The following is a 144,179-nucleotide window of genomic DNA, read 5'->3' on the forward strand; positions in this document are numbered from 1 at the left end:
TAGTATGCAAAAAATGACAGAAGGAAGAAAATAAGTAAGTGAACCCTCTGCCTAAGGAGACTTAAAGAGCAATTGAAACCAATTTTTACCAAACAATTTAATTACTGATTACTGATGAGTGGTTTAAAGCTGCCCTGCCCACTATAAAACACACACCTGGTAAGAACTGTATTGATGAGAAGCATTGTCTGATGCGCATCATGGCTTTGTCAAAAGAGCTGTCTGATGACCTGCAGTCAATGATTCTTGATTTGTATAAAGCTGGGAAAGGATACAAAACCATCTCTAAAAGTCTGGATGTTCGTCAATCGACAGTCGGAGAAGTTGTCTACAAACGGAGAGAGTTTGGCACTGTTGCTTCTCTCCCAAGGAGTGGCCGTCCACCAAAGATGACGCCAAGAATTCAGCGCAGAATACTCATAGAGGTAAAAAAAAAAAGAACCCCATAGTATCTGCTAAAGACTCATAGTTTCAATCACTGGCACAGTCCAAACCAAAGTTGAATTGTTTGGGAGTAACACACAACGTCATGTGTGGAGGAAAAATGGAACAGCTCACCAACATCAACACCTCATCCCCACCGTGAGGCATGGTGGGGGGAGCATCATGATTTGTGGCTGTTTTGGTACTCCAGGGCCTGTACAACTTGCAATCATTAATGGAAGAATGAACTAAAAAGTTTACCAGGATGTTTTGCAGTAAAACCCGAGGCCGTCTGTCAGACAGGTGAATCTAAAAAGAGGATGGATGCTGCAACAAGACAATGATCCAAAACACAGAAGTAAATCAACTTCAGAAGGGCTTCAGAAGAACAAAATACACGTTCTGGAGTGGCCAAGTCAAAGTCCAGACTTGAACCCCATTGAGATGCTGTGGCATGACCTTAAGACAGCGATTCATGCCAGACTTCCGAGGAATCGGAGGAATCTACAGCAGTTTTGTAGACAATAATGGGCCAAAATTAGTCCTGATCGATGTGCCAGACTGATCTGCAGCTACAGGAAGTGTGTGGTTGAAGTTTTTGCTTCCGGGGGTGGGGGTGGGGCACAAAATATTAAATGTGATGGTTCACTTACTTATTTTTCCCCCTTCTGTCATTGTTTGCATTCTATCCTCATTGAAATATAAACACCTATAAATGTTTGGGTGGTTTTAGTTAATGCAGACACTGAGTTTTCATCTGTGTGATTTTGACAAAGATCAGATCACATTTGATGGTGATTTTATGCAGAAATATGAGAAATTCCAAAAGGTTCAGATGCGTTTTCATTCCACTGTAAATGGTTTATAACAACACTTAATAGTTATGACTCCAAAGTTCTTGTCAACTTAACATTTTTATGTGTAATTTTTTTTTCTCATCCAAAACAGTGATTTTCTGGGGGATACCCTGTAATGCATTAGCTGCCAACAGTGGAACAAATAACAACAGCAAAAAAACAGACAGTGACCATGTTTTCCAAATGTACACTTTATTTTAAACAAAAGTACAAAAAACAAAACATATTTACAATACTTGCATGACAATGTTCAATTTCTTTGGTCATTTTTCCAATTGGATGCTTTCAATTCAGAAATGAACTTCTACTATTCTTCTGGAGTCTGCAAGCGTGTTTTCATGGCAATTCAAAACAAACTATAGTGGGGGGAAAAAGCCGTTTGAGCATCGGGACAATCTTTCATCTCGTACAACATAAATAGCAACAACAAAATAAAACTCATATTTCACAACGGCACTCCTCGGCGATGACATCAACTAAATTATGAATCACTCACTAAAGACACTAGCGGGTAGATTTACAGGAAGGAGGCAAAATAGACATCACTTTCTGGGTAAATCTAGCCGTGCTAGCCACCTGACGACATACAGTACATTTGGAAAAAAAAAAATTATGAACGGCGTGTCCTCGCCAAGACCAACTGTAGCAATTAATAACCCATAGCCTATTCCACCATTCTCTACGACACAAATGAACAAACCGAAATGTACATTTCAAAATAAACGAAGCCTGACTGAACAAGACACGATGCGCTTCCTACACATCTTTAACAGCAAAGGCAAACCTGGTCTCAAAGTTATTTCACTTGCAGCAACTAACCAACAATAGTTCTTTCCTAAAAATGATTGCTAACAGACGACATAGCTACACTGTGTATAAGCGTGTGTCAAGTAGTGCATGTATATCACATACAGTATCCAATTTTTTCCTCCCAGAGTTGGATTGGATTTGTAGTCAAATTCTCCCTGAAATCAAATCCAAGCTGTCTTCTTTGTAATGTACAATTTTTCTTTTCTTCTTTTCCCAAAAGATGAGGTGAGGAGGAGAAACGTGCAAAGTTCCATGTTCTCACTGGAAAGGACAATGTCGGGGGTTATTCATGTTTTAGGACTGTGTGTGTGTGTGTTTATGCACTTACCTTTCACATTCCCAAACGATGGCAGGTGGCTTGTTTGTTTACACTTCAGCTTTTTGGCTATTCTCCTCCACCTTCTCCTCCAGCTTTCTCTCTTCCTCGGAGGAACCATTCTCCTTCTCGCCTGTCTTCCAGCTGCCTTGCCTGTTGGGTACAGCACATTGGCTAAATTTTTGAGTGCTTTGTCGCCATCTTGTGGCATTTATATGAGGTTACATGCTCTAGTTCAAGGTGTTGTGGGCCGTCAGCAGTGTTGTTAATCTTACTTTCAAAAAGTAATTAATTACAGTTACAAATTACTTCTCCCAAAAAGTAGTTGCGTTAGTATCTCAGTTACCTGAATGTAAGAGTAATTAGTTACTTGGCAAAGTAACTGGTGATAATTTTCATGTTTTGTTTTTTTTCCCTAAAAAAACAGGTCACACTATGTGAAGTTTAAAAGGTTTTTGGGAAAATTGGCCCTAGCCCAATTGTTTACCCTAATTTATCCTTTACCCTGAATCAACCGTTTATAGTGGTTAAAATTGCTCCCAGTATTGCTTTAGTTCCCTTCTGTCTACTTTTGACATGTTTAAGTTTTAAAACCGTTTCATCGTTTAAAGATAGATTCAATTCAAGATTAGGCCTGTCGCGATAACAAATTTTAGTGTGCGATAATTTATCCAATAAATTATTGCGATATTATTGCGGCCCCCCATTTTTTTTTTTAAACCAATTTACAATAACACAGTGAGAATACATTATATATTAACCCTTGAGAGTCGAAGGACGCGCCGGCGCGTCCTCAGCGCACGTCGTCTTTGAAGCGCCCTCACGTTTTAATTACGTCACCCACATGCCGTTGGTTAGTCTCGTTTTAAAGTGCGGAAGTTGCGGTTTACTCTCGTTATTATTTGAAGTCAATCGACCAACTAGAACGTGAGATATTGTCATTTAAGTTTTATAGTTTTATTGTCCTCTCAAAAAAACATTAAAACGCTGCATGGATCATTTGTTTATGTCTATATTTCCATCATTTCTAGTCCTTTTTCAAAACGGAAGCTCCATGAAAAAAACACAAATCAAACGAACCCTTTCGAAGTCACAGTGGAAGCACAAAATGCGTTTTTTTTTTTTTTTTTTTATAAATATAACTGCGGTGCGAGGTTCAACCGAACGAGAGGGAGGAGTGTTCTGAAGCAGCGAGGTGGCGAGCGACGGCCAGTTGGATACTGCTGGATCGAGCAGCGACTTTGTGTGACTTTGACAATGAACGGAAAACTAAATTTAGCGCAAGCAATTGTGCTTCTGATCAACTTGAGGAAGAGGATGGTCCAAATTCGTCATCATCGTCTTCTTCGGAAGAGTCCTCGAGTGAAGATAGTGACGGATTTGAACACGTGGGTGACGCCATCGACGAGCAGAGGTAAACCAACTCACTCTTTTTTTTCATGCTGAAAACGTTTCTTTTGAAAGTTTCTTTTGATATTGCAAGACAAAGTTAATTTTGATGCAATATAAGTATGTGTTTGTGTATATAATAATAAAATGTGCATATCAGATCAAAGTCGTACGTGCACTGTGGGTATCCCAGGCAGGAATTTATAATTTGTGGTGTTCTTCTTTCTATATGAAGATTAGGGATGTAGCACATATTCAGCTATGGTATTCTTTCTATTGTCATACATATAGATTTCCATTATTATTTATTGCTGTATATATTTTTATTTTATACTTTATTATTTTCATAAATACTGACTTATTTTCATGTACATTTATAGTGACAATGAAAGTAAAGTGATATGAAAATGGAAGGGTGGAAAGAGAACCGACACCCCATGGAAGTGTGAGCTGTGTGATGTAGCCGTGTCTAATTCCAGGACGAAACTGCTTTTTGGAGTGGCATGACTGAAAAAATTTTAACTTGTTTATTGTAAATATTTTTGAAAATGCTTTTTCCCCCCGAATGTTATATATATATATATATTTTTTTTCCCACATCAATCTTCTCAATTTGTGTATATAAATGTGTGTTCAAGAAGCTTGATTGTGTGTACATAGTTTTCATCAGGCGATGGGCCGCAATACCTAAACTCATAAAGAGATGGCCTCTAAACACTTTTTGTGTTAGATGGTATATCTTTTTTCACTGTTCTTCACTGTTAGATCTGCTGTATATAACCTGTTTTGACTGGAGCATGTATAAAGGCAAAAAACGCCTATGGCTATACCTGTTGTTTATGTTGAATTGTCAAATATAAGACTATTTATTCTAAATTTTTTTGGTTGAATGTTCATCCTAACATGTTGAATAAATATTACAAAGTTTCAAAACGGTTCGTTACGCATGTTTGGTTGTCAATTGGACATCAATATTAAAAATTTTGACAAAACGATTTAGGAATTTTTGGTCTTTTTGGGCCCAAAATGATGATTTATAATTGATCAGTGAAGGAAACAACAATTTGGACATGAAGTTCAAGGTGTCACAAAAAAAGGGACCAAACCAGGCCATCGTAAACAATTCTTTCTTTGAAATATAAAGGCAACTTCAAAGGCATGCAAAATCAGACAAAATAGGCCCAGACCTTAAAGGGTTAATAGATCAAGTACACCCATTTCAACGTGATAAGAAATCACAACTAAAAACAATACACCATGCCTCTTATGTAAACGACAACGATGTTAATACCGGACAGAAACACAATAAATAAAATGTGTTTAAAAAAAATAAAAAATAAAAATACAATTGCAGTTAATAACTTAAGCATTTAGGCAAATGAAAACTTTTCCCCTCATAGCTTCTGCAATTGTATTCCATAGGGATGCAACGATACAGTTAAGTCACGGTTCGGTACGATTTTCGATACGGGGGACACGATTTTCGATCTGATTCAATACATTTATTGTTTTGAAAAAAAAAAAAAAAGAAAAAAAAATAAATCTATATATTTTTTTTTTTTTTCCCAACGAGCAAAAATTACATTGCCATCATATAAACATGCATTTTAGTGCATAATTTCTATGTGCTTACTTCTTACTGATCTGAAGAAATTTAGTATAAAAGTGCTGAGAACAAGCTTTACTGTTTGTCAAGTGAGGCGGGGCACACTGTTGATTGCTACAGCTCTCTTAGCAGCTAGGTTTACAACATGAGCAAGACATCGTATTTGTGGTCGGAATCCATCTGTGTCACGTACTGAATTAACAATATTTGCAGCATTATCTATAGTCATTGGTATGGATTGATTTGGCCTTCTTAACTTCCATTCAGTCATGGCGGTTTATAATTCATCGAATGTCCCATAATCACTCTGGGCTCACCTAGCCAATGGCATGGCACATATAGTTTGCTATTTCATGATATCTCGTGTGTGCGCGCATTAAAAACAGTTAGCAAACGCCACAGAAGTCACATCTGCTCATTACTGCAAAACACCAGCATAAGACAATTGACTTTCATCAACAGGACGAGTTTGAAGCACAGCGCTCTTAATTTTCCACTCAAATATCCGGTGTTGTGCCGAAAAATAGCCGCCCCTCGTGAAATGTCACCCCTGACGGGAGCGCCCTCACGTCAACAACACCGGCACGCCGGAGATCCTCCGCTTTCAATCCGGAGCACTGACGCGGCCGGTATACGTTGAACAATAGGATATAATGGGAACGATTGGCTCCGGCGCTATTTTTTGCCGGACCTGGAAAGAAGATGCATTTTGCGCAGTTGGTAACAAGGAATCCGAACTTTTAACAGCATAGCTGCCACACGCGCGCATGCACGCGAGGCGATAAATCGCAGCGGAAAAATTACCGCCTTCATTTTTATTTATCGTGCGATAAATGGAATTATTGGATATTGCGACAGGCTTATTCAAGATTTTGCCAATTTAGGAGTATTTTAGATAAAAAGTTACTTAGGTTCGCTAGGAAGGTTCTCTACAACAGAGCCTTCCAAAGAAGTCTACTGCTTTAAGATGGCTGCTGTTTACTAACGCATCTAGCTACCTATACTGTATATGTTGCTAACGCTGCCATGTCCGTCATTTTGCATCTAGTTCTATATACCGTAATTTCCCGAATATAACGCGCACTTTTTTCCCCCAAAATCAACTTGTAAAATCATGGGTGCGCAATATACACGGGTACATGGATGGAAACAGAAATTGTGTGTATATATATATATATATATATATATATATATATATATATATATATATATATATATATATATATATATTAGGGCTGTCAAAATGATCGCGTTAACGGGCGGTAATTTTTTAAATTAATCACGTTAAAATATTTGACGCAATTAACGCACATGTCCCGCTCAGACAGTATTCTGCCTTTTGGTAAGTTTTACAGCAAGGCTTTTTGTCCTGTCTAACAGCGAACTCTTGTGGTCGCTTTGCGACATGGTTTATTGTTTTCTTGCCAGTTCAATATGGCTGCACGACGTCTCGGGCTGACGCCTACGTTGTAATGTTGTGCTTATATGATCCTTGGACAAGATTTGTCCGTAAGTATGGTTGTTGTAAAGAATGTACATATTATGTTAGTAAGCGAAATGTTTTATATTTTTTGTATGAGACGCTTTTTGTTTATGTTTAGTGAACCTGTATAGCGTGCTAAGCTAACGTTGTTGCTAATGCAATGCTTGTGTACTTTTTTTTGTAGTTTTACGACGGTCTAAAGAGGACAATGGTTTGAGGCCATTTTATTAATAAATCAGATGAAAAAGGAAGAAGTCTGATTATTAAGGCGTCGTTCACTAGCTGTCTAGCTTTGGAAAAAGTAGACACTTCGGAGTGAGGACAGCATAGACAGATTTAAATGACAGTAGAGTGAAATGCCCACTACAGTCCTTATGTACCGTATGTTGAATGTATATATCCATCTTGTGTCTTATCTTTCCATTCCAACAATTTATTTTACAGAATATATATATAATTTACAGAAAAATATGGCATATTTTATAGATGGTTTGAATTGCGATTAATTGCGATTAATAAATTTTTAAGCTGTAATTAACTCGATTAAAATTTGTAATCGTTTGACAGCCCTAATATATATATATATACATATATATATATATATACACACACACACACATGTATCTAAAGACAGATTTTTTTTATTGACACGGCCATGTTGTGTTGAAGAAAACATATGTGGCAATCCGATGCCGACCATTACGGTACATGACGTCACCATTTTGTTTCGGTAATACCCTGATTGGTCGAATGATTTCGTCTGTGTTAAATTCTGCTTTTATTCACTCTTCATAAAGCACAGAACTCATTTGAGTCAACATTTATTGCAACTCGGAAACTCGGACCATAACAAACGTAACACAACACAGAGTTCCTGTGTCCGTCCACTATATCTGTCCCTTGGGAAACTCAAACCCAAATAACAATAGTTCCTCTTGTTACAGTCCACAGCGATGCGCTTTTTCCGTTTTCCGATTTCAGTCACCACTTTTATTTTACCGTATGTATCCATGGAAGAAACATTTATTCATCATGATGAAACGAGCAAGTTATACAGCAGCCTTTAAAAGAAAAGTCACATCTGTTTTGTTTTCTCCTAGATTCTGGTAAGTTGGAGAAGTTGTCAAATCATATTATTACCGTAAATATTGTCAGTTTATGGTAATGTTTTGAACTACCAATGTGCTATGCTTGTGATGTGTTTCACCAGTCAGTAAAATGACATTTCTGTATCCGTACATGAGGTGTTTTCTTGTATTCTTCTATTTATTGGTGTTAAAATTAGGGTGCACGTTATAAACGGGTACAATAATTTCCTCTAGATTTTTCAAGTAAATTTGAGGTGCGCATTATACACGGGTGCGCCTTATATTCGGGAAATTACGGTATATGTGATATCTACCATTGCTACCATATCATGTGGGCGTAGTTTGTAGGCTATCGGCTACAGTCAGGTATTATCGAAGCCACATAGCATCGTGTTTGCTCGGCGTCTGAACTTTTTTGCCTCCTCCCCACTCCTGCTCTGTCGTCTCGGTGAGTCCGTCTCCCTCAGACTTTTCTCGAGTCATTCAACCAATATAGTAATGTACAGTAATGCACGCCATTCCATCTTCAATAAAGGTAACGGCGTTGCCAAGATGAAAAAAGTAATTACTTAGATTACTCGCTACTGAAAAAATAACGCCGTTAGTAACGCTATTATATTGTAACGCCGTTATTAACAACACTGGCCGTCAGTAATTCATGGAGTAAAACAAACTACCTCCTGTTCCATTTCAGGTACGGGTTTTCAAAAACCCATGACATTATTGGTACGACTGAAAGCGATTCGGAAAAAAACGAGATTGTGACTTTTTGGTGGTTCCCGATATATTGAGATATATATATATATTACAATACTAAAAACTAGAAGAATTTTCAACAGATGCTTGAATAACTGTTTGGGTGACTCACAATGACCACATTGTTGAGATATATATATTACAATACTAAAAACTGGAAGAATTTTCAACAGATGCTTGAATAACTGTTTGGTTGACTCACAATGACCACATTGTATTCATATACTGTAATACCGTTTAATCCAAGGCCGGCCCAGCCTATACACAGACTATGCAGCTGCTTAGGGCCCCTGACCACTAGGGGGCCCCCAATCTGGCAACCTCATTACCTGGTCTTTCCTTTGGAAAGATCAGGTAGTGTGATTCTACAACTTTAGCCTCCCTATATGTTATTGTTTTTTTTTTTTAATGGGAATCCTTCGGCGCGCTGCGCAGCACGAACCGCTTGACCGATCGGCACCATTCAAGTATCGACACGTCCGGAATTTTGCGCGACGCAGGGCCCGAAAAATTTTCCGTTTGCCCGTAAACGGCAATTTTCCGGAAAAAAATGTATCTAGTCCTACAATTTTTTACCAAATTACATAATTTAGGTATCAAAAATTCCGGGACATTGAGAAGCATAAAAGTTGTATACAGAATTTGGAAAAAGTTTACGGTTCCCCAGAAATTTGACCAAAACTTGCCCATTCATTTTTAATGAGAAAAAAAAAGTTTCAAAATGTATCTAGTCCTACAATTTTTCACCAAATCAAACAATTTGGGCATCAAAAATTCCAGGACGGGGAGGAGAATAAAGGTTATTAACACAATTTGGAAAAAATATACGGTTCCCCGGAAATTTGCCAAAAACCTGCCCATTCATTTTTAATGGGAAAAAAAGACAAGTTTCAAACTGTTACTAGTCCGTCAATTTTTGACGAAAACACACAAGATGGGCGTCAAAAATTCCGGGATGGCGAGGGGCATAAAAGTGACTGAGAAAATTTTTTTTGATAAAATGTACGGTTTCCCGGCAATTTGCCAAAAACTGGCTCATTCATTTTTAATGGAAAACAAAGAAAAGTTTCAAAATGTATCTACTCCTTCAATTTTTGACCAAATTTAGGCATCAAAAATTCCGTGATGGTGAGGGGCATAAAAGTTATATACAGAATTTTATAAAAATTACGGTCCCCCGGAAATTTGCCAAAAACTGTCCCATTCATTTCTAATGAGAACATTTCCTATTCACTTACAATGGGATTTCCAATTGAATTTTTTACATTGCATTGATGCCATTGACGGCCATGCATGTCGAATCTATTGATGCCAATGTACTTGGATTCAATTGACTTTATGGATGTCGATGCCAATGACGGCCATGGACGTCCAAAATGTTTCCCATTCATTTTCAATGGGGAAAAAACTAAATTTCCCCAAATCAACAGATAATGACCAGATATCAATAGGACCTGTCCCCCAAACATCACTGACTCCATTGACGCTCATAGGGGTGCTGCCATTGACGTCCATGGACGTCCAAATTTTTTCCCATTCATTTTCAATGGGAAATGTTTTTTTTTCCCCACAATCAACAGAAAATGACCAGATATCAATAGGACGTGTCCCCCAAACTTCCCCAATTCCGTTGACGCTTATGAAGGGTGCCGCCATTGACGGCCATGGACGTCCAAATTTCCCATTCATTTTCTAATGGCATTTCAGCATTTTTTTACATTTTATTGATGCCAATGTACTTGGATTCCATTGAAGCCTATGTAAGTTGATACCATTGACGTCCATGGACGTCCATTTTTTTCCCCATTCATTTTCAATGGGCATTTCCCCCCCCCCCCAAATCAACAGAAAATGACTAGATATCAATAGGACGTGTCCCCCAGATGTCCACGATTGCATTGACGCTTATGGAGGGTGATGCCATTGACGTCCATGGACGTCCAAATTTTTCCCATTCATTTTCAATGGGAATTTTTTTCCCCCCCAAATCAACACAAAATGACTAGATATCAATAGGACGTGTCCCCCAGATGTCCACGATTGCATTGACGCTTATGGAGGGTGATGCCATTGACGTCCATGGACGTCCAAATTTTTCCCATTCATTTTCAATGGGGATTTTTTTTTTTTGTTTTCCGAAAATCAACAGATAATGACCAGATATCAATAGGACGTGTCCCCCAAACTTCCCCAATTCCATTGACGCTTATTAAGGGTGTCGCCACTGGCGGCCATGGACGTCCAAATTTCCCATTCATTTCTAATGGGATTTAATTTGTTTAATGCCATTGATAGGCATGTTTGTCCATTCTATTGATAGCCTTGGGCGGGGCTACGATCTGTATAGCCACACAGGAAAGACCAGGTGTAATTTCTCCAGAAATTGCAGTTTCTAGTTTTATAAGTTGTTAATAAAGCATTAATGTGGCGTGCATTGCTGTTTATCTATACAAACATCTGTTTATTACAGTTTGCTTTATTTGACTTTTGTGAGTTTTGATACTTGATTACAAGTTTAAAAAATAAAGTTCTTCCTTAACTTCTTTCTTTTCCTCTTTTAGAAAAAAGGTTTGGCGCCATCTTCTGTAAGTACTGACAATCATTTGGGGTGAGAAGTTTGAAGTATGCAGTGCAACAAAATCTGATTAATATACAAAATATGGATGTATGGGTTGGTTTGCATGTATGGGTTTCACATTACACTGTGACGAAATGGTGGGCCAAAAATTTGGCCCCTTGGCATTATTTTGCTTAGGTCCCCCAAATGGCCTGGGCCGGCCCTGGTTTAATCCCGGCTAAGCGTGTTCATCTGAGAATGATTAAGATTACTGTACATGAAAGGGATTCAGATTTTTATTTATTTATTTATTTCAAGTTTGCGTAAAAAAAAAAAATAAAAATGCTTGTCTTGTTTATACATTTTCCTAAATCGATCATTACATCATTTTCTTATATCTTTAGGTTTATTCAAGTCATTTTTGTTCACAGCATATTATGACTTTTTTTTTTTTTTTTTTTAATCAATAAGATTCTTCTTCAAATTCGTCGTTTTTTTTTTTTTTAATCAATAAGATTCTTCTTCAAATTCGTCGTTTTAGTATAATAGTCAAGGTAAGGTCAGTCAGTTTTTTCTTATTTTATAAGTTTTAAGTAGAGTTGTCTGTTAATGACTTTTAAACTGATATCCCGATATTGTCCACCTCCAAAAATCCGATACAGATATCAAACCGATACCGATACATGTGGTTATGCACTTAGTATGATATTGCTAATTGTATTGTGACGACCCACATATTTTTTTATTTTATTACTTTTCAGTTTTTTTAGTGACTACCTCTTTCTGGCAAGGCAGTAGCAAAGTGTAATGAGTTCACAATTCATTATTTTTCAATCAACTATTGTTCATTTAATTTTTGTACTCTGAATGCAAATGGTCTGCTCACATAACAAATCCTAAGCATCGGTGTTTTGCGAGACCTAATGGTCAATAAGCGTAACTGCTCTGCTAAGCAGTGCCCTCTTCTACATTCACATCGTAGGCAACAGGCATATTGGCTCACAATTAATGACGATATTATCCCTTGTCATTCAAAAATGTTTATATATTTTAAATATTGGAAAACTCTTGTTTTAAGATAGAATAACTTCTCTTGATCTATACTAGGACTGTAATAAAATGGCAAGTGTGTTTTGTTGTCATGCTTACAATTACAAGAGTGGCAACGCTATTTTTACCCCTGAGTACCAGTTAAAAATTTCTATCATGGCTCTTCAAACAAAGCCCAAGTTAACATTCCATAAAGGTATTTGTAACTTGACTGACTGTAAAATTCAGCTAAACAGTGACTCACTTGGATTTTTTCTGGTAAATTCCATAGGCCAACCCAATGACCATGGCGGCGATAAGAAGGCCGACCACCACTCCGACCACCAATTTGGTTTGATCGACGTCCTCCGATTGGTCTGCGCAACAAAAGACAAGCGGAGTGTCATACATCTGACGTACACAGGCCAGAGCGGACCTCCTGACCGTAAACAGGAAGTTGAACACTAAACGCGTGGGCTGAATGGGAACATTGCCGCTGTACATGATTATGAATCGCTGAGGTTTATGTTAATGGCAGCCATCCTCTGTTTATGACATTTTCTCATGAGGCAGGAAAATAATGGGCCATGGTTGCCAAGAAGCTGGTGGCACCGCTCCTTCCGTCTATCAGTAGGCCACACTTATTTATTTATTCCTTTCATAGAACATTTGTTTTTAGTCGCTTTCCCCAACTCTGACAAGCAAGAAAACGTCTACGACTTACCTCGTTTATCCACTCTCACCTCCTCAAATACTGAAATCAGATATGAAATGAAAATTAACGTCTAACCAAGGCAAAAAGGACGTCTAGCACTATTTCTACTCTACTTTCTGCATGCAGGAAAGTCCTACCAGAAAAGAGGATGAAACGGTACCACGAGAAGAGCTTCAGATGAGAAGGTGGCATGCAGGTATCAGTTGTGTGTGATTACATGATGGACAAAAGTATTCAGACAAACTACGTTCAATAAAAAAAAACAGTCAATATGAAACTAATATTGATCCAAACATGACACTCTGAACAATTAGATGCATTAAATTTAGTGGATAAAAGTTTTGTTCAAAATTCCATGAATTATTCTGTGATGTTAAATTGTGGTTTGTCTGTTCTGTTTGGCTAGGTTAAATTCACAATAACTTGGGATACGACTTGTGCTGGGTTGTTAATGCCAAGGTTTGTTAAATCGACACATAAGAAACCTTGAAATCAGGACTTCTCCATGAATTTTGGCTGACAATTCAGTGGTGCCACACTTACCACCTTGGGCAGCAAGTTGTTTATTTTTCTCCGCTGAAAAATGGTTGATGTTTTTAAAAATGAGTCTCAATGTCAGATTGCAGCCCCAAATGAAGACCACATTCTTTAATTCTCCAATTCTAAGGCCCGAACTACATTCCAAAAACACCACATTTGAAAGTAGTCTTACTAACAGTTCATTGATTGTCAATCTGCCGCTTGATTTGGGGGCGCACCGGTGTGAACATTTCCATGACAACTGCCAATCACCGCAACAATGAATTTTTCAATTTTCGTTAAAATCCGACATACGGTTTGGGAGCAATCGGAATATATCGTTTTTGGGATTTTGTTGATTTTGTACACTGTTGAAAGATCTCCAACCTTGGAACTTCTGAGAAACACTATGTCACTCTGAGTTTGTCAAATTTGGTTAAAATAATGACATTCCTTCTGCAAAACGATTTTTTCGATTTTCGATACTTATTGGGGTACTTCAATACAAACAGTGTTGTCACAGATTACTTGAAAATTTTAATTACTGATTACGCCTAAAAAAAGTAATCTAGTTACTTTACTGATTACTTCATTATCAAAGCAACTAAGTTACTCCAAAAGTAAGTCATAGTTACTTTTCACCAATTTTTCTTCCTTGGCTGCCTCAACAGAAGAATGACAAAAGAAAAATGTCATCGCGTGGAATTGACTTACTGATAATTGAATTTAAAGTGGGAGATCAGGATTTTTGACATAAGGCTTAATCTTCGAGTTAGCGGAGGTTTAATTAGTCGATGGAGTTGATTTCAACCACCATTGACTCGCGCTAGCTTAGCCACTCCGGAGCCCTGAAACTAACAAATAATTGACAAACTGCATGGAATTTGTTCAAATCAACTCCACCGACTAATTAAACCGACACTCGAAGATTAAGCCTAATGTCAAAAATTCTGAACTTCGGGTTAGGGTTATCAGCATATCAGTGCCAATGTAAAACAATCCAAATTGACTGCACAATAATCAACAACACACATATGAATCGTACAGTGCAATAAACACAAAGGTGGGCGCGGATGCGCGCGCACAACCCGGAAATACACCTTACACACGCGCTGTCAATATGGCCACAAAACGTGGCGGCAACTAAGCACTTTAGACTCAATCGGATTTACAACACATCCCAAAAACGATGCAAAACGAACATGTCACCTCACGGCAAAAATGTGCAACACGAATATCATGTACAAAATGCTTGCAAGTTGGAGCGATGACTGCCCGTCATTGCAACGAAAGCTACAAAACGGCCGCGCAAGTAAGGGGTCCAAACTATCGCTGATACCCTCGAGAATGAAGGAAAAGTACTCACGTTCATTCGTGGATGTACACAAATCAACATTCCCTCGCACATCTCAACACACAGCTCGAAGGTGCAGCCGCACTGGCAGCCTGGCCACAACAAAACACTTAGTGCATGTGACTCGAGACCAAAACAGGAAGTATTTAGAACCGTTATCATGAAAACACGTACCGGGAACGTTTCAAGCATTTTTTATTCAAAATACTTTTCGTACATGACAATATTCTTTATTCTACATACCATATGCGGGAATGACAAAATAGTAACACACAGACACTACGGAAACTAAATTTAATCAGATTACTGGTTTAGAAAATTAAACGCGTTGGATTACTCGTGACTGAAAAAAGTAATTTGATTACAGTAAACACGTTACTGACAGCACTGGATACAAAACCTACCTAAGAACACTCGCAGACGCTTATAGTGCAAATATTATTGCTAACATACAACGGAAGACACAATGGTAGCAAACTACTAGCCCGCTAGCATTTGGTCACATACATTCGTGGTTACTAAAATGAACATACAAGTGTACTTGTTGGGTATTGTCATACATTCGCGCCCCCAACACAATGTTTATGATTGTAATTTCTGCTGCTCCTTGCGTCATTTATGTGAGAAGTAGTGAAGTAGTGACGTTCCATAGTTTTGTGTGGTAATCGTTTGTCAGGCGCTAAATGGCATCATTAATCTGGCTTTCCTTTTGTGGGTGAATTCAGTCAGATAATACCGTTTGTTAAGTAAATGCTCACATTTGGTTCACATTCAGACTGCTTAAGCAGTAAAAGGTATTAAGATGCGAAAAAGAAAGACTTCGTGACCTGATATAACATAGGCTAGGTTCATACTACAGGTCGTAATGCGCGAATCCGATTTTTTCGTGTTTTTCCGACTCGAGTCAGGCATTAACTTGATGGCCTGAACGGTACAAGTCGCATAGAAGTACACCATTTCAAATCCGATCTGAGTCACTTTCGTATGTGGTTCAAATCCGATCTGGGCCACATTTTTCAGAACGTGACTGGCGGTCTAAACTGTCAAGACTCCCAATCGGAATTTTTACGTCAGCAAAGAGCAAGAGGCACGGAGGACGGCAGCCATGTAGGCATTAGCGCCTAGCTTGAACTCTGTTTTTAAGCACGAAGCGGGCTTGACCACAGCCATAAAAAAATAAAATGAAGAAAAGAATAAGCCTTACAATTATCGATTTTCATTCAGTGCGCCGAATGAGCAATATTTTTTTATTGCACACATGGCTCAGTCGGGGCAAACTGATGCACCCATGTCATTTCACGCACACACGTCAAGGCTCATGTGTGTGCGTGTATGCGTTCTATCAGTCCGTATAAACTTTGAGTATAAGACTAAATGGGGATTATTAATGTCTGTTATTTGTGTCATCTTTTTGGAAATCAAAATATGATCACTCTGGAATGACATACAGCTAGCATGTGTAATTTGTTTTGATGCTTCTGCGCATGCGGGTCTCTTTGCTGAGCGCATCTCAGACTGCGAATTAAGTGCGCATGCGTGATACTTGAACGGTCTCAATGGACAAAGGTAGTCTGAACGGGCACCCACAAAAAAAAAACAGATATGACAAAAAATCGGATTTGTGCATAAAGACCTGTAGTATGAACCTAGCCTTAGTTTTCTCCTCTAGAAAAAGAATAGATCAATTTCCTTAATAAACCTTGTGATTTATTTTTTGTTAAGTGGAATCCTGTTTTTTTTTTTTTTTTTTTTTTTTTTTTTTGAAATTTTGAATTTAGAAGTTTAGAAAGAAATGTTTTCATATTTTCTTTTTTTGTTTGAAAACAGTAAAAGGTTTTATAGATAGATAATGGTCAACATTTTACGATAGAATGTCAAAGGTGCACGCAGCCAATTGAAAATCTAGATCAGCAAAAGTCAAGATCGCCTTTTTTTTAGAGTAGCCTTTTTTAAAAATTGGTGATGGCCAGAAAACTGTGATCAGTGGTCCTCTAGTATTACCTCCAATTTTTTTTTAACATTCCCTAAACAGTTTTTTTTTCATGATTTAACTCATTGGCCACCATTGACTGTGGCCAATTCATTTGAACTGGGAGGGGCAGCCAATGATTTATTATTTTAAACATCACAAAGATATAATAACCCTAACAGGAGAGGACAAAGGCCTTTGGGATAACCTAAAGAGAAGATATAAAATTTTCTACCATGGTCGCTTCTTGTCTTCATTATGTCTCAATACTTTTGCCCATAGTGTTTCATTGCTTGCATTTTTCCCTTGCCAAAAATTTCTAGTCAAAGGAAAAGAAAGCTACAAAAGAAAGTGAACATGATTAGTGTCATATCCGGTCAGCATGCGAAGAGTTGGTTAGCTGTGTCGAGGGTGGCAGGAAAGCAAGATGAGAGTAGGTTAGTGAATGACAGTGCCTGGCAGAATGTGCCGTACTTACGAGAGGACACAATGATGTCTCGCGTGTCCACACCAAACTCATTGGACACGGTGCATGAGACGGTCAGGTTGACAGTGGGCACAATTGTGATTTTGTGTGTGACCTTGCCGTTGATGAAGGGACTTTCATCAAGCTGTGGGAAAAAAATAGCAGTTTATTTGCCTTTTCAGTGGAACTTTTCTGACAAGTAATATATTACATTTGGGTAACACTTTACAGTAAGGGTCCCTTAACATTAGTTAATGCATTTTTAGACAAGAATTAATGTTTAAGTAACATTAAAATAATTAATATAATTGCTTATCTAACATTTATTAATATATTAATTAACATGAGTTAATGCATTAGTTAAAGTGCCTGTGACACGAAAAAGCATGTTTATTTCATAATACACGCGGTATTTTATGCTCCTGAATGATATGGACCGCTTGGATGTGTGTGGAGGCGATCGCTATATTTATTTAGTTTTTTGAATCCCGCGCCAGGAAAATGAGTGACTTCCGGCTTCGGTCTTGCATTGAGGAGGAGGGCGCTGTGACGTGTACGGTAGAAGACGTCCTCTTCACTATACAGCGTACTGTTGTGTATGGGGACGAATGATTCAGCTGATTTTGCGGATTAATACGTTTATTTTTCGCATCACGCCAGCCAAACGGCTGCAGAAAAATCATTCTGTATGAGGGAGAGGCGTATGCGCCTTTTTGGAGTTTCAAAAGGTTCCCATTCACCGTGGATATTTACTGTGGGACCATTGGACTTACGAGGAAGTGAGTAAACATCTTGTTTTGTATTATGTCAAATACGAATACAGCGATTACAAAGTAAACACTACAAACTTCCTTTAAATGAAGGACTACTTACGTTTGATCATTGATAGGCATGTAAAAAGCTCTCCTAATGCTCATTAGCAGCAGCCCGTTAGCTGCACAACAACTCCAGCCACCCTCCTCCGGGGAACGAACTGTAAATTGCTCTCCGCCGGGCGGTTTGCCGATCCGCGACGACAATAGACAACCGGGTCGTCATGTCAAATAATCCAGGATAGTTATGTGTGATTTTCCGCTTTGAAGACTTTGAAACATCACTCGGTTCGGGTTAGCATGTCGGCTAGCTGTCACGCCTTCTGGTTTGTTTACATTCTCCGAAGCCGGGGAAGGGAAATGACATATGTCCGATTTAGGTGTCATAAAATATAGTTCGGGAGGTGCGACAGTAAAGGTGAAGTCGACAGTTTTGACCATTATGGAGTAATTTTGCCATGTCGTCCTGAATAAATGCATTTTTATTATTTCATATTCCATTCAGCACAAGACTGTTATTTGTCATGACCATGCCATTTATTTAGCAATTGGGGAAAATACTTGGATAAAAAGAATATCCTGTAAAAATATTGAAGTAAAGAGACAGAAACAATGACATTTTGCCGCTCTCTTCGTCGCGTTTTCCTCATTGTGAATAGTTCCCCCTCGACGGGCTGACTGGTCCTTCTCAAGCCATTTATATAGCTATTGGGGAAAAATACTTGGATAAAAAGAATATCCTGTAAAAATATTGAAGTAAAGAGACAGAAACAATGACATTTTGCTGCTCTCTTCGTCGCGTTTTCCTCGTTCTGAATAGTTCTCCCTCGACGGGCTGACTGGTCCTTCTCAAGCCATTTATATTGCTATTGGGGAAAAATACTTGGATAAAAAGAATATCCTGTAAAAATATTGGAGTAGAGAGACTGAAACAATGACATTTGGCGGCTTTCTTCGTCGCGTTTTCCTCGTTCTGAATAATTCCCCCTCAATGGGCTGAATAGTAAAATCGATGAGACCAGTCTACCGCTGACGTCATCCACCTGTTGGGGACGCTAAAGCCCTATAATGGTAGGCGTGGCTAACTGGCAGATTAAAAGGCTATTTTCTTGTCATCTGTGCTTTGCTAAATTGTTGTATATAGTCGAATCGTCTCAAAATATGATTCTAATTCACATAATAATGCCATTTAAGACTTTTTTTCTCGTGTCGTATGCTCTTTAATGCATTAGTTAATGCATAACCAGACAGTAACTAATGGTTTAGTAAAATTAAAAATATATATAGGGTTAGGGTTAAGGGTTAGGGTTTGTTAACTTAGCATTTATAATTTCTTAGTTAAGGGACACATGTGCTACACTTTACAATAAGGGTCCAAAACACATTCAGTAATGGTTAATAAAGGTTGAGTGGGGGGAACTTAAGCATTTATAATTTCTTAGTTAAGGGACACATGTGCTCCACTTTACGATAAGGGTCCAAAAAACATTCAGTAATGGTTAATTAAGGTTAAGTAATAATTATGAGGTACGTTCACGTGAAATAATACCATACTTCAGGTTAGGTTAGCAGCACCCAAGGACTCACAGAGCAATGTTTCTCATTTTAAAATACCATAATCACTTACTAGTACCAGTATACATTAATAACTATTTATTAATGCACTAATGTATATGTGAATTAATGTTAAGTAATGTATTATATATATTATATATTATAACCTAACCTTAAGTATGGTATTATTTAACGTAAACATACTTCATACTTGTGAAGAGTTACAGAAAACGTTTGGCCTCCGTTATTGCCAACAAAGGGTACATCACAAAGTACTGAGATGAGCTTTTGGTATGGACCAAATACTTATTTTCCACCATGATTTGCAAATAAATTCTTTAAAAATCAAACAATGTGATTTTCTGTTTTTTTTCCCCACATTCTGTCTCTCATGGTTGAGGTTTACCCATGTTGACAATTACAGGCCTCTCTAATATTTTCAAGTGGGAGAACTTGCACAATTAGTGGTCGACTAAATACTTATTTGCCCCACTGTATCAAATGTTAATATTGTGGCCTGCATAACCCAAAATGTGATGTCCATTTATGTGCCACCAGGTTTTTCTTTTTTTCTTCTTCTTAAATGACCAAAAACAGTCACGTGCATATAGAGGGTTAACAAAACTTTTTAATAGCTCTGTAGTCATTTCCATATTCAATGTGATGCTCCATAAAAGTGTCCTATTTCTTAAGATACTTTTTTAAGGTGGGTGTAAGAGTGTCTTATTATGTGTTTAGGTGTATTTTAGGATAGTACTGAAAAAGGATATCCAACATTTTCAATTACCTTGAGTCCTGACGTATATATAACCCAAGAAATGGGGTTCACATTTGTTTTTACAACATGGCAAGTCATTTGAAGCACCACTAGGAGGAGATGTTGTCCAGCAAGAGCTTTGTGTTCAAGTACACACTTGCAATTGCCAAATCCTCGCAGGAAAAACCAACCCACCAAAGACTAATCAATACACTGTATACACTTCATGGAGGATGTAAGAACATTGCACTTTGAATATCCATTACTGAGGCTTGTGTTTACATCTTCTTTCAAAAGATGTGGTGTAATTAAACAAGCCATTTAGAAAGATACAGAACATCGTGATGCATGGACATGGTTTATTATCACCCCCGGGTTGAGTTCAGCTCGGACTAAAAGGAATGAAAATGATCCTGCACAAATAGATTTTCAGCCCAAAGTCCCTCGGGTTGTGTTAGCAATTCACTCAGCCCCTGCTGATCTTGTACTGTCAGCCGGTATACAGGTGCACTCATCGCAGAAACAAAAAAAAAGGGGATTTTCCCCCCCCGTGACACCTACATGTTCAAGTCTGGAAGAAATTAGGCTTATTGTTTACTTTTTTTTTTTTAACAGAGCACCTGCCTCAAAAGGCCAGGACCGGATATGTGCACAGGTGTGATGGCTTCAGGGGAGAAACGCTAAAAACGTGCAAGGTGCGCAATAGAAAAAATAAGTGCACTCTGCAACCAAGTAAGGTACGAGCGACAATGACTTCAGGAAATTCGGATAAGAGTATCTCTTTTCTTGATGCCTTCTGAGGTAATCTCTGCTCATTTCTGTATTAGAACCATGCTGCCAACGTTCACTGCCGATGGCGGTGATGGAGATCCAATTCATGATTCAAAAGGTCTCACACTTGCAGCATGGGGGCCAATTAGTGCCCGAAGGACAAAATTCTGTGACTCCCAATTTGATATCAAACTGCAGTGCGGCTGGTAGGAGAGGGAACCTCTTGGTACCTCACGATACGATACGATTTGTGATACATAGCTCACGATAACGATGATCTGACGATATAGCGATACAACGATTTTTGATACATTCGTCATGAATCATTCTAGGATTTTCAACGGAAAACTAATAAAGAGAAAAACAAGCTTCTGCTGTGAATTGGAACAAATTTATCACTAGTAGACGTACAATCCATTTGAACTGGGAGGGTGGCCATCCCTCCCACTTCAAACGGATTGAACGTCTATGGTTGTCAGTGGGAGCCAATGCCAGGCAATGAGTAATTTTGGACTATTTAAGGTCATTTACCTGTTGATTTTGGGGTATTTTATGGGTCACTTGCTGTTTATTTTGCGTTACAGAACAGGAAGTGACCTAAGAATCACCCAAATGAATAGGCAGGGACTCAAACTGAACAGGAAATGACCTGTAAATGCACTAAAATGAAAAGCAAGTGATCTGTAAATGCCCTGAAAATCGGACCGAATGACTGTGAATGCTCTGGTTTTGAATGAACGAACGTTCCCAGTCTAAATGGATTGGGCGTCGAGCACCGTCATTGGCAGCCTTTTTTTTTTTTTTTAATTGACACCTTTTTAATTAAATACCTGCAACATGAAGCAATTATCAGAGAATCCCAAAATTTGAAAAAAAAATTCAAATTTGTTAAAAGAAAAGTCAAAAATGAATATGTGTAATAAGCACTCTGATATCTCTGATAATCCTTGCTAAATCCTGTCTGTTTTTCTCATGGAACCTGCAGATGCATGTGTTGACTTGCATCCATCAATTTTTTTTTTTTTTCTCCAAAAAGAATTGTCAAAATTCTGAATCTGAAACATTTTAGGTGTATCAAATGTGATACGTTTGGCAAAAAAGGGTTAAAACGATATCTCGATTCTTGACAGGAGCAATATCGATAACCTTTTGGGATACAAAGTTTCAAGATATATCACCATTTCGATTTTTTGTCACACCCCTAGCGGCTGGCGTATATATTTTGCCATGAGCAATAACAAACATATAAATAATAATAAACAAATATATAATTATCTATATCAAAATAATGAATTGAACAAAAATAAATAAATCCTGTAATCAGCACTAAGCATTTAAAGGAAAATAGATAATTATTTAAAAAAAAAAAAAAAATAGTACAATTTTTTTTTTTAAATGTATAAATACAAGTTAACTAGATAAGGAATTTAGAATGATCATTTTTTTGTAGAACTTTTTACGGCTTACCATAGCTCAAGCTAATGCTAACCTTTGCCTATGAGTTAGCCACAGTGAATTAGTAACATTAGTCCCTTTTTTTGGGGAATCCTTGCAGACACACCCAGTCTCTAATTCCAGTAGCCCCTCGATAACCTGAGTTTGAAATCCTTGATAACTCATTGTCTGCCATTTACAGTGGTAGATGTCCAATCCAGTTGGACTGGGAGGGCTAGCAGTGATCCTTCGCTGCCGGCCTCTCCCAGTTCAACTGGACTGGACCTCTATCGTCGTCAGTTGCACAGAAGCATGATCACTATTTGCAAGCCTTCAAATATAAAATTGGATTAGGCATTCTTCATTACTGTCAATTTTTCTCATTTTTGCTCTTACAAATAAATAACATTACATTAAATATAGAAATAGACTCTGCTTGAAATCTCATCATTTAATGTTAATATAGAAAACAGATTAAAAGAACGATGCTCTTGTCTCATGTGGGCAGTGTGATGTAACATGTCTGATATGATTGATTCCTAATATACATCTAGTCTAGTGTAATACCATATGTCTCCAAAGGAAAAAAAAACATCAAAACAAATCAGGTAATAGGCAAGCTTGCTTAATGTGGAACATTTCAATTACTTTCTTCATCAAATCGGGGAAAAGTACGGTGACAAAGAGGGGTCAGGCGAAATGCAAACTCCAAACACTTTGCAAATAGAAAAAAGCACAAACCCCTTTTGCAAACGCTTTGCAAAAGACAAAAAGCATGAATCCAAGCTGACACAATACGACTCCCACTTGACTGCAAGTTGGCAAAAGCACGAATCCCGAGTGCCACAGCACGAATGCAAATGGCTCGCAACGCGAATGCAAAAGAAAAACGCAAGAATGCAAACTGCCACAACACGATCCCCAACTCCTAAAGCGCTTGCAAATTGGCAAAAGCACAAACCCCAATTGCCCCAACACAACCTGCTACCAAAATCTTCCACCATAATACTGTCTCAGGTAACTCTAAGGCTGCAATGACGTTGCTCGACGGCCAGTCCATTTAGACTGGGAACATTCGTTCATTCGAAACCAGAGCATTCACAGTCATTTTGTCCGATTTTCAGGGCATTTACAGATCACTTGCTGTTCATTTTAGGGCATTTACAGGTCATTTTCTATTGAGTTCGAGTCACTGCCTATTCATTTGGGTGATTCCCAGGTCATTTCCTGTTGTGTAACTCAAAATAAACAGGAAGGGACCCATAAAATACCCCAAAATCAACAGGAAGTAACTGAAAATGAACAGGTAAATGACCTTAAATGTCTCAAAATTACCTCATTGCCTGGCATTTTCAGCCACTACCGGCCGTAGACGTTCAATCCCGTTTAAAGTGGGAGGGATGGCAGCGAATGAACGAATGGTTTTGCAGGCCCATGACGAGGAAAATATTTATTGATCAGAACACTCCTTTTACTATTGCTTATTTAGTTTCCTAAGGAAGGAATTAATAGGATCTCCCTTGCTGCTTCTACTATGTGTGCGTGTACATACCGAGGTGCCATTGATGCTCCAAGAAACAGATGGCTTTGGGGAGCCCTCGGCCTCACAAATCAAGACTTTATGTTGACCATCTTCACTACGTTGTTTGGACAGCTGTTTGATCACTGGAGCGCCTGCAACGGGATGCTGTTATTGAGATGTGCCCCCCCCCCCCCCCCCACTTTAATAAACACACACACACAAAAATACTCACACACGTCAAAATTTAAAGTAAAGACTCCAAAGCAAAAGCTGGAGTCATCACTTTCTTTTTCACCGAGATGATTGAAACTGTCATCCTATCACTTTGGGAGACCTCGTTTTGTTGTGAAACAGCATTGATAACAGACTAAGAAAAGCAGACTAATTAGTAAAAAGGACTTCAGTTCCTTAATCCTGTCTCCTTCCACTTTAAGTGCAGAGCTGTCAGGGACTTTGTGGAGTCTCAGCTCGTTGCCTGGCAACAGCTCCTGGACAGCTGGGCACAAAAATATCGCGAAATCACAATGGATCATTTTTGACTCTGCGTCTATTTATATGCAAAAATGAGAGGGCTTGCTAATTTGTGCTAATCGTGAGTGATTCTTCATTTTAATAACAGTCACGGTCACGGAAGGAATTTACCATATTTTTGGACTTTAAGTCACACCAGAGTATAAGCAGCAGCAGCTAAGAAATACTGTTATTATGATCAAATATTATTTAATTTAATTAACACTAAAATGGAGAACAACAGGCCAAATGGTAAAGGTGCACCAGTCGATCGGCAGGCCGGTTTGATAGATTTTGGGGAATCGGTGACCGGTCATCACTGAAAACACTGTACAACCAATTATGTTCACCGCTCACGTCTGCTGTAACTTGGCCACATTAGCCCACGAGCAATTCATAATTGTTTTGTGACCGCTAGATGGCCTTCTTTACTTTGTGAGGGAATTTAGTCAGATAATACCTGTTGTTTAGTCAATGCTCACTTTTGGCTCACATGCAGACTTTTTCCATAGTTAAAAGATATTAAAATACGAAAAAAATAAAGACTCCAAGACCTTATATAGTTTAGTTGTTGTCCCCCAAAATGTATTATCTATTTCCTTAAAAATAGTGACTCTTTTTTTGTACACTAGCGGTGCAAAGACCCTTAAATTTAGTTTAATAGTACAGTACATAAGACGTGCATGGGCCATTAAAAATACTCTTTATATCATTTCCCCACATACTAGGGGCCCGGTTCTTTTTTTTTCAGATTAAAAAAAAAAAAAAAGTTTTCCTTTCAAATAATTCATTAAATTTATTTCAATCCATGAAAATGGTGCTTTACCTACCGTGAGTGATTTGTTTCCCACCAATGCAAATTCAACGGCCATCAATTATTTTGCTATTTTGCAATAACGTTAGTGACGGTTGTCCATTGTATAGCACAGTGCTTCTTAATTATTTTCTGTCACACCCCCCTTTTACTGATCTAGCACTCACAATTGTTGTTGTTCAGTAGGACGATTGTTGTTAATCGTTGGCACATTTTCGCTGAAAACAATTAAGCGGCTAATTAATGTGATTGGGGTGTAATGTCTTTAAGTGATGTCTTAATTGATTTGGCTTGGCCAACATTTTTAGACACAGTAAACATATTGGTCTTTCCGCGTCTCCCACAGCTGCTGCTCCCCGTCTGTGGAACGCCCCTCCCAGACCACCTCAGAGCCCCGCAGACAGTGGATGCCTTTAAAAAAGGTCTAAAAACTTACCTTTTTAAAAAAGCTTACCCTGGCTAATTTTATCTTATTTTATCTGATTTCTATCTAATTTTATCTATGTTTCTATTTTTGCTTTTACTCTTTTATTCTAAGTCTTTTTATTTTCTTTTACATGGTAATGTGCACTTTGAGATTTGTTTTTCAAATGTAAAGTGTGTTATGAATAAAATGTATTATTATTAAAAGTGAAGCGAAACGCTACATATGCTTTGTCATATTTTATCGTCTCGGCTTTCGGGAGACATCTCCGACATCCCTGTCAGATATTGTTTCATGGTGTCGCTGAAGGTTTTGTTCAATGCACTTCATGTCTCCTGCTCTTAGCTGTGTGCTCTTGTTTGGAGCAAAAATACTGCACACACTCTAAAAATGACAGCGCCACTGCCACCCACTGAGTGGATGTGCAATTACTCTTTATTCTAGTATGGCAAAAAACTATGTTACCCAAGGTCATATGCCCCCCCCCCCCCCCCAATAGCTTTGCGCCCCCTGGGGAAACACGCCGCATTATTAGAGAGGGACTGGTATAGCACATTAGAGGGCCACAGACCATCATTAGAATTTACCATATATATGTAGTATACTACACCAGCAATGTGTGTTGTGTTATGAACTTACCTTCAACAATCAAGTCAAAAGAAGCTTTCTCGGTAAGTGCACCCATCTTCACTTCACTCTCATAGTGGCCAGAATCCGAGTACTGCAGCTTGTTAAACGTGGGCTCTTTGTCCATCTTGACATTGTCCTGATTAGATAAAAACAGTAGTTTTCATTTCAAGAACAAACTCATTCTTCATGGCAGTCACTTTCAGCGCCAAGAGTTGTTATACTTTTTTACCTTGGTCCAGGAGACTTTTGATTCCCCCGAAGAGTCGATCTGGAAAGATAGCTCCAAGGCCTCCCCGGCTGTCTTGATGATCTTCCCAGAGGGGTTTAAATTGATGTCTAAGTCTAAAAGAGAAAGAGGTGAGAGGGTGGAGAAACGACGGCTCGCAGCTCTGACAAGCTTGGAGATATTTCTATTATTAACTACACTCCTCTCACTGCGCCTTAGCTTATTAGCGGAGGCTGACACAACAAAGCGGGTGAGACCAAGAGATCTGAACATTACGGGGCAAACATACTTCACTCCCGACAGCAACACCAGAGGCTCCAAAAAAAGGAGAAAAATGACAGCACTGATGGAACCATTTTGAGGAAAAGCACAGCGTGACGTCTTACAATTGACTGTGATGTTCTTGGATGCCATCATGGCTGGGTTGTCAATTAGGGAACATCTGTATTCACCGGTGATATCACGTGAGACAGCAGTGAGGGTGTATCTATCAGTGTTTTTCACAGGAACCACTTCACCCTGGAAACACGCGCACACACAAAAGCCACTGATTGTCGGGACATGATCAGACAGATTCATTACAGGTCATTCACTGAAGGCTCATTAGTACACCTTCAGGTGGAAGTTGAAGCTGGTTGGTGCCGGATTGCCGTCCGCTACGCACTTGAGGGTCACGTTTTCCCCTTCCACCAGAGGTTCTGGGGCAAGCACCTGCAGCACAATGTTCTCCGTGGAGTCTGGAATGAGGATTAACGAAATACAGTTTAATGCTATTTCTCTACAACTGAGGACCACATATTTTTTTGCACATTGCACATTTTTAGCAATTATGTTCAAACTTAAAAAATGTAGACAACACTGTTATTTTGTGCATCCCAGTGGAAAGAATCTTGTTCTTTGAATTTCTAATATTGGGAATTCAATTTTTCTGATACGTAATAGTGGAGGAAAAGGTAAACAGAAGTCAGTATTTCCTGAAAGTGGCCGCTCGAAATGGGGGCAGACATTTTATCAATGGCGGTACTATATTAGCCAATCAAATGCGAGTATCAGAGATTGGCTTCTCGTCCTTGTGACATCATTACTACTTATCACATGCATCTACACTGCTGGTTGAAAGTATTGGCACCCCTGCAATGCTGTCAGCTAATGCTCAATTTCTGCCAGAAAATGATTGCAATTACAAATGCTTTGGTAGTAATATCTTCATGTGTTTATTTTCTTGCAATGAAAAAACACAAAAGAGAATGAAGAAAAAAATTTAATCGTTATCATTTTACACAAAACTCAAAAAATGGGCCGGACAAAAGTACTGGCACCCTCAGCCTAATACTTGGTCTTGGTTGAAAAATGCATTATCGTGCATCACTAGTGAATATCCTCAGTTAAACAGGGTTTGAGTGTAATAACACTGTAAATACAAATGTTTTTGGATGGAGCCATAATTGTTGAGTGAGGGCACTGCTTTTTACCATAGACAACGTTTTTTTTTTTTTTTTTTTTAAAGAATAATTCTGACCACTGACAATGTTTTGAGAGACACAAAAAGCAAGCAAAAATGACTGAAAAACATGAAGCATAATTTACAGTAGTTTGTGTCTTTGACAACAAACTCTCAGGCTCCCTGGTGTGAAAAGTACACCATCTTATTTGGAGGCCATGCCAAGCAAGCAGCTTCAATATTTAATGCAGCTTCTGCATTAATCTTATTTCGCTGCTCATCCCTGCAACACTTAAGACCAAAAGTCTCGGCTTTTTTTTCTTCTTTCAGATTACCTGCTTAACAGAGTTGGGTTGTATAAAAAAAAATAATTCAGTCAAGGAAGGTGAACACAAGTCAGACTTATTTTTCCAGTCAAGATGATGAAATACAAAGAAACATTCCTTTTTGTGTCTAAAATGAGAGAAGTTAAACAACTCACATGTGACGGTGAAGGTGAGTGCAGATGACTCCAGCTGTATGCCCAAGTTATGCTGAACGCTGCAGGAGAACTGGGCATCGGTGTCATCCTTCGTGGCTGAGTACTCCAACGTGGAGGAGGTGCTCGACAGGCCGCTCACGGGGTCCACCTGCACTGAGGCTCGGATGGAAACACCTGTGCCGATAAACAACAAGCTGCCAGAGAGCCCCCAAAGCACACAGGAGCACCATCCCAATACACAAAGTCAAACTCTGGCACTTTTTAATGACATATTTAATTACTTAAGCCCCCATGTGAAAATTCTGTTGACTCTCCTTTAACATGCACTACAAATAGACTCCAATGGGAACTCTGGACTAGGACAAAAAAAAACAAAAAAAAAAACAACGATATACGAACAAACCACAACAATGGGCAAATGTGGATCTACTGGATTCAATATTGAATAATATTGGACCCAGCATTCAATTTTAAACAATTCAACAGGAGATTGAAGAGTAAGCTTAGAAACAGCAGTATTTTAAAGGGAAAGACAACACCATTATCATGTCCATCCCAGTGGGAAGAATATGATTTAATAAACTGAAAAAACATAGAATTTGATTATTCTGATGTAAAATAGTGGAGATAGATGTAAATAAAAGCCAGTATTTCTCGCAAATGATCAACCTTAGTGCGGGTAGACATTTAATCAGTGCATTACTATTTTAGCCAATCAAATGTGAATATTCCAAACTGCCCACCAGTTTTGTTTTCGTCAACGATGACGTCAACGTAAATATTTTGTCAACAAACACATTTTTCATGACAATGACGAAATGATTACGAGCTAAAAACGGTGTTTTGGGAGACTAAAACATGACACGAATGCCAGTTTTCGTCTGAAGAGACGAGAACGAAACGAAAATGTGTAATAGTTTCTGTCACATGTTCACAATGTTTGACATTTTATGTGTAGTTAGCCTGTATCGTAGCAGTGTCTGGTTGTGTCACTCATGTGACGTGCTGCAGCTCTCTAGGCGTGCACACACGGTAAGATTTGTTTTCTTATCTTGGCCAGAGAGAATATGCAATGTTGCTTTGGCCTTAAGTTTCTGTGCTTAGTGATCATCACACACTAAATGTAACTCATAACATTATCATAGCGTTCGCATTAGGCTAATGCTAATGGCGGGCCTCGTCTTAAACTCACAGACAACATTGGTTTACATACAGCTCGTGGCGTCCAGGTGGGTACAATTAATTGAAAATAATGTACCGTTTTCCTGCTAAATGTGTATTATCACCAAGTTGGCGTTGTCCTTGTAGACGGTACAATATGTGCTTATCTTACAATGTTCATTTAATATAGTTGGAAAACTTTATTTAATTATTTTTTTGGGGACTAAAATGTTAATGTTATAATTTTACAGACAAAACCATTTTTAAGTAAACGTCGACCAAAACTAGACAAAATTAGTCTTGAGTTTTCGTCAACTAAAACTAGAAAAGAAAAATACATTTCAAGATGACTAAAATATGACTAAGACTAATAAGTATTATCCTCCAAAAGACTAAGACAAAAATAAAAAGGGCTGCCAAAAACGACACTGCTGTCCACCCTTCCTCATTATCTTATATATATTAAAGGTGCATCAGAGCTTTTTTCATAATCAGGGATTGGTGACTGGTCAATCACAAAAAATACGACTGATTTTGTCCCACCGTTTGCATCTAGAGCAGGGGTGCCCAAGTCCAGTCCTCCAGAGTCCTATCCAGCTTGTTTTCCCTCCTTTAACACATATGAATCAAATGATCAGCTCATCTGCAGGTCCCTGATACCAATCTTGATTAAATGATTCACATGTGTTGGAGGAGGTAGACATGGAAAACAAGCTGGATAGGGACTCTCGAGGACAGGACTTAGGCACCCTGATTTAGCGTATCTAGCTCAGGGGTGGAAAAACTATTCCACAAAGGGCTGCAGTGGGTGAGGGCGTTTGTTCACACCCATCATGAGGACGGCCTTTCACCAATTTAGTTTCTTAAGGCCAAATCATACCGGACGCATTTGCGGTCAGGGCCCGGCAAGATGTAACACCGTGTCCATTCTATCCTATTGTTCCAATTATACCGGAAAGTCAGCGCTACGAATTGACTGCGGACAATCTCCGACGTGCTGGAGTCCGCCAGATGGTTTGGACTTTTTTCTATTTTTGCCAGAGACGCATCCGTCAAAATGGGCGGAGTCTGGAGTCAACAGGCCGGGTGTTTATTCACAGTTTAAACACCAGCGAACATTGATGAAGAATGCTTCATCATGGAAGTGGAAAGTCACAAAGTGATTTACGATTCAGCAGATCCTTTTTATAAGGACAATATTAAAAAGGAAGCTGCATGGAACGCCATAGCAGAAGCTATGAGGATGGATGGTGAGTTTTCTAGTTATGTAAGTTATGTACCGTATTTTTCGCACTACAAGTCGCACCTGAGTATAAGTCGCACCTGCCATAAAATGCCCAACGAAGAGAAAAAAAAAAACACAAGTCGCACCGGAGTATAAGTCGCATTTTTGGGGGAAATTTACTTGATAAAATCCAACACATAGAACAGATATGTCATCTTGAAAGGCAATTTAATAATAAGTACAGTGCATGAACAACGAAATGTGAATATACTGTCCTCACCAGGACGCTACGGCTCGGTCCTGGCTATACGGCGAACTCCCAAATGACGATGCTGGACGTCCGTATAATTTGCTGAATCAATTAATAAATAAATAATAATTAGTAACTAATAAATGATAATTAGGTGCTCTTACAGCAATGACATAAACCATAGGGGTCAAACCAGTTCCACAAAGGGCCAAGTGGGTGCTGGATTTGGTTCCAACCGATACCGCGGAAAAAGTTTAACCAATGATTTTTCTGTTGAAACAAGCAGCACCTGACAAAGTTTAACTGATTACCCATGTAAGAGATCAGATTGGTCAAAAGGTGTCCTCTTCATTGGTCAAGAAGAGGTTGGAAAGAAAATCTGCACCCACTTGGCCCTTTATGGAGTCAGTTTGACACCAGTGACATAAACGGTTAGCATGCGTTCGCTAGAATTAGCACATCGTTCAAACAACCACACAACTGGCTCTAAGTGTCCGATCGCGGGTGGAAAACACAACAACAACAGAAAAGATGATACACACAGGCGTTGCCTCTGTAGAGATATTTTTAAAGCATAAACAATCAACATAGGTTCGCAGCCGTGTTTCTCTCTCACTAACTTGCCCACTCACTCACAGCTACGTGAGACTGTCCGTCTTCTCCTGGCGTGTGAGCGCTCTTCTTCACGTAAACAAGTGCGAGTGCGTGGGCGTGAAAGCGCCACAAACTAAAAGCATGCATTTCAATATAAAAAAGTCAATAATCCAATTGAACACATATTGCCAAAGGCAGAACGCGAACATGGCCAGAGCTATTAAGAGTTATTCAGATAACTATAGCATAAAGAACATGCTAACAAGTTTACCAAACCATCAGTGTCACTCCAAAACACCAAAATAATATGTGAAATATCATAATGTGTTAATAATTTCACACATAAGTTGCTCCTGAATATAAGTCGCACCTCCAGCCAAAATATGAAAAAAAAAACAAAAAAACAAAAAAAACGCGACTTATAGTCCGAAAAATATGGTAATTTAAAACCGTAATTAAATACCGTCACAAACCTATGGTAAAAGCAAAAAAACTCCGGGAAAAAAAATTCTGTCAAATCAAGTCACTTCTCTACTTCTCTCTGCTTCTCTGCTGAGTACAGACTAGAGCAGGGCAGTAAACCGAAAATTTACCGGAACCGAATTTCTTCATGGTGACCGACGTAATTTTGACCATGTCGGTAAATTCGGTAATTTAAAAAAATCAAGAAAATATAGTCTTTTCATCCCGCTTTGACTGTGTTGTTCGGCTATGTTCATTCCCCTTTATGAAAGCAGTCAGTGTGCTTACGTATGGAGTCACGTGGTTATCAGCAAGCCAAACAAACAGAAGCCCGGTAGGCTAACATTAGTGGCTAACGCTACAAGCTAACTTGATGGAGTATGGCTTAAGGGAAGTTCACCAAACTTTCACCTGACATTAAGCAGACTCTTGGCGGCATCCAGACAGGCTTTCACCCGCTGTCCTCCCTTGTTCTCACGATTTCCAGAGAGGGTACTTTCAGTGCTTTCTATTGGTAGCCAGGCCACAGCCTAATGCTAGCTGTTAAATGAATGTGGTGGAGTCGGATAGCGGCTCTAAACTTGTCGAAACGGCTGAACTTAATGAGTGGATTGGGCACGGACTGCATCTAGCAATTAGTGTGTCGGGTTATTTTGTATGTCTGTCTGTGTGTGATTACTCTGATAGCTTTTGTGATGGTAAAGCATTCAGCATAAAGTACTGTATTGGCCCGAATATAAGACGGTGTTTTTTGCATTGAAATAAGACTGAAAAATCGGGAGTCGTCTTATATTTGGGGTCTAGAGATTATACCCATTCACGACGCTAGATGGCGCCAGATATCATTGACGCGAATGCTGAACTTGAGGAGTAATGTTCTGTCATGACAGATCTCAGCTACTCTCAAGTTTAACCAGTTTGCATTACTTTATTGCAATGTTTTTCCTTATTCAGATTTGTTTCAAGACTACAGTTCCAGTTAGACCTCAGTTTGATGGTTAATGCAGTTATTGCAATTTCGTTGTTTTATCACAATAGATTTGTTTATTTACATTTCAAAAACCAGAAGCCATTCATTTACGAATGTGATTGCACTTTAGTTTACACATTTAAATGTTCAGATATTAAGATTTGAATGAGGCAAAATAACATGCTTTTTCTCTCAAATATATTGTTATAATCATTTGTTTCAGATGTACTGTAATTATTTTCTGTATAAAAATTAATTTGGTGTTCAAAAAATCTTTTTTCAAACTTGAGTCTTGAAAAAGAGGGGGTCGTTTTATAATCAGGGCCGTCTTATATTACTGCCATCATAAAATCTTAAATGTTTCATTTGCAGAAGATCAGTATAGCTTGAAGGTGTGTGTGTCTGTGTGGGGGTTCATGTGTGCTTGCATGTATTAAAAATGCTCTGGGGAAAAAAAAAAACCTGAAACCCTGAAGTAAACACTTGTGTTGAGTAATTATGTCACGGCAGCCATTAACAATAAGCTGTCTTTTTGAAGTGTACTGTTCAAGCTGTAAGTCATTTGTGTTACTATGACATATTTGCACAGGCATATTGATTTTGACAATGTACATTGTTCAAGCCATACAAGCTGTTATAAACGTTCATACTTGAATTCTTATTGTTTACAATAAATGTTTATATACTTAATGTTTAGACTGCATGAACAATTGTGAAATATATTAAATTGAAAGCTGGTAAACGAGAAACGGTTAATCTGTATTTCATGCATTGATTCAGATTTTCAAATTATATAACAATCCGCTTGGGCGAATTTATCGTCATTTATTGTTATCGATGTAAATCTGCTCAATTTGTGCTTAAGGCCATATCGCCCAGCCCTAGTACAGACTCTGTGTGTCTATCGTTGTTTTTATTGCCAAATTATCGCGCGCGATCACACGAGAGATCACGATGGCATGGAGCTGCCGGACCACAGTTGTGCGCAGCCGGTATGTTTCATCATATTTTTGACGTACTGCGGACGACGCAGTCAACACGGAGATTAGTGGATTCGTATGGAAGACGCTTATAGTATAAAGGCTGATTTATGCTCCTACGTAGCGGTGACGGCAGACTTACGCCGTCAACCAAGACCCCATTTCCGACCCCACACCGTAGCCTGATGTGCACGTCCACAAAATCCTGACTACGCGTCACGTCAACGTGTGGTGACGTGACGCAAATGCACTGTGATTGGTCCGCTCAGACTGTTGTTTCCGGTTCAGTGCGAAATCACCGCCATTTACAAACATTCTTCCGCTACACTCAAAAACGGACCAAGCCAACCAGAGGATTATCGAAGAGGTCTCTGTAAGTACGACCCCCTGTACAATGTTTCATCAAGGCATTATAAGAATTGCCAAATGGCAAGCAATCCATGGAAGGTGATTGCTGAAAATACAGGGCTGGAGGTGAGCGAATGCATAAAAAAAATGGAAGAACCTCTGAGATAAGTATGTGTGTGTTCGGAAGCGAATGGCCACACGAAGCTGTAACACAGCCGGCCAAAAACTGCCAGCTTTTTATCACTTTATGTCGTATTTTTGGTTGGTCCGCTGTACCATTTATTTTGTACATATGTTTGCTGTGAGTCGGACTTATTTACATTTACACTTCAAGCAGATGAAGAATAAAGCACAGGCTTGCTTTCAAAAGAGTTCATGTTTAATTTTCAACAACAGACAGTTTACACACTCGATACATCATCACTGATTGAGAGTGCCTCAGTGCTTTTATGATTATGTGTTTACCATCAAGGCTTTCCATGCAGTTTGGGAAGTTCCATAGCCCTCAGAAATCGGCTCTGGCTTCCCATTGGCTGGTTGTAGGACACAGCAAAAAAAAAAAAAAAAAAAAAAAATCGTGCTGCAGGGCTGTCCACAATGCTTTGCAGACCTCTGACAAAACGCTGAATACAGCGCTCGACGCAAATTTGAAGCTAGCTGCCACAGCTTGGTGGCTTCCAACCGAGGCTAGAATTCGTAATGTGACTTCCAGTCTGTGCGGAATCAACAGTCGGCTAGACCACCTCCGCAACAGTCTTCTTCGTCGCCTACGCCTCATCACTTGTATGATCAACATTTTTTGATCAATGTTAATGAGCTGAAGATCCACATTCAAGCATTCCATCTCCGTTGCCATCATTGTCTAACCGGAAGAAAACTAAAGGAATTCGACAAGAGACCCCCAAAACCAACAAACATAACGCCACACCCCTCTAGTGGCTTGGCGTTCCCTTGACGCAGAACTGCAAATGCTCATTGACGATGATGGGTCTATGCCGTCACGACGTCGTCACCGCAACGAAGAAGCATAAATTAGGCTTAATTTGGCATTTACAAGTGCAATCAATTGATTGCAGTCAGGTGCTTTTTGTTTTCACTGAAACAAAGACCAGGACCCACTGCGGCCCTTGCCTGGCACGGCCAGACTATTGTCCCTGTATTTTCCAAACACTGTGAGAAGAGTCTGGGGCCCATCTCCTTATTGGCCTCTCGAGCCAGAAAGAAACCATCCGTGCAATCAGATTTGTTTATTTGCGTGACGTGTTCTTAACAAGCAACGTCACTCTTGCATGTTGGAAGTCGTCACAGCCACAGATGGCGAACGGTAGAGCCAAGAATATGTTCCAATCCGCGGTAAATTCAGTTTTAAATGACCAAAAACACATTGAGTCGCTAAAACCAACAGTCTATCTCACGCTAGCCATGTTAAATAAACTTCTCCGTTCTCTGCACTCCTCGTATGTTTATTCACTTGCTCTAGAGTTTCTTGACGCTTTATCAACAGAACGTCCGCCCGTCACTGATTGTTCCACTCCACTGTCTGTTTGCTGTGGCTTGCTCCGCCCTGGGAATTTGATCCACCAAACAGTCGCCAGACATAGCCGGAACAGCGATTAGTCTGATGTACCAGGCAACTGCGGCCCTTGACGACCTAGCCTGGAACTCCAATCAGCGGACAATCAGCGACGCGTGGACATGACGTTGGTAAAGCGACAAGAAACTCTAGCGGGAGCGGGGAACGGACAAGTTCATTCAACATGGCTAGCGCGAGAGACTTGTCAATGACTTGTGTCGATTTGTTTTTTGGTAATTTAAAATTGATTTTATCGCGGATTGGAATATATTCTCGGCTCTCCTGTTCGCCATCCGTGTTGTTGCGGAGACGACTTCCGATGCGCAAGAGTGACGTTGCTGGTGAAGAACATGTCACGCAAATAATCAAATCTGATTGCACGGATGATTTCGTTCAGCTCGAAAGCCCATTAAGGAGCTGGGTCCCAGACTATTCTCACAGTGTTTGAAAAATACAGGGAGAACAGTCTGGCCATGCCAGGCAATTGAGGACCTGTTTGCCCACTCCTGATCTAGCTAGTAGAGCTCATAAGTGATGTCATTTGTGTTTATCCAATATTTTCTCCATTAGTAGATGTCTAAGAATTTTGCAATTTGCATAAGTAAATATTTTGAGCAACTGCCTTTTTCATTTAAGTCCTTTATGCTAGATATTAAGGGTGTAACGGTACATTATTTGTATTGAACCATTTCGGTACGTGGTGCTCGGTTCTGAACGGAGGCTTGCCGAACGAGTTTCTGACGTAATGTAACCCTTACTTTTCGAGGATGTGAGTCAATCGGGTTAGTTTCTTTGTGTAGATTATATTTACTCCGTCTTCTCTACTATAATGAGGACCAACAAGGTAGGACAGTATAACCCAGAAACGTCAACGACGCGACAATGTGGCCGCCGCGAGAACGCAGTGAAACGCGGGCGTTACAGTCAATCAGCCAATGCACACCAGTCGCAGTGCGGCCGCGTGTTAGACGCGTCCCAGAAGCGGCTCAACACGACTCATGTGAAAAGAACGGCAGAGTTTATTATTTGGCGCGAGACGCGACCCTCCTGCGTCATTACCCATACCAGTAGCTAGGATCGGGCAGACCGGAAGTCACTCGTGTAAAAATACGGTGGATCCGGTCGATTTTCAAACTAATATGCAACCGTAACCCACTTTTTGAGTCCATCAGATCTCTTGAGTGGTAGATCGGGGCACAGTTGACTTGTCTTTGTTGATTTACTGCTGTCTTCTCTGCTATAATAATGACCAACACAGCCCCATGTTCAATACAAAACCTTCCTACCACAACAAAACAAGTAGGAACTAATATTCACATAGGAACTAAAGTTATACAAAATAAAATATACAATATAACATCACATTTGTAAAATATAAACACATAATAAAATAAATAATAGCCCATTTAAACAAAATAAATTGAAATGAGCTAAAACACCTGCAATTACATAATAATAAAACACAGATCCTGCTTACACAATTAAATTTATTAATTTCTGTGTGGCGCTTTAACTTGAGAAAATCCACCAATAAAGCTTTTGAAAACCGTTCATAAGAAAAAAAAATGTTTCATTGAGGCATTTCATTTGTAAAATACATGTTAAAATCTTTGTCATTGGGATTGCTTTTCTCTTTAGCACAGGACTTCTTTTTTCTTCTTTCTTTCAGAAAGAAAGCTGACCAATACGCGGGGTCTGAAAGGCAAATTGTTGTTGGATTATCTTTAAATACACGCTACTTTTTGAGCAGAATTCTAGCTTTGTATAGGCTAATGTTCCTATTGATGAAAGCACAAAGGTGTCATTTATATTTTGCACTTTGTTTTCTTACTGTACCGAAAATGAACCGAACCGTGACCTCAAAACCGAGGTACATACCGAACCTAGATTTTTGTGTACCGTTACACCCCTACTAGATATAGTTTAAAACTATTTACTTTAAATTCCTGACGGTTACGTAAAAAAGTAAAGGACCATAACTGAAAATAAAACCTGAACAGAAAACCAATCCATAAGTCTTGATAGCTATAAATAGACAGTTTTTTTAAAATAACATAATACCTTTCCCGCTGTCCACCAGAGGTTTATTGTTCCTCATCCATGTGATGTTGACTGCCGGATTGGTATCTTTAGCGACACATGTGGCCAGCTGTGGAATAGAATGACAAAAAATAACACTTCAAGTCATTGTTTAAACTGCCCAAATATCAGCAAAACCACCATGCCCTCTTTTGAAGGGTTGATGATATTCTACGCAACAGACCATGAAATGCCCAAAGAGTCCTCTCCGGTCCTATGGGTGTTCTAATTGCAACAGCGGGGAATGTGCTCGTTATTAATTCATGTGCACCACTTCAAAAGGACTCATTACTGTAGTAACATGGTGGCTGCTATGCCTCAGGAGACTGGGACCCATTTGATGCATTTTGAAATAATATCAGTTTAAGTAACATTTGTCATACACTGAATAAAAACACACCTTTGTAAATTTGCCAATCTCCAGCTCCTGTGCCTTGTCAGAAACCTCCACACCTGCAGGTGCCTCTGCAATACACACAATTATACATGGTCTGCATAGTCTCGTAGTGTACATCATGTACTCCAGTAGCATTGCAAAGTGATGAAACATTTCTACTAAAGGTTTTGCAAGAGAATTTTGGAAATAATGCAGACTGGAAATGTTTTGTGATAAACGGACATCTTGGCAAAATACCTTAATTTTCGGATTATAAAACGCATTTTACCAAATTTTTAAGATAATACTATTTTGTCTACATACAACTCGCAGATGTCCACACTACATGATGGGATATCTACACCGAAACATGCTGCTTATTAGCCTGTAAAAATCCATAAATAAGACAGACTGGACTTTAAACTGCAGACAAAGCATGGGGAAACAGTAGCGGCTTATAGTCAGAAAATTATGGTAGCAGCTTCCGTCTTATTTTCACACTTGACTTGAACAGCATAGTATCAGAAGCACGGTTTTAACTGCTATCTTGTCTTGCAACGCACAAGCAAAATAAATAAACAACTTAAAAATAAGTAAATAAATAAATCGAGGAATGACATACTAGCGTGATATGAGATTGATACAGATTCTACTAAATTATATTTTCCAAAAGGTTGCAGAATGTGATATGCAGGTTTAATCCCCCATCCAACTTGGAGTCACCCCTAACATTCCAAACTATATCAAATCTGACGCGGTTTTAAAAGGTTGGTCATGGCTTAGTGAGCGACATGGGAGACCGTGGCCAGTCTGAGTGTTTTAAGTGCCTGGGAGTTAGTTGTTGCTGTCCACCAAAAAGGCGGGAGTGGCAACCTCCCTTGGCCGACGACCGGTGCCTTGTCGCACACCATGGTCGCCGGCAGATTAGCGCTTGTGCTCGAGCAGCCACGCCCTCTTGTCTGCGTTTATCGATTGTTTAAAGACTTCCACCTCTCTCGGCCCTCTTCATGTGCCCGCTGAGAGACCACTATAGTTGGCTTGGGCTCGGGCTGCCATGAGCTCAGACGTTGGCTGGTTTGTCCACCGAGAATGTGCCATTTTCAGTGTTCATTCCACAGCTGCATCCCTGGCGACGAGCACTCCTGCCGGGGCCACAGCAGGGGAACGACGAGCAGAAACTTGCTCGCCGTCGGGCGCTGGCCGATCGGTGAAGGCTATCACCCCCGCCGTCGGGGCAGTTTTGTGTGATTTTTCCTTTTTCGAACAGCGAGGAAGAGACTTCGAAGAGCCGCTCGGTTCGGGTTAGCATGTAGCCTAGCTCTTACACTTCCTCTTTTGTTTACGCTGGTTCCTCTTTGTCAAAGTCGCCGGAGAAATACCATTCGAGAGGTTTAGGAAGTTGGCACTTTTGACCATTGTTCAGTAATTTAGCCCTTTCGTATTTAATAAATGTATTTTTAATTTACTTTTATTTGTCATGACCATAAACCGTATTTAGCAATCAAGGAAAAATACTCCGATACAAAGAATATCCTGTAAAAATGGAGTAGAGAGAATAAACAACAATGATATTTTACATATCTGCTCTAGTCATCAGCCTCGTGTTTGTTGTCGTTCTGAACCCCCCCCCACCCCCAAATACGACTCAAACACATATGGCTGTATGCCACAGGCTTCCTCTGGATCGACAATATCATTTGAAAGATCCACACTTGAACCAGAATCGCTGAAAAATGCTTCCTCCCCCATTGGGCTGAATTTTTGAATCACTACTCCGCCGACGTCATCACCCAGATGGAGGCGCCATAGCGCTATAATGACAGGCTAAACAGGATATTAAAGGACTCATTTCTAGTCATCTGGGCTTTGCCAAATTGCTGATATAGTCGAATCGTCTCAAAATATGATTTTCCTTCCAATAATAATGCTATTTAAGATTTTCTTTTAATGGTGTCACAAGCACTTTAATGAATAACAACTTTCAGACAGTCATCTCTGGGGACCGCCATTTTTCCCGACACCGCCCTCTGCTGTTTCACTGAAATTTACGTTCCAATGCCTTTGATGTGAATGTTCTGTGACCAAAACAGCAAAGCACATTTACCATGCATCTGCGACAACAAGCATAATAATCACAAGATGCTGACAAGATATTTGAATCCAACACTCCAGTAGTATTACTCACTGTAGATGACGACGTTGACTGGATACTCGCTGATGTCTGAACTGCCCACCACCATGCAGGTGAAAGTGCGTTGGTCACTCAGCTTGGGGGCAGACAGTATCAGGCTGGAGTTGGTCGCCAAACTGATGCGGCTCTTGTATTCATCAGTAGCACTAATGGAGACGTCTTTGTTTTTCTTTTTGACCAGCAGGTCTCCTGAGAGGCCATCTCCTTTGTCCTAGTAAGGATTTTTTTTTTTTGCAAAAGACACATGAAGAATAAACACCCACACCCACACACAGTGAGGGACAGATGCACACTCTGGTGCACAGTAAATGCACTCAGACTGGGCGTGGCTCCTACATGATAAATGGATGTCTGACGCAGAGCGTCTGACAGACTTCACCATTTTGAATCCATTGACCACTGTGCTGACTTACATATTTCCACTTGGTGATCACCACGTCTTCCGCGTTCATGGCTTCTTTGTTACATGGAATCTCCAGCGTTTGGCCGTACAGTCCCACCACTGTTTCCAGGCCGCTCACTGGGAAGACAAAAAAGCATGAGAAATGTTTTTAAATGATAACTACAGTAGATCATTAAAGAACACTCATCATTGGTTTGATGTTCTGATATCTGTCAGTTGTTAAGCTTGACTTTCCTAAACGGCAAGCTGTTCTCTACATATTGTAACGTTTTTGACTCAAGTGAATAGCCCTTGTAGTTAAACAACTGCACTGGTTAAATTAAAAAAAAGACTCTTGGCCTAAATTTCATTCACAACATCGCCATGGAGACTAAGTGCTAGTAAGGAAGGGTGGGAGGAGAGGCCCCCAATGGGTTGCAACGAGGGGGGTTAGAGGTAGAAGGCTGCAGGCAAGGAAAGGCTACCATTGCCCGACTGATAATGAGTTGCTATTCTATTTAGTTTTTTTTGTGTGTGTCTAGTACAAAAACTCTCAGAGCAAGGGATGGGCGCACGAGTGGTTGTCAGCTATAGACAGCTAAAGCTTGAACATGAAATACAGTAATTCATCAACACTTATAAAAACAGAGTAGTCCCCGAATGAATTCTGGGAAAGGAGTAATGTCCTTGCACTTAGAAGGCACTAAAGACATATTAATTAGTGGGTGTTATTCATCACGTAACATCGCATTCAAGTCACAAAGAAATGCTACAAGTCTTTAATCTCCCCCTTACCGTATTGTAGACCAGCACTTTGGACAGTTGAAGCCATTATAGTTTGATTTGCTCCACAATTTAATTCACATTGGAGAATTTTTTTTTGAATGGATTTAATTATCATAATTTTGCGAGGAGGCTGCAGTAATAACCTTGCTGGCGTATCATATTTATTTGTTTACGAAGATGACACTCATTTTAAAAGATGTCCTTCATTCAATTAGATGGCTTCAGCGCATATTCAAGTCAAACTCTATCTGTTCATAGCACTCAATAGAATAATTATTTACTACATAACATCCCCCAGTTTTTCTTCAATCAAGCAAATACTGGATAAGCGATCTCAAGTGTTAAACATGGCGAAATAAGTCAAAGCGACAGGAAATAATGTTACGATGAATTTGTTTGGTTGAAACAATCATTCAAAAAATTTGAATAATTTAATTCCAAATAAAGAAGCAAAATCTCTCACCGAAAGTTTAACATTATTATGTAGTGGATTTGGCATTTCAGAACTAGTAACTCTTATTTCATGCAATATCCCACTAATATTAAAAATATTGCTGGCATTTGTAGTGTGATATTTATCCACGTATGAGCATCCAAGACAATAGTAGAAATGTATTTGACGTAGTTGCAGGAATTTTAGCGAAGCACTTTGCCTGTTGAAATGTGCTACCTGCATCTCAAATGAGACTTGTTGGCATTTAAGCACGTTGGAAGAAGCAAACCTTGTTACATTTCAAAACAAAGAAAGCTGCATGGAGTCGAGCTGATAATAAGCCAAGCAAACCGTCATATTTGAAAATACAGAAAGCTATGTGAAGTTCAGTTGATAAGTTTTCAGGTAAAAGGCACGAGGAACAACAAAGGAAAAAAACACTGCGAGAGTTCAAAAGTTTGAACAACGAGGAATCCAACTGAGCAGACAGTGTTGAACAAAGAAAACAAGGCAGCGTGTGAGGAGAAGCAGTGGGAGCTGATTGGCTACTAGACTGAATGCGAGGGCGGGGTTTACCGGCCACTGATAAGACACAGGTGTGCAGACATAAAGATGGGAAAACACAAAAAAAAAGTGGGTTAGAAATGTTATAAAAAAAGTACAAAATGACTCCTAGCTGGTGCTTTTGACACTTTGACAAGTTTCACAGAGTTGTGCTTTAACTGTGTGTAGAAATGACATGAAGCTGCAGCCACACAGCGTTTTTATTTTGGTGCTTTGCTGAAGTAAAGGCAATGAAACTGGCTCCTCATGCTTTGAGGTGCTTCCGAGTCAAAAGGACATCCTACGCATATAGATGCTATGCTCCGACATAAAATAGTCTGTGCATTATCTAGATTACAGGAACTGCTGGAGACAACTTTTTTCCAAGGTCAAATTCAAGCAAACAAAGTCAGGGTACCAAGTGAAACTGGAGCATAAAACAAAGAACTATTGTAAAGAAAAAAACAAGACAGACTAAGGAAGAACAAATAAGTCTTGTAGCTCCTGAGAACAACAAAACACACAACACTGCAGATTCTGCTGGAATTCTTATTGTCTGTAAAAATGGCTTTTTCACATATTGTTGGATCATCAATACTGCAAAGATAACGTTTCTTATTGCTTGCCCTCCCTGTTCAAATGGAGTAGACACCCTTCACCGTCATTAGCAGTCAATGGGTCAACTTGATCTTATCTTGATGGCCTGTACACACATATGTATATATATATATATATATATATATATATACACACACATATATATATACATACACATACATACATACATATATGTATACATATACATATATATATATGTATACATATATGTATGTATGTATGTGTATGTATATATATATATATATATATACATACACATACATACATACATACATATATGTATACATATACATATATATATGTATACATATATGTATGTATGTATGTGTATGTATACATATACATATATATGTATACACATATACATATACATATATATGTATACACATATACATATACATATATATGTATACACATATACATACAGTATATACATACAGTATATATATATATATATATATATATATATACACACATATACATATATGTATACATATATACATACATATATGTATAGATATACTGTATATACATATACATATACTGTACCTGTATATACATACATACATACATATATATACACATACACTCACCGGCCACTTTATTGGGTACACCTGTCCAACTGCTCGTTAACACTTAATTTCTAATCAGCCAATCACATGGCGGCAACTCAGTGCATTTAGGCATGTAGACATGGTTTAAGACAATCTCCTGCAGTTCAAACCGAGCATCAGTATGGGGAAGAAAGGTAATTTGAGTGACTTTGAACGTGGCATGGTTGTTGGTGCCAGAAGGGCTAGTCTGAGTATTTCAGAAACTGCTGATCTACTGGGATTTTCACGCACAACCATCTCTAGGGTTTACAGAGAATGGTCCGAAAAAGAAAAAATATCCAGTGAGCGGCAGTTCTGTGGGCGGAAATGCCTTGTTGATGCCAAAGGTCAGAGGAGAATGGCAAGACTGGTTCGAGCTGATAGAAAGGCAACAGTGACTCAAATAACCACCCGTTACAACCAAGGTAGGCAGAAGAGCATCTCTGAACGCACAGTACGTCGAACTTTGAGGCAGATGGGCTACAGCGGCAGAAGACCACGCCGGTTGCCACTCCTTTCAGCTAAGAACAGGAAACTGAGGCTACAATTTGCACAAGCTCATCGAAATTGGACAATAGAAGATTGGAAAAAACATTGCCTGGTCTGATGAGTCTCGATTTCTGCTGTGAAATTCGGATGGTAGGGTCAGAATTTGGCGTCAACAACATGAAAGCATGGATCCATCCTGCCTTCTATCAACGGTTCAGGCTGGTGGTGGTGGTGTAATGGTGTGGGGAATATTTTTTTGGCACTCTTTGGGCCCCTTGGTACCAATTGGGAATCATTGGAACGCCACAGCCTACCTGAGTATTGTTGCTGACCATGTCCATCCCTTTATGACCACAATGTACCAAACTTCAGATGGCTACTTTCAGCAGGATAATGCCCCATGTCATAAAGTTGGAATCATCTCAGACTGGTCTCTTGAACATGACAATGAGTTCACTGTACTCAAATGGCCCCCACAGTCACCAGATCTCAATCCAATAGAGCATCTTTGGGATGTGGAGGAACAGGAGATTCGCATCATGGATGTGCAGCCGACAAATCTGCACCAACTGTGTGATGCCATCATGTCAATTGGACCAAACTCTCTGAGGAATGCTTCCAGCACCTTGTTAAATCTATGCCACAAAGAACTGAGGCAGTTCTGAAGGCAAAAGGGGGTCCAACCCGTTACTAGCATGGTGTACCTAATAAAGTGGCCGGTGAGTATATATATATACATATATACAATATATACACATATATATACACACACACACATTAATACACACACGTATATATATACACACACACACATTAATACACACACGTATATATATACACACACACACACATTAATACACACACACACACATATATACACATATATACACACACACACACACACACACACATATATATATTAGGGCTGTCAAACGATTAAAATTTTTAATCGAGTTAATTACAGCTTAAAAATTAATTAATCGTAAATAATCGCAATTAATCACAATTCAAACCATCTATAAAATATGCCATATTTTTCTGTAAATTATATATATATTCTGTAAAATAAATTGTTGGAATGGAAAGATAAGACACAAGATGGATATATACATTCAACATACAGTACATAAGGACTGTAGTGGGCATTTCACTTTACTGTTCTTTAAATCTGTCTATGCTGTCCTCAGTCCGAAGCGTCTACTTTTTCCAAAGCTAGACAGCTAGTGAACGACGCCTTAATAATCAGACTTCTTCCTTTTTCATCTGATTTATTAATAAAATGGCCTCAAACCACTGTCCTCTTTAGACCGTAGTGAAACTACAAAAAAAAAGTACACAAGCATTGCATTAGCAACAACGTTAGCTTAGCACGCTATACAGGTTCACTAAACATAAACAAAAAGCGTCTCATACAAAAAATATAACATTTCCCTTACTAACATAATATGTACATTCTTTACAACAACCATACTTACGGACAAATCTTGTCCAAGGATAATATAGGCAGAACATTACAACGTAGGCGTCAGCCCGAGACGTCGTGCAGCCATATTGAACTGGCAAGAAAACAATAAACCATGTCGCAAAGCGACCACAAGAGTTCGCTGTTAGACAGCACAAAAAGCCTTGCTGTAAAACTTACCAAAAGGCAGAACACTGTCTGAGCGGGACATGTGCGTTAATTGCGTCAAATATTTTAACGTGATTAATTTAAAAAATTAATTACCGCCCGTTAACGCGATAATTTTGACAGCCCTAATATATATGTATATATATATATATATATATATATATATATACACACACACACACACACACACACACACACACACATACATATATATACACACACACATATATATATAAGGGGTGTAACGGCACACAAAAATCTCGGTTCGGGACGTACCTCGGTTTTGAGGTCACGGTTCGGTTCATTTTCGGTACAGTAAGAAAACAAAATGCAAAATATAAATGTGCTAGTTGTTTATTACACACTTTTGTGCTTTCAACAATAGGAACATTAGTCTACACCAAGCTAGAATTCTGCTCAAAAATAGAAAATGCAATATTCTGAAATGTAGATATTTTGAAAAACAAAATAAAAATAACTTTGGCTAAGACTTTTTCTTTAAAATAAATATCTGATGTGCAAAACTGAACAGTTGCAACACTAAAGTGAAGAGTTGTTCCATCTATATTCTTTTTTAATTTGAATTCCCCACCCTGAGGACCAACCATCTTCCATGTTAACATTTAACCGTTACCCACGCTGCTCACTGCACTTCTGAGTGGTGCGACGGCCCTGGCCGTTTAATTGTTATCTTTTTTCAGACTGTCAGTCATCTGATCGCCTCGTCCGCCAGCTGGCTGCCTCCCCTCCCAACGTGGCGTCGCCTGATTGACGCCGGACGGGGAGACGACGTCACTGCCGCTGACGGGCCACCCGAACTAGCCGCTGTCTGACATGTATCCATTATGCAGCGCTTTGTTTACATTTGCGGCAATAACGACACTTGCTTTACGGCAGCTAATCCGATACACGGTAATACGGCTCTGGGTAATACTATTAGGCCGTTGTTTGAGTTGCATACCCGCGTGTGTGTTGTATTATGCCTGAGTCTTGTTAATCAAATAAAGGCAGCGTTAACAAAAGTCATCTGACCGCTCATCATTTTACAGTCAACACTCAGAGTTCGCAACTTCGCATTTGACAGCATACGTGCCGCGTTCCTCCTCGCCAGCTGTTTGCTCGCCATTCATTCACCTGTGCATTTGATCACTATTTTGTTACACTCCCGCTTTTTCGGTGAGGTATTTTGTGTTCATTCGTTATTGGATCGTTTTTGTTCACCACTGTAAATAAGAGCACCGCAGCAGTAAAGGTAAACTGCCGTTTTCGCTCAACCCGTTTTGTTTAGTGTAGAAGCCAGGGTGGTCGCTGTATTGTTTTTTCTTTTTTACGATCAGGGTTTACTTAGCAGGTGGGGTTCAAGTGTAGTTTCATTTTGTTTGTTGTTTTGGCCTGGGCTTACGCTGAAGCCAGCTTCTTCCGCATTTTGTATATTTTGTTCATTGCGAGTTCGACTTATGTGAATAAATTTGTGTCCATTTGCAACTTGTGTGCGTGGCTCATTTTATGTTACGCCCTTAGCAGTCGTCCGTGGGACGTAACAGTGGGCTTATGGGAAGCATGAGCGGGCATTCCGCGCTTGCGTTAAATGCGTCAAATATTTTAACGTGATAATTCAAAAAATTAATTACCGCCCGTTAACGCGCTAAATTTGACAGCACTTTACATTATGTCAGAAACTCGTTCGGTACGCCCACGTACCGAACCGAGGACCACGTACCGAAACGGTTCAATTCAAATACATGTACCGTTACACCCTTTATATATATATTTTAGGGGTGTAAAGGTACACAAAAATCTCGGTTCGGTACGTACCATGTTGAGCCGCTTCTGGGACGCGTCTAACACGCGGCCGCACTGCGACTGGTGTGCATTGGCTGATTAAGTTTATGGAGACGTTAGAGTCAATCAGCCAATGCAAACCAGTCGCAGTGCTGCCGCGTATTAGATGCGTCCCAGAAGCGGCTCAACGCGACGCACATGAAAAGAACGGCAGAGTTTATTATTTGATGCGAGACGCGGCCGTCCTGCGTCAATACTACTACCGGTAGCTAGGATCGGGCCGGAAGTCACTCGTGAAAAAATACGGTGGATCCGGTCGATTTTCAAACTAATATGCAATCGTAACCTACTTTTTGAGTCCATCAGATCTCTTGAGAGGTAGATTGGGGCACAGTTGACTTGTCTTTGCTGATTTACTGCGGTCTTCTCTGCTATAATAATAACCAACACGGCCCCGTGTTCAATACAAAACCCTCCTACCACAACAAAACAAGTAGGAACTAATATTCCCATAGGAACTAAAGTTATACAGCAATACAATATAAATGAATACTACATCACATTTGTAAAATATAAACACATAATAAAATAAATAACAGCCCATTTAAATAAAAAAAATGAAATGAGCTAAAACACCTGTAATTAAATAATAAGAATAATACACACATTCTGCTTACACATTTAATTTAATTAATTGTTGTGTGGCCCTTTAACTTGAGAAAATCCACCAATAAGGCTTTTGAAAACCGTTCATATGAAAAAAAAAATGTTTCATTGAAGCCTTTCATTTGTAAAATACATGTTAAAATCTTTGTCATTGGGATTGCTTTTCTCTTTAGCACAGGACTTCTTTTTTCTTCTTTCTTTAAGAAAGAAAGCTGACCAATACGCGGGGTCTGAAAGGCAAATTGTTGTTGGATAGTCTTTAAATACCCGCTACTTTTTGAGCAGAATTCAAGCTTTGTATAGGCTAATGTTCCTATTGTTGAAAGCACAAAGGTGTGTAATAAACAACAAGCACATTTATATTTTGCATTTTGTTTTCTTACTGTACCGAAAATGAACCGAACCGTGACCTCAAAACCGAGGTACGTACCGAACCGAGATTTTTGTGTACCGTTACACCCCTAATACATACACATACACACAGTGTATCACAAAAGTGAGTACACCCCTTGCATTTCTGCAGATATTTAAGTATATCTTTTCATGGGACAACACTGACAAAATGACACTTTGACACAATGAGAAGTAGTCTGTGTGCAGCTTATATACTAGAGTTAATTTATTTTTCCCTCAAAATAATTCAAAATACTCAAAATATCTCAATATCTAAACCCCTGGAGACAAAAGTGCGAACACACCTTAGTAAATACGTACATCCCTAAATGTCCAAATTGAGTACTGCTTATCATTTTCCCTCCAAAATGTCATGTGACTCATTACCGGAGTGCTGTCAGCATTGCTGGAGAGATTGAAGAGGTGGGGGGTCAGCTTGTTAGTGCTCAGACCATACGCCGCACTCTACATCAAATTGGTGTGCATGGCTGTCACCCCACGAGGAAGCCTCTTCTAAAGACGGTACACAAGAAAGCACGCCCGTCTCATCAGACCATAGGACATGGTTCCAGTAAGCCATGTGCTTTGTTGACATGTCATCAGCAAACTGTTGAGGTCAGCTCACCTGTGATCCAAGTTAAGAGATGTTGTATAGAAGATGAATGAATGGTTTTTATTCTGCTAGCATACTATGTTAATAGTAGTCACCATCTGTTATTTCACGACGTTTAAATAGGCAGCTCTATTCAACATCTTATATTACATTCTTTTATCCATCCATCCATACATAGGTCCATACATCGGTCCGTCATCTCCTGCTTAGTCCTGGGTCGGGTCACGGAGGCAGTTTGAGTATAGACCCTACCCACGTGACGTCACAACTCCGCTCTCCTGAATGGTACCGCCCACTTGTCCGTCAAAACATAGTGTTAACCTGTTACGGCTACGTACATTTCTCCTATTTACGGCGTGTTTTTCTGCTCCTTAACATTAATAATCAAAATGGTGAAGGCGTGTGTGGCTGTTGGTTGCACTAACAGAGAAGATGGAAGGAGAGACTTGAAGTTTTACCGTATTCCGAGGGATCCAAAGAGGAGAGCGAAATGGACGGGTGCAATTCGATGTGAAAACTGGGCACCAAAAAATCACCACAGACTATGTAGTAGTCATTTTATATCCGGTAAGATGCATTTAAGATATACTTAGAGGGTTTTGGGCTGACAAATATCCACAATTAAGATCATTGCGAGGCTAATCGCCGACAACATACGACGTAGTACGACATAGTTTCAAATTCAAGATGTTTGTGACTTCCCTTTCTTCCACCATCGTTATTTTTTGAATAATATTTAGCTGGTACCAAGTGAAAGAAACTGGCCTCGTCTACGGGGCCGACAAATAACCACAATTAAGATCATTGCTAGGCTAATCGCCGACAACATACACGTATGTATGTGTGAGAGTGCTATCGCTAAACCATATAAACATTAAAAGCCTTAACTCCATTGACAAACGACATGAAATACATTAGACTTGACAGTGGATGTTAGCAATAACAAAAGATTTTGAATTGAAAATTTCGTAACTCACCTTTCCAAGCACAAGATAGATTCCTGCCGAATTTTCGTGGACGAGGACCTGTTTCACCCAACCAGCAACGAAGTATTTATAAGCCTCCAAGCTCTTGAAGTTTTTCAAATTTTCGTGGGAATAGGCTGATTTTGTGTGGACAAGATAATTGTAAATATCAGCGTAGCAGATGTCAGGCAGACAGGGCGAAGACAGTGGGTCGAAAAACATCGATTTGGGCATCAAATATGGATCTGGCGACTGTATAGAACGAAGCTTTTCCTCATAACGCCTTTTATGCAACAGATCCAGTGAGTTTACGGCATCAGAAAGCACCGGGTCTTCCATGAAATGCATTTTAATTCCGCCATCAATTGAAAACAATGCTAATACAGAGTCAAAATGACGGACAAGTGGGCGGAACCATACAGCGAGCACGTGGTTTTGTGACGTAGGTGGGTAGGGTCTATACAAATAAATCTGTGTTCAGCAACTCTGAGAACATTTAGAAAGTGGATTTAAGAAACCTTATCTGCAAAGATTGCATTGTTACACAATGACAGCTAATTGCAAGTTGGAGTCGACAAATCCGTTGCCGCGACACTGAGATTAGATAATCCTTAGTAAAAAAAGTAAGTGATCTCTGTGACTTCACTCTGGTGAACACATGCATGAGCCACGGTCTCAGAGGGAATAAGACAAGTTTAAATCAAACTGCTCCTTTGTGTGTCATCAAGTTAAATTTATTAAACACTTTAGCCCTTTGAACTCAGATGGGACTTCTCGGTTGTGGCGGGACTATTCCGAATGATCCTAGAGACAGTGGTACAGGGTAAATCAAGGCGCCGACAGGTGAATGAGAGTGACAGGAGGCAGCGTCACAGGAGATGCTTTCATGTTCCTGATTAAGGTGGCTGCGTCACTGGCAGTGGAGGGTTGGGGGAAGACAGCTCGACAATAAACTCACCGAGGGAAATCAGCAGTCGTCTTTCTCCGCACCCACTTGTCGCCACATCCCTCCATAGCCACTTTAAGCCTCCTTTCCTTGCCCCCCTACTTGTGCGTGTGCTCGCCATTCAGCAGCAGAAAAAAGAGCGGGTCCAAACTTATTAAGTACTGAAAATGAGGGTTGCGCATTGAATGGAGGCCCCATGGCGTATGTCTACAAAGAGGGGATGGCAAATTGCCTCGTTCCAGCGGCGGATCAGTGGTGAGGGAGCAGACAAGACCACTTCAGTTGGATCGATACCACTTGGGAAAAGGCTTGCAGCTTCTAATGAACGCTGCTCCGATAAGGAGCCTTCAGTAATGCCCTCCTTTTTGAAAAATCTTTTTGTAAATAAACTCACTGGCCTTGACAATGGACACCTCATTGGATGAAATTCAAAATATTTGCTTGTTCAATTTGAAATTGTAGAGTCATGCAAATATAGGGATGGCTTTAATAAATGGCAGCTGAAAACCAATTCCAGGCAATTGAAGCAAAATTGATTGCACTACTTGGCAAAAACCAGTAGAGGTACTGCACATTTGGTTTCACTTGTAGATTAACAATATGAGGTCAGCCTATCAGGTAGCTTTTATACATAAACTTATTTGAAGACAGGATTTTTTTTTTTTTCATTGGCAATGCAGAAAATGCAGAAACGTAAATTGATCATGATTCAGTTACTGGTTTGGTCTGTTACATGTCTGGCAAAAATGTGGATCATTGTTTTCCGAAGTAAAACCAGATACTGGCAAATGCCATAATTTGGTTACACGTAGATAATAACTGTTTTTATGATGGTTCTTAGAAATCTGAGAACCTTTGCTTTGCTTTACTAAATTCCGAATGAAAAAAGGTCTCTTGGCCTAGGTTCATACCGCAGGTCTTAATGCACAAATCAGATTTTTTTGTGTTTTTCCGGCTCGAGTGAGGCATTAACTTGACGGTTTGAACGGGACAAGTCGCACTGAAGTCGACCATTTCAAATCTGATCTGGGTCACTTTCGTATGTGCTTTAAATCCGATCTGAGCCACATTTTTCCAGAATGTGGCGGTGATCTGAACTGTCAAGTCTGCCAAATGGGAATTCATGCAACAATTACGACAGCAAAGAGCGAGAGCAGCAGGCAGGATGGCAGCGATGTAGCTGTGCATTAGCGTTAGCACCATCTTGAACTACCACAATCATAAAAAAAAAAAAATGGAAAAAAAAGGATAAGCCTGATAATGTTCGGTTTTCTTTCTGTGTGCCAAATGAGAAAATTTCAATATTGCTTACATGGATGAGTAGTACAATTACTTTGCCCTTCAAACATCATGCCCCCAGTCCATCGCAGTTTTTTTTTCAATAAAAAAATAAATAAATAAATAAATAAATTGGCTGTCGTTGCTATGTCAACTCATTGTGTTGTGTGCTGGTGTAAGCAGCATGAGTTGATTTGAGAGGACTTAAGGCCGAGTTATGCTTCAGTCTCAGACCTGTACCGTCAAGAAAGACCCGATTTACGACCCTACGCCGTAGCCTGACGTGCACCTCCAGAATTTTGTGACTTCGCGTCACGTCGATGCATATGACGTGGTGGAAATGGACTGTGATTGGTCCGCTCAGACTGTTGCTTCCGGTTCAGGGCAAAATTACCGCCATTGTCAAACATGATTTTGCTACACGCAAAAATGGACCAAGCCGACGAGAGTTTCAACGAAGAGCAAGTACGACAACTTCTACAATGTCTTGTCAAGACATTATGAAGGTTGCCAAATGGCAAGCAATTCATGGTAGGAGATTGCTGAAAATGCGGGACTGGAGGTCAGCCAGCGATTGAATAAAAAAAAATGGAAGAACCACCGAGACAAGTATGTGTAGCCACACAAAGCGGTGCCAGCTTTTTATCACTTTATGTCGTCTTTTTGGTTGGTGCACTTCATCACTTATTGTGTACATATGTTTGCTGTGAGTCTGTGACTTATTTACGTGTCACACTTCAAGTATATGAAGAATAAAGCACAGGTTTGGTGTCAAAGAGTTGTTTTAATGTTTAATTTTCAACAAATGACAGTTCACAACTCGATACATCATCACTGATTGAGAGTGCCCCGGTGCTTTTATGATAACGTTAACATCAAGGCTTCCAACACAATTTGAGAAGTTCCATAGATGCCAGAAATCTTCTATGGCTTCCCACTGGCTGGTGGTAGGACACGGCAAACAAATCGGGCTGGAGGGCTTTGCAGACCTCGGACAAAACGCAGGACGCAGTGCTCGACGCCAGTTTGAAGCTAGCCGCCACAGCTTGCTGGTTTCCACCCGAGGCTAGAACTCTCTGTGCGGCATCAAAACAGTCTTCTGCGTCGCCTGCGCCTCAACATTTGTATGATCAACATTTTTCAATGTTGATGAGCTTAAGATCCGCATTCAAGCGTTCCATCTTGCATTGTTTATTTATTATTTCTCCGTTAAACTAGAGGAAGTCGACAAGCGTGCCCCAAAACCGTACAAACACAATGCCACACCCCTCTGGTGGCTTGGCGGTGAATTACACAGCAACGCGTTCCCTCACCGCAGAACTATCGAAAGCTCATTGACGAGTCGTCACTTCGCCGTCAATCAGGCTTTACCCAATGAAGAATTTGATAAAGAATTATACTTTAGGGGAAAAAAAAAGCGAAAAATCATGTCTCATATGTATGTTTTTCCAATCCTCAGTCTGAATAAATACATAGAACACACCAAAAAAAAAAAATCTTCACCTCTACTTTGCGGGAGGGGGGGGGATGTCCCCATTAACTGCGAAAAACGAGGGATCACTGTATATGAGTGTAATGGTATACAAATTTTAAGTTTCAAATGCTGTGAGAAAAAATTCTCTTTGTTTTTCCTGTTGTACTGAACCAGCACCAAACCGTGACCCCGGTACCGAGGTACAAACTGAACCATGACTTGTGTGTACCGTCACACCCCTAATATATACAGAAATCTTTTTCAATATGCAGGTGAGGCTCTGAATCTCTTCCCTCTTCTATCTTTGCTCTTTGATTTAAAAACAAACAAACAAAAAAATCACACAAGGTTTATGGATACATCATTCAAGAAAAGTTTAGGGCATGTGACCATTTTTGGTAATACAAAACAAAAACAATTATTATTATATTGTAGCATCTACAACACCCACTAGGTGATGCGTTATGAACAGGAAAACAGTCCACTATTTTTAGCAAGAATCTCAGTGCTATGCTAACGCCACGCGCCACTTAGCATCGCGTTTGCAATGGCGTCACAACCCCCTTCGCCCCCCACCCCCACCCCTACTGCTGTGCTCTCAGTGTCTCTAAGACATCTCTCGTCATTCAAGCAACACATGCCTTCACATCCTCAGTAACGGTAATGGCGTTGCAAAGATGGGAAAAGTAATTGATTACTCACTACTGACAAAATGACAACGTTAGTAACGCCGTTATACCCTTGACATATTAACAACAGTGGTGGCAGCAATATCCTGCTTCAGTGGATCTCTTTGTTAAGCAGGCTGTAGTTATTTAGCAAGGTCTTACAATAAAACTGTTTATTATTTTTTATCGTAGCCTTTATAGAGGACAGGGACGTGGGTCACAGAAGTATTTTTTAAATTATGAAACAGCTTTTCCTTTTAAAAAGTTCCAAGTGAATAACACCGCATTTTTTCAAATATTAAACTTCAGACCTTGCTGTTGTGCGAGCCTAGTGATGTGCTCTGCTATGTGCCACAATTTCTTGTAGTAAAGGCAAGATATTTCCCTCTTTTTGGATTGTAATGGTTTATTCAGGTGTTCTTAATATTTGTCAGACTCGAATGAGATGAATAATTTCATAATTTATCTTTTGTCATGCAAAGAGGTGTAATCCCCCAGGAGGATGTGGCATGATTTGGGAAAATGGTGCCACCAGGGTCCCCAAAGCATCCCTGTGGCTGCCATTTAATGAGCTCCCTCTGTCAGTGCACACAGGCTGTACTATTGACTGTGTGTGTATCATATTGAATTTGTACTTGGTGAAGCGATTTCAGCAAACAACTACATCCTGGTTACGGGAAGGACTGCAATCACGTCATTGAAGTTGCATTACATCTCTTTCATGCCGCCTCGTGAAATGGGCTGAAATGTCAAATTTGCGCTCAGCTATAATTTTGCTTTTTCAAGCTTTTACCAATTGCTCATCACTGTCATCACGGCATCACACTAATGGTATCCATTTTTAGGAAAGAAAACCATAACACATACACACACAAAATGCACTAACGTATGAGCTGGGCAGCTTGCTTGCCATTCCGTTTGTTTGATTTGAAGTTGGAAATGATATAAAGCCAAAACTTTACCCCAGGTTCGTTCAACCAACTAACTTTATTTTAAAGCAGCCTTAGGTTGAGACCGTGTCACTTTTAATGGGTGTGCCAAGTGAAGAGTAAAAGGCTGTAAACAGTTTTATTGATTGTCAAGCAGGCACACATTTTCTTGGCAAAGGCCTTTTTGATTCATGTTTGCCTATGTAATTTAAAGTCTGTTGTATTCTCAATCAGTAGTTTATATATACATGTCAATGCTATGGAAATTTCGTTTGTGAAACCCTGCTTTAAAGTAAAAAAGTTTTAAATGGACCTTTAACGCCAGACTTCACAATAGGTCCAAGTACTTACATTTGGGTACGTCCTGATAATGACTACAGATTGAAGAGTGCACCGAATTTTGGAGGATCAGGAATTAGTTGATCATTAAAAAAATAATAACCAATAATTCCGCTTATCTTGTCAAGATTCATTTAGCCACGTTAGCCCGACAGCATTTGGTCATGGACATTCATGGTCATTATTACAAGCATATAAGTGAACTTACTAGGTATTGTCATAGTTTTGCAACCCCAACAATTGTAATGTCTGCCTCTTTTTAGCACGTTAATGTGGAAAGAAGTGAAATTTGTATTTACATTCACATAGTATTAGCCACTGTGTAGTAATGGTTTTGCCGCCAGCCATCACACTATCTTTCCTTTGTGAGTGAATTCAGTCTGATGCTTGGCCTACCTGTTTAGTGAAAGCTAACATTCAAACTGTTTCAGCATTAAAATGTATAGATTCGAAGAAAAGAAATACTTCGAGACATGATTTAGCAGTTCTCTTCTCCGGAAAGTGAATGAATGAATGAATTTTCTTAAACCTTGTGATTTTCTTTAAGGCATAATACTGCTGCATTTTTCATTTTTTTGGTAAAACAAAGTTAGAATTTAGGACAGTACATGGCTCCAGACTGATATTTTTTACTACGAGCACAATGGACCGGAACCTCAAATTTTAGGGGTGCAAGCACAAGATTCAGGAGTGCACACTGTAAATCGACATGCAAAGTTTTACACAAATTTTCACTGTTTAACCGATAAAGACTTTCATAATAAATGCATAAAACTACAAACTTATGAATCTATATTTTATTCTCTATCAGTTTTGACATCAACCAGTATACTACTTAGAAATTAGGTTAACATGGGAATATTGTTCTATTTCTGTCGCTGTCACCTGGCACTACAACCAATCAGTTACGGATTTATTGATTGACAAATCAAATGCGAGGACACTGGCCAACCTGGATATTGACATCCACACGCCACACTTTGTCAACATGGAAGAGCGTATCATTTTAGCAGTGTGCGACCAGAGCATACTTAATGATACCTCTCGGCATGATTTTCGGGACACAAAAAAGCAGCAGGATGCAAAGTTGTTGGTCCTCAGAAAAAGACCGGAAATTGTAAAATGCTCTCCAAATTCATAGCTAATCAGAGACGAGTTATGATGCACAGGCAAAAGGGCAGCTACGTGTCGCTGTCGCTTGCTGCTGCAGTCACATTGCCTCCCGTGTGTCGAGCCCCTGACGCGCTCCACACATCGCCCACATCTACCTTCTTTTTCTTTTGTTGTATTTTCCCTTGACAAACCACCTCGTTACATTACCACCAACTAATGAATTTAACCGTGAAGGAGTTTGTCAGCAACAACAACAAAAAAATGTTACTGGTCGCGCATGTGGGATTAGATTAAAAAAAAAAAAAAAAAAATATCGAACTGGCTCTGATTTAATCGCAAAACGCGACCATTTGGTCGCAGTCTGGAGCAGACTCATTTTTACTATACTAGTATAACTGATAAACCTACTGCCTTGACAACTTATTTGTGCATTGCCACCAACAATTAGAGGGATCCACAGATAGAAAGACTTGTAGTACTTAAAAGACAAACCTTATTATGAGTTAAAATATTTTTATATTGAAACTCCTCTTATGTTTTCATTTTTCTACAATTTGTAAAATTAGTTTAACTAGCAGGTCGCCATTGTTGTTGATGTTGCAGGGCAGTACCGGGCTTCCAGCGTGTGACTCAAGCCACATAAATATGTCATCTGTTCAACCCTTTCAATTTGAACCCGAGAGGAACATTAATAAGCATGACAGCACTGTCGATATTACACAAAAGAGGCAGCAAAAGCAAAATGAACAGGAAAGACGGGATGAGACAAAATGAGAGTACTAAAATTTAAAAAAAAAAAAAAAAACTTTATTTTTAAAAAACGGTGTTCTGCCCAAATGTGCTACACCGGTGAAATGTCCTAAAAGAGGCGAATTTGACAAAGTACTACGTTGCGCTTTCAGCTTGTTTTGTTTAGATGCATACTAAGGATGCAACGATACAGTTAAGTCATAATTCAATACGATTTACGATACGAGGGACACGATTTTTGATTTGATTCAATACATTTAATGCTCTGAAACAAAAAGTACAATTTTTAAAAATTTTTTGCTAACAAGCAAACATAACAATGCCAACATATAAAAATGCATTATTGTGCATAATATTTATGTGCTTACTTCTTACTGATCTGAAGAAATTTTGTATAAAAGTGATGAGAACAGCCAATGACATGGGATCTAATGTAGCACATCTAGGTCGCTATTTGATGATATCTAGTGTATGCACGCCAGTGTTGTCGGGCATTAAAAAAAGTTAACAAACGCCACAGAAGTCACGTCTGCCCATTACTGAACAACTCTAGCATTTGACAATCGAATTTTATAAACAGAACGAGTTTGAAATACAGCGCTCTTAATTTGCCACCCATTGTTCATCATGTTCATCAGCTCACCCAAAATGCTGCCAAAAAACAGATCTGAACGATATTGAAGCCGGCAAGGCGCCTCCTTAAATTTGTTGTCCTTCCTCACGAGCATTGATCCTCGTGCGCCACATCTCCCACCATTCATGCAGTTTGGGGGAGGAGTAGAAGAGGGGGGCTGCTGAGTTTGTTTTTCTCAAGGCAAAGCTGCCCCGGACATCTAAGCGAGAGAGACGACAAAAATAAATTCGGAAAATACATTTTGGGAGCTTTTCATTTGGATCGAATGTTTTTGCGCATTGAATCGAAGAGGGCGTATCGAACGGTTAAAAACAAAACAGTATTGTTTCATCTTTAATACATACAGACAGAAAATACTAAAGATGGCTTAAGAAAATACTTAAAGGTAGTAATATCAAAAAAGGGTGGTTTAAATATGCTACGTGACTATTGTAGTCAACAGATCAACAATCTGCTTTAAAAAAAATATTAGAGGGAAACACATGCAAAAAGTATTTTGAGGCAATGAAAATGTAATAAAAGACTCAACAAAAACACAAATAGTAAGTACTTGCTGCTTTTAACCGATGAGCGCATGTGTTGGACGTCTCGCCACATAGAAGGAACTGCAGTAACCCAGTAGTATTCGTCGAGTGACAGTGACAATCTACATCATCACCCCGAGCGTCCATAATACATGGCGCTCTTCTTAGGTCAAAACATGTACTAATTATTAGAGGTGGGAATCTTTGGGCACCTAACGATTCGATTACGATTCAGAGGCTCTGATTCGATTATAAATGATTATTGATGCACCACATACCCCCCATACCTCCCTCCCACGCTTTTAATTTTTTGTACAATAGTTCCAAAATTGTTCAAAAATCCTCTCAGGCTAAACAAACTACTATTTCAGTATCAAGTTAACCGTTAAAAAGAGTAAATAAAATACTCAAGTCCCCATTCTATATCGGCAGCTTTAAACTACATTCAATTAATTTAATGTTGTGAATCAACCGTTAAAATTGTTAAAATGGCTCCTGTTATTCCATAATTTCCCTTCTGTCGACTTTCGACGTGAAAATTTTAAAACTGTTTCATCATTTAAAGATAGATTCAAGTCAAGATTTTGCCGATTTTTATGTATTTAAAAAAAATTTTTTTTTTAGATAAAACGTAATTAGGTTCGCTACAACAGAGCCTTCTGGAGAAGTCTACTCCTTTAAGATGGCGCCTGTTTACTAGCGCGGGAAAGTCTGTCATTTCGCATCTAGTTCTTGGTATATGATCGAACACGGCCGTCGTTTGTCATTTCACATCTAGTTCTAGATATACTGGACTGTCTCAGAAAATTAGAATACACAATATTCTAATTTTCTGAGACAGTCCTGTATATTGTTCTATGTAAAGGACGTCAGCCAAGGTCGGCCCCCCACATTTTTACCACGCCAAATCTGGTCCCCTTTGCAAAAAGTTTGGACACCCCTGCTTTAAATGGTGGATTAATGTACAGGACTGTCTCAGAAAATTAGAATATTGTGTATTCTAATTTCCTGAGACAGTCCAGTATGTGATATCTACCATAGCCTTATGTTTGTAGCAACTAGCAACTGGGCGTTGTTTGTAGCGGCTGACGGCCGTAGACAGGTATTATTATTATTATTATTATTTTTTTTTTAATCTAGCGGCATGAGTTGAACATGATATTTACTCTCGGTCCGTTCCTCATCGCGTCCTGAAGACCGCGCTGACTGTGTTTTATTTCCGCTTCACCTGGTATAATTCAATAATCGGAATTTGGATGTTTGTGAATCGTTCTCAAATCTTCCACGGCCGAATCGCGAATAATCTAAGAATCGGAAATTTCGCATGCCTCTACTACTAATTATTATAGATTTTTATATGAATGGCAATATTTTATGTGGTTCTTATAACATATTTTAGTAAAAGAGAACAATTGTGGCTTATTAGAGCCTACAAGTCTTTAAGTCCAAGATTCCCCATTGTCACGAAGGGGACGGAGGAACCAGTTGCGTATCGCACACACAGGGCTTTAGTGATGTTGACAGGCAAAGGAAACAATCAGGTCAAGCGGTGATGGACAGCTGACATGCTACAGCTACCGTATGCTGGGACGCTGACGACCTGACACTGAATGCTGTTTGTTTGTGCATTATATACTGTTCTCAGTTGTTCTTTGTGACATATCAACTCATTCACTCCAAGCCATTTTCACCGGAGCAAGGCCCTTCGCTACTGGCCGTTTTACTGGATTTTGACTGATTTTGCAAGGCCCACAGAAAATTCTGTTTTATTGCTACGTATATAAACCATGGAACCCACCAAAAGAAAGATTAGACTCTCTTCTTTCAGAAGAAAAAAAATTTAGTTCCTCTCGTTTTCCATTCTTTAGAAATCAGCATTAGAAAATAGCTTATTTTGAGCAATTTTCCAATTTCTGATGAAAAAACAGAAATTGAGCTTTTAGTGAAAGCATACATTACAAACATTGATTTATACACAGCTATTTTTTGCTTCTGTTACATCCCAAACATCTGAATGTTTTCCTTTTACAAAATAAGATAAACAACAATACAAATAGAGCTTTTGATAGCAAAGTAACAATGTATTTACACTAGGGCTGTCAAACGATTAAAATTTTTAATCGAGTTAATTACAGCTTAAAAATTAATTAATCGTAATTAATCGCAATTCAAACCATCTATAAAATATGCCATATTTTTCTGTAAATTATATATATATTCTGTAAAATAATTTATTGGAATGGAAAGATAAGACACAAGATGGATATATACATTCAACATACGGTACATACGGACTGTAGTGGGCATTTCACTCTACTGTCGTTTAAATCTGTCTATGCTGTCCTCACTCCGAAGCGTCTACTTTTTCCAAAGCTAGACAGCTAGTGAACGACGCCTTAATAATCAGACTTCTTCCCTTTTCATCTGATTTATTAATAAAATGGCCTCAAACCACTGTCCTCTTTAGACCGTAGTGAAACTACAAAAAAAAAGTACACAAGCATTGCATTAGCAACAACGTTAGCTTAGCACGCTATACAGGTTCACTAAACATAAACAAAAAGCGTCTCATACAAAAAATATAACATTTCGCTTACTAACATAATATGTGCATTCTTTACAACAACCATACTTACGGACAAATCTTGTCCAAGGATCATATAAGCACAACATTACAACGTAGGCGTCAGCCCGAGACGTCGTGCAGCCATATTGAACTGGCAAGAAAGCAATAAACCATGTCGCAAAGCGACCACAAGAGTTCGCTGTTAGACAGCACAAAAAACCTTGCTGTAAAACTTACCAAAAGGCAGAATACTGTCTGAGCGGGACATGTGCGTTAATTGCGTCAAATATTTTAACGTGATTAATTAAAAAAAAAAAAAAAATGACCGCGCGTTAACGCGATAATTTTGACAGCCCTAATTTACACATAACTAAACTATTGAACTATTTGCGCACATAACAACGGGGAAGGGTCTCGGCTGCTCCTGTGGCTAATTTGATGAGTCCGGATCAAAATCGGTCTCACTTTTTCATCATCTTCATCATTGGTTTCAACCTCGGGGTAAGCTCCACAGAGCGCGTGTGGAACCTGACGCTGTTGTGGACGTCACCGTCTGTCTCATCAAGATAAGATTTTTTTGAATCCTTCTTTGTCGATGGTTTAGTTTTCTTTACAAAACACTCCTCCAGTGTCGTTTACCTTCCCCCCCCCCCATCGTTCTCCACATTTTTCTCAAATTCACATGCGTCTTCACAAGATCCCTCCAACTTCCATTTCCTGACTATTTTTCTTCACTTCACTTTCTTGGCCCGAGTTGAGTTCTTACCAATTGCGCTACTGACCTCCAGTGGCCAGTTTTATTGGTTTAAAATGGGTTTTGAGCTTTCTGGATTATATTTTAGATTGATCGGAACCTATAAATGCCTCTTGTCAAAAAAATAAAAAAATAAATAAATATGCAAAAGACGTATAAATACTTTTTTGGGACACTGAAGCAATTAAAAATACGACATATTTATTCATTTTTGGGAGCAAATGAGTTAAGGAGCGCACAGTCCTTATGATGGAAACCTTTGTGATGCATGAGTGTGATGCAATATGGTGACACATGACAGAACAGACTTTGTGATGGAAGCCTGATGCAATATGCTACGTTGAGCGCACGTGACACCTATAAGTGTGGAGTAGAAGAATAAAAATAAAAAATAATAATGTTTTTTTTCTTCTTCTTTTTTTAATGTAAATCTGTAGTAGATGAAAAACTTACTAGCGTTGTGTCAAATTTTAGGGGTGAAATGCCCCCATTTAGGATAGTCTTGGGACCTGCAGTAGTTTTTTTTTTTTTTTTTGAGAACTATTACATGCTCAGTTAAAAAAAAAAAAAAAGTTGCATGCTGTTGAAAAAAAAATCGGGATTGGCTAACATTGAGATCGGCAGGTGAATACAGTAGTTTTTTTTTTTTTGAGAACTATTAAATGCTCAGTTAAAAAAAATTAAAGTTGAATGCTTTTGATGAAAAAAAAATCGGGATTGGCTAACATCGAGATCGGCAGGTGAGGTTTTAAAGAAAAAAATCGGCGATTGTGATTAGTCACTAAATTGTGATCTGTGCACCCCTAGTTTAGATGCTTGAAAAGGCCGTCTTGCAAATTTGATGTAATTGTTTTCATTAAAATATTGTTGAATGTATTACTGAACATATGCTTTACTCGAAGATAACACATTCCACTCATTTGAGTTAGTCACACATTTTTTTAAATAGATTTTGTGTCTTTTGTTATGTGTTGTATGTGTCACATAATCACAGATGGGATGCAATCTTCTGTTACGCTGAGCACTGCTATTTATCACTGTTTTTGAACGCTTTTGCTTTTCTCGTAGGTAATGGGAATAAGAGAATAGAAAATAAAACACGGTTTTGAAAGTTAGAAAGTCATGATCTGTTCATCCTCTTCTGTTTTGAGCATCAGCAACGGCCCACAGTACCTCTGTTTATTTTTTATTTTGACATAAATGACTAACATCTCATGTTTGGAAAGCTGTTATAACTGATGGGGGGTGTATGACTACATTAGAAAATCAGATTTTAAGGGCGTCTTTTAAAAAATGCGTACAATACAAGACTTTCTCCTATACATGAGAAATTACTGAAATCGATTACTTTCGATGGGTTGTTTCATTTATTGAAAGCAACAAACTGACTAAACGGAAATGAAATGAATCACTTTTGCTAAATAAATTCCAAGTGGCAGAGTGCTGGGAAGCAACCAGGTGTCAAATCCCGTGAAATTGATTGTACAGTGTGAGGATTCAAGGCCATTTTTTCCCATCTGCACCATCTGTTTATGGGCAGAGAGTGACCCGACCTCCTAAAGATGTTGCCCTGTCATCTCCATGACCTTCAGAAAGGTCTTTTGGGTCTTTCTAGGAGGAATTGTGTGTAAAAAGGTCCATTTGTGTGTCGAGAGATGAGAAACAAAGGTTCCATTTTCAGAGGGCATTTCCCCACAGGCTCTATCTGAGTGCCAGCTGAACTAAATCACGCTATTCTTTCTTCTAATAAGTGAGTCCCTCCCTGCCACTTCTTATCTACAAGTTCCATGAGAAATATTGTCTGAAGCCCGACACATTTATTAGCTTTATGACAAAAAAGCCTGATATGGTCTGACGTGGGTATCATACCAAATTGATGCACAGCCATGCAATGCAAAGAAATATATTAAATATAAATATATATCTCTCTTTCACACTTGGGGTCACATTATGACCTCCCATGCAACTCATGCGCACAATATCCCGCTGGGTGTGCAAACTTGAAAATGATTGCATCGTTTAAAAAAAAATCTTAAATTTTACCTGCATAAAAAGTTTCATTTCAACATCTGACAAAAAAATAACAGGTTGCAAACAATTGTTTTTAGACAACACAAGAAATGTAAATCTGCAATTTCACTGCCATCGCTGAATGTTGCATGTTTAGCAAAGATTGTTAGCAGCTAGGTTTTATTTTATTCTTTTTAAATGATTAGAAGAGAGGCAAGGTGCGGACACCGTTTAGAAACTACATGTTGTGTGTTTGAAACAACTACATGGCTTTGTTTTAGTGAAATTTGTTAAGATTAATGTTTACCAAGAATCCTTATTGTGGTGTTTAATCCTTAAAGCAACAACTAATTTGAAAACAAACTGTGGCGCAACACACATATACCATTAATATGTCAATACACACCCAGACATACACTGTATTCCTTATCTTCTGTGATGAATGAGTGATAGTACTTATTGGGAAACTGTGATCATTTAATTGCATATTTATATGTCCGTGTTATACTTTGGAGCAACAAAATTACCATTTAATTAAAGTAAAAAAAAAAAAAAAAAAAAAAAAAAACGGTTTACATTCTGCTTCATTATATCATAACTGGATGCTTTTTCATAAATTATGATAGAATGTAGGCCTGAACGATATTGGAAAAACTATCATTGCGATGTTTGGGGTTTTGCGATATATTGCGATATAGGCAATGAGGTAATTTTCAGCCACTTAAGGTCATTTACCTGTTGATTTTCAGTTACTTCCTGTTGATTTTGGGGTGTTTGATGGGTCACTTCCTGTTCATTTTATGTTACAGAACAGGAAGTGACCTGGGAATCACCCAAATGAACAGCAAGTGACCTATAAATGCCCTGAAAATCTGACAGAATGACTGTGAATGCTCTGGTTTCGAATGAACGAACGTTCCCTGTGTAAATGGATTGGATGTCGAGCACCATCAAGGCAGCCTTAGAGTTAACTGACACACTTTATAGTAGAAGATTTTGTTCGCAACTTGTTGGTTCCTTTTGTTTTTTTGTTTGTTTTTTGGACATTGACACCTTTTTAAAATGATATCTCGATTCTGGCAGGAGCATATCGATAACCTTTTGGGATACAAAGTATCACGATATATTGCCATTTCAATATTTTGTCACACACCTAGTTTAATCGAGGCTTGCTGTATGTAAAAGAGATCCATGATCTGCACACTTGTAAACTTTTGTTTTACTTCATAAAAGCAGCATGTTAAAAAAAAAAAAAAAAAAACAATTACACGTTCCGTGATGTGACTGTTGCGCATGCGCACATTGCGATGGCGATATTCAAATGTAGAGGTGTGCAAAAAATTTCCGATTCTTAGATTATTCACGATTCGGCCGTGGAAGATTCGAGAACGATTCACAAACATCCAAATTCCGATTATTGAAATATGCCAAGTAAAGCGGAAGTATAACACACTCAGTGCGCCGCGTGGTCAATGAGGAACGGAGCGAGAGTAGCTAAACATCATGCTTCTCATTACCCGGCCCCTCGGGTAATGCCAATGCTCAACTCACGGCTCTAGCTCATCTCATGCCACGAGATAAAAAAACACAACAACATACCTGACTGCTGCCGAAAAACTGCTACAAAGTAGCATAATGTTATGGTAGATATCATTTATATAAGACTAGATGCATTATTGATTCGGTAGCGTTAGCAGCACACCTACAAAAAGCTAGATGTTGGCGTTAGTAAATGGCCGCCATCTTAAAGCAGTACACGTCCCTGCAAGGCTGTTGTAGCGAACCTTCCAAGCAAACCTAATTAACTTTTTATCTAAAATACTCCTAAATCGGTAAAATATTGACTTGAATCTATCTTTAAAATAGTTTTAAAACTTTCACATGTCGAAAGTAGACAAAAGGGAAATTATGAAATAACGGGAGCAATTTTAACAACTTTAACGGTTGATTCACAACATTAAATTAATTGAATGTAGTTTAAAGCTGCTGATACAGAATGGGGACTGGAGTTTTTTATTTACTGTTATTTTTGTATATTTGTTTACTGCTATATGTTAACTTGATACTGAAATAGTAGTTTGGTTTAGCCTGAAAGTATTTTTGAACAATTTTGGAACTAATGTACAAAACATTTTAAAAAAAAAAAAAAAAAAGGAGGGGGGTGCATCAATAATCGTTTTATAATCGAATCGGAGCCTCTGAATCGTAATCGTAATCGAATCGTTTGGTGCCCAAAGATTCCCAGCTCTATTCAAATGATATGCAAAATTGTTGAGTTAGAGGTGCGGCTGAAAAGGGTTAATAGCATTTCCAATTGTTTCAATCAGGAATAATGTAGATGCGTGTTCCGAGTAAGAATGTGGTCATTGTTGTAAAATTCAAAAACCTAGAGCTGGATGAGGAACTGATCACAACTGGGGAATTATGTCAATTTGGCATCCTGGGTCAAGGTCCACTGAGCATAATGGTGCCTCTCTGTCACCAGGCAACATGAGAGTTTTTCTTCCTTTTTTGAACATTCTGCTCTCAAGTCAGAGAGGGCTTGGCAAAAAAAAAAAAAAAAAGCCCCAATCACTTCGTTTTTAATGCTGCGTGTCATTTGAGAAAAATAGGCACAAACTTTTACGAGGAAGTAAGAGGCTTTATAAGCTTTTCATGCTTCTCTGTGCTTCATTGTAATTGAGTACTGAATAGACCTGGCTATGATTAAATGGCTAGTGTGAAATAGAGTTTTTCGGCAAACACATACAGGTGGCTCCTGCCCCCTCGGGCAAAGAAAACAATTTTCATTTGCTGCATCATGTGTGGTCATCAGACACCCACCATCGATAGCAGGTGGGAATCCCGCTAATGCATAGCTTGCAATCCCACTTTGTCCTTTTCGTATTGTAGCCTTGTGTTTTCAAAAGCTGGCTCAATTTCTTTGGTTTCAGTACATGTGCTGAACTGCGGTTGTGGCATCATGTTTCTGCTTCCTGCCAAGACAGCAGGGATGTAAATTGGACAAAGGATTATTTTGCCCTCTGGGTGTTATCATGCACTTGTTTCATTAAAAGCCTTTCTCTAAAAGTATACTTCCTGAAATCTGATTTATTTCATTCCTTTAACCTTTGCATTATTAAGGATTATAATACAGAAACAAAACGATCTATTACTTTAGCTGTTTCTCATACTTTGATAGCATTAGAGAGGCAGCATTTACTGTTTCTCTAATTAACGACAATGCTTACTAAGAAAACCTTTCAAAAAGACACTAACATCGATTTGTTTCTTACAAATACTGGTATCTCAATTTTCCACCAGAACTGTCCTTCAATTACAGCACTTTCTATTCACACCACATTTTCCCATTGACTTTGTTTTGAAGAGCAGACCCAACATTGTCAAGATAAATGCTGTTCAGTGCCACTTTGTTATAATAAAGTCAATACCAACAACCTTGGGTATTGAACAAGATGTTTTAGCAGATAACTTACAGTAAAGGTTTAATTTTGCATAACTGGTCCGATAATTGCACGGACCAAATTTATTAAAAAAATAAAAAATAAAGGAAATTCAGGAAAAAAACAAACAAACAAAAAAAAAAAGGTAGCCGCAACTGATCGTTTTACCGCGCACTCTATAATGACACACTTTGAGGAACATTGACCTTTTATTGGGAAAGTGGCAATTTTAGTAATTTAAAAAACACACTTATCTTCTTACTTAACGAGAAATTGTGTGGGAAAGCTTTCATGTTGATCGAGTGACTCTCGAAGGTCACTTCTTGTTGATTTTGGGTCACTTCCTGCTCATTCTAAGGCATTTTCGAGTCACCTCCTTTTGATATTGGGTCACTTTGTATTGATTTTGGGGCATTTTTGGGCGCTTCCTATTCATTTAGCGAAATTTCCAGGTCACTTGCTGTTGATAGTGACTCACTTGTTGTTAACATTGGGTCATTTAGGAGCCAAAATTCATGTTGATTTGGGGGTATTTCCAGATCACTTCCTGTTAATTTGTTGAATTTAAAACAAATAAAATAAAAAAATTAGGACTGTCAAAATTATCGCGTTAACGGGCGGTAATTAATTTTTAAAATTAATCACGTTAAAATATTTGACGCAATTAACGCACATGCCCCGCTCAAACAGATCAAAATGACAGCAGTGAAATGTCTGCTTGTTACTTGTTTTTTGGTGTTAGGCGCCCTCTGCTGGCGCTTGGGTCCAAATGATTTTATGGGTTTGAGCACAATGAGTGAGCATGGTGTAATTATTGACATCAACAATGGCGAGCTACTAGTTTATTTTTTGATTGAAAATTTTATAAATTTTAATAAAACGAAAACATTAAGAGGGGTTTTATTATAAAATTTCTATAACTTGTACTAACATCTGTCTTTTAAGAACTACAAGTCTTTCTATCCATGGATCGCTTTAAGAGAATGTTAATAATGTTAATGCCATCTTGTTGATTTATTGTTATAATAAACAAATACAGTACTTATGTACCATATGTTGAATGTATATATCCGTCTTGTGTCTTATTTTTCCATTCCAACAATAATTTAAAGAAAAATATGGCATATTTTATAGATGGTTTGAATTGCGATGAATTACGATTAATTAATTTTTAAGCTGTAATTAACTCGATTAAAAATTTTAATCGTTTGGCAGCCCTACAAAAAATATATTTTGGCAATAGCATGCTTTTTTTAATCTTACTAACTTTTATCATCAAAAATATTTTAAAACATTAGCACAACTGCCTAATGCTGTACCAAAGAAAATATTTTTAATTGACCTAACCCCACAAAAATGATCGAATAGCCCTGCAATTGCTCTCGAAAGCACGAACAATAGTCTTCAAAATTATTTTCTCCACATACTCAACCAAACAAGCATGAAAAAGATTGCGACAAACCAGCCGACTGGAGTGGTCAGGCGGTAAGTGCACTCAAGAAACACGTCCATTATGTCGTGAATTATGTACAGTGAGGAAAATACGTACAGTGAGGAGCAGAAGTATTTGCACCCCCTTGTGATTTTCCAAGTTCACCCACTTAGAAAATAGGTGGATGTCAATTATAGATGTATTTCAAGTCAATTACAGATGCATTTCCATTCATAGAATCCCGAACGCACATTGTATGATTTTTCAACAATTTATTTGTAATTTTCTGGGGTTGATAAGTATTTGGACCCCTGAGAAAGTCAGTGCTAATATTTAGTGCAGAAGCCTTTTTTGTTTGGAATTACAGAGCTCAGATGCTTTCTGTAGTTCTTCACCAGGTTTTCACATATGGAAACAAAGATTTTGGTCCATTCCTCCACACAAATCTTCTCTAGATCTGTCACATTTCGGGGCTGTTGTTTAGAAACACATTTTGGGACATTTCCAGGTCATTTGCTGTTGATAGGCTCATTTCCTGTTAATTTGGGGTAATTAATGAGCCACTTCCTGTTAATTTGGGAGCATTTCCAGGTCACTTCCTGCTAATTTGTTGAATTAAACAAATAAAATCTGAAATATATTCTGCCAATGAGACACTTGATTTTTTTTTTTTTTCAATTTCATCTTATTGTACTTCAATGAGGGCCCTATATGGGATCGTAAGTTTTCCAAAAGTCAGTATAACATGTACACATAGTGTTTATTCTGGTTCAGACACGAAGATTTCAGAGAAATATTTTTAAGCATTAGCACAACTACCTAAATGCTGTAAAAAAATAATAAATACAAGAATTTACAAAAATGCCTTTCCATTGGCAATTTAACTAACCCCACAAAAAATATCGAATAGCCCTGTATTTTTCATAAGGTCTCCCAGATTCAAATACACAGTATATCTTTGCAATGAAATTTTGATTAGCAAATACTTTGAAATAATACCTTTCACCAACTTGAGAGCATGACTTTAAATGTTAGTTACACGTTGTCTTGTTTGCCTTTACTTGGGCGGTTTCCTATATTTCCCATGATGCCAGTGGCCAATCCCCAGAGAAACAGGTGCGAGCGCTTTATATTTGTTGGTTGAGCGGGGAAACAACTATAAGCCCAGAGGACGAAGTGAGTCATTTTCTCCAATAGTGAGCGCATTGCATTTTGGTCCATCACTAACACAGTCACAGGTTTCCTGTTGTGCTGTGTTGGTATATTTAATGAGGAACGATCTAGTCAACAATCCTAGAGGTTTACATATGCATGTTTCTAAAATTTCTGCTGTTTTTCACTCAGCAGGATGCCTGATTGATTTTGCTCAGGGAAACTTTTGTAAAACATGGCACAAAATATCAAATCATGCATCTTATTTTCAGCAGTAGTTCCATTCATGTACTTGAGCTAATAGAACAATGGGAATGTTCATCTTGTAGCCAGCACTCAAGCTTTGATGCTGCATGGAGAGCAACATTCTCGATTTACAATACAAAGAACAGCAACATATTCTCTCACATTTATCCCTTCTGCTTAGCAAGTGAGCTTGTTACGAGGCTGTTTCCTTTTTTTTTTTTAATTATTATTTTTTTCAATTCCTTGCACAATCAAAGCAGATGATCTTGATTTAATTGAAATTGTTTAAAAAAAAAAAAAAAAAAAACCTTTGCTTGGGCTCGCACACGCTCCCACTGGCATTTCCTTGAATTCTTGTGATGAGGAAGATAAAACGTATCTTACCCAAGAAAAGATGGTGATTATCATTATTTTAATGATGTGCCATAAGGTAGACAAAATTGATCTCGAAAGCACGAAAATTAGTCTTGGAAATGGTTTCCTCCACATACTCGACCACACAAGCATCCTCTTTAAAAAATGTCATAAATTGCGTCTAGAGATGAGCTGCTCTTAAAGACACCAGCCGACTGGAGTGGTCTGGTGGCGAGTGCACTCAAAAATCACGTCCATTATGTCATGAATTATATATTTGAGGGGTCCAGGTCTTGGGGGAGGGGAGCTAATCCGGACCATTGCAGAGCTCACTGTCATGACTCAAAAGACCTGACCACACCTCCCATTAACGACGTGCCATTAAAAGCAACAGAAGGCCATTAAGCAGGCACAGCCATTAACTCCGCCTCCTCTGTATCCATTAAACATTCCCGATATAAACCAGGCATTTACTTTATATCCACTTTTCTGAAAGTACTGACCTCAACACCCATCACAAATGGGAGCAATGGACACACAGGCTACAAGAAAGGTGTTGCTCACATAATAATTTACGCATGACAGACTACAGAGATATAAAATCTGATAATAGACATACTGTACACGCAGTCATAAATTTTACAGTTGAAACGGGATTAGCAAATGATTTCCAGCTATTAAAAAGCAACAACCTGTTACATCCAAATCATTCCCACAGCAGCCCTGATAAAACTCATATTTAAGATTGGTAAGATGGAAATGATGAACTTGAGTTACGATCTTAGGAAAAAGACGTATGGAGGACTGTGACAGGTCAATCAAGCATGTGAAACATTTCTGACTCCAGTAAAATTGACGTGTAGCACAAGTAACCTTGAATTCCAATTACCGTATTGGCCCGAATATAAAACGGCCCTGATTATAAGACAACCCCCATTTTTTCAAGACTCAGGTTTGGAAAAAAAAATTTGAACACCAAATTTTTATACAGAAAATAATTACAGTACATCTGAAACAAATGATTATAAAAATATATTTGAGAGAAAAAGCATGTTATTTTGCCTCATTCAAATCTTAATATCTGAACATTTAAATATGTAAACTAAAGTGCAATCACATTCATAAATGAATAGCTTCTGGTTTTTGAAACGTAAATAATCCAATCTATTGTGATAAAACAACAAAATTGCAATAACTGCATTAACCATCAAAGTGTGGTCTAACTGTAACTAGTCTTGAAACAAATCTGAATAAGGAAAAACGTTGCAATAAAACAATGCAAACTGGTTAAACTTGAGAGTAGCTGAGATCTGTCATGATTGATTGATTGATTTCAGGTGTTAAGACAAAATAATCCACACAAGAATTATTTGAAATAACAAAAACATCTGAACATGACAGAACATTACTCCTCAAATTCAGCATTCGCTTCAATGATATCTGGCGTCATCTAGCGTCGTGAATGGGTATAATGTCTAGACCCCGAATATAAGACTACTCCCACTTTGTCAGTCTTATTTCAATGCAAAAAACACCGTCTTATATTCGGTCCAATATGATAACTTTTTTTTTTTTAGAAACAAGTACATAAGTAATAAGTATAGGTCTGGAGTACATGATAAATATTAATATGCTCCGAGATGCTATGGATCTTTTTGAGCTTGGAAACCAGATGCAGGGGTCATGCTCTGGAAACTGAACTATTAGAGTTTTCTCACTTTCTAATGACTGCTTCCAATCAAACTACTTAACTGACTTAAGTGTGGGTTCTTGAGACCTTATTGTGAGTTCACTCTTCATATAGCAGTGAAACTGGTTTGAGTGGCTGATAAAATTCTGAAAAATATAAAGGGAGATCTAGACTCGAATTTTAGCCACCGTGACTGACACTGAGGATGTGAACGCACAAGTTGTCTGATTTTGTCACACATCCGCCTGCCTGCCATGGAGAGTGCAGAGTGGGAGTGGGGAGGAAGGAAGGGGATGGTGACGACGTTGCAAACGTGATAATGACTGGCTAGGGGCCTCAGAGCATTAGCATAGCATTTGCGTTCAAATGAGCATTTAGTGTAGCGAGCGTCATCTCAAACTCATGGGCAACACCTTTTTTTTTTCTTTTTTTACACACAGTTCGGGGCATCCAGGTGTGTATAATTAATTGAAAATGTAATTTTTTCCTGAGTGTGCATTATCATCACCAAGTTAGCGTTGTCCTTGTAGACACTACAATATATTTTATTTTTAAAAAAATAGTTATTACCATGAACATTGTGTGATGTTTTTTATTCAAAACAACGAGAGCAAAGACAGGAGACGCAGGAGATTCAGAGCCTGACCTGCATTTTGAAAAATATATGGCGGAAAACACTCAGGTGACTTGAAGTTTCGCTCTGAGACCCCCAAATTGGCCAAATTTCAAAATTGTCCTATATTCATGTGTGACACATCATTGGAAAGCTTAAAATCTCAATTTCCTGGAGGAAGAAAATTTTGATTTTATGGGTGAAACACAGTAATATAACAACGTTTGCAATGCAGAAATCGCAGACATCAGGGAGTGGTCGAGATTTTCAAATATTTACCTTTTTAAATGTTTTTTTTCCATTTATTGTTTGTTTGGATCGATTATTTTTCATCTAAAATATCGGGGAGAATGCGATAGTAACAACAACAAAAAATACAATGAAACGCTAGTTATGAGGTAGATATCCTTGACCTATTTACCGACACTATTTTTTTCATTGTGACGTAATTTGTAGAGCTGAAACGAATACTCGAGCAACTCGAGTAAGAGTTTAAAAACTGATCCGAGTAAATTTATTCACCTCGAGGAATCATTTAATTTTGCTAGCTCTAAGCATCACGTTTTGCCCGGACTACTTTTAATGTGGGACAACACTATTTTTTTCATTGTGACGTAATTTGTAGAGCTGAAATGAATACTCAAGCAACTCGAGTAAGAGTTTAAAAACTGATCCGAGTAATTTTATTCACCTCGAGGAATTGTTTAATTTTGCTATCTGTAAGCATCATGTTTTGCCCGGACTACTTTTAATGCGGGACAACGCGCTGCTGTCACGGGTGTAGAGGAAGAAGCAATAACAAAATATATAAAAAACATTTCTGCAGCCGACAGCCGCTACAAACTAGTACGCCGATGTTGCTAAAAACTAGCCCACATGATGCTACGGTGGTAGCACGTAGCATCTGAAGCGTCTCATAGATATCACATGTATGTTGAACTAGATGCAAAATTACAGAGTCAGCGGTGTTGGTAAACAGCCTCCATCTTAAAACAGTACACTTCTCAGCGCTAATAAATAGGATTAACGTTACTGTCACTCGCTCTCGTAACGTTAGCCCTGCGGAGGGCTAGGTTTCTATTAATTATGACCACTGTCGATGCGTGGCTAACGTGCCTTACATACAGGCTTTATTTAATCTGTGAAAACATAGCGCTGTAGAAAGATGAGGGTGTAAAATGAAAATATGATAAAGCTAACTGTCAATTTTAGCTCAGTAGTCATTGCTGGATAAAACACCAAGTAGCACTGGTCCCTAATGTGCTCCAATACAGCAGGTATCATACTGTAACATTGACAAAGAGTCACCCGCTTCGTTAGATTGCAATTATTTATTTTTTGGGAACTTGTGGAACGACAACAACAACAGGAAGGCACGTCTCTCGCTATCCCGTACCTCCCTCACCCCCGCACGTTACACGGTGCATTCAGGAACGCATGCAAATATCCCCGCCATACTGTATTATAACCTGATAATGTTACAATACAATTATTTTGAACACTGCAAAAACTCAAAATCCTATCAGGACCTACAGTTTAGACTAACTTAAAACTTAACTTAAAAATGGCTTGACACAAATGGAAATTCAATTGAAACACGGGAAAACACCTAACTTTTAAGTGATGTGTGTTATCAAGCGTATTGGCATTTTTAGGTAAGAAATATATATTTTTTATAAGATCTAAAAGTTTTTGGAGTGAAAGCAGTCAATTGGTCTTTTTATTCTAGTCACATCTGAGAGGCAATTGTTTGCTGTTTTCAACAATGTACATTGAAAATAAAGACATTAGCCACGTTTACATGCTGACTTTTATTCATACCGATTCAAATCATTCCGAATGGAAATTTCACATCAGCTGTTTACATGTCACTTCATCTATTCCGATCCAGCGTTTACATGTGACTGCCTTTATTCCGAAAGGAAGTTTGACAACTGCCGTCTGACATGCGCAGATTAATCAAAACAAAGCGTCACGTTGCAAAACATGGAGATCGATCGTCAGATCAGCTGCTGTTTTAACTTTTCGAGTGGAAACAAAACTTCAGAATGATACGCCGTTCATTTAAAAAGTTGTGTGGGTGCGCTGTGCGTGTGCTTGGAAGCCATGTTGCAAGTGACGTTACTTACAGTACGTCACCAAGTGACGTCACCACGTCAGTACGGAGCATGTGCAGAAAGAACGCAACCAGACACCATTCCGCTTCCCTGTTTACATGATATAATTTTACTTCTAATCGGTTTGGGAAAAGGAATATTCCACCCCTTTGAATCGGAATGAAATTCCATTCGGTTTGGGCCTGTTCATTCCGAATGAGGTGTTTATATGGAACACATTTATTTGGTTTGAACAAATATTCCGATTGTAATTGGAATATTTGGCTCCATGTAAACGTGGCAATTGATTGACTGAAAATGGTTCAATATTAGATGAAATGTCTTGTTTTGTCATGTATATTTATAATTGCTCTTTACCTAAAAAAATATGTTTTATCCGAATACTCGATTAATCGATAGGATTTTCAGTCGATTACTCAATTACTAAAATATTCGATAGCTGCAGCCCTAGTAATTTGTCTAAAATATGCGAGTGAATAATTTTATGAAGTCTTTTTTTTAACTACCATAAATATTAGACATCAATTAATGATTGTAAGCTAAAAATGATTTCATATTCGTTCATTCATTCATTTCCACGCCGCTTATCCTCACGAGCTAACCACAGGCAGTAGACAGCGTACCCCCTGAATTGATTCCCAGCCAATCGCAGGGCACAATGAGACAAACAACCATTTATGCACACACTCATAACTGCGAGCAATTTAGAGTGTTCAATTGGCATTCCACGCATGTTTTTGGGATGTGGGAGGAAACCGGAGTCCCCGGAGAAAACCCACGCAGGCACGTGGAGAACATGCAAACTCCACACAGGAAAACCGGAGACTGAACCCATGATCTTAAAACTGTGAGGGGGATGTGCTAACCACTCAGCCACCATGCCGAATAATAAATATACTTGTAATTACTTACCTTCTTTTTATGGCTGGGTTGAAACAAAAGCAGTTGCGCAGTGTCTGTAAACGAGGGTCTCCAGGGTACAAGGGACAAATAAAAAAATGTTCGGGGGCTTAATGCGCCATGGAAATGCTATGGCAGCATATAGAAAAATTGTTCTATCAAACACAACAGTTCTTTGGCTTAAAATACAGCAGTATTTTTAGTATTTTGAGCCTTGGCTGTGTTTTGTGCCATATATTAGGGGTGTGACAATACACAAAAGTCACGGTACAGTAGGTACCTCGGTATGGGGGTCACGGTATGGTGCGGGTTTCACAGACAGACAAAACAAAACAAAACAAATATCCAAGCCACAAATGCTCATAACTTATCTCTGCATTATAGTTTTTCATTAAAGTAGTATGGGCCTCCAAGGGTTTTATAAAAACTGAATAGGAAAATAGTTCCCCACCCATTCACTATAATCGCTCAGTTCATTACCTAAAAGCAGCGATCAAAAAACACCTATTAAAAATAACGTTGCTTGTGGGCAGTAGGAAACAAATGTGAGGTTTATAACTCTCCAATAAAAGAAGCTGTACACAATTTATATAATTTATACACCCGCTAAAAGCCATTCAATTTTCCTTGCAGGATCCTGCAAGCTTTATTGTTGCCTCGCTGTTTTAGTACATTAATTCTTTCTACAGTTTATGAAACAGCTCTTGGTGTCACATGTGCTTACCGAAGGTGAACAACAGCTTAGGTTTACAGGCTTTTTTGTTGGCAATTCTTAACACAGGGGCGCTGATAAAAATCCATTTGATACATTTCAGCCTTCCACAAACAAACCTCAGATTTTGCCACAGGCACGTAACAGAACTTAGGCAATACAGTTGAAAACACTATTTGGCAGCTTCTGATCATTGTTCCTTCCACATATTGCAGGGATTTGAGAAAATCTATAAGATTTTGCTTTCAATAGTTCTTGAAGCGAGGTGCAGTCAATAGAGGGCAGGGCTGGACTTGTTTACCGAGTATATCTTTTAGTCAGGGTAATTTGAAACTATAGCCTGAAATCACAGGAAGGCATAATCAACTCAAGTAGGGTTTTAAATTGCAGTAAAACGTGTCTCTTTAAGAGGTATTACATTAGCTCCGGAGGCCAGTGACTGAAATGGAGCAAGGCTGACTCATTGTCAACACTGTATATTGATTATCCCGCCTAATCATGTAATGTTCATCAACGAAAAAGTTCCAAATCCTCTATAATAACGATGCAGAAACTGATGCTAATTGATAAATAGATTAATCTTTAAAGCGGAATTTGATTTTTTAAATCAAACTTTCAAGTCTATTCATCTCAGGAACTTTCTCATGAATATTTGTATTTTAAGGAAGAAATGTTATGAACAATGTAATGCAAACAATGTTTGGTTACGCTGATTAATTGGCCGATTGTCTTCGGAACTCGTGCCGCGTGAGTAAGTTAAATCAGCTCTTCAATAAGTGTGGAAAATATTTAACGGGTGGTGACAGGTTATTTCTACATACATTATATAATAATAGGAACAAACAATATTATGTGATTTGGGCAAAGCTAAGAATTTTCCTTTTAATGATCGTACATAAACACACATAACAAAGAAATTTACGAATTGTGCACTAAAATGCATAATCCATTTCCTTTTTTCAAGCACTCGCTAGCTTAATTCTAATACACAATGGCAGACATTGCAGTGTTCCCTTCTTTTTCGCGGTTAATGGTGACCAGAATCCCCCATTAAAAGTGAAAAACCACAAAGTAGGGTTTTAATTACAGTCACTACCTGCACGATGCGTGGGTGGAACTTGGCACACATCTTAATTGTCTTGTAGGTACACTCACAAGCGAAGAGAGTGTGTAGCGGGGATATGATGGTTCATTTGCGGGTAAAAAAAGTTAAAATTTCCTTCGAGATGTTGGAAGCTTGTAGCAGGCTTTTGGTTCTCTCAAAGCAGGTAAAATGGTGAAAAGTATCACTGAAAATGACCCCAAAGGTCCAGGAGGTGTTTGGAGGGGATAGAGTGCTCCATTTGTAGGTAAAGGTTGTTGAAACTCCTCGTGAGGTGTTGGAGGTTTGTCGCGAGCTTTGGGTGCTCTAAAAGCAGGTAAAATGGTGAAAATTAACGTAAAATATGTAACAGCCAATCAACTCACGAGATGAATCCATTCTGATTTGTTCTATTGTCCGTCAATCACCATAGGGGAGGCTGCGATGGTACGCAGCCAATCAACTCATAGGAAAAGGCCACTCTTATTGGTGTACTTGTCCGTCTATCATAATGGGGTAGGATGTGATGATGCACAGCCAATCAGATAACAGGTCGAAGCCACTGTTGTTGGTGGTCTCATTGACTGCACTGGTGCTCATTGGTGCTCTGATGTGTCAATCTTGCAGCAGGAACCAATCACCCGCTTTGTATGAGTGCTCGTGGGTATGTAGAAAGCCCTTGAGTCATGTTTTCCTTGCTGCGTTACAATGTTTCATTTTAAGACGCAACAGACAATGCGTATTTTTTTCCTTTTTTGATGAATACTTTTTTAAAACCCTGCGATGCACTGAATTCGCAAAATGTGAAACGCAAAGTCAAGAATGATCACATTATAGAGCAAGTTTCTCCAAACCGGGCTGGGTCCCCAATGGCCGAAGTGGGTCCTTGTTTTTCAAGTGGTCAGGAGTTACTACAGGAGTTTTTGTTACTAATGATCGAGCACAGACAGTTTAACCAATGAGGTTTTTGCTAGAACAAGCAGCACCTGACCGCAATCAACTGATTGCACTTATAAAACACCAGATTGGTGAAAAGGTGTCGTCTTGTTTTGTTGGGATGAAATCTTTCACCATCTGCGGCCTTATGTGGAATAGTTTGGAGACTCCTGGCGTAGGGCAATACAACAAAACAATACCTTAATTTTACTGTTTTGGAAGTCCAAACATGTTTTTATTCTTTTTCTAGTTCTTTTGCCAAACTTGTTGAAGCTGCTCCTGACATTCCCTAACAACAAATGTTCCATGGCAAATCATTGTCTTATTAAACTTTGATTGTTTGTTGGACTGTGCCACCCTAGCTGACCTACGTTAACCGTAGATTAGTTTGTCATCATATTTTCTTCAGGCTCATTTTCCCGCTGAGATGACAAACCAAATTGGCTGTAAACAAAACAAAAAGGATAACCTCCAGCCGCCCGTAAGACGCATGACGAGCAGCAAAAAAAGTCAATACACAGCAGACCAAAGGCATCCTTGCAACTGAGTAAAAATACGATAAATCTGATTATTTTTAAACATTAGCAACGCTGGTGGCAACATTTTGGTCCACCAAGCAATAAGTCCGGAAAGGATCGCTTTTATCTATGCAAAAAAACAAACAAACAAACAAACAAAAAACCCAAAAAAACATGAGATTCTAAGACGGTCACAGAGCTGATGTAAAAAGTCTACACAACCTTTTAAATCATATGTTCAGCATTTTTAATGTTAATAAATTACAAAACTCTTAATATTGATAATTTTTCCACCTTTGACCTGTACACCTCATTTGGAGAAGAAAAAACAAACAGATGAAATAGTGTATGTTAAAGTATAAGTACAAACTTGCTACCATCTATTATGCTTCTGATTAAACCCAAATTAAATTCAAATTTTGTAGAAAGCTTTTCTTCACATTGTTTTCTAAGTGGACAGCTACTACAGCATTGGAGGGGTATTATTATTCAAAGATACAGTATATATCCATGGTTTCCTCCAGAATACTTAAAGGTAAAGTAATCATGAAGTGGAGAAAAGTTTACAGAAAAACATTAAACATTCTGGAAAGTGTTGACTGACAGCAATGTCCATAATGTTTTCATTTCCTCCCTCATCTTAGAGAGAGAAAAACACCTGAAATCTGTCCAACACATAAGGTATAATGTGATTTGCTCATTAAAAAAAAACAAACTTTTCGTCATAATTCCAAAAGTCATGTGCGGCACAAACACAGAGTCATGCTTTGAAGATGTTTTTCATAAGTTCGAAATGAAAGGTTCTGAAAACTGAAAAGGCGAGGTGGAGGCAATTCCAAATACCAGCTAGTGTTAGCACAATAACTTCAAACCTTTGCTAAACAGCACAAGAAGAAAGCCCGAACTGGTTTTAATGAGAACCACTTTAAATGGTGACACTTGTGTTCTGACTCCAATTTAACAAGTGTTAGAATGTGTTCATTCTGAAAACGGCCACGTTCCAGTTGTTGTTTGTTGTGTGTTTCATTTTTTTAAAAACGTCTTTTCTGTAAAAGATGGCTTTGATTGGGATATGCAGGTTTTTGTCCACATCATCTCATTATCTAATTTATTTTCTTATTACAAAAACCTGGCCTTTGAACATGGATTTGAAGGCTTTCCATCCACTGGTATGTGCGTATTTTGTTACTGCCTGATTTCCATGCACTGTGTCAACCGAGATTTACATAGGAGTGGGAACCTCTTGGTACCTCACGATACGATACGATTTGCGATACAAAGCTCACGATAACGATGATCTGACGATTAGGGTTGGGCATCGAGCATAGATGGGAACCGGGTCTAACACTCTGATGCTCCCGGAACCGTTCGAATGTTTAAATTTCGATTCCATGTTTCGATGCCCTGACTGCCAAGCGGAAAAAAATTGCTCAAGTTCAAAGACTGATATTTATGTAAAAGTTAAAAAAGCCCTGTGAGAGGTTCATAAAATTTAAAAAATCATTGAAAGGATATTAATATAAACGATGCCATTTTTTTGACCCTGCTGTTTTTTTATTTTTTTTTTATTTTAATACCCTACCTCTTAAAAGGATCGGGATCGAGAATTGTTCGGAACCGGAATCGGAACTGGAATCGTTCAATTTCAAACGATGCCCAACCCTACTGACGATACAACGGTTATCGATACATTTGCCAGGATATCATTCTAGTATATTCTAAAAACAACTAATAAACAGAAAATCAAGTGTCTGCAGTGAATTGGAATGAGTTTATCATTAGTAGACGTCCAATCCATTTGAACTGGGAGGGTGGCAGCGAATGAACGAATGTTCATCCCTCCTACTTCAAATGGAGTGAACCTCTATGGCCAGTGGTGGCAGCCAATGCCATGCTATGAGGTAATTTTGGGCCATTTAAGGTCAATTACCTGTTCATTTTCAGTTACTTCCTGTTGATTTTGGGGTATTTTATGGGTCTCTTCCTGTTTATTTTGAGATACAGAACAGGAAATGACCTGGGAATCACCCAAATGAATAGGCAGTGACTCAAACTCAACAGAAAATGACCTGTAAATGTCCTAAAATGAACAGCAAGTGACCTGTAAATGCCTGAAAATTGGACAGAATGACTGTGAATGCTCTGGTTTCGAATGAACGAATGTTCCCAGTCTAAATGGATTGGGCGTCGAGCACCGTCAATGCAGCCTTAGAGTTAACTGAGACACTACTGTGGTGGAAAATTTTGGTAGCAACATGTTGGTTCAGTTTTATTTTTTTTTTAGACATTGAAACCTTTTCAAAACGATATCTCGATTCTTGGCAGGAGCATATCAATAACCTTTTGGGATACAAAGTATCACGATATATCACCATTTCGATACTTTGTCACACCCCCAGTTTTAAACCTTGTTAGAGTGTAAACAGCACAAACTATTAAGAGGCCTTTCCATTCACTAGGCAGATGATTTTATGCTCCCAACTGTCGTTATGAGGCAGATACATTCACAATAGGCTACGCTGATGTGCTGCATGTTGTAGTGCACACTCATAACGCAACAGCAGACCTCCTGACCTCTTTTGCTGAGGACCAGAGTGGGTTGTGCTTACCATGCCAATAAGCCTGGCGGTCTGGTTGATATTAAGCGGGCATGACGCTTTCAAAGTGCATTCTGATTCGTGCTCTTAGGGGGGATATGTTGGAATGCAGAAAATGCACACGAAGGATTATGTACATGCTTTCATAATACAATCTCTGTAGGTTTTTCACATTACATATCTGCCAAAATGAGCATAGGCTTTACCTCTTTGATCAAACCGCTAACCTAATTTCCGTTTCAAAGAAAGACAGTGCTTGAAAAAAATAAAAACTTGAGAAGAAAAGAAGACTATCGACTGAAGTTTTTCCCGTGTAAAGAATATCAAAGATGATCCCAGCTGTAAGACTGTAAATAGAGCGCATAAAATTTAAACTGATCTTTCAAGACACATACATTATAGTGTTCTGGGAACTTAAACAGCATACATACAGTAGCAAAAGAAAGAGCACACTTTCACCGGAAAAAAAAACTTTTTAGCGTTTTCCTTTTTTTAGTGAATCAGTGGTCGATGCATGAAATTTGACAGCTTTTTTCAAAATCACAACAAACACGTTTATACCGTGACACACACGTTGTCTGCTAACATGACACATTCTGTTTCTCTGCTTACGTAATTAAAAACTGTTTTCTGTCACATAAAACACTTTCCTCCTTCTTCACCTCCAAGCTGCAGTAGGTGAGGATCATGCTTCCACTATGTTTAAAAAAAAAAAAAAAAAAAAAAAATCAATTGTGAGATATATCACAATATTACGTCGCGCAATTTTCGTATCTAGCAAATTTTTTGAGGGGGGAAAAAGCTAAGGTGTAGTGTCTCCGACAGACACAGGACAGAGCAACAATCGGAGGGGGAGGGGTGAGTACTGCCGCTCCAAGCCACGGACTTCTCGCTGCATTTTTGGGACATAAAAAATAGCTAATACCGTACTACGTTATGACGGAAAATCTTTTGAAACCGTGACTTTGTCATACTACGGTAAACCTTGAAACCAGTAACTGGCACATGCCTACTTTACATACCAATTCAATTCATTCCAGGACCTGAAAAAAATCTATCTCAAGCAGGATGCAAACTTTGCAAATAGATCTTTGTTATGGTTCTTCTTGGGAAAAAAATAAAAGTTGTTCTTTCTGTCATGATATAAAAATTTCGACACCAAAAGTTTTGACATGGTGGGGCTGTCACCACCACAGCCTCGAAAAATCCTATGGGAAACATTGCATCTTATGCTTTTTTTGACAATTGTTTGAAGAACAGTTACTGTAGCATACATGTTATGTGATAGTTAAGAATGGCAAAATGTTACTTAAAACATCGAATATCCATTTAAATGTTTTGTGGTAGTGTAAAATATCACTTATGACATGCCTAATCACAAATATTCATTAAGTTTTTTTTCAGTAGGTTCTTTTTCAAAGCAGCAATTAAAAAAAAAAACACTGGATGTGGTTTCGTTAGCATTATTTAATCCAATCAAGCAGAGCGTTTGTCTTTAGGCTATACATGGTCAATAATAGTGTTATCTTGTTCTCTTTCAATGATGCGTACAATATCAAAATGTCAAAACGGACCGATTCTGACAAGTTGGTTTGCTTCTTTTGTTTGGGCAGGATGAGATAACGACTCTCCCCTTGATGCAATTTGGCATATGTCGCTGGCGTCATGGGTCCAAAGGTCGTTTAAGGCATAATAATTTCATTAGTAGTGGCTATTACATTTTCTTCTTCCATCAGGCCATGAAGGGAAGCCATACATCAAGATAAGTGCTTTAAACCATCAGCCTTGCATGGCTGCTGCTTTTCCTGTGTGGTATTTTCAGAAGACTTTTGTCTGCAGAGTGAGCCCTGCAGATCTAACTGCTGATGAGCTTTGCAGACGGGGAACGGATACATCACTTCGCTTCAAAAAAAAAAAAAAAAAAAAAAAAAAAAAAAAAAAAAACTGTCTGTCAATACAAAAATGTGCCACCCCCACCTTTCCTTCCATATCCAAAATATGGCCTGAAGAGAAGAAAAACAAATCTCTGCACATATTATTACCTTCAAGCAAACTGAGCCTACATTGTCTCAGGAGGTCTCAGGAGGAATCTTCTACCGCAAGGTCAAGCGAACACAGACGCCTTCAGGCAAAAGCTCCAGAAGAAGAAAAAAACTTGAGTTTAAAAGGTACATTTGCACCAAAATACTCCAAACTACAAATGCCACAAAATTCATACATGGTCCTGAGCGCATGATTGTTAAATACAGTGTAGAGAAAAATATGTATGGTTAGTGTTAGTGGAAATTTAACACATTTAGGCAAGGTAACAATACTATATAATATACGGATCTGATTTTTTTTTTTTTTTTTTTTTTTTTTTTTTTAAACAAAATAACATTTTGCTGTTCACCAAGATTCATGACAGTCTTGCGAGTGGATTAATATTTTTGCAAATATAAAAGACCAAAATCTGATTTTAAATGGTGATTTTTTTTTTTTTGTCCAGGCATGTACAGTGGGGAGAACAAGTATTTGATACACTGTCAATGGGTTTTCCCATTGGCACTTGTTCTCCCCACTGTATAATACACGACTGTGTAATTTCGTGTTTCTGAGAAATTACAATAGTTAATGGAGGTGGGAATCTTTGGGCACCCTACGATTCGATTACGATTCAGAGGCTACAATTCGATTATAAATTGATTATTGAACCCCCCCCCCCCCCAGCTATTAGCTGCTTTAATGTCTCAGGCTTAAATAAACGACTATTTCAGTATCAAGTTAACAGTTCAAAACAGTAAAGAAAATACTCAAGTCCTCATTCTGTATCAGCAGCTTGAAACTACATTCAATTAATTTAATGTTGTGAATCTACCGTTAAAGCTGTTAAAATTGCTCCGATTATTCCATAATTTCCCTTCTCTCTACTTTCGGCTTGTGAAAGTTTTATAACTGTTTTAAAGGTAGATTCAAGTCAAGATTTTGCCGATTTAGGAGTATTTTAGATAAAAAGTTAATTAGGTTCTCTTGGAAGGTTCGCTACAACAGCCTTCCAGGGAAGTCTAGTGCTTTAAGATGGCGGCTGTTTACCAATGCCGGCAAGTCTGCCATTTTGTATCTAGTTTTCTATACATGTGATATGTACTTTAGCATTATGTGGGCGTAGTTTGTCATGGCTGTCGGCAGCAGTCAGGAATTATTGTTTTTTTTTGTTTTTTTTTTAAATCTAGCGGCATGAGTTGAGCCAGAGCTGTGAGTTGAGCACTGTCATTACCCGGGTAAGACTAGGCCTGTCGCGATAACAAATTTTAGTGGGCGATAGATTCTCTCATTAATTATGGCGATATTATTGCGCCCCCCCCCCCCCCAATTTTTTTTTTAACCAATTTACAATAAGACAGTAAGAATACAGTATAGATTAGTAATACTAAGTAATATTAAGTACACCCATTTAAATGCAATAAACATTTATTCAATATCAATACCACACAGAAACAGAGAATAAATTGAATGTCTTTTTCCAGAAAAGATAAAACTGCACGTCAATAACTTAAGCATTTAGGCACAGAGGTTCATAGTTGTAGTAACACAAACAATTGCACTTAAACAACAAAAGAAAAATACATTAATTAAGTAGCAATAACAAAAATTTGGCTTCACTAAGGCTAGGTTAATACTGCAGCTTTTAATGCACAAATCCGATTTTGTGTCATGTCTGTTTTTTTGGCGTGCCCGTTCAGACTGCCTTTGTCCAGGGAGCCCGTTCAAGTATCACGCATGCGCACTAATTCACAGTCCGAGAGTCAGCAACGTGACCCGCATGCACTGAAGCATCAGAACAAATTACACATGCTAGCTGTATGTTATTCCAGGGTGATCAGATTTTGATTTCCAAAAAGAGGACACAAATAACAGACATCAATAATCCGCGTTTAGTATTTTATTCAAAGTTTATATGAACTGATGAACGCATACAGGCACATAAGCCTCAACTTGTTTGCGTGACATGACGTGGGTGTGTCAATTTCTCGGTCATGTAAGCAATACTGAAATATTGCTCATTCGGCGCATAGAATGAAAATTGAAAATTGTCAGGCTTATCCTTTTCTTCATTTATTTCTTTATGACTGTGGTCAAGCCCGCTTCTGCATAAAAGTAGAGCTCAAGCTAGAAGCTAATGCACAGCTACATCGCTCCCATCCTGCCTGCCACTTTCGCTTTGCTGACGCCATTGCTGCATGAATTCAGATTCGGGAGACTTGAAAGTTCAGACCGCCAGCCACATTCTGGAAAAATGTGGCCCAGGTCGGATTTAGACCACATACGAAAGTAACCCAGATCGGATTTGAAATCGTCCAATTCAATGTGACTTGTCACGTTCAGACAGTCAAGTTAATGCTTCACTTGAGTCGGAAAAACACGAAAAAATCGGATTCGTGCATTAAGACCTGCAGTATGAACCTAGAAAGTGTCAAACAATATTAAACAGAGGTAAAACGGTCTCATTTCTTCAGCAATGTAGCGGACTACACTTTCCGTGAGGGAACACGATTTTGCGCAATCTCGTTTGTATTTCTCAAATCAAGCGATTACCTCTGTAATAGTCCATTGCCGTGACGAGGAAGGCTCCGCTTGTTACGATGCAGTTTTCTTACCAAGCAGTGAAAACTAAAGAAGGTGACAGTGTTTCAAATGAGCATGTAGATTTGTTGTGTTGGCCTTCTTTGTTGAAACAACCTCCAAACACATTTTGCAGACTGGTTCATCCTTTTTGGTTGCTTCGCCATTTTCATTTGGTTTAAAATCAAAATATTCCCACACCGGGGCTGCGGTGTTTGGCTTGGAAATCAGCATTTTCCGTCCATTTTTGTCTTCCTCACTCTGCTCACTCATTGCTGTATGCCGACAGTGCACAAGGCCCCGCCTCACCTCTCCCCATTCAATGATGGTCACGCAAACTCAAATGTATAAAAGCAAACATACCCAGACGTCAATAAAACAGTGAATCCTCCTCACAGCATATTGCGCTGTTGGTAACAAAGAAGGCCAACTTTTAACAGAACGTCCGCCGTACATCTGCCGTACTCACGCGATAAATCGCAGCGGGAAAATTACCGCCTTCATTTTCATTTACCCTGCGATAAATGGAATTATTGCATATCACGACAGGCTTACTGAGGACCGTGCTGACTATGTTTTAGTTTGCTTTACTTGACGTATTTTAAAAATTGGAATTTGGATGTCTGTGAATCGTTCTCAAATCTTCCACGGCCGAATTGCGAATAATCTAAGAATCGGTAATTTCGCACACCTCGAATCGTTAACATGAAAGTAAAAACAGTGAAGCAAAACAGGGCTTCCCCAACAAACAAAAAAATTGATTGTGGCGCACCCTCACACCAAAATAAAAGTCACCACGCCCTGAAAGTTGGAAAAAAAATTTTTTTTTTAAGATTTTAATTTATCATTTGTATAATTTAAGATGACGTATCTCATTATTATTGCACTATTTGCCATAAGTAGTCTGAAATAGCACGTCAAATGCAAATGGTTCCTTTCTATGCTTTATTTTGAAAATCACAACGGTTTTCCTGTTGTAAGATTGCGCCTGACTACGTAGGTGCGGAGTTGGAAATCGGGAGAAAAAGCCACAGAAATGTATTTCAAATTATTGAATGCAATTTTGGTTTAAGCCTGTGAAAACAACCTTAATATGGACACTGACCTAATGCTTAAATTCTTTACAGCGCGTACCACACAAATCAAGGTGAGTATTAAGAACTGTGCAACTATTATGTTCTATTAATCATGATTGTATTGTGAAAGTACGGTGTTGAAAAATGTTCATTTTTTATGACTTGGCATATTCCTTGTCCACAAAATTACAAATCAGATGGATTTGCATTGACTAATCGATTGAATGTGTTTCAGAAAATGGACCAGGGCAGCATGATGTCAAAGATTGCATCACAGACTGATGAATGGGGAGGGCTGTACCCTCGCTTGAGCTCACTGTCGGCCATTGCGTTGCCAGTACCCATCTTAATAGTGAACTGCGAGAGATTTTCTCTGCAATGAACAGAGCAAGACTAGGGCTGTCAAAATTATCGCGTTAACGGGCGGGAATTAATTTTTTAAAAATTTATCACGTTAAAACATTTGACGCATTTAACGCACATGCCCCGCTCAAACAGATTAAAATGACAGCAGTGTCATGTGCACTTGTTACTTGTGTTTTTTGGTGTTATGTCGCCCTCTGCTGGCGCTTGGGTGCGACTGATTTTATGGGGTTCAGCACCATAGTGTAATTATTGACATCAACAATGGCGAGCTACTAGTTTATTTTTTGATTGAAAGTTTTACAAATTTTATTAAAACGAAAACATTAAGAGGGGTTTTAATACAAAATTTCTATAACTTGTACTAACATTTATCTTTTAAGAACTACAAGTCTTCCTATCCATGGATCGCTTTAACAGAATGTTAATAATGTTAATGCCATCTTGTTGATTTATTGTTATAATAAACAATTACAGTACTTATGTACAGTATGTTGAATGTATACTGTATATCCGTTGTGTCTTATCTTTCCATTCCAACAATAATTTACAGAAAAATATGGCATATTTTATAGATGGTTTGAATTGCCATTAATTACGATTAATCAATTTTTAAGCTGTGATTAACTCGATCAAAAATTTTAATCGTTTGACAGCCCTAAGCAAGACATTTGGTCAACTGTTCAATGTACAGAACTGTACAATGTAAGTTAGAGATGCTTGTGTGTCTTCATTTCATAGATTTCGCTCTCTGTCTCTCTCTCTCTCTTTTTTTTTTAATTCTTGTGTAGGTGAAGGTTTACGTTGTTAGGGTTCTTGGGGAAAAAAAATGTTAAAAAAAATATTTTCATGATATGAAACAATTTTGCCGCAGCACGCTGTCAGACTCTGATGCAGCCCACCACTACCACGGTTTAAAATAACCTTGTGGAAACCCTGCAAAATTCCAGTTAGTTTTGAGCGATAGCATTGTCATTGAATACATGCTAATTTACCTTCAAAGACAAAACATATGAAACTATTAACATATCAAGTTCCATCACACATGTACCTGTTCCAAAAGGATGCCACACGAGCCATGGATGAATTACATCATAAATTATGTCTTTCATGAAGATAACTCTAATGACAAAAGCTTGGGAAATTTCAGCAGCAAGAAATTGAAAATAAATATAACCATTCAAGAGGGAAAAATGGCCCAAACTGAAAGTGAACAAAATGATCTCATTATCAGAAATCTGCTGGGAGCTGTTCCTGTCTTAAATGTTCATATAACCAATAACTGAATCACTCATCCTTTTTGTGTGAGCTCTTTATAGAGGAGGCGTGATATGGCAAACCGGCTAACATTAGTAGACTGGTAATCTTGACGTATCGTCTACACAATGTTCCTGACTGACATAGTACATTTCATGCTGCGTTTATGCTCTGACACTGCATGTTCACATTCAAGTGTCCATTCTGGAAAATGCCAAAGATAATTGGCTGACTTTGTGCAGCATATACTGTATATTAATCTAACAGAGACGTAATTCTCTTAATACTGCATGCAAAAGGACTCTTCCATGCCTTTAAAAGGAATATCACACACTGTGATTTGTGTTTGCACCAGGGGAATAAATCAAGTATAAAAAGTCTGCATTAAAATGGCAGTGAGGGGGTGGCATGTAACACTTAACAATTCACTCTAGGGAACACAAGGCCACTTGACCTCTTCAGACATCCCATTAGTAAATTAAGTATCATTCCCAATTACCAGACAAGCATCTCTTCACCTTCCCTGGGAGGTCTGCCAGTGGCGCTGAAGAATATTCTAAAGCAAAGTAAAGCATCTTATCATAAAAAACATCTTAAGCACCGGCCAAAGATTGTCTTGTGTGAGTAGTTGCCACGTAAACAGTTGCCACTTCACTTATTTAAATAACTCAAAGTGAGGGCACCGGGGACCCTTTTTCACTGCCTGGAAAAGCCACCACTTTCTGATTTTTTACCTGTGCCCTTGTTCTGTTTAAACAGCATTGCCACAGAAAGGTAATATCGTCCACCAGCCAATGTTCTGCCTTATGCGATGATACAAAGCTGTAAAAGTGGCTGGATGAAAGACCAGAACACACACACACAAGCACAACACTTCTCTTACCCTGTCCTACATTAAAAACTGAAATAAAACCCCTTAGCTCCTATTTTCTGCCTTCTGAGCAGAGGCATGAATCGCCCAGCTGTAAAGGTTTCTGCAACAGACTGTTCAGTTTAACTCTGGACACTTGTGCCGGTTGCCCTTTTGTGTTGAAATAACTTGATACTGTCAAACAACTGTTTCATACTGCCTCTTTGACCAAAGATTTTTTTGTAGTTAACTATTTAATGTGATGAAAATTGACTACAATTAATCGATTGTCATATATATATCTTAAGACAGTAAACCAGTCCCAACTTTTTTATGTTACAGCCGGTACATAAAGTTATTACAGTTAATGTGTCGTTGATTTCTGGACAACTAAATTATATTTAGCAATATTACAAAGCCTTCCATCATTTGATTTGATTCAAAGACCTTTAATCGATTTAAAGCGCTATAAACATATTTAACACAATCAGTTACATCTCACCAAATCAAATAAAATATAATGCAAATTTTAATATTTTGGACAATTTTGTAGCTGAACCTTTTCAGAAATATGAATGAAAACCATTCATTAATGAAACGGCCCGTCTAAAAAATGTTGATGAATGTCTGTTTAGTGGTCTGATAGATTTGATTGGCTCGTTGCTTATCAATTCATGTATTGAACTACAGTAGATCAATGAATTGATATTAGGGGTGAGAATTTAACGCCTTATGATTTATTAATTACATAATATTCACAGAGTTAAAAAAAAAAAAAAATCAATGCATTTGCATAATATGCACTTTAAACAACACAAAACCTTTTTCAGTGCGCTATTTCCTGATACACTGATTATTATGTTGGGGTGCCGTTGCTCAGTGGTAGAATAGTCGTTCTCCAGTCTAAGTGTAGGATTCTCTGCCCTGGTGACCTTGCCTAAGTATCCTTGAGCAAGATACAGAACCCCACGTTGCTCCTGATACTGCGCCATCAGTAAAAGTGTGACAATATCTCGATACAGCGATATATGGCGGTATTTTGCAACCCGATCAGTTATCGATATGCTCCCGCCAAGTATCGATACTTTTATTTGACATATTGACCATACAATGGAGTATGGATGCTGTAAACTGCTCAATGTTTGTTAAGCAATTTCTTGGTGGTTCACTAGGGGCGCTCAAGAGTGGCGGTGAAGGTAAAGTACGCACAAGTCGTCTAGAGAAGAAGAGAGGAAGCTCCAAGTGGGTTGAAAGAAATAAAACAGCTTCGTGAGAATGGTGGGAGAAAAAGTGAGAAAAATATTGCAACAAATCACACATGTGGACACACTTTAGATTTTATACCAACAAGAGAGGAAGTAAGGTGAACAAGGACTTTGCTGTATGCAAGAACAAAAATAAGGTTCACTGGCAGCTGGTGATGAAGTGGACACCGGATTTCTTCACTGCTTCGCTTTCATCACTTGAGGTAAGAAGGTTTTGCAATGTAATTGATTGTTTAATTTACATGCATTATTTTGATGACATTTTGTGTTTAATGATATAAAATAAACCAGGACCCTAAACTGGATGAAAATGAATATCAAACAAGCCTACATGAATTTACTGATTTATTTGATATTATTTGATAACCACTTTCCATCCAGTTTACTACACAAACTGTTGTTACTGCCATTTTGATACAATAAGCTATAAAAATGGTTTGAATAACTTCCAAGATACATAAGGTGATGTGCATGATAATTAATGTAGCCTACATATTAAAAATAGGTAATTGTTGCATTTTTAATTTCTATACATTCAATTCATATTTTTTAATTTACTCACTACTTCCAACACGCGCAAAAAACAGGAGTTCAACTCAAAAGCTATTAAGTAGCTAATATTGTTGTTGTTGTTGTTTTTGAGTGAGTGACTGAGTCTGAAATTTCAAAAGCTGAAGCAGATGGTTGAAGTGCTTTGGCAACAAAGGTCATATACGAAGAAAGGACCCACCAATTTTATCATTGCCTCACTCCAAGCTCAACTGCTGACTGACACCTATAGCACTGCTAACATTTTTTAAAAAGATTTAAAACTTTAAAGATACTAAGGGTGCCATTTATCATGATCTCTCCAAGACATATCAGTGGTTGTGGTTTGTTTCCTCTATATGTGCAGGTAAACAATTTGCAGCAGATTTATATTTTACAGCAATGTTGCTCAGAAAAGGTGTCACTGTTTAATAAATGACTCAAACAGTATTTTTTTCTATTTTGAAATTGTTTTTTTTTTCCGTTTCAACAGTTGTATCGTAGAATATCATGTATCAAATTTCTGACCAATATATAGATAATCGCTACATCGTGATATCGTGAGATAATCATTATCGTGAGCCTTGTATCGCGAATCCTATCGTATCGTGAGGTATAGTGGTATAGTGTCAAAGCGCTTTGACTGCCTTGGTGGTGGAAAGGCACTATTCAAGTGTAAGCTGATTTTGTATGACAGATACAGTACATGGCTGCAATGCAGTCATTTTGCAAGATCTTCTGTTGCTAACGTGTTTTTTCTGCACTAGATTTTGTACATCCACGAGGCAATTACTTACAATTTTATTCTGGTATTTGGGGGGGTTTAAATTTTTTTTTTTTTTTTAAAGGAGTCACACAGTAGGAAGTTTGTGCCCTGCAGAAACGAAACAACTTTTAAGTCTATGTTGCACAAGAGCTGTTTAACTAAAGATTTCCAAAGCAACACACATTCCCAGAAAAAACAAAGGTTGGCAGGCAGATGCAGTATCTGAAAGCACAACTACGAATTATGGTCTTTTATTTCATGTTTTCAACAATCATGATACGATACTTAATGTTGTTTTGGCTGTGTTTGTATTTAAGTTTTTCTGCTTGCATCATTTTCTTCTTAAATTTACATGTACTGTAAATATTTGACAGCATTCAGCATGTAAGTATTCATGTTTCAACATTGTAGAACTATTTAACGTGACATATGTGACATAGCTGTTGGGCCGCTTTCATACTAGCACTATTTGGTCTGTTTTAACTGAACCAGAGTTTTTTTTTCTCAGATAGTCCGCTTCGTTTTGTAAATGTGAACGCACATTCGAACTCCAGTTTGGACCAAACAACCAAACTCTGGTCCGCTCAAAAATCGTGGGTCTCTGTCCGCTTTATGCACACCCTCCTTCACTTGTGAATGCAACCGAAGCAGAGTGCGCGTGTGCTACTTTATGTACAGCGCCACAGCGTGAAGCTGTGATGTTCTAGGCTGTGACAGTACATGCAGAGCATCCTTGGAAGCAGACGTCCGGTGCAGACGCTATTCAAAATCAACAATGGCAAGATGACAACAGATTAGCCATGGCCAAGTGTTGTTATGCTGCGCTAAGCAGTTGCATTAGATACACAGAATCGGGTTCTAATGTGGCGATTGTGTGTTGTATGCTGTTACTGAACCTTGCATGTGAGAGTGACCGGCTGACACAGTCGGAGCCTCTCAGGCGGATCGTTTCGTGAGTTTTGCTCTCCTGGAAGTGGCGACAATTTGACAGTCCAAAAAGTCACGAAAGTAAGAGCGATAACACATATGTGTGACTCGGGGTACCACGTAGTTCTCATTCGTTGTTTAATTTTTTCCTATGCATTTTTTATATACCCCAGTTCGCTCGGGATTGAGTCTGCATGACGCTACATGACTTTTTTTTTTTTTTTAACTTACGTGCATACAAACTTCTGCTTCACAAAACTTTTGAAAAAAACTGACACCTACAGTTGCACGGTTTTATTATCATTGCAAAATAAAAGTAATAAAAAAATATATATATACAGTTTAACATGTAAAAATAATGCTGTGCAACATTACGTGTAGCATCACAGCACCACGCTGTAAGCACTCCATGCCCCCGCCCCCAAGAGGGAGGTATTTCCTCTTCTATTTGTCCAATCAATGAGTGTGCCTGTCGTCCACGTGAATCAATGAGTGCGCCTTTCGTCCACGTGATGCTACTCGGAAAGTTCAGTTGGTGCAGTGTTAATGCTGAACTTTTTGAACAACTCATTTGCAAATGTTGCTGCGAGGTAGCTCTCCAACCAGACCCTGGTCCTCTTGGTCAAGTGTGAAAGCGCCCTTAGACGCGATAGTGCAGGAACAATTTGAACGAAGTTCCATCCAGTATTTAAAAACTAGTGTTTATAAATGTACAATTTTACAACAGTTGTACTACTTGCTTCAAAACACTAATATGACCTTGCGTTTCCATCTTCCCTTTCTCGCGTAGCAACTATCTGTGAATGCTTTTAATTCCAACCATTGATATAAACTCCCCTGTGAAAGAATCTCCGTGAATGAGGTCCGCTATGAGTGTGTGACCAGCAGCTTGTCATTGAACATAGCTTCAGGCAGTCAATGTGGTGGACTTGGACAAAGACACAGTCTTCAAAACAGCACAAAGAATGTGAGGTCAACAACTGACACAGGGCTCTTGTATTGAGTGCTAAATGAAGCTTAGCGTAATGTAGCCAGTAATGGAAAAGAAAAGCAATAATTCCTGAGTAGAAGCTTACTCATGAAAGTGAGACTCAAAGTCCAAGTTTACGGTTAGAAGTTTGGTAATTACAGAGGCACATGGCCAAGTTCACTTAGTGTATATGGGGGATTAGGTTTTATCATTTAACCGAAGATGCCCCAGGAAAAAGCATCCAATTGTGACTTGTTTGGAGTGTGTTTGAGACAATTTGAGTAAATAAAAAGGAAAAAAGCTGCTTGCTGGGTTTTGCTGACATGAGCATTTTTTCATTGTGAAATACTTATGTGCCTTCATGCAATACAGGTTGAGAAACATTAGTTTATTCAGTAAAGCAACTGTGTCTGTCTTTGACCGTTCGCGGGGTATTAGTTATTCAAGTGGTGCCAGCATTTAGAAGATGGCAGTCACACTTGACCAATTAAACCATAGAACTCACACCAAAATGTGTTTACTGACTCACATTTGACGAAGGGGAACACAGCTTAAAAGCCAAATGGAGCTGCTTCAGATATATGAGACAGGTCGGATCCATGTATCATTTAAGGGCCATGCAAGAAAGGTTCACCATCAGCACAAAAGCAGTGTCGACCCTAGTGACTTTCCTCAACCCAAGACCAACCCCAAATAAAAGTCTGACAATAGCTTTACCATTGGACTCAATGACCTCATGGGCGTGAATGCATGAATATCTGAGATTCACCACTGACCTCTATTCAAGAGTCAAAAGTGTCCCCTGCTGCAAACACCCCTGTGTGTTGCCCCTGCTTTGCCTTTCTAAATGTATAACACACCATATTAATGACAAAAAGCTTCCATAAGTGTAATTTACAAAAATCAAGACACACTTCCCTGCAGTCAATTTCCAAGGCGACTGAATTCTTATCATGGCTAATGGAGCCCTCTTAAAGAATTCATTAGAGTATCACATTGACTCTAATGCAAGATTTGAACAAAGATACGGTTGGAAAATGGGTGTGGCCACCATCTTTTGTGACTCCCTCCTTCCCTTCTCACCCCCGCCCCAAGTCAGGTTGCACATGAAGTGAAGAAACAGGCATCAGCAGCAGTGTTCCTTCTCAGAGGGGTGTGTGCTGTTCCATATTAATGACAAAGACAGAAGCGAAGCAAGAAGTCTACATCATACACTCATTTGCCTGAAAAGGGTCGCCTTAACAATATAATCGGCAGGAGTCCGCAGGAATTCAGTGAAAGCTGGGGGAGGGCGGCTGTGTCAATGACAAAAGACGAAGGCAACCTCACGTTTTGTCCATGAAACAAGGCCTGCCCAATTTCTTGCTTCTTTCACCAAAACCCAGGAATACTACCTTCATGCATGTCAATGGAGGAGTTCCTGCATGAAGAAGGTAGTGCTACAGCAGGGCACAGTGAACGCTCTCCTTTTGTTAAGCCTTCCTTTATGTCTGAAACAATGCAGCTCTGGTTCCCTCCCTTTAGATAACAAATAAACCATTATTTTTGCACAACACAGAACAGCCCGTGGCCAAAATAAGAGAAATTGCAAGAGCACTGTAATTTTACTTGTTTGTGTGACACAATAAAGGAGGCAGCTCAAAGGGGCTTTAAGCCTTTAAAACAAATTCAAAATTGAAAATTATATTAGCCCTGTACAATTGGTATGAACTGAATTAAGGTCTAACACATTTAAAAGTCAAATTGTCTTGTGTATGCTCACCATCCTAACAATTGTCAAATTCATAAAGAGGATTGTGAAAGTCACAAAATTTGTTAATTGGCCATAACAACTAACTCAAAATAATTCTGCAACTTTTAATTATTTCTAAACTTTGAGCTTTTATATGGGTAAGTGACGATTTCAAGTGATATTTTTTTCATTTATTTTTTAATCTTATCATGAAGACCTGACGTCCACAGACACGCACATTACATTTTAGGTAACGTAGACAACTGCATGTATGTGGAAACTAAGTCTATACTATATCTATTGTCATTATTTTGTATTTAAAATATTATTATCAATATTAATTGTGTATTTTATATTATTTTAAATTTTTTGTGAATGAATACATTTTTTTTCAAATCATAAAATGTTAATTTAAAAAAAAATCTTAATTAAAAAAAAAAAAAATCCATTTAGGTTATGTCCCTATATTTTAATGTTCAAAGTCATCAACATTGGGTTCTTTTTGAGGCGCTGGTAAAAATATTCTGAACTAGGTCAGTTTCAATCAGCACCGTGTTAAGTCTGGTTAAATTGCCCGGCCCTACCATGAATGCTCATGTCTCAGTTCCATTCACAGCACTAGACGTCTAATCCATCTTGACTGGGAGGGTCCGGCAGCGATCATTCGCACTTTGTGGCATCTCTGGTTGTTCTTAACGTTCTATACAAGTAGTGACAATAAACAGCTTAAAGGGGAAATGTGAACTAAGGTTGGCCAACCATGTTTTTGAATAATATCAATGGCTAAACAATTATAAGCATATTTTCATTATTTTTTTAAACGCAACCCTTCCAGATTCTTTGTTTAACCCATAGCAACGCCCTTGGCAACGAAAATGCTTTTCTTCGGCAATCTTCGGAAATTACGTCACACCGGGAAGTGCGAGGGAAGTCCGCCATAGAACAGTATTGTTTGTTGCATTGCTTCTCGGTAAGATGCCACGGCGGTGTGTGGCGATGTTTTGTTCTCACTCAAACGAAAAGTTGTATGAGTGGCCAAAGGATAGCAGGGCACGTAAATGGACATCTTTCGTTCGCACGAAGCGAATGAATTTCACACCATCATCGAGTAGTGTTCTCTGCTGCAAACACTTCGAAGATGCCTGCTTCCTTAACCGGTCTGCTTATGATCAAGTATTTGCCAAAAAGTAAGTGTGATTTTTGGATAGATGACTGATGACTTTGTCAAAGCAGAGCTGCCAACTGTTGTGGAATGTACAGTAGAAGCTAGCGACGTTAGCCGAAAGCCAACTCGTGGCAATAGTCGTGGCATAATTGTTGTTGTGTTCGCTAGTGTTACGTCCCAAGGACGGCTCGCGAAGGGCATAACATAAAACGAGCCACATAATTTCACAAGTGGCACAAATTTATTTACACAACAATCAAACTCGCAATGAATATGTACAAAATGTGGATGAAGCGCGGCTTCAGGGTAAGCCCAGGCCAAAACAACAAACAAAATGAATCTACACTCCAACCCCACCAGCTAACTAAACCCTGATCATGAAAAAGAACAAAGAAAAGACAACCACTAACCTAGCTTCTTACGCTAAACAAAACAGGAGAAAACGGGTTGAACAGAGATGGCGACTTACTTATTGCTTCAGTGCTCTTATTTACAGTGGTGAACAAAAACGATCCAATAACGAATAAACACAAAACACCTCACCGAAAAAGCGGGAGTGTATCAGACTAGCGATCAAATGCAAACGAGCGTGAATGGCGAGCAAACAGCTGGCGAGGAGGACCGCGGCAGAATGCTGTGAAATGCGACCTCCCAGAGCGTTGACAGAGGCAGGTTTACACCGCCGGTGAGTTTGTGCACATTTATTTGTATTTGTATTATGTATTTCCACCTTCATGCTTCAAGCATTGCATTGAATTTGTACGGTTCGGCGTTTCTTTCACAGTGATCGCTTGATAGCCTTCTAGTTTGTTGTTTCTAGTTTGAGAGCCGCTGACAGGTGACAATTTAGCGTGTAGGCATTTAGTCAATCTCAGCGAATCAGCGAGCGCGCAGATCACGCAGTGAATCATGGGAAATGTAGTCTCGGGACAACACTGAAGTGGTGCTTTGTAATCTGTTCGCTTGTGTGAAAAAAACACATTTCCTCACGCCATTAGACGCCACATCCTGCCGAGAGCTGTGCCGAGCTGTGTTCTAACTTTTCCATAAGAACTGCTCCATGTGTTAATAAAGAGACAAGGTTGTCAGCACGTCGTTTGTTCGATACATTTGTAAACAAAAAGCTCATAACAAGACACTATGCATGATTCGTTTAAGAGACGCTGGAGTAGGAGGCGAGGAGGAGATCGACGAGAAGCAAAACTTTGCGGTCGAATGTGGCGGCAGGCCGCTATTATTTTGTTTTCTTATTGTTGCCACAATAAAGTGGAGAAAGCCATCGACGACTCATCTCCTTCTTTACCCCCAACGTTTTTATATTATTATTTTATATGCACGAGAGCTGCCGGATCTGCCAAAATGAACATGAAGTCTGATTATTATTTTTTTTAACAATGTCATCAGATAGACAAAAACATAAAATTATGTGCAAATGCCTGCATCTTCAAATCATGAAAATAATAACAGCCTATATCTTACCAATGTTGTAATCTCGATGGGTCTTGTATCCATTCCATGTCAGGTAGTCTAGGCACATTGTTTACATCCTGATTAGCGTCTGGCTAATACATGTTAGGTCCAACATAAAATTCCAAGCTCCTCTTCTTCCTCCAACTCTTCAAAAACTTGGATCTCCTCCCTTGCGCTCGATCTATCGCTTATATCGCTGTTTGAATCATTGTTTGAAGGGCTTTGTATGGCGGCCGTATGTATGGAGCTGCCAACGCTGTTCCCGGTGTGACGTATCACTTCCGGGTTCGTCCCCTTTTAGGCTCGAACTTCGGAAACGCGATTATTTTGTCAAATATACAACATATAAATTATTTTTTCATACTTTATTTGTTGGACAATGTTTAATTACTTTACTTGTGACCCTATTTGGCATGTGAAGAAATTAGTTCACATTTCTGCTTTAAAGCAAGCACACGTTGACTCTTTTTGAAGAACTGTTTGTTATTTGCCAACCTAGACACGCATGCTCAAGGGAGAGGATAGTTCAGTATGTGCCGTACATGATACTATTGGTTATTGTAATATCAGAGCATTTTTACCAGTGATGAATACATGTGGCATCAATACCAGTCAGAATGCCCTGTGGTAAACCCACGTTTTATGTTTTTCCCTTTACGTACTATATTAGTGTTGAGTATGTTAATTTTATATACTGTATTTCTAATGCATGTCCTGGAAGCAAATTTCACACATTGACCTTGCATTGAAAAGGTTTTCCGATCAGTGCTGTTACTCTTACTTTAAAAAAGTAATTAGTTACGATTACAAATTACTTCTCCCAAAAAGTAATAGAGTTAGCAACTCAGTTACCTCAGAGTAATTAGCTACTCAGCAAAGTAACTGATGTTATTTTTCATGTTCTACACATTATTACATTATACATTCTCTAAAATATTTTACTTCTAAGATGTTTGTATTAACTGATTGAATTGAAATGATTTTTTTCATTCCCAAGAAAAAAAAACATAGGTATTATTAAAAAAAAGTTTAAAAAATTGACCTAAGTGTAAAGGTACACAAACTTTAACTTTCACACGCTGTGAGAAAAAAAGTCTTTTGGTTTTTCCTGTTGTACAGAACCCGCACCGAACCGTGACCCCCGTAATGAAGTATCAACTGAACCATGTGAACTGTGTGTATCGTCACATCCCTAACATATATAGATATAATTTTCAATATGCAGGTCAGGCTCTGAATTGCCTGCCTCTCCTGTCTTTGCTCTAGCTGTTTTGATTAAAAAAACACACAAGTTTAGGGCAAGTGACTATTTTTGGTAATAAAATAAATAAATAAATAAAATTATTATCTTGTAGCGTCTACAAGGTCAATGCCAACTTAGTGATGATAATGCATACTCTGCAATTAATTGTACCCACTTGGATGCCACATTTATTTTTTTTTTTTAAAAGTTTCTCGCGGGTTTAAGATTTAAGATGACGCTCGCCATGCTAAATGCTAATGCTAACGAGAAAGCAAATGCTATGCTAAGGCTCTGAGCCACCTAGCCAATCATCATCGCGTTTGCAATGGCACCCACACCCCCTTACGTCCTTCACCCTCCCGCTCTGCTCTATTCCAGGCAGCTGTGACAAAAACAGACATCTCGCGCTTCATTTAACAAAATTGTAGTAACGAGTCCCTTCACATGCTCATTAACGGCAACGGCGTTGCAAAGATGGGAAAAGCATAAAAGCCATTATTAACAACACTGTTGCCGAAACTCTTAGATGTTTAAACATTTGGCAACAATTAGTTGGATCCCCAATATTAAATCCCAACCTAATTTTAAAGAGTAAAAAAACAAAAAACTAACAGGTGCCACCACAAAGCAGCCCATCTTCACTTGACTGACAAAGTAAAATTGGACACCTTAAGAGGCTATTTCTGAAGGGATTAAATGGGTGAAAAAAAGTACATGTGTCCCGCAGCAATGCTGTAAAACCGGGTCGCAGCAATCAACAAAGTGTAATTAATACTCGCTTGCTGCTGTTCACTGATAATCCTGAGTGTAAAACTGTCGTGGGTGGACAAAAGAAGCCCCTTTACACAATGAATTATTCCCTGGGAAACATTTTGTCTTTTCATTCTCTCAAGGCAACATTAATCATACATCACCATGATTAGACAAACAGAAGCCCAGCTCTTTCAGAGGAAGCTACCTTCTCTTTTCCTGCCGACAACCGGCAGCGACCGAAACCGTGCTGTTGGCATCGTTGTAATCAAATCATAAAACAATAAACGTTGAAAGCTGAGAGTCATGTAATTCCAGTTGAGTGATGGCAACAAAACTTCCTAAACAACTACATGAACAAACAGGAACCGTAAAGTGACCCTCGTGGCTCTCTATGGCTGCTAAAACAAACACTCATCCACCTGTTTGGCTGGGGCGGGGTGGGTGTAGGTGGGGAAATAAAATGGTGTTCCTGGGCCAGACACAAAGGTCACAGTAAGCCTCCATATTGAGCCTTTTTTATGTCAAGATTACTGCTTCATGTAAGTAGGGTCCTTATTGTGAAAGTAATTTGCTCATTGTGAGACAGTTCACAATAATGACTCCAAAACCAACCTGCAGACATATGCTACAGGCAGCGGCCTGTCTGTAGTAAATGACTGTAACTGTGATCACAACGCAATTAAAAAACGAGGCTGTCAGAAAACATAATGGAAGGTGAGCTAACACTGAAAAGTGGGCATGTGCCAAATTATTGAGATTAATTGTGTATAGACCCCAATCAAGTGATGTCACAACTCCGCTCCACTGACTGGTGCCGCCATATTGTCCGTCAGCTCATCGTGTTTACATATTACCGCTACGTACATTCCTCCTATTACTGCGTGTTTTTCTGCTTGTCTAGGGAATCACCGCCTAGTAAACGGACCCCAAAACCTTCCTGACAATCGTTAACATTGATTAATCAAAATGGTGAAGGCATGTGTGGCAGTTGGTTGCAGTAACAGAGAAGATAAACGGTCATTTTAGTAGTTGTTGTGTGCCCATTGTTAAAAGGGCAAATCTCGAAAGCAGCACGGTTTGTTTATCTCGGTCCATGATGCGTTAGTGTCGACAGCCGTTAGACAGCGGCGAAAACATCAATATGATGCCAACACGATCGCAGACATCATCAGACGGAGACTACGAAGCTCTTCGCCACGGTCGCGCAGCAAGAAGGTGAGCGCAACAACAGGTGTTGTGCCGAAAAATAGCCGCTCCCGTCAGGGGGGACATGTCACGCGGGGCAGCTATTTTTCGGCACACACCGGCCCGTTGTCGATCAAGATTCATTTTACAGTCGTGACAACGGTGACGCTCAGCTGACCAAATGTCGGTTTATATTCGGGCCGGTGCCGATTTTGGGTACCCGACTCCTCATCGTGACATAAACTGGAGTATGATTGGAAATTTTGGGGTCTCAGGACGAGCTCTGACGCACGGGACAGGACCGGACGGGAGGAAACATCGGTTTGGGCATCAAATATGTATCTGGATCAACCGAAGCTTTTTCAAATAACGGCTTTTATGCAACTCATCCAATGAGTTTACAGCGCCTGAAAGCACCGGGGCTTCCATAATTCGCAAGTGAATCCACCTTTAGAAACTACGATCAATGACAATATGGACACACAATGACGGACAATATGGCGGCACAACACAACGATCACGTGATTGTGTGACGTTGGTGATTGGGGTCTATAATTGATGTTTGGCATTCATTCGTTTATTTTCCAAGCCATTTACTCACAAGGGTCACTGGAGCCAATCCCAGCTAACTACGGGCAGCAGGTAGGCAGGGGACACTCTGAATCAGTTGTCAGCCAAATGCATGGCACAAGGAGACAGACAACCTTTCGCACACACACTTATACATAGGGAATATTTAGAGTGTTCGATCAACCTAGTGTGCATATTTTTAGGATGTGGGGGCAAACCGGAGCCCCTGGAGATAACCCACGCAGGCACAGGTAGAACGTGCAAACTCCACACAGGAAGTGCCGGAGCCCAGGATTGAACCCTTGATCTCAGAACTGTGAGGTGGACGTGCTAACCACTCTGCCATAGTGCCGTGAGTTATGGCAATTATGAAAAAAAAAATAGTGCATTTGTTTGCATTCTGAAGGAAAACGTGATATCATCTGTGTTAAACACCCAAACAGACCACTATTAATTAGGGATGTCCCGATCGCATATTTTTGCAACCGAGTCAGAGTCACCTTACTTTGAGATCTGCCGATTCAGAGTTCTGATCCGATACCGGAAAAAAAGATTTTTTTTTGTTTTAACCTAAGTTCCGCACATATTACTGTACTTCTTCTTCCGCTTTTTGTGGGAGTACAAAACATACATTTTTGTTTCTTTTTTCAATGCCATTGTATTTCTGGATTACTTTGTTACATTTTTAGCCCTTAATAATTTTTTAAAATTGATTTTTTTTGTTTGTTTGTTTTTTTTTAATTAAAACCCGATCTTTTCACCCAAAGCCGATCCTCTGAAAAATGACCCGATTGGCCCGACATCTGATCACGTGATCTGATTGGGGACATCCCTACTATTAATGCCTGCTCATGGCAAGGAGTTCAGAAAACCTCAAGAAATATATTCAAAATAAACTCTTTGACTTTTGAAAAAAAACACACCTTTATTGTTTCTCAACAAATCTTCTAAAAGGAAAATCTTCTCCAATTGATTTCTGTTAAATATCTACTAACTAACTCATACAGGCCGAAATTCCGGGGGGTTCCTCAAGATGACATGTATCTATTACCCTAAAAACCTTAAATCACTGAAATTAAACATTATTCACTAGAAGAGCTAAGTTGCTTCTGACAATCGGTAAGCATGTGGTGGTGAATTTAACGGTGGGGCAAATAAGTATTTAGTCAACCACTAATTGTGCAAGTTCTCTCACTTGAAAATATTAGAGAGGCCTGTAATTGTCAACATGGGTAAACCTCAACCATGAGAGACAGAATGTGGAAAAAACCCCAGAAAAATCACATTGTTTGTTTTTTAAAGATGTATTTGCAAATCATGCTGGAAAATAAGTATTTGGTCAATACCAAAAGTTATTCTCAATACTTTGTTATGTACCCTTTGTTGGCAATAACGGAGGCAAACATTTTCTGTAACTCTTCACAAGCTTTTCACACACTGGAATTTTGGCCCATACCTCCATGCAGATCTGCTCTAGAGCAGTGATGTTTTGGGGCTGTCGTTGGGCAACACTGACTTTCAACTGCCTCCACAGATTTTCTATGGGGTTGAGATCTGGAGACTGGCTAGGCCACTCCAGGACCTTGAAATGCTTCTTACGAAGCTACTCCATTGTTGCCCTGGCTGTGTGTTTGGGATCATTGTCATGCTGAAAGACCCGGCCACGTCTCATCTTCAATGCCCTTGCTGATGGAAGATTTTCACTCAAAATCTCTCGATACATGGCCCCATTCATGCTATCCTTTACTCAGATCAGTCGTCCTGGTCCCTTTGCAGAAAAATAGCCCCAAAGCATGATGTTTTCACCCCCATGCGTCAAGGAGGGTATGGCGTTCTTCGGATGCAATTTAGTATTCTTTCTCCCCCAAACACGTGAACCTTTGTTTCTACCATAAAGTTCTATTTTGGTTTCATCTGACCATAACACATTCTCCCAGTCCTATTCTGGATCATCCAAATGCTCTCTAGTGAACCGCAGACGGGCCTGGACGTGTACTTTCTTCAGCAGGGGGACACGTCTAGCAGTGCAAGATTTGAGTCCCTGGCAGCGCATTGTGTTACAGATAGTAGCATTTGTTACTGTGGTCACAGCTCTCTGTAGGTCATTCACTAGGTCCCCCCGTGTGGTTCTGGGATTTTTGCTCACCGTTCTTGTTATCATTTTGACGCCACGGAGTGAGATCTTGCATGGAGCCCCAGATCGAGGGAGATTATCAGTGGTCTTGTATGTCTTCCATTTTCTAATAATTGCTCCCACAGTTGATTTCTTTACACCAAGCGTTTTACCTATTGCAGATTCAGTCTTCCTAGCCTGGTGCAGGTCTACAATTTTGTCTCTGGTGTCCTTCAAGACCACTGTGCTTCCCCATGTTGCAGAAAAAAAATAAACAAAAGGATTCTGTACTTCTGTTACATTATGTCGCTCGTACGCGGGACCTTGCCTATCTTCCTACTGGACCATGTTTGCTATCGAAAAGCCCCCACCAGAGATTTCTATCTGACACTATGCTCTTGGAAAGAGTGAAGGCGGCAACGTGATAAACCGTGTGTACTGGTGGCTGTTGCTCGAAGACAGATTTTTCATTCCCATTAAATATAAACTAAAATAGCAGACTTCCATCCTAATGTGAAATGGAAAACCATCAATGGAGACAAATGCCAACCTGTCGAATTATCAGTTTAGTAACTTGTGTGTAATATTGCTTACAAACATACCTAACCCAGGCTTTAATTGTTTATTTCTCAGTGTGACTTCACGAGACGTTTCAAGGCCTTACAATGCGTCATGAATGCAACTATCCCCAGAGTGACTTTGATTCTCACATCTTGCCGGCTTTGTGTTTCCTCGTGCGAGATAATAACGCTGCTGTCGCGCACTTGGCTCCGCACTTGACATCCCTTCCAGCAGGAATCCATCAAAAACACAGCCGTCTCACGTACTAGAAACAAGCCACTTCACACCTTTGATTCAATCACATATAAAACTCTAAAGGCTCCACAGGAACAATGGGGGCCACTTAATCTAGTACATTTTTTTTTTTAGATGAGTATAACAAATAGAGCTTTCCTGACTAGTCGACGTTGTCAATGATGTAAATGTGTCAACGAGCACACCATCCCGTCACCCAGGAATAATTTTGAAAGACAACAGAAGACAACAAGCTGGCGGATCGTAAGTCTCTATTTTTTTAATGAAGTTACCTTTATTTGGATCATAGGGCAGAGTATTAGGGGCTAATGCTGGGCTCATGTAGCTGAATAAGCAGCTACATACTTTACGTTGTGCGTTGCCACCTCAGTTAAAATCAACATTACTGAAAGCATCTTGTGTTTTAGAATCGGTTTTACAAATAAGGAAATCCTTATTATTTTGTTTCATCTACATCAAATTATACTCAATATAAGAATTTATACTAATGCTTCGTCACAGCTCCAAGTGAAGGTACATGTATGTAAATTAAAAAAATGCGACTTTTGTTTCTCGTAGCAATATTACAACTTTAATCTCGTTCTTTTTTTTTGTTTATTTATTTGGGGTTACTTAAGTTTACTTTAATGCTCCATCGTAGCGTTGTATCAATGTGCATCATTAAGTTTTTTTTATGTACTTCACCCCAATGATACTTGACATTTATTTATCTACTCTGCTGGCGCTCACTCTAATGCTGAGAAAATATACCACAAAAAGAGAAGGTAAGAATTGTTTTTAATCCTGTTGGAAAGTGACGTCACAGTGTTCTTAATCTGTTTACATTCCATTCTTTTACAAAAGTTAATGCATCAGCATTTGACCTCATTGTTTATTAGTGATTTCGTATTGTTATTTATGTGTTTATTTGTACTTAATAAAGAATTTAAGTGTCTGTTTTTGTGAATTAATAATCGTAAACAAAAATGTAATTGCAAAATTAAAAAGGTTAGCCGATCCGGAGAAAAATAATCGTTTGGGACAGCCCCAATAACAAATAAATGTGTCAACACAAATAAATTAAGTGCATTTACTGTATTCAGAATTGTAACACCTCAATTTGTTGTAAAAGGGTTTGTCTGAAATAGTAGTATTAAAAAGTGTACAGTAGATGATGTATTTACATAGAACATTTCAAAAGCATTCTAAGTGACCGCAGTACTTATCAGATCTCACATGGGGATTACAGGACTAATGTGGGTACTTGTGTTCCAAATGTCAATCTATTTACCCTGGAAAAGATCAATTTCCATTTGGACTTCTGATGAAATTGTTTTAGGGTCAATCTGAAAAAAAAAAGAAGACTGAAAGGAATGTGTTGACTTTTATGGTTCACCTGTATTTAGTCCCACAGCCAATTATTTATTGGCTGAGGCACCTAAGCAGACACTCTGTCATGCTGATACGCACCGACTATTTTAAGAGCCGCAATGGCAAAAAGTGAAATACAGATGCAGCATTTTTCATTCAAAGACCAGGCAAGCTTGTCAAGACTGCATCTGATTTTTCCACAAAGGGATAGTTTTCATGTCTTTTGGGGAGGGAAGACGGAAACGAGTATTTGGTTGGGGTGCGTGGGGAGGGAGGGTCAGCTTTCTTGTGGAGAGAAGACAAGATGGGACATGCACGCAAAGATACACACAACTTGTCTGCCATTCTATGAAGTCTGCAATTAAAAGGAGCCTCAAACATCCTGGCACACAAGTCTGGGCAGCACCCTGCACGGGATGAAAGGGGATCCATCTCAGGTGAAATTGGGTGACACCCCTCCTATTCCCCTACTACCACTCACTCGTACCCACCGACCCCACCCAACTCAGCCAAGTCCATTAGTGGTGGGAGAGCTCCACTTGCCTAACAAGTAATACCAGCTGTGACACCGAGCGCAGGATGGCTGTGCGATCTGTGGTAAGCGCCGAGGGGGGTGTGGGTAGGTTGGGGGGTGGGGGGTTTGTAGGGTGGAGAGAAGGGAGTGAACAAAAAAACATCTTACCAGACTTCCTAGAAAGATTTAGGGCTAACTTTGTCTTTTTAAGTGAGCCTTCAGCACAAAAACTCATATCACATATCTCTAGAGATGGCTAACATACTGTCTGGTCCATAAGCAATTCAGTGCCTACCAAAGTATTTAAATTGGCATTCCAATCAAGTTTCAAAAGCACATTTAATGCCAGCAGTTTTATTGTTGCTTCATGGTTGTTTATTGCTGCATAAAATTTGTGTTGGACAGGCCATTGAGGACTATACTAAATCTGTAATAGCCGTGGCTCTCATCTGTTCAGGCAATAACCAATGGTCGGTTTTGTTTATCACAATCAAGTATTGATGCGTTTGTTGTACAAATGCCATTATTCAAATGAGGCCTTGCAGTTTCTGACACTCATCAGTGTGATCATTTAAAAGGAACTTCAAGCTGGACTGAAGCAGCGACCATCTGTTGTGTGCACTCACGCACACGTTTATACCATCACTCCTAAGCACACACAAAGAGCAGCACGCGGGTCCGTCAATGTCTGACCTCTACCCGGTGCACTTCTTCACCATGTGAAGCGGTGAGGCATGGCATTTTAGTGGGGGAAAAAAAAAAAAAAAGTTTCCTTTCAAATAAACGAATAGATAGGTTCTCTCTAGATAGGATCTCTACAGGGGGTTTATATACAGCAGAAACCTCAAACTCCGAACTCAAGCAGAGGTCGGAACAGTGAGTCCAGCCCCTGAGCGTCTGCAGGTTTTGCTTAATAATGGGCAGGCAGGAGGACATGAACACACAGTGCCAGCTACCTGTTGGTCTGCATGCAGGAAAACCTAACTAAAAACAGGAAAATTACATTGAGCTGATGCTGGACAACCAGTCTCTGCGTATATGCCACTTGCTGCATTCCAAACCTATTAGAAACGGCATCACAGGAGCCCCCTGACCTTTCAGCAAAACTATCAAAGCCTGCACCGTCAAAACCTCTGATCATAATCCTAGTAATCCAAGACAGGATGTGCAGGAAGCTCTATCCTGCTGCATTAAAATGAGTGAAACCACATGAAACTGAAGAGGCGCCAGAGGTAAAATCATAGTGCGATCCTATGCTCATACAGTTAAGTCAGAGGCACAAATGGGAGATAAGGACGGTAGTCATGCGCAATCCATGTAATTCATCCAAGGGTCAGTAAAAGTTCATTCAATCAATCATTCATTCATTCATCTTCTGTACTGCTTATCCACACGAGGATGGTGGGGGTGCTGGAGCGATTTTAGCTAACTATGGTCAGGAGGCAGGGTATACCTTGAACTTATTGCCAGCCAATGACTAATTTGCAGTACAACTCAATCAGTGATGATGTCTATGTGAACAGTTCTCTATGTGCCCAGTGGTTAAATCCAGGTTATAGTCAACTGGGATAGGCTGTAGCTCCACTTTACTCTGAACAGGATTAAGCGGTAATAGAATATGCTCTCATGAGCCGTAAAATGGCTCGGGGCCATATGTTGCCCATTCCTATATCAAAAAGTGCAGTGAGTTGTCTCATGCAATGAGTTGTGTCATGCAATGAGTTGGTGGTGCGTTCAGGGTCCGAAAATACATCATGGAAAACGCACGCGTTATACGATGAATAGTGGGGGGTTCGAAACTAGCAGAATATTCAAGCGATTTAATTCGAATTGCCGATGGCAAATGATTTACAATACTAGTTATTCTTGGGTGTGTTAGGTAAAATCGAAAATGATATGTAATTGTAAAAAAATATGTAAACAGTTGCTAGAAGTTTTCATCGGCACCTGAGTGACTACAGGCGGGAAGTAACCCCCACCTGGAACCGGTGAGAGCACACAATGGTCGGGACATATATATACTATACAATAACCTTAGGAGGACTTCAATTTACCTCAGCAAATTCCAAAAACGATCTTACCTTGGCGGAGAATTGTCGCCACGAAGAGGACGACGGAGCCGGCGGACAACAAGTGCATGGTGGCGAGTCTCACGCAGGGGGTCCACGAGTCACAGGAAAAAAAGAAGGGGGGTTCACGCGACGAGTTTGTAATGTTGGTGAAAATGTCGTTCAGTGTTCTTAAATGATCCTGGTGAGCAATGAAAGCAGTTGAGGTGAGTTTTTGGCGGGGATAACAACGTTCACGAACTCGGCTGTTGCCAGTTGTGGTGGAACAGGTAACTGTGGAGAGGGGAGCGAGAGAGGAATGGACAGAGAGAGGAGGGGAAGAGTTCGACGAAGGGGGGTCGGCGGGTGGGGCACGTTGCCACGCCTCCACCCCCCACACACACACCAACACCACCCTCACCCTCCCTTCCAGCTGCACACTCCTCCTTCAAACAAGAGCTCTTCCGCCACAACGCCTCTACACACGCTCTCACCTCCACCCCCCCATAATGTTCTCCTCCTACCCTTCCTCTTAACCCCTTTACACTTATCTCAGACATTTCCCTCTTTCACTTCTTTATCAACATCTGCAACACATTCTCATACAGAGTAAATGGCGGGAATGTAAACCGCCAGAATATGTAATTCAACAAGGCGTAGTGGCATTGAAACAGTCAAGTGTCCACCTGTGCCAAGATCACCACTTGTCATTTCGATGTAATCAACATTCTCAAAGTAGGTGAGTCTGACCGGTTCCTTGAGGTCATATATTCATAAAAATGTGTGACTCTTAGCGAGTTTATTGCTTCTCTAACATTTAGTGACATCAGAAGAATGAAGGTAACATACTGTAGGCCTAGTAGTATTTATTTTAAGTGTTTACAAATGGCGTACCACAAGCAACACGTCACTTTCGTTCATTAATATTCGTGACGTTAGCTACTGTTGCTAAGAGGGGATACGCAACCGTTTGTCCCCAATAGGAAATGAATGGAAATTGTGTACGAAGGAGATGTTTACAGAGCTAAACCTACCAATTCTCTCCGAAAATGATGTCCTGGTGCCAAATCCACTGGCAAAGATGTGGAAGAACATAAAAATGTTCAGTTAAAGAGATGGCTTGAGTGTCGAGGGCTGGAAAAGACGGAAAAAAAAAAAAAAAGAGCCGACCGAAGCATAGCCTTAGCTTTTTTATCGACACCTTTTTCTTTCGCGACTGACAATGACATTCTCCTGTTTCAACAAGCTATCCTTTACCACCAGCCCTGTCTTTCTTATATATAATATCCTCTGGTTGTTCCACGTCTCTGACCGTTCTTGGGGGTAATTTATATTTTTTGTTTTGTGTAGCGATCGCAAATGCTACTCAGTGACAGCCAACGAACACTTTTAATTTTTTCATTGATAACAAATCTTAATTCTATAATTTATTTACATGGGGGAAGTAAGTTTTTTTTTTTTTGTTACAACAGAAAATGTAACAGTGGCATTCAGAGACCATTTTAATTCTTTTCGGGTCATCAATTGTCAGACAGAAGCAGCACAGCACAACGTCACGCTAAAAAATGAGTTAAAAATATCAAAATGGCTTACCTCTTTGTCCTCTGAAAGACAATGCCAACCCAACAAAATGTTTACTGCATAAATATTTTCTGCCGAGCTGGCGTTAAAAGTCCTCGCAAGTTGATTTAGTCTTCACATTTTTTCCTCAGAGTTTTTGGTTTCGGGAAACATATGAAGGAAACATATTCATATGATGTAATGTCTAGAGTCATTTCTACAAGTTCCAAAAAATCAATGTGTGATCGGCATGTTTGTTTTTGAAAGATTACTGGAGAAAAGTAGCACAATTGACATTTTTTTTCATTGCGAGGGCGGGTCTATAATGTCCCACTCCTGCTTTACTTCCGCTTTACGATGGGACGTCATGGTCTAAAAATAGCATGCGTGCGGTACGCCATTGCACTTTGTATCAGGGGCGCTGGAAGTCACTCGCAGCAGGGGTTGCTGCTTATTTTGTTTTTCCCATCCAAAAACTGCCGTTTCCATCCAAATTTCTCATGCTCGCGCTTTTTCTTCATGCAAGGCATGCACAATGGCAGTACACACGTATACTGGATAGTACTACTACTAGGATACTACAAAGACAGCGTTATATTTCACCTGCAGTGTGTGTGTTGGAGTTTTTGGTATTGGAAATAAAAGCACCCGTGTATAATGCTATACAATGATCCCTCGCTACTTCGCGCTTCAAAGTTAGCGCCTTCAGTCCACCCAGATTTTTGCTTTAATTGAAAAAAATCAAAAAAATCAATACAGATAAGCTGTCCCTATCCAAGCACGTAGTGTCACTCTCCCTCCTGCTGCTTTGGGTGTAATGCGGGGCAGGGGTGGGCCAGGCTCCTGGTGCTTCTCTCGCCCTGCGGCTGGTGGTTATGGCAGGCGGGGCTTGCCTCTTAACTCATGCACTCATCACTCTGCACTATGAATATCTATCACCTTTGGCACCTACACTCTCATTCATGCCTCCGGGGAGAGGCGGAAAGGGGCCGTACAGTCACGATTGATTTTAATGCACCATACACCGAGGATGTGGGATGGAACGTCACAGTTACCCGGTTGCCTCCTCACCACAGGCCCCGCCATTCCCGTACTTCTTGTAACGCAGTACATACATTATACTCCTCGGAGCGGGGGGTTCAGCAAGGGGCGATGGGACGTGCGGCTGGGAAAAACTTCCATGCGGTGGTCCCACTGTCCTTAGCCGGGCAATCCCATCACGGTGCTGGATAATAGCTGCCAGTCGGGCACCTGGCAGCCACAGTAATAGGGTGGTAGGTGGATCCGACGCTTTTTCTCCATGGCGTGGCTCCCGGGCGTAGCCTCCCCTCTGCATGGGCTGCTGGCCGCGGCAGCGTCTCGGCGCTGTCCTGCTCCCGCCAACCCGCCCCCTCCCCCATCACAAACACCAGACTTAAATCCCATTGAAAATCTCTAGTGGTACTTGAAAAAGGCAGTTGCAGCATGCAAGCCCAAAAATGTTAATCAATGGGGAATGGACAAAGATACTTGTGGATCATTGCAAGATACTTGTGTCAAGCTATGTTTCATGTCTAAAGGACATGAAGCATGTTTTGTAGACGTTATTGTTGCAAAGGATGTTTCACTAAGTACTAAAGTTATACATATCTAAGGGGTTGAATAATTTTTTCAATGAAGTAATCACAGAAAGGCAATAAATTGAATATTCCCAAACATATTTTTTTATGTATTTCAGTTGTATTTGTCTATTTGACATGTCATTATTTAATGTGATTACAAACAAGATGAAAAATAAATGTCAAACTTGCAAAAACACTTATCTACTGTGGGGGTTGAATAATTTTGAACACAACTGTATTTGTCAGTGTTATAACAGAAAACACTGGCTCTCCTGATAACGAGGAGGACGACGTGAAGTATTTGCTGTGTATTTCTGCTGTGTATTTGTCAAAGCTAAGAGTTAAAAGAGCTGAAATCATATTTCTAAAACTTTAGGACAAAATGGCAAATTTAAACTATTGAAGCGCCACTGCATTGCCTTCTTTATCTGATTTGTCTTGTGTTCCAAAGTCTGGGAAACTGGGACACTCCATTAATTATTTTTCTCTTCCAATTTCTACATGCTCTTTTCACAGAAAACCTATCTAGGGGCCAGTTTACACGGTGTCGTAGCGACATCACTCCGTAACAATTGGCCACGCCTTTACACTGTGACAACGCAACGCAAAGACACAACTTTTTGATTGCGGGCTTCAAAGTGGAACAATTCGGTTGAAGAGCTTTCTCCAACGCCGTGTATAAAGGCAAAAAGCAGCTGACTCGTTCCTATGTGATCACCACATTTTGGGCATGTGTAGTCACCACTAATGCGGCTTCCGATTTCCCTCCCTGTGTCCGTATTTTATGGAAACTGAGTTTTGACTGGAAAATTGGAGCATGGTCAGAAATCTGACATCTTTTACATTTTGGCTATATAGACTACACTGTAAAGAATTGCTGTAAATTTACAGCCAAATTTGAACACTAAATACCGTTTTTGTGTTAAAGAGTTTATTACTTTAGTTAGCAATGCATTGTGGGTAGTTAGCAATGCATTGTGGGTTACCAACATTGAAGAAACAAGACAAATGCTGTAAACGGCATGTTAATGTTTCAGTTCCATGACACTACAGTATTTTTTGTAAACTGAGTTTTGACTGGAAAATTGGAGCATGGTCAGAAATCTGACATCTTTTACATTGTGGTTATACAGACTTTTTTGTTGTTGTTGCCAATTTCAATAAAATAACTAGACACCACAAATAATTTGCCATCAAATCCTAGAGGACCTAGTTACCCATAATTTGGATGTTGGAAACTCTTCGGAGGATGACTTTAGACTACATATGCTGCTCTTCAGTGCTTGGTCTTCAACTTACATTGGGACTTATGTCTACCAATTTATAAACGGTAAGTTAATTAAGTCTTCCTCATATTACCTAAAATATTTGATATCAAACTAATGTTCAGCGGATTGCTGGCTAGCGATATGTAATAATGATGTGTATTCCTCTGGAGTGCCTGTAGAGGGCAGTTTCCTACTGTTTTGCAAAAGATGCTGTTGAGTGAATGTTTTGGGGAAATAAATAAAAGTTTGCCAGTGAGCGGTTAAAAAGGCAAAATCCGAGTGTCTCTTATGTATCCAACAGTGGAGTTATAATATGATAAAATGTATTTTTTAACAAATTTTAAATTCATATTTTTATTTATTTAATTACGTTTATTAGTAGTTTAAAATTTTGATGTACGTTTGTCTAATTTTGCAAATGTTAGCTAAATGCATTAGCGCTAACTGTAGCAGATGATATATGGGAGTTGAGCCTCAGACTACAACACACACACAATGACGCACTGAATGTTTTGTTAGCCTATAGGCTATATTATAATATTATTTGACGTCGCCTCTATTCTATTCTAATCATACAGTATGTTATACAGAATGTATCTTGTTGTATCCCCACTCTGATCTAAACTGGCTCTTTTCCACTAATTGTAGGAGTATTCTATCACCCTGAAGGCTGATTTATGCTTCTGCACAGCGGTGATGGCGGACCTACGCCCTTAACGCAGACCCGATTACGACCCTACGCCATAGCCTGACATGCACCTCCAAAAAGTCCTGACTACACATCACGTCAACACGTGTGATGTGAACGTCGAAGGACTGTGATTGGTCCACTCAGAACGGTGTTTCCGGTTTAGCACAACAACAACATCGTTTTCAAACGTTCACAAACGACTTCTGTGTCACCTATGCTTCAACATTTGTATTGACAACATTTGTTGTTCAATTTTGATTAGATGCAGCTGCAAATACACACGTTCCATCTCCATTGCCATGGCTGTCATTGACTGAAGGAAAACTAAAGAAATTCAACAAGAGTCCCCCAAAACGATACAAAGACAAAGCCACACCCATGTAGTTGTATGGCGGTGAATTACAGAGCAACACGCTCCGCCGTCACCGGAACGCAGGCCATGTCTACACGTAGCAGGGTATATGGCAAAAAGAAGAACTTTTTCTACAGTTTGGCCTATCATCCACACACACATTTAAACCAGGGTTCTTAAAAACCCCTTGAGAAATGAAGAAGTGCGAATTCTGTGTTTGTGGCGCTATCATGTGGGCACTGATAACCAAAGATTTAACTGTGGGAATGTCACTGGCTGCGACAAACTTTGTCCCCACGTCACACATGAGACCAATGTTTACATTTGGAGTAAATTAGACCGGTGCTTTTTTGCTTTAATTTTTTTTTACAATCTCTTGCTTCTTCATGTTGAAGAACTATCAGGGAGTTCTCTTAATTACTGCCACCTGCAACTTGTTACTAGCTGTGCATTTAAGGCATGGCTTCCCAAAGTCAGTATCAGTTCATCAACGATTTAGCACACTCCTGCTTGTCGTCAGTTATTGACCGATCACCACTTCTTACCCAACTTGTCCTGCTTGACCCGACTACGTCAGATCGCCAGCCCGATCAACTTGCTCAGCCTGTCCTGATTGACCAGACTACGCCAGTTCTCTGTTCAGCTCAACCTGTCCTGCTTGACCCGATTACGCCAGCATGCTCAGATCTGACCTGCACGACCAGACTGCACCATCTCTCTAGTTCCTGTCCGTTTTCACTGCCTGCCAACACAATGAAATAAAACCTGTTCTCTTGTCTCGTACCTGACATCAGCATTTTTTTCTGTTCGAGACGGAAATGAATGCATTCATAGACTGTAAAGTCATTTTCCCAAATAATACCGTTAAAACACAGTATATCGTTAAAAACACAGCATACTGCAGCTCCTCAATTGCTAGCTCTTTACTGTGAATTCTAGTTATACAGAACTATACAGTTTTTCCTGGATTACAGACTACTACTGTAAAGCAATTTTACATGATCAGGGCTGTACAATAACAGTCTATAAATGTCAACCCTGTTGCCAGCTCTTTACTGTAAAATCTAGAAATACAGAACACAACCGTTTTTCTAGATTACAGCCTACTACTGTAAACTGTAAAGCAATTTTACATTATCAAGACTGTACAATAACAGTATATAAATGGCAACCCTGCTGCCAGATCTTTACTATTATTTTACACTGACATTTTTTACAGTGTACATTGTACGACTTAAATTTCTTTTATTCTCCATATACACATACAAAAACACTCTTAGATCCCAAGTAAAGACAAACGTATCACTGTAGTTACAACTAGTACAAGAATAAACAATAACTCCAATGTCCTTCTTGGATATTTGTGCACTTAGATTAGTGTGGCTCCCAGTCCATGTTATGTAAATATTTCTTTGTTTTGTAGTCCAGTGTAACGCAAAGTAGTAGAGATAATTTTCCGTCCATCCGTCCAAACAGAAAACCGCCAGACTGCTGTGGCCATTTTGCTGCAAGAAGGATTAAAAAACAAGGTTGGTTCTCTGCACACGTAACCGGAGCTGAGGATGGAAGTTGTTAAGTAAAGCTTGGTTTATGCTTCTGTGTCGGGCCGACGGCGTAACTATGGAGTCCACCCTACACCATCGATGAGCATTTGAAGCTCTCGTAGAAGTGATGCGCGACGTTTGGTTCTTCTGAGGTGGAAGGAGACTGCCCCACCACAACGTCGCATTGGATAAGGGATGTGCTGATGAACCTTAGGCTCGAGAAAATCAGATATATTCTACGCGGTTCTGAAAAGAAACTTTATAGTACATGGGGACCTTTTCTTTCATTCTTTGACAACACCGCTACACAAGTGCAGGAATGACATATGCACTGTTATATTGTTATTGTTATATTGTTAATTTAGCTATGGGGGATGGGCAACGGTACGGTCGCTTTCCATGCTGCTTCTATTTGGCGGGACATTTGACCGTTTTGTATTCTATTTTGATTCTGTAACCATTATGTATTGGGAGTGATGGCACTGAAGAACTTTCTATGGCTCTTTGGACGTTTACGATTAGACTTAGACTTCATGGTTGGTTGTGTTGGATAACTCAGAGTGAAACTTTTGTTTGTTTGTTTGTTTTGTTTTTTTAAGTTTGGGGAGGGGGGTGTTGTTCTGTATTTTTGCGAAACCAACAAAAAGAAATTTGAAAGAAAGAAGTGACGCATTGGGCTGTAGTGCACCGGCCAGTCACTAGGGTGCTGTATCCTTATCTTTGTGTGGTTTCGTGGGCTTCTGCGGGTCTTCACATACATAGCACCCCTTGGTTTCTGTAATGTCAGCTGTTTCTTGAGTTGGAGCTCATCGAAATCGAAAAAGAATTGCTTTTACTCCAAATGTTGAAATGCAGGAGATGCAGAAAACGTGCAGGTGGTCTGTCTGACCACTGAACCAGTTGAGGCAAAGAACAGGTGAATTTGCCACACTTGTTTAAGGACTGAGGGGCATGGACGAAGAGATGCGCTTTCGATATTTTCGTATGTCAGCAGGCAGATTTGATGATCTTTGGTGAATTCAACTTTTCATATCACACCAGCAAACACTTAACATACTATGTCCCTTAAATGACGTAATCTCTGAAAATTGCCGAGAGTACCCAACTTGTCAACTTGTTTTCCATACAAAATAGCAGAAGCCAAGTTTGTTCTGGGGTAATTAGTGTGGAGTATTACTGCAAGCCTTAAATAAATTTCTGTCATTCATAACAATGATTAGTGTGCCGGTATACTGGCATGCAAGGGCGTAGGTTTGCATTGGGACGGTAGGGACAAAACACTACCAACTTTTCAGGAGGCTCAAATTGTCCCCACCAACTTTTAAGCAACCTTATTTGCATTAGATATTGTGTTCAGTTATATAGGTCATTGAGATTGTCTCGATAGAATTGACCCTACCATTATTAAGTGAATTATTTTCATTATTTTCAGACGTACATTTACCCCTTTTTCACTTGCTGAATGTGCCATTCCATATTTTTTTTCCCTCAAACGCACTTTTAATTGGCTGATGACTTGCCCCAACCACCCGCCTTCCACACATACACACATAACACTCACAGTACAGAATTACGTTATATGGGAGGGATATTAGACGTTTATTTTCAGACAGCAGCCCGCTGTAGGTAATGTAAAACGTAATTGTTGTGAAACGCACCACTAATTTTGCTACTGAAAGTCCGACCTGCATCACAGTTTAGCATTACCATCACATTAAATTATATGAACTTGCTAACAGAGTAGGAAGCTGCTAGGAAAAGTGTCCTTCTGTATGTGTTTTCTACTATGTTAACGTTAATTAAACTGTGAGAAATATAGTAAACTCTGCTTTGCTGCTCTGCTGTAAGAAATTGAGTGTACCAATGTTTACCCCCGTCTCCCCAGTTTTCATTTTTATTTTGCTTATGTGGTCTTAAAGCAGCCCAAAGAGCTTTCATTTTTTGTTGAGTTTGGCTGTGCTTGTGGACAAAAGCAGTAGTGCATTTCCTGAAAGAAGGCTCCATTTTTATTAACCCTTTACTGCCAAATGTATCACATTTGATACACCTAAAATTTCACGATTTTGAGAGTAAATAAGAATTTTGACATTTCTTTCTGCCAAATGTATCACATTTGATACACCTAAAATTTCACGATTTTGAGAGTAAATAAGAATTTTGACATTTCTTTAAAAAAAAAAAAAATGAATGCAAGTCAACACATGCGCCCATGACAAAAAAACAGGATTTAGCTAGGAATAAAGATATTAGAGTGCTTATTACACATATTCATTATGACATTTCTTTTTACAAATTTGAACAAAAGGTTTCATTAGGACCTTATTTTTCAAATTTTGGGATTCTCTGATAATTGCTTCATGTTGCAGGTCTTTAAGGGTTAATTTTTGTTATTCCCTGACTAAGAAATTTTGTTGTTGTTGTTGTTGCATTTAATTTATTTAGACAGACAATTTTGAGTGGTATTAAGACAAATGTTCATTTTTTATTTTTTGCATTCCTGGATACTTAAGAGATGATTAACAAGTCTGTATTTCTTGTGTATGTTAATGTTAATTTATTTGTGTTCAAATAATGCAATTTAAATTTTCTAATAAAATCCAGACATTTATTCTAGAAGTTTTCAAAAATGTTTCTTTGTTTTTGAAAACAAAGGTTTAAATGAAACGTTGTATCACCTGAACCAATACATATGCTCTGCAAAAACCCACCTCCCTAAATTTGAAGGGGAAAAAAAAAAAATTCCATTGTTTTCAGTGTAACTCTACCAGCAATAAGTGAGATTAACTTCTAGTGCTTCAAGTTCTACTCAGATGTCTTGAAATAATATAAAATAGCTAGCTGAAAACAAGCTTAACAGACTCATTTTAAGTTTTTTTTATTTATTTATTTAAATATATTTAATCTTCAAAAAAATAGTTTGCCAGAAATGTTCTTAATTTAATAACACAACTAGCTAATGATAGCACAGACATATTCATAGTTAGTGTTGGCGTTCAATGTATTTCTTGTTGTCGTTAAATAATTAGCTTCTTATTGGACAAAAATGTACCCCTGACCGCCGTTCACCCAATCTGTTTAGTTTTATTAATGTCCTGTCCCCAGCAAAATGTGTACATGCAGTTTATGATTAAGGTTATATTGTCCCTACCAACATTGAGACCAAACCTATGCCCTTGCTGGCATGATCACTTCATGATGTTACACGTGTCCATGTTTTTGTTCTAAGGTAAATATTAGTTTTGTCCAGTGGGCCTTGGTTCTTAACGTTTCAGTGTATTTTTGCGTATAAAGAGTCAGTTTTAATTTGTCTTAAAGGGGACTTATTATTGAAAATGGACTTTCATTGACTTGTTAAAGGTCTCTGGAGTGCCTGCCTAGCCATTACGCGTAAAATTAAACAAACTAGTAAAATTTTTGTCAGCGGCTTATTTCTGAAGTGTGTCTTGAGTGAGCTTTTTTTAAAAAAATTTTGTCTGACTGTGATGTTTCACCCATATCAATAATTTGACTTCTCCTGAGAGTTGACAAGTGTAATTTGGTGCCTTGGTAATGAAGTGCTACCTCCACATGTAAAAATACAGGGCTAACCCATCAGCGCTGTGGATAGTGATAGGATGCTAATAGGCGAGGTCCGGGAGGAATTCTCTTATTGCATTGATGCTACCCGTGCTGTCGGTGGTGGCCACATTGAACACTTGTCAGATGGGAAAATAAAAGTGATTGATGGGGAGAATACTGTCTTGAAACTTGGCTAGAGTTTTCAATTGATTTTCTCTGTCTTTGTGTATTTGTGTAATTGAATCATCTAATCCTTTTTTAATAAATTCGTGCAAATAATTCCCTTGTGGCTTTTTTTTTGTGGATGGGAGAAGGGTAACTATTTCCACATTGTACAAATACAACCTTGTGTAATCAGGATACCATTAGCTATATTTTTTCTTTTGAATTCTATTTGCTTGCAAAAATATACTGTGCTGCAAATGCAGACATAATGTTCCTGTGATGGACAAAGTAGCACTCAAAATGTGAGCTCTGCTTTTATAGACTCAGTAGTTTGAGAGATAAGATAGGATTAGAGTGGCTTTCAGATGCTAAGAGACCTGTTTTCAAGTGTTTGTGTTTTCTGACTGGACAAACAGTGCTTTAGTGCAACAAAGAGCTAAAACTACAGTTGATAATAATATTTGGCAAATGTCTTATTTTTGTATTTATTTATTGCCGATGTCCAATGTCAACAAAAGTTCAATGTAAACAAAAAACATGGCTATGAAGCATAATAGGCTTGCATTTGTTTTCCCTAATCTGTGTGTTTTCTTTGGATTGGAGCTTTAAAAGGCGTTTTCTTTAGCCCCCCACATTGGTTAGAATGCAGAGCTAATTGTACTCAGTTTCATGTCTGTTTTTTAGCTACTGATAAGACAAGAAATTAGGAATAGCTCTCCTTGTGATGCAGGCTAGTGAGACATTGCTGCGAACAACAAATACAATATTGTTGCATGACATTAGGCTTAAAGTGATTGTGTGAGCTATAGCTAATGTTTTGGCTACTGACTGTATGCTAGGTATTATGTCTTAGGGGCTTTCTTTTGTTTCCGATAGGTAAGCGTGCTATGTGTGTGGGTGATCGAACACCTGGTAAGCACAGACGCATATGCAGTCAACAGGGTCGACGTATCACACAGCCGCTTTGTGCCTACAGGCAGCTGACAGAAGGTTCATGGTAATTAGGCTGTATAGGATGTGGGTCCAGCGTTAATCATAATGAAGACATTTCCATATTAATAATTCAGCGCTAATTAATAATTGAGTACACCGGTCATATCTTCTGACTTCCTTTCAGAGAGCACATTTGCATTTGTCACTGCGATAATTATTATCCATATAAAGACTCTGCTTATTGCTTAAATTAGTGCCATGTGTAAAGCTTCCTCTGGAAAATTGAACCAAAAAGTTGAATGACTTGGAAATTTGTTGTTGGACAGAAAATCTTTTTTGAATATTTTTAAATTAAGTTTATTAACTCTTTTATTCTGGACTAAAGTGACATGTCATAGCAAACAAAGACCCTTGTTATTAATCAAGAAGATAATTTGAAGCAATTTAGGACTGTCTAATAGGTGAATCTTTGGAAAGGTTCTATCAGGCGGAAGCTGTTAAGTCTGAAACTTTGTTAAAAATATTGTCATTCTCTTTCATCCAGCTCGTCTAGTCGACGGTTGCTGGGAACATAGTTTACGAAAGGGGAATTGAAAATGAATAGATATTTCAGTGGACAGTGCTTAATCTGCTTATTCTTACATGACAGTAACTTGTACAGTTGAGTTGCAGTGGGGCAAATAAGTGTTTAGTCAACCACTAATTGTGCAAGTTCTCCCACTTGAAAATATTAGAGAGGCCTGTAATTGTCAACATGGGTAAACCTCAACCATGAGAGACAGAATGTAGAAAAAAAAAAACTGAAAATCACATTGTTTGATTTTTAAAGAATTTATTTCCAATCATGGTCATGGTGGAAATAAGTATTCGGTCAATACCAAAAGTTCATCTCATTACTTTGTTATGTACGCTTTGTTGGCAATAACGGAGGCCAAATTTTTTTCTGTAACTCTTCACAAGCTTTTCACATACTGTTGCTGGTATTTTGGCGCATTCCTCCATGAAGATCTCCTCTAGAGCAGTGAGGTTTTGGGGCTGTCGTTGGGCAACACGGACTTTCAACTTCCTCCACAGATTTTCTATAGGGTTGAGATCTGGAGACTGGCTAGGCCACTCCAGGACCTTGAAAGGCTTCTTACGAAGCCACTCCTTTGTTGCCTTGGCTTTGTGTTTGGGATCATTGTCATGCCGAAAGACCCAGCCACGTCTCATCTTCAATGCCCTTACTGATGGAAGGAGATATTCACTCAAAATCTTTCGATACATGGCCCCATTCATTCTTTCCTTTACACAGATCAGTCGTCCTGGTCCCTTTGCAGAAAAAACGCCCCAAAGCATGATGTTTCCACCCCCATGCTTCACAGTGGGTATGGTGTTCTTCGGATGCAATTCAGTATTCTTTCTCCTCCAAACATGAGAACCTGTGTTTCTACCAAAAAGTTCTATTTTGGTTTCATCGACCGTAACACATTCTCCCAGTCCTCTTCTGGATCATCCAAATGTTCTCTATCAAACCGCAGACGGGCCTGGACGTGTACTTTCTTCAGCAGGGGGACACGTCTGGCAGTGCAGGATTTGAGTCCCTGGCGGCGCATTGTGTTACTGATAGTAGCCTTTGTTACTGTGGTCCCAGCTCTCTGTAGGTCATTCACTAGGTCCCCCCGTGTGGTTCTGGGATTTTTGCTCACCGTTCTTGTTATTATTTTTGACGCCACGGTGTGAGATCTTGCATTGAGCCCCAGATCGAGGGAGATTATCAGTGGTCTTGTATGTCTTCCATTTTCTAATAATTGCTCCCACAGTTGATTTCTTTACACCAAGTGTTTTACCTAGTGCAGATTCAGTCTTCCCAGCCTGGTGCAGGTCTACAATTTTGTCTCTGGTGTCCTTCAACAGCTCTTTGGTCTTGGCCGTAGTGGAGTTTGGAGTGTGACTGACTGAGTTTGTGGACAGGTGTCTTTTATACCGATAATGAGTTAAAACGGGTGCCACTAATACAGGTAACGAGTGGAGACTCATTAGACCTCATTAGAAGAAGTTAGACCTCTTTAACAGCCAGAAATCCTGCTTGTTTGTAGGTTACCAAATACTTATTTTCCACTCTAATTTGAAAATAAATTCTTTGAAAAAAAAAAACAATGGGATTTTCTATTTTTTTTTTTCCCCACATTCTGTCTCTCATGGTTGAGGTTTACACATGTTGACAATTACAGGCCTCTCTAATCTTTTCAAGTTGGAGAACTTGCACAATTGGTGGTTGACTAAATACTTATTTACCCTACTTACTGTATGTAACACCTGAACAAAGTGTATAAAAGAATCATTCCAAATACAGTACGGTATAACTGATTCGATGGGAAATTTTGTTTTGAGTTCAATCAGCATCACGGAACAGGTTATGTTTGACTGGAGGTTCAGTTATACACCATTCTGTGGGCTGTTCACAAAGTAACTATCTTCCAGTTATCTCCATTGGGGTTCATGGTTTCCAGCCACATTTCTCATGTCAAACAACAATTAACGACAATTTCCTGTGAAACTCTTTCATATGAGAAGTTGCTAAAATGTCATCTAAGGACGCTGCAGATAGAATGATTTACCCAAGGACTGTATGATCATGCTTGTCTGGTCACAAGATGTGTTTGTCTGTGTGTGGACGATGTGTGTGTTTGTGTGTGTTGGTGTGGGCGGCGGCGAGTCGGTGTTCCTCACCCTGGCTGTGAAATTCATCTCGGTCTGTGATGGTTTGTGCAAATGGAGTAAGGGCACCGGGTGTGAAAACCTAATGCAATTTGATTAGACGTTAACTGCAAAGCAATATTTTTCCCGCCTGGCTGCACTGTGAGGGGCATAAGGGGGAAAGTAGAACTAGTTGGTTCTTCTTTTGTGTGGGTGAAAGCAAATGACTGATGACCAGGCCTGGAGCCTTGTGTTCAGTTAACAAACATCTTGCTCATAATTGGTAAGCCATGAAAAAATATTAAATATGAAAACAGAACATCTCCACCAGTGAATACACCAAGCAGTTATGTTAAAACTTTCCATTACAGGAGTAAATGCAGCTGCAGGCTGGTTTTGTATTCACAGGAGAGCATTTTTTTCTTTCTCCCCTGTGGCTGCTGCAAGAGATTACACACGGAATAATGAATTACAATACGTCATGTCATGTAGCAGGAAGTGCCTGTGCCCCCGCTGTCTGTTATTTGATGAAAGAGTGAACGCTCTTATTTTGACACTTTGTGAGCCATCTTGTAACATTGCTGTGGCTAGGACATAAACAAACGTGGTGTTGCCACGGACACAGAGAGAGGGGGAATGACAGCACTTTTTTTTTGACATTCAAACATCGTACCTAATTTTACAGAGGAAATATGCAACGGCTTGCCTAGTACACACACAGAGATATACACGTTCCACATCCAATTTACATACAAAATGTGTTTTCCAGGTTAAGAAATAGCATTATTCCACAATGTTTGAATGGTTTTGCAAACCATAGCTGGCAGCAGGTAAAATGACCTAGTTACAGCCACAACAACACTACCACAATGTCTATAGATAAAAATTACAACCTCTATAATGTAAAAAAAAACAGAAGTACCGGTACTCACCCAACTTCGATTAAAGTTGATTAGGCAGTGTAGCATTTAAGAAGCTGAAATTGGAGAATGGTAAGGAAATTACAGTATTCATGTTAACATTCAATGTTAGGGAAAGAGATGTTTAACAAATGAACATAGCAAAAAGCTAAAATAATTTGCTCTTTGTTAATAACGTTGCTAAATGTCATTCAAATCTGTCATAATCATGACCAGACAAAAAAAAAAAAAATCACAACAGCGATCCATTCAACCATTTTCCACTGTGTTTGTCGTCAAAAGGACCACAGATGAGCAGGAACACATCTGGCTGACTTTTGGCGAGAGGCAATGTACACCCTGGGCTGGTAATCAGCCAATCACATGGCACCTCCAAACAATCATTTGGCAAGACAGTTTGACATTTATTTGTCTAACGCTAAAAAATATCCTGAAATATTTTCTACTTCGAATTCACTTTGAAATCAGGGCTTGTTTAATTGAATCAGAGGCTGCAGCTGCTGGTCACTGATGGAGAGTCAACTGTGGATTTAATTGCGCCTTGGCTCATCTAACGGAAGAGCATTGAAAAGTTTTGTGAAAAGTGTCTATGGAATACAGTAAATGGAAGTGTAAAGATATATTTGTGAATAAAACTTAATTACTTTATTTTATTTTATTTATTATTTTTTTGACAAATTAAAATATACTGGATGATTTTTGAGACTCCCCAGATCTTTTATGGCACAGTGGTTTGAAATCTTTTACTTCAATGGACGTTCTGCATGTGTTAGGAAACCCAAATACCTGGAGAAACCACTTAACAGCATGTGAAGGTATAATAAAACAAACGTACAGATGACATTTTAAAGGTATACTGTTTAAGGAAGATGAGAGTGGGGTAATCAAAGGAATGCGTCTTTAACATTCCTAAATGACGTGTAAATTTGTGTAGAAGGAAGTTAACACGGTATTCATCATTGACTTGCTTTCGGACTTGCATTACTGCAATGAGCACCCAGGACAGAGATGTACAGCTCCTTTGCCTATTACCAGTTCTGGTTCAGTAATGATCATGTCAGTTTTTTCCATCAGTGCACCTCTCTGTGGCAGCGTCGCACTTATGCACGCATGCACCCGCCCCCGACACACACACACGCACACACACACACACACACACATACAGACACAGAAAGACTGCTCTGAAACGGCACTGTATTACACTGAAATCTGGTGCCCCAAAACATTCCTGCACCAACTTGATTCATAGTAGCTTTAGCTGTTTATTGTCAACAAACCGAAAGCCGTGCTCCTATTCTTACTTACTGGTTATATAAGTCCCCTGAGGTGATACTGCTATCCATGAGTGAGGTCTTCACAGTCCGAAGTAAAAGGTCACTACCACAAAAACAAGTCTTACAATATGACTTTTTCTACAATTCAGAGGGAGAGATTCCTCTTCTTCATCTCACTTCATTGTACATTTGTATTTCATTTCATCCCTCTAAAATATGCATGTATGTTTTAAAACAAGAAATGTGCAATAGTTTGAGTTTATAATATGTGGACACATCACATCAGATCTGATTTTGACAAAGTGCATAAAATGATCCAGGCAAAGGTAGCTTAATCCATTTTTGTGGTTCATTTTTCATCCTTGACTCCCTCATTTTCCATTGTCAGTTTCGTCCAATAAGTCTAATTTCAATGCCAAAATTAGCTAACTAATTGGGAATCCTAGTGTTAGCTAAGACATATAATAAATGTGATCACTGCATCTTAGCTCCAGCCCCACCCCTCCACCACAACCCAAGTACTCGGAGGTGTCTGCAACCCCTTATTCTACTTTCCCTGATTGGTCCCCACCACTCCTACCCTACGACCCCCATTGAACAGGTTTTGGTAAACTATGTCAGGCAGCACAGAGTGACCCTGACATTTTGAGAGTGTTATCTGAAGAATGGGAGGATCCACTCAATGGCCACTCCTGGTCTTTGGCCAGCTCCCCCTCACTGGGTCGATAATTGCTTCATTAGTTAATCCGATTGAGTGCGCGAGCGGGCTCCTGTCGACGGTGACTTACCTCTCTTTCTGCGAAGAGTATGTCTTTTATTGATTTCATTGTTCTCAGGCAGTGCCTAACTTTTTCTCTTCAACTAATCCCCGCATTTGCACCAAACTAAATTGATTTCTTTGTTTGAGTCATCCTCTTCTGCATCCAATGTGCTCTTATTTCAAAGGCGATCAATAAGGACCGCTTCTTGTTAGCGCTGGTAAAACGGACTAGTGCTCTGGAATGCGTATATGCTCATTGACTACAATATTAAATGTGCATGGACAGTCGGATGACAGTGAGAAAAAAAATTACATTTACACTGATGAAGAAGTGGATGTATATTTTCACTGCGCACTCTAGTAGATTGGACAATTGAATGCCGCCCTATTTCCCTTCCCTCGAGATTTCACAATGATTTAAAAATTATAATTTAACTATGTAGGCAACAGATGAATATCAATATGAAAAATTTTATTTCTATAAATCTCCACAAGTGTTTACATTTTGATTTATCATTTATATGACACTCCTTGGAAATCACCATGCATCATCCCTGGTGAGCTATTATTAGAACAGGCCTGCATGCTATTGATGTGGTCTTTGATGGTTACTGGTAGGCAAACCAGTATCATGTGTATGTCTATATATGTGTATACAAATATGTACAGTATATACCCTATTGGCCCGAATATAAGACTGCACTGATTATAAGACAACCCCCTTTTTATCAAGACTCAAGTTTGCAAAAAGACTTTTTGAACACCAAATTAATTTTTATACAGAAAATAATTGCAGTACATCCGAAACAAATGATTATAACAATATATTTGAGAGAAAAAGCATGTTATTTTGCCTCATTCAAATCTTAATATCTGAACATTTAAATATGTAAACTAAAGTGCAATCACATTCGTAAATGAATGGCTTCTGGTTTTGAAATGTAAATAAACCAATCTATTGTGATAAAACAACAAAATTGCAATAACTGCATTAACCATCAAAGTGAGGTCTAACTGTAACTGTAGTCTTGAAACAAATCTGAATAAGGCAAAACACTGCAATAAAATAATGCAAACTGGTTAAACTTGAGAGTAGCTGAGAGCTGTCATGACAGAACATCGCTTCAAGGATATCTGGCGCCATCTAGCGTCATGAATGGGTATAACGTCTAGACCGCGAATATAAGACGACCCCCTCTTTTTCAGTCTTATTTCAATGCAAAAAACACCGTCTTATGTTTGGGTCAATACGGTATACATATGTACTCATGTGCAGGGCTGTCAACAGACTTGCAGGGGTCCACTGGCATCACCAGTTTGTCTGCCTGGATCTGGAAGTCCCATAGGATCTTGGCTCGGTTCTTCTCGACCACCTTTGGAGTTGCTCACCTCTGGGGTTTCCAGTCTGTACTCGACATAGATGTTCCTGTACACTATGCCTGCTACCTGGTTATGTCGTTCCATGTATGCCTTGCCTGCCAGCATCTTACACCATGCTGTGATGTGCTGGACTGTCTCAGGGGCCTCTTTGCATAGGCTGCACCTGGGGTCTGGTGTGATAGACCCCGGCCTCTATTGATCTTGTGTTTGGGGCCTGTTCTTGTGCTGCCATGATCAGTGCCTCCATGCTGTCTTTCAGTCCGGCCCTTTCCAGTCACTGGTATGTTTTTCCCATGTCAGCTACCCCCTCAATTTGTCGGTGGTACATACCATACAGGGGCTTGTCCTTCCATGATAGCTCCTCAGGGTCCTCCTCTGTTCCTCCTCTGCTTCTGTTGCCTTAGGCATTCACCGAGCAGGTCATCACTGGGGGCCATTTTCATGATGTACTCTTGGAGGGATGTAGTTTCCTCCTGGATAGTGGCTCTGATGCTTACTAGTCCTCGGCCTCCCTCTTTCCGTTTTTGCCTCAGGATGCTGGACTTAGGGTGAATATATACAGGACTGTCTCAGGAAATTAGAATAAGAACTTTATCACTTTATCACAATATTCTAATTATCTGAGACAGTCCAGGACTGTCTCAGATAATTAGAATATTGTGATAAAGTTCTTATATATATATATGACGGAAAACACTCAGAAGTTCCACTCTGAGACCCCCAATTTGGCCAAATTTCAAAATTGTCCTATATGCATGTGTTATACATCATTGGAAAGCTTAAAATCTCAATTTTCTGGGAAGAAAAAAATTTTGAACAGGAGGGCACTAAAAAAAAAAAAAAATTAAATTAAACAGCAAAACCCTAACTCGAGGTGAGAGCACGCGAGAGCATAATTAAAGACGCCATGATTTTAATGACATATTATCGCGTACTTACCTCTTTTCGATCCAAAAACTCCATGTCGTATGTATCACTGTATGTCAAGACACAGCTGTGAATGGCCACAGCCGGATTTTGGGGGGATTTTACGGGTGAAACATAATATAACAAGGGTCACGATGCAGAAATCTCAGACATCATGGAGTGGTCGAGATTTTCATTTTCATACATTTACCCTTTTAAAAGTTTTTTTTTCCTTCAATTTTTCTTTGTTTGGATCGATTATTTATCATCTAAAATATTGGGGAAAATGCGACAGTAACGAAAATAATACAATTAAGCGATAGTTCTGAGGTATATATCCGTGACTTTTTTACAGACGCAAATTTTTTCATTGTGACATTGTAATTTGTTTAAAAGTTTAAAATATGCGAGTGAATGATTTTTTAAAGTCTTTTTTTTTTTTTTTTTTTAACTAAATATTAGACATCAATTAATGATTCTAAGCTAAAAATGACAGACATTTCAAATTATAAATACGATTTTTTACCTTCTTTTTATGGCTAGGTTGAAACAAAAGCAGTTGCGCAACATCTGTAACCAGGGGTTTCCAGGGTAAAACGGACAAATTATAAATAGTTCGGGGACTGAATGCGCCACAAATCTGCTATGGCAGCACATAGACATATTGTTCTATCAAACACAACAGTTCTTTTGGATTAAAATACAGCAGATTATTTTATAGAGGCGTGCAAGAGCAGAAACTGCTTTTTCAGCCTTGTCTGTGTTTTCCACCATACATACATATATATATATCTTGCACCTGCTTATGCCCAGACATCAAGTTAATTGCTGCGAGCATTTGCACGGGACCTAGAATACAAATCAAAATTGCTAAGGTACAAACCGTGTGGGGTTTTGCAATATATATTGGACATGATCAGTTCACAGTTATGCGTATGGGAATATTCATATTTTTGACTTTTTGGGTTCAGCCAGGCTGTATTGCTAGTCTTGCTCAGTCCTTTTACTTTGTTTGAAAATGTCGCTAGAATGCAAATCTGTAACTGGAACTGTTAAATATAAAAAAACTTTTAAAAAATCACAAAAGGAAGAAGCCCCCAATAGACACCTGTATCATGCTTGTCTTGATTAGAGTTGTCTTCAGTCTTGTTAACTCATTTACACAATACGCAGGTAGATAGTGCATCACAAAGAGATTTTCAATATTTTTTCATTTACATTATCAGAAAACAGTATAAAAAAATCATTATGATACAGGACTGTTTAGATGAAGAAAGTGCTGCTTTTGCTTCCTTTTTTTAATAGTATGAAAACAGTTTAAAGCAAGGAGTCCAAAGTGTAATCTTGGAAACCACAACCTTATCAGTCTGCTGCAAATGGACCGGCATACTGTTGCTCTGAGGCATCTGCCAATGATTCCCTTGTCTACTTTATATCTCCATTGTCTGCATTTCACCGACCCTGCTACCGTAAGTCCCGTCTTATCAGCTCGCTGCATTCCCTCGTGCTCTCCCAGCTGTGTCGTTTTACACCGTTAGCCCTTTTTGCAATAACTACTATAGGATTCTTCTGGGATCATTCGCTTGCTTCTGCACCGACTTACCTAGCGTTTTGTTGCGTCTTCCCAGTCCCATCTACAATAAGCTCAGAAGCTAGCCGGCTGCCTCCTAAATTACCAAGGTGTTGGTGCTATTGACGATTGAAAATGAAGTCTACAATATTCCTTCAAAAGAAAAAAAATGTACATTTCGGAACGCGACTGAAGTTTTATGGGGAAAAAATTATGAAACACCTTTTTATTTTTCGTGCATTTATCCGGGACAAACCAAATTATTCACTGCCATTTACAGAGATAAATATCAAATTCATTTTAATTGGGATGCCTGACATTGAATGATCGAATAAGTTTCTATATTGTCATTACAACAAGTACAACGAAATGCCATTCCAGGTTCTGGTAAGGGCTGGTAGCAATCCGGTCAACTAGTGTCGTCAGTAGCGGCAAATAAGTTAAGAAATCTGAACAAATCAAAATATTTTTTTCAAGAATGTCACATTTGATTAAAACCACTGCTTCACCAATGACAGTGCTTATTGGTAGAAGGTTTTAGTGACATGCTAAAAAAGTTTTATGCCCGCGGACATATTGTCATACAGAACCATGAAATTGACAATAAGAGCGATTACGATCAATCTAGAATTATCTCATTTTATTTCATTCTCAACTATTGCTCTGCATTTTGCCATGCATCATTATGGCCATTGTTACATTACACACAGATATTCAATGTGAGCTTGCAACTGTTACTTGCTGAGCTTTATTGTCAAAGTGCCTTTTTCCCCTCAGATGGGCTTTATAATTCTTATATTGAGGTTGAATGTCAGCATAAATTTGCCATGAGAAATTTCCGGTGAATCCATTGGGTTGAGCCAAAGAAAGTCATTTCTTTAAATATCCAACCTTCAAAGACTGAAACAAGCCACTTTAGTTAGTATTGATCGTTACGGGCAATTGTGTACCAACAATCATATTTAATCACTCATTTGTTAGGAATATTACTTTATACACTTTACACTTTGTCCATCAAGTACAGCTAAATTATCATTTTTATATAATGTGAGGCGAGTCATCATTTCACACCAAAAATATGACATGAGATTTAGGGTTTATTCTTTATTATGAGAATACATTGTTTTCCAAATGATAAGGACAATAATCTTTTTCTGTGAGTTTCCTAAACAGACGATGCAAACAATACTTGCCATAATGTAATATTCAAGTCATCAACAGTTAGATAATAATTAAAATATTAAAAAAAAAAAAAAAACTTCTTATGGTAACGTTATTTTAAAAACTATGTTGTGCAACAGGGTTTCAAAACATTTTTAAGACTTGTCATTTGTTACATTTGCTAAATTTGACATGTTTACTGAAATCAAAAGCTATTGCAGATTTTTTTGGGGTGGGGGGGTGGTATCATTAGGAAGTTCATTCAAAAACTTTTGTATCATTCTCCAATGTTCTATTAATTGAGCATTACGATGATTGTCATTTGAATGGACTATGTAAGAAATTCAAGGAAAAAGAAAAAATTCCATAGGACTTTGCAACACAGTATATATGCATTTTCAAATCAAGATTTTTAATATTAAAGTTAACATGTGAGCATGCCTAAATAATAGATGTGCTAGTGAGTGCAAATGAGTCGGCTAACCTTGCGCTCTATCCATGCTACAAAATAGCACAAAACATTTTGTCGGCAAAGTGTGCACCGGTGTTTTCAGACAATTCCGAAGCAAAACAGTCTCAGCCTGTTTGTTTTTTTGTCACCAGCGTGGGATGTACAATGTTGCTGATGTTGTCTGAAGCCTTCGACCTAGCGTGGCAGGTCCCAGCACCCCCTGTAACTGCGTGGCTTAACTACCTGGTTCCATGAACATAATTCCCTGGCAACATGAAAGGCGCCTGCTTTCGTTTTCAACGTGTCGACTGGGCCGCTTTACATCTGTCAGCTGCCAGCATTGTTTGTTTCCCACCTCGGCCTAAAAATATTTGTTGGCTTGTCAGTTAATGGTGGCGGGGGCCGTCACAGATGAAGACGGCGGCACTTGAACAATGTCTGCTGCCGGCTGTGGCTTTGAACAACAACCCAAAGTCAACACAAAGCACAGATTCTTGTTACCCCTCTTTTAACACGCTAGCAAATATTCTGGGGTAAAACCTCAATCACTTTCTCTTGATTATCCTTAACTCCCAAACACCATGAAATTACCACCTAAATCAAAATGGGCTGTCGTTGTATTTCTTTTAATTTAGAAAATGCAACATTCGAGCATTTCAAAGGAAAAGTTATTTTTCTCCAATCAAGTGAAGAAATGTGCTCGACATAGTCTCTGCTGAAAAGTAGTTTGATTCGATCGCATCTAAAATATCTAACGGATGACGGATTGAAAATAGATTCTCTTGAGCGACAACACAACCAGCTGGTGGCATTTGCGTCTCGGTATGAGGGTAAGGGAGGGTTTCCAGATGTTCTATATTGCTGATCAAGAACTCTGCCAAATGTTCTGCTGGAGTTTCACATACGTGTCGATGATCTTGCTCCCGGTTGGCAGTTTGACAAAGTCTCACCAGTCGGCTGATACAAATGTGTGCAGAGCAGCCTCAACGTTTGGGTGCCATAGATTTTATTTAAAAAACATAAAGACTTAGTAAATACAGTATTCAACAATGACAAGCTATTAGGCATGTTACGATATCTAAATCTCACAGTTTGATATTCATCACAATATTAATCTTACTGAAGGTATATCAGTACCAGTATTGTATTACAGTAAAACCCACATTATTGCAGGAAGGTTCACGGTGCCGATGAGACAGAGTTGAATGCAGGACATTTCTTGCGGAGAAAATCCATCTTGTTAGTAGAGCTGGGCAATATTGTCAATATATCCATGTGTTACGATAAAGTGACACAATACGCGTATCGCAATACAACGTATATATTGGGTTAATATCTTATTAAGAAAAACATATACCGTATTGGCCCGAATACTGTGTTTTTTGCATTTAAATAAGAATGAAAATGAGGGGGTCGTCTTATATTCGCGGTCTAGACGTTATACCCATTCACGACGCTAGATGGCGCCAGATATCATTGAAGCGATGTTCTGTCATGACAGCTCAACTACTCTCAAGTTTAACCAGTTTGCATTCTTTTATTGCAATGTTTTTCCTTATTCAGATTTGTTTCAAGACTACAGTTACAGTTAGACTTCACTTTGATGGTTAATGCAGTTATTGCATTTTTGTTGTTTTATCACAATAGATTGGTTTATTTACATTTCAAAAACCAGAAGCTATTCATTTACCAATGTGATTGCACCTTAGTTTACATACTTAAATGTTCAGATATTAAAATTTGAATGAGGCAAAATAAAAGATGCTTTTTCTCTCAAATATATAGTTATGATCATTTGTTTCGGATGTACTGTAATTATTTTCGGTATAAAAATTAATTTGGTGTTCAAAAAGTCTTTTTTCAAACTTGAGTCTTGAAAGAGAGGGGGTCATCTTATAATCAGGGCCGTCTTATATTCGGGCTAATACGGTAGTTATCCATTTATTTACGTCATCCTTCTTTCTCGCGGATGGCATTTTACCATGTAATGTCACAGCTCAAGGTCACACGCACGCGGGATTCTCATTTGAAGCAAGCTGCAACTACATTTTTGAGAACGAGAGCAACTTACAGTGGGGCAAATAAGTGTTTAATCAACCACCAATTGTGCAGGTTCTCCTACTTGAAAAGATTAGAGAGGCCTGTAATTGTCAACATGGATAAACCTCAACCATGAGAGACAGAATGTGGAAAAAAAAACAGAAAATCATATTGTTTGATTTTTAAAGAATTTATTTCCAAATTAGAGTATTGGAGTAAATAAGTATTTGGCCACCTACAAACAAGCAAGATTTTTGGCTGTCAAAGAGGTCTAATTTCTTCTAACGAGGTCTAATGAGGCTCCACTCGTTACCTGTATTAATGGCACCTGTTTTAACTCATTATCGGTAGAAAAGACATCTGTCCACAACCTCAGTCAGTCACACTCCAAACTCCACTATGACCAAGACCAAAGAGCTGTCGAGGGACACGAGAGACAAAATTGTACACCTGCACCAGGCTGGGAAGACTGAATGTGCAATAGGTAAAACGCTTGGTGTAAAGAAATCAACTGTGGGAGCAATTATTAGAAAATGGAAGACATACAAGAGCACTGATAATCTCCTTCGATCTGGGGCTCCATGCAAGATCTCACCCCGTGGCGTCAAAATGATAACAAGAACGGTGAGCAAAAATCCCAGAACCACATGGGGGGACCTAGTGAATGACCTACAGAGAGCTGGGACCACAGTAATAAAGGCTACTATCAGTAACACAATGCGCCGCCAGGGACTCAAATCCTGCACCGCCAGACGTGTCCCCCTGCTGACGAAAGAGAAAGAAAGAGAGCATTTGGATGATCCAGAAGAGGACTGGGAGAATGTGTTATGGTCAGATGAAACCAAAATAGAACTTTTTGGTAGAAACACAGGTTCTCGTGTTTGGAGGAGAAAGAATACTGAATTGCATCCGAAGAACACCATACCCACTGTGAAGCATGGGGGCGGAAACATCATGCTTTGGGGCTGTTTTTCTGCAAAGGGACCAGGACCGACTGATCTGTGTAAAGGAAAGAATGAATGGGGCCATGTATCAAGAGATTTTGAGTGAAAATCTCCTTCCATCAGCAAGGGCATTGAAGATGAGACGTGGCTGGGTCTTTCAGCATGGCAATGATCCCAAACACACAGCCAGGGCAACAAAGGAGTGGCTTCGTAAGAAGCATTTCAAGGTCCTGGAGTGGCCTAGCCAGTCTCCAGATCTCAACCCCGTAGACAATCTGTGGAGGGAGCTGAAAGTCCGTGTTGCCCAACGACAGCCCCAAAACATCACTGCTCTGAAGGAGATCTGCATGGAGGAATGGGCCAAAATACCAGCAACAGTGTGTGAAAAGCTTGTGAAGAATTACAGAAAACGTTTGGCCTCCGTTATTGCCAACAAAGGGTACATAACAAAGTATTGAGATGAACTTTTGGTATTGACCAAATACTTATTTTCCAGCATGATTTGCAAATACATTCTTTAAAAATCAAACAATGTGATTTTCTGTTTTTTTTCCCACATTCTGTCTCTCATGGTTTAGGTTTACCCATGCCGACAATTACAGGCCTCTCTAATATTTTCAAGTGTGAGAACTTGCACAATTAGTGGTTGACTGAATACTTATTTCCCCACTGTATCTTAGCATGTCAGAGTGGCCATAGTAGCAGTGCTTGTTACTTTGAATAAATTATTAAAAGCCATATGCTTTTCAGCTGCTTTTCCCATCCAAGCCATAGTGGAGTAAATACATCAATGCTTGATCGAGCCACAGCATTAACAGGAAAATTTCATTGAGCCAAGCCAGTGAGTCATTCACTAATGTGCTGTTAGTTAATGTGAACCTCTCAGTAATGGTGTGGTTGCGTGGCCAATATAATATTTGTATAATTTAAGTTTTCAATGCTGCTTTGCCTTTACAAGGCCTCATCACAACCCCTGTGGAGTACTTTCTATCGTAAAAGTAGATCTGTGTACATGCTGATTCGAGACGCCCCTCATTTAGCCTTACAAAGGTTATTTAGAGGCAATCACCCACTGTAATAAGAAGTCATAAAATGAAAAGAGCATAGCTTAAATGGGGTGGGCCAGCTAATCTACATATGAAGCACAAGGGTACAGAGAAGAGAAAAATAACACAAAAAGAATTGTTGTGAAATTCCATGAATGAAAGTGTAATTTGGAAAAAAAATAATGGAATTTTAGTGGCGAGTATCATAATATGCAAAGAAATGAAGTTGTTATGATATAACTGTCTATACTTGTGTATACTGTATTTGCTTGGTGGTGGTAACTGTTGTTTTCTAATGTAACCTTTATTGATTCCATTACGTTGGAAAACCAGAAATTGATGCAGCCATCACCTTGCTACCCTCACACCCTAGTATATGAACGTTTAGCCTAAACCGTTCCAACCTATGACTTAAGGCCCTGAACTCGGTGGACTGCTTGGCCATTTTGGCAGCAAAGAGTGATTGAAATTGCTGCAAACACACCTCAGACAAGGCACACCAAACTCGGGCACCACTCGCTTGATTTGATTGCAAAGTGGCATAATAATTTAAAACGACCAGATTTGAAATATGAACTCTTTTTGTGATCCCTGGCCTCAGGCAGGTTTCAGGGGGCCATTAGCATTGTATTGAACAGCTGCGGGCTTTACCAAAGCTCTCCACCGTCCCTTCCGTGCCCAGCTGTCTCTTTCCAGAAGCATTGTCATAGGCATGGCAATGAGCTGAAGGGGAAACCTTGGCCGCAACAGAGCCAACTGTTATGCTAATATAGGTGTTGTTGGTGGGTGTGGCTAATTGCAACAAACTGTGGAAGGTCAGCAGCGTGCGTGAACTGCAGTCGCGGTAGTGAGACAGAGCCTGAGGCCGGCAGGAGATAATGTAAGCCTGGTTTGAAGCAACAAACAAGAACAGAGAGCTTCAGGGCAAAGATGTTCCCATTCAACTGCATTCCAGAGTCAGGGGGTCTTTAGCATCGGGGGTAGGGGGCTTATTTATCGTACGACGGACTGTGTTTGAACAGTCTTAATCAGATTTAAATCAGTTGGGGCTAGGTTAGCTTTGCAATGTTGCCCAGAACAATGAGCGGCTTTAGGTGACAGCCAAAAGGTGCCTCTTTCACGCCTACATACAAGGCGAGTAAGCGTCATGTACACCAAATTGCTTTTAGACTGGGTTACGAGAATAAAAGAGAAGACCGTAAACTAAAGCATACCAGTGCTTTAGATCCTTGGTATCATATTATTATACTATTAGGGGCATGAAAATGGATTCTGAAACACGTATATCGTGATATTACGTCACGCAAATCTCGTATCGATTCAAAATCCATCTGTACCGATCCTTACATGTGTGATTTTGGTGGAAATGTGTGATTTTGGTGGCTGCTTCGACTCCCGTCCAGTAGTTGGCACCACGCAGCAGCATTGCCTTGCAGTCTGCTGAAGTAACAACAACATTAGACTAATCCGAGTCAGGATTTGTGAACGCCTTCATTTAGCAGTAGGCCGCCATTACTGGGGTGTTCACACACCTATAGCAGCCCAACGTCAGTCAATGTAAACAGTAACATTAGCGGCTGTTGGCTGTGTGCTGCGGGCGGTACACTTCAGGAATGGTGGACGGGCACTTCCGGTTCTTTCGCTCGGATAACTCATTTTATAAGTCTGAAATTTGGGTTCATTTTGGATTTTACTGATAAAAACCGAGGCATGGAGTATTTAGAATCTTGCATTTAAGCTGGTTTGGACAAAGCAGGCTTGGACTAAAAAAGAGAAAATGTTGTAATGAAAGCCATATAATGTTCAAACATAAAACTAAAACATTTTTACATGAGTGCTGGATGAGGTTTCAGGAATAAATTGATATAATTGTAGTTTTATGCATATGCAGAGATTGAGGGGAGGCAAGCAATGCCCCCCAACCGAGTTGCTGAAAAATATCACTGCATGTATTTTACTGTCCTATATACAGTGGTACCTCTACATACGCGGTTTATTCGTTCCAGGACCTTGTTTGTAAGTCGAAATAGTCGTATGTCGAGTAGGATTTCCCCATGAGTATACATTATAATTCCATTAATTCGTTCCACAGCTCAAAAACCTTCACTAAATCCTTAATAAATACTACTAGTACCATTACAAATGGCAATTACACATAGCAAACCAAATAAATTATAAAAAAAAAATAAAAAATCAAACTAATAATATAATAATAATAAAAATAATTCCTGTAATAATTTAACGAATCGGGTTCTAATGTGGCGGATGTGTTTTGCGTGGCTGATGTGACAGTGAGATAAGTGCGGTAGAGATTTTACTTTCTCTTTTAATGTTCTGTTGTTGTTGGTGTCAACTGCGGCTGGCAGTAGGCGTGTTTTGTTCCACAAGCTCTGAAATAAATGATTAAAAACCTGACAAAGCTGGCAATTTTTTTGGCAGATGTTACCACAATAATAATTGTCACCTTAACTTACTGGCGAGCAGAGGTCGGAGGAGGACCGTTGAGACCACTTCGTAAAATAATCCATAGCGGTTAGGATGTAGTGATTCCGAACCTCCGTGTGTGGAAACGGCCCAAGGATATCAATTCCCACTCTCTCCATGGGTCCTCCAACTGGGCACTGCTGGAGTTGTGCGATAGACCTATCTATAGGCGCTTTCGCACTGTTGTAACTATACGCAGTTCCTCGACCCTTTTGGGGGTGGATGACTTCATTTTGTGTGTTCGGATATGTAGGAACCTAGGACGCGGACCTCGTCTTCCGAGCTACATTTTAGCGCCGGCCGACTCTGAAGTGAGTACTTTCCGCGGGGCCGCAGGAACAATATTACGTAGCTCTTTGGTGATTCGCTGAAATCAGCGGCAAACACGCCCCTTACTTTTCGCGCATCACGTGAACACTTACATCCTTAGTAAACACGTCAAATACATTGTTTTACACTTACCCGTAGCCTCCTTTGTCTTCTACGGTCGTCTGCTACCCTTTCGGTCTCCATGAAACAAAGAAACATTGCTTGCCTTTGGCTCTGTTGTCTTTTAATGTGCGGTACCAGTCTCGTCGTTAGACACTGGGATTGCTCGCTGATGGAAACGATTCCCTTCAAACATGCAAGAATTGCTGCGGTGTCTTCAACGGTCTCCATTTCGTTGTCTTCCGTTTAGCTTATGCGCCGCTGCTGGGTGTGGTGACTGGCGAGTAAATAATGCGTCACTGGCGCAGACTAAAACGTCACAGCAGGTCGTATTGGGCGTAGTACCCCATGTGTGAACACGACTGCTTCGCGAAGGATAGCTCCTCAAACTACAGGAGGGCGGGATAGTTAAAGGAGCCAAGTACTCTTATTCCTACAGTGCGAAAGCGCCTTGTGGGACCTTTTTTTGGGGTGCAGCTATTGCGGCGGCGGCAGTAGTCCTCCAAATCCCGCCTATGTAATCCCCAGTAAAAACTATTACGGAGTCGACGGAGCATCTTCCCAACCCCAAAGTGCCCCGTGCCAAATCCACCGTGTACTGCCTGTAGTGTCCGTTCCCGAGTTTTGGCACTACTACCTGCCAGCTAGTCTCATCAGTAGCCGGTTCCCTCCAGCCTCGTTGCAGTACTCCCATCTTGCAACCGTAGTGTGCTGAGCATAGACCAGAGTCTTTTGGTGGCACGGGAACACATGCCAACCTCCTCTCACGTGGGTCTGCACTGCTCTGTAACCCAAGCTCGCACCGGACCAATGTCGCTGTCCGCTTCCTGCATGCTCCTCCACTTGGCTAGGTCAACAGCTGCTGGACAGCGCTCGACAGACGGTCCCTAGGTATTGCTCGCAGCACATCTCACCTCCAGCTGTAGATGCTCACTCTCTCACAACTCCCTCTTGTCGCAGTAGTGACAGCCTTCGGTGCTGCAAGGTCTACAGGAGAGCGCATCTGCATTCCCGTGTTGGGTGCCCAGTCCGTGAACCACAGTGAAGTCATAGCATGCCAGCTGTCCTTCTGGCTCTCAAAAAGTCATCAACCACTGCAAGGCCAAGTGGTCAGTCCTGACAGTGAAATGGAAGCCACCAAGGTAGTATTTGAAGTGACGGATGGCAATGATCACAGCGAGTAACTCCTGTCTGGTGATGCAATAACGACACTCTGCTTTGTTGAAAGTCCTGCTGTGATAAGCCACCACCCTCTCACCCGCTGATGTCACCTGTGACAGCACAGCCCCCGAGCTGACACTGCTTGCACCCGTTTCGAGGACGAAGGGCAAAGTGGAGTCGGGCGGTGCCAAGACTGGGGCATTCGTGAGTGCAGTCTGCAGTGACGTAAATGCCAACTGGCACTCATGTGTCCAAATGAAGTGTTCCCCTTTTTGCAGTAATCGGAACAAGGGTGCGCCGAGGCAGGCAATCCCCTTGACAAATTGTCGGTAATAAGCGGGTAATCCTAGGAAGCTCTTCAGTTCCTGCACAGAGCTTGGGGTGGGCCAGTCTTTGGCAGCCAGCACTTTGTCCTCCAACGCACTGACCCCACGCTGTCCCAGCCTGTGGCCCAGGAATGTGACCTCCCACCTCATGAAATGGCACTTCTAAGGAAGTAATTTCAACCCTGCTGCTGCTATCGTTTCCAACACCTTCCCTGGGAGAACTGATGGTTGACTCAAAGGATGAGCCATGCATCAGGATGTCCTCCAAGTCCACGACACACTCACGGCGTGAAATGCCCGCAAGCACACTGTCTATCAGCCTCTCGAACGTGATGGGGGCATTACAGATGCCAAACGGAAGCACTCTAAACTGCCACAGACCCCCATTCGTGATGAAAGCGTTTTTTTCCTTAGCCTCCTGAGCAAGGGGAACCTGCCAATAGCCACTCCGGAGGGCAAGTGAGCAGAACCATGAAGACGCTGCGACAGTGTCCAAAGCCTCATCGATGGGCGGAAGAGGGTAGGGATCCTTTTTAGTCACAGAGTTCAAAGGCCTATAATCCACACAGAACCATGGTTCAGTCTGAGACTTCTTGGGCACCATGACAACAGAAAAAGCCCAAGAGCTGTTGGAAGGTTCAATGATCCCTGCCCCCCGCATCTCCAATAGGGCCTGGTCCGCTGCAGCCTGCTTTGCCAGAGGAAGTTGTCGAGGTCGCATCCTGATGGCCCGTGCATCCCCAGTGTCAATGTGGTGCTCTAGAAGAGCCGTACTGCCCATGTCTTCTCCTGACAATGAAAAGCAGTTCTTGTACTCCAACAGAAGGCGCCAGAGCGAACCCTGTTCCACAGGATACAGTCCACCACAGTTCTTTTCCAAAATTTCCCTCACCAACAGATCGCTTTCCCACTATCAGTTCTTGAGACAGTCCCCGGTAACGGAGTAGATCCAGCAGACGACAGACGGCCAGACAGAACATGAGGTATGTCCTCACCTTGTATGGGTTATTCCCCAGGCAGAGCAGAACAGGCAGAGACGTCGGCAACGATGCCCGTAGGTGACACAAAAACAGAGTGGCTTGCTGTATGGCCCGGCGCAACAGGAAGCTTGAACAGCTGGACAACGTCACCGTCCGGGAAAGAGAGAGTTCCATTTCTGGTGTCAAATATGCAGCCCAGAGTCTTAAGGAAATCAATCCTCCAGATCCGCAACCCACACTGTGCCCAAACCCTCTCGTTCCCTGCTCCCAGAGTCACAACTACTTCCCCGCGCATGGGAGCCCGCTCACCGGAAACAGTCTGAAGTCTCACCATCATTGGAGAGACAGGCGTTCCCTCCCCCACAACATCAGACCTTACTAACGTTGCCGATGACCCCGTATCCACCAGCCTTGAACACCACGTATCCCCCACGATCACTGTGGCGTACCAACAGTCCTCCACCCAAGTCTAACCCAGCACCACAAGTTGCTCTAACTGGCCATCAACAGTAGCAGTCGAACCAAAGTCAGTGTGCGCCGAGACGATACTGACTCCTTGCTTGGGCCAGGTTGGGGCGACAACCCGGGGATCCGCATCACCCCGACTATGCGGTCCCCGGGGTTGTTTCCCTGGTTTGCCGTTGCCTCAAGACAGTCCCGGACCAAGTGGCACAGCTGGCCACAGTGCCAGCAGATTCTCAGACGTGGTGTAGACCGATAACCTCCCTGAAGCGAAGCCGCCCGAACCATCTGAGTCAGCTCTTCTGCCCATGCAGGTGCTTTAGAGTCCAACACAGCCCCCGTCGTTGTCTCCCCACTCAGTAAATCCTCAAACGCAGCTGATGGGGGCACTGCACATAGCAACTCCTTTCAGAGGCTAGTTCCACAGCCTCCTGAAGGGTCCTGAGGTGGGCCAGCAGGACCTGCACCCGCAGGTCGCTCGGTAGTAGTGCCTGGAGGAAGTGGTCCCGGGCCAGTTCACTCTGGATGGCAGGGGGCATATGTGTATGCCATAGATGTGGTGGACCAGCCCTTCAATGTTATTGGCAAGAGCACGCACAGACTCTCCAGGCCGTCCATGGCGGCTGCACAATTCAGAGCGAAGCAGACTGGCTGTGGTGCAAAGTCCAAAGCACCTCTTTAGCGCCGCAACCAGGGCGTCATAATCACTCCTATCCTCCGGGCTAAGGAGCAGCATGCAAGATAGATCATCCCCAGTCAAACACATCGCCAGTTGGAGAGCTTTCACACCAGCGGACCAACCGCTTGCCCGGGCCAGGAGCTCAAACTGGGCATGAAAAGCCTCCCAGTTAGCCTTGCCATCGTATTTCGGCGTCTTCACGGGGGGCATCGCTCCACCAAGCAGTTTCAAACAACTAGCCCCAGCTGTCAATGGATAAGCGAGCGAGTCAGATGCCACCTCACGATGGCTAGCTGAGCTAAATCCTGCCACCCTGGCCATTTCAGCAGTCATCTTTCTCACGGTCTCTCTGTGCACAGGCGAGCCCCAAGCAGCCGCAGCAGTGGGCAGTTCATCCGCTTCCGCCACTGTGATTTCCAGAAGTACCTTCGGCGGCTTGGCTCCAAAAATGTGAGCAACAGCGAGGAGTACCAGTTCGTGACCGAAGTTATGCCTGCTACTTCTGACACCATGGTAACGTTGACAAAGAGTCACCCGCTTCGTTAGGTCGCAAGTATTCATTTTTGGGAAGTTATGGAACAACACACGACTACTGTCTGCCGCAGCTGATGCACCCCCCCCCCCCCCCCCCCCCCCCGCCAGAACGGCAACGACAACAGGAAGGCACGTCTCTCGCTCTCCCACACCTCCCTCACCTCCAC

The 144,179-nt window shown here is 39.6% G+C and overlaps 1 protein-coding gene across 3 annotated transcripts; it reads right to left on the minus strand.

Annotated features, from left to right (window-relative positions):
* Window positions 1-1,463: 1,463 nt before the first annotated feature.
* On the minus strand, window positions 1,464-110,551 carry LOC130918083 (CD166 antigen homolog A-like). 3 transcript variants are annotated; one of them, XM_057839974.1, is made up of 16 exons: window positions 110,188-110,546; window positions 41,336-41,442; window positions 40,917-41,133; window positions 38,756-38,820; window positions 38,338-38,425; window positions 28,714-28,887; window positions 27,404-27,528; window positions 27,178-27,310; window positions 26,795-26,907; window positions 26,575-26,701; window positions 24,218-24,339; window positions 17,350-17,482; window positions 13,039-13,068; window positions 12,580-12,691; window positions 2,419-2,559; window positions 1,465-2,351 (listed from the first exon to the last, which is right to left on the minus strand). In XM_057839974.1, the coding sequence occupies exons 1-15, from the start codon at window positions 110,243-110,245 to the stop codon at window positions 2,457-2,459; spliced, it is 1,707 nt and encodes a 568-aa protein (XP_057695957.1). In that variant the 5' UTR covers window positions 110,246-110,546; the 3' UTR covers window positions 1,465-2,351; window positions 2,419-2,456. The 3 variants fall into 3 exon arrangements, with proteins under 3 accessions (XP_057695958.1, XP_057695957.1, XP_057695959.1); XM_057839975.1 differs by lacking the exon at window positions 13,039-13,068 and having other exon boundaries at window positions 1,464-2,351; window positions 110,188-110,547; XM_057839976.1 differs by lacking the exons at window positions 1,465-2,351; window positions 2,419-2,559; window positions 12,580-12,691; window positions 13,039-13,068 and adding an exon at window positions 16,676-17,271 and having other exon boundaries at window positions 110,188-110,551.
* Between the last annotated feature and the right edge of the window lie 33,628 nt (window positions 110,552-144,179).

This window comes from Corythoichthys intestinalis, chromosome 6 (assembly GCF_030265065.1).
Source record: "Corythoichthys intestinalis isolate RoL2023-P3 chromosome 6, ASM3026506v1, whole genome shotgun sequence".
Classification (NCBI taxonomy): domain Eukaryota; kingdom Metazoa; phylum Chordata; class Actinopteri; order Syngnathiformes; family Syngnathidae; genus Corythoichthys; species Corythoichthys intestinalis.

What these genes read in the sequence shown, in the direction of transcription:
- LOC130918083 (XM_057839974.1), bottom strand. Translation starts at nt 110,245, where the DNA reads ATGCACTTGTTGTCCGCCGGCTCCGTCGTCCTCTTCGTGGCGACAATT. An exon ending in TGATCACCAAGTGGAAATAT is followed by an intron (nt 41,134 to 41,335) that starts GTAAGTCAGCAC and finishes AATCCTTACTAG; the next exon opens with GACAAAGGAGATGGCCTCTC. An exon ending in GCTTCAACTTCCACCTGAAG is followed by an intron (nt 27,311 to 27,403) that starts GTGTACTAATGA and finishes GCGTGTTTCCAG; the next exon opens with GGTGAAGTGGTTCCTGTGAA.